We start from the raw sequence: 144,179 nt of genomic DNA, 5'->3' as shown, positions 1-144,179 counted from the left end.
TTTCCCGACAATGGTATCACGTGTAGTGGAGACCAGAGCGACCGCTATTATTGATAAGATAACTCGCTGGTGTGCAACGAGGAAGATAAGCCGTATGCAAATGCCGGAAATTCGATAAAGCTGAAACGACTGAAACGGGACAAGATCTAAGGCAAACAAATGATTGAGCAAAGAGGAAACTTCGGCTTCTGTTGTGCGGTTCAAGGAAACGGAAGAGAGGCGCAAACATCACCAAAATAGAATGTTTTTTAGCCAAAACAACGGCTAACCGTGACTACAATATACGACACACATTGTCCTGAAGCATGTAGTATCCATATAGCCCCTTTTTCAAGAAGCGCAATAGAAGAGACACGTATGTATCTAATATGAGATGCTTCTTATGTTACCGTCACCCATTTGTGCGAGCAGCAGATGATGGTACACGGATTGAGTGACTGCTTGTCTCCACACACACGACCATGGTCTCCCGAATCACCGCTCAGAGTTGAACCCATCAGAGAAATGGTGTATGAACAAAATTGATCATTGGTGCATCTATAGATGCAACACTACTAAGCTGGACAGACGGCTATAGCAGTTTGCCCGGCTTAACAGGGAGCACAAGGAAATGACATAAACAGCGGCTAATGGCGAACGCCGCACCATAAACGATCCATAAACGAAGCTAGCAACATTATCGGCGATCTTATAGTATCAAACGACGCACCAGGAATGACCCGTCCTTCCAGAGATCGGTAAACTTCCTGAAGCACTCTTGCCGGTTTTCTATAGGATGTACAGTTGTCCGATTTCTGTTTTCTGTGAGACTTTCTTTCTGTGAGGCATTCTGTGAGTCACTGCTTTGTTCTTTTAGAAGTGTTCTTTCAATCCTGATGGTGAAGCTTTCCATGTTTTTGTTTTTAGTTGTTCTATTTGTTTGTTTTCTTTATTTCTTGTGCTCAGTGTGCAACTTCTTATTTTTACGTGGTTATGAAACTGTTCCAACTTCGATGCACCCCCCCCCCCCCCTATAAGCAGTGCCTTCAGGCCATTAAGATGAATAAACGAAATGAAATGCGAAGCGGCACTTTCATACACAAAAGTACCGTTCAGCACTTTGAACCTTGCATGATCACACCCCGAAAAAAAACGCATAGGGCCACACAACCCCTTTAAATGAGAGCTAAACCAGACGAGAAATAAAATAATATGTGCTCACAGCATACGGGCTTAGCGGCACACAATATATTTCAGGCCTACGAATCGGAATCAGGTCTATCAGAATGCAAGAAGAATAACGCTCCAGGTCAGATCAAGTAACTTACAGGGTTCTCGCAAAGCTGGACGGCAACTCTCTGGATCAGCTACTTCACCACATTAATACCCACTGGGCCTCGGGTTGCTTTCTTTCCCATTGGAGTACCGCTAATATATGTTTCTTACCTCAGCGCAACAAGAAACCTCATCTGGATAACTTGCCCCCGATGTCCCTTAAATCCTGTAAGCTAATATAACGACTTGAACTAAGACATCTGCAACCATTTTTCTAGGAAAAAGACCTATTTTCCGATACCATGTATGGGTTCAGAAAACACCTCAGTACCCACGACATCCTCCTCCGCTGGAAGGAAGGAGTCTTGGCGCCGGCTACCCTTCACTGTACGAAGGCCATCCTAGCACTTGATCTAAAAGGCGCATTCGATAACGTTTTGCATTAAGCTGGGTTAAGTGCATTTCATTTGTCTCTGGTTTGACTCTTTGTAGAGCCACGTGTGTGAATTCAAGTGACGTCACATGGGTAATCGTTGGGAGTGTCGTTCACATCTTCGCTTTCAAACCACCTTCGTAGGGTGGATTGGCGCGCGTATTCTTTTTATTTAGGTCAGGTATGTCAATGTACAAGAAAATGTAACTGGAGCTATGTAGCGGGAATTGAAATCTGAAATATGCTCTACAAGGTGAAATTAGGAGATAAAGTTGATTTGAACTGCTTAAAATTAAGTCACCGGGGCATGGAATCGAACAGAATTTTGTGTTGTCAATTCTCTTTCGTTTTTTTAGATGTTGTTTTTCATTTTGAACCAGTTGCCACATGCTTACTGTTGTAATGCTTCAGCCAGTAGTAATTGCACGTCAAGATAGGGGGCGCACCAAGGTCGAAGTTACTCTAGTGTGCTTCAAGTTGTAAGGCGGCTGGCCCTTCACCGATGCTCCAAATGCTCGTCGAAGTTCGTAGTTGACCCCATATACACGTAGTCGCACGCAACCGCGGGGAATAGGCTACCACCGGTAATCATCCTCTGGGCAGCGTGTGTTTCACAAAGTCCGGTCCATCACAGTCAGTGTTTTAGCTTCCTGCGAGCCCATGCGCTGCACGTACGCTGTAGTATCGTAGGCCCGAAAAAAGAAACTCCTATATAAGATCTCGAGAGAAAGTTGACTCCAGAAATGGAAGATTGTGTCGGCAAAGCATGTGCAGTCACGTGTACAGTGTGTCACAGAGATTCGTCTGTCCCTGGCAGATAAGGAATAGCGGCTCGCCCTTTTGATTTATAGACGTGTCGGGCGATGTCTGCTGAGCAGGCGAATCGTTTAAAGATGTCGCAAAAGCGTGACGGAACCCAGAGATGGCGACATCCTGGCGTTAAGGCTCAGCGTCGGCCGACGGATCATCCGGTCCCAAGGACATATTTTGCTCCAGTAGGACTAGCGTAGAAATAAGCAGACTTTGGGGGGAAGCCGTATGAAACTAAAATAAGTGGAGCTAGTAGCCAGTACGAAAGGATGATGATAATGATGATGATGATGATGATGATGATGAGGAGGAGGAGGAGGAGGAGGAGGAGGAGGAGTAGAAGGAGGAGGAGGAGGAGGAGGTAGAAGAAGATTGATTGATTGATAAATCTTTAATTGCGAGCCTGAGGCGCAGCAGAAGAAAAATATATAGACTAAATTTTATTAAGGCTACCCAAATGTGCTGATTCCTGGGCGCCCGCCTGGTGGGGGATTCCTCTATAGTCCACGAAGGCAACCTCCCCAACGGTGGTTCCGCAGCTGCTATTCCCAGACCAGTCCGATGCTTCGCCTGGAAAACAGACGTGACCCCAACAATCCGCCATCTCGTTTGGGAATGCGGTGCACTAGATCAACTCCATGCAAAATAACATCCCACCAGGGTCCTTTCCTATGAGGCCTGGATCAGGCCAAGGGGTCGGTACCAAGATACGTTGGCCGCGTTGTGGCACTTCGTTTGTGAGGCTACCCTGGTTGGTCTTGCGCCACTAAAATACAACCATCATCATCATCGTTTGTGAGGCAGCCATGGCCGGACATTATTAACTCATTTCCTCAACTCTGTGACCTCGACCCATCCCAAATAAAATATTTGTGTCTGTCTTTTCCTCTAGTCTGGAATACCATGGTCTGCGTTTTTTTTTTTTTTTTAGAACTGCGAAAAAGAGGTCCCAGTCATTCTTTTTAACCAGAGCCTAAGAACAGCAATCTTTGTTATATGTTTCTCCCACGGTTAATTCTGCAGTAAATACAAGACCGGCGCATCGAAGAAATATCGTTGGAGCACGCAGGATGGCAGACAGCTAGCGGCGGGCCACCGTCTACAGCTTCCACCTTTAAGTTGTGACAGGGACGGGAATAGAGGCACCCGAAGCAGCGGTAGTGTACTCCTATCAATAATTATTCAAATTGAAGAAATAATTAGTGTTAGTTAATGCCGTCTCCAGCTCAGCGCTACAGCCATGGATTGAGTGCCGTTCGACGACATGTGAATATTTAAGACATGGCTGACACAGGCCGGAGCGTCAGCCGTTGTGCTCTAGAGGTTCCGTCTTTTTTTTGTCGTAACTAAGGGCGGTGGTTGGAGTCCGGCAGTATTCTCCCTTATTTATTTTTTATATCTTCGGTTATAATTTGAATTTTCGTTGCTTTGGGTAGTTTTCGGCGTTTTATATTACATTTTTATGTTAGGTTATGTTAGATTAGTTTACGTTACGTTACGCTACATTAATGCAGGGCGTAGCAGTACCAGACGCGGCGCATTTTTTCATCCAAGCGCCAGTGGATGTCGCTATAGTAAAGTGCTTATAGTACCGTTGGTGGCCACTGAAGTCACAGCCTAGTCAATTATGCAAAAAATAACGCCGTAACTTGACAAGGCCAGGTACGACCACAGTTGATCTTCCGAGCGAAGCGAGATCTCATAAAGGGATTCTCTGCACACATCAACAGCCACATTATTTGGCAACTCAGGCAAGAAATAAGCGACGTAAAAGGAAAGTATTAAGTCACGTTCTTCGAGTGCGAGACGGACTTCCTGGCCAACGGATTCGTCTGAGCTGCGGACGTGCGTGCCGGCCGCGCCGACAAGATTGGCCGATGAGAATTCCGCGGCTACCTTCCTCGTCTCCTCACTTTCCTCCCCTTCACTTCTGGCGTGTTCGGGTTTCAGTGGATGCATACCTCGTCTGCGCCCTTGAATACAAAGTGCCCAGGACGATTATTTGACGGATACGTGACCTTTTAACGGCTACTACGTTGTTGCTTAACGAACACTTATTCTATCTTCAAAAATAGCTGTGATATTGACTGGAATACGGCACGTTTAGAGCTTTTGTGGGCTTTCCGAAAGACCCCAGACTATGATCTTCAAAAATAGCTGTGATATTGACTGGAATACGGCACGTTTAGAGCTTTTGTAGGCTTTCCGAAAGACTCCAGACTATGAGCCGGCTTGTGACTGTCTCTATTGCTACCTTTTTGTGTGTGCGCATGTGTGTGTACGTGTGTGTATTCGCCTGGCCTTTTTTTTTAACGGCAGAACTGCAAAGGCCGAGCCTTTTCCGTCCGTCGCATCGAAGCCTCAAGAAAAAAATGTGGTGCCTGGAATGGAACCCGGGAACGCCGTGAAACCGACAACCAAACTATATAAACCGCTTTATTTTCGAAGCCTCTGGTCTGATTCGTAATCTTGGGTTCATTATCTCGCTGCGCCGCCTGATTCCGGCAGTTGCTAGACATTGTGACAGCGAACGAGCTATGACAACAAGGCGAGCCCCTATGGTGCTGTGCACTTAAAAGGAGGGAAGGCAGATTTTTGCGTTTAGTAGCTGAAAAAGGACTATCGTGTTTAATAAGGAGGTAGCCGCCAAGAACCCCACGAGCGCCCACTGCCCTACACCAACACACTGTACAATGTTAAGAACAAAAGTGCGAATACGTTCTCAAGAACATAACAACCATCTTGCTACTTAAATGATTTTCGAGGCGGCGCAACGACGGTCGCGCGCGAGACATGTAATGAATGGTTCACTCGCTTATGTCCGAATGCTTGGCGGCAGTGTCCTAACCGTTATCTTAAACAGGAAAGGAAACTCTTTCTTCGTTTCTTCCCAACCTTGGGGCGACTTCCCGTTAAAAGTTTCTTTCATAAGAAGGAAGCGCGTTCTAGTTACAATTGGAACCTCGGAAAGTGTCGTTATATCGGTTTAAGTGCTCTTTCTTTAAGCTCAAAATATAGTGTCGAATTATCCTGAGGCAATATATAGTGAGCAATTTCAAATACGCATACCACACTATGCATGCTCATTTTAAAACTTCTTGCAGAATATAACCTGTAGATAAGCGAACCTGCGCTCCGATGATTGTTTGCATCTCAGGATCCAAGGACGCGTTCGTAGGCTGATTTTTAGAGGGAACCGGATTTACTGCAGACATCCATCCGAGTGCCCATTTATTACAAGTGTAATGCAAATGGCACTTTCCACTTCAGTCTTCGAATGACGCAGTCAGGTTATGTGCTCTTGAGATCTGCGAATACAAAGTTTCCCACATGCAGCAATACAATTATTTTTCTGCGCAAGAAATAGCATCAAAATGAGGAATACGGACGTGTTTAATGAAAGATGAATGAATTTCAGTGTATTGATAAGGAAAAATGCCCATTATTTGTATTGGCAACACAGTAAATTCCCTAAATTGTTTTTGCATAAAAATAGTTGCTTCTAAGGTGTTTTGTCTTGTCAGCACTTCATTGCCAATGTCGAAGAGCCGTTCCACTGAAGCGCTTGGGGACAATGCCGCGTTGTAGTTAAGGAAAAGTTGTTGCAGCCCCTCGAGTACATCGTCGGTGACAGCGGGTGGTCAACAGGTACCAAGATACCTGGTACCATGACAGTTTCTCGTGTGCCTTGGCTGGACGGGTTTGGTGCCCGAACGAGAATAAATATTCGGCCGTGGAAGATGTAGTGACATCAGCGTTGGCTGGTTTCGTCACAGCAGCCCGCTCTATCCTTATCCTAATGGTAGCCTGGGATTGCGTAGAACTACCTGGTATCCATGATGGCTTAAACCTTAGGATGAAGCGACTGGCGATCACGAGCTCGCGTTTTTCTTTGAGATGCCCAAACCTGCAATCGCCTATACTTTATTACAAATGCAACAAATTCAAACGCGCAAGTTGGCATTGCTTACCAGTTTTGGCCCCTGCGAGAACAGCACTTGCCAGAGGGCCACAAAATGTATGTCCAGTCGTCACTCTGTATTTAATTCGCTTCTACAGGATGGTCAGGGTTAGCAGCAGGTAGCCAATGAACACGCGTTTAAAATCGGAGAATCGGAGAAGAGAGTTAAATCGGTTATACAATCATTTCTCCTTCGTTATCATGTTAAAAAATTCTAAAGAAGTCTAAGGAATGTTAAAAAATTCTCAGATTGATTCAACGCTGGGCAGTTGTACGCACGGTATGAAAGAAATGTTATTGTGTGCAATATGTTACTTTTGTGTGGACGCGGAGTTGATAACCGCAGAGATGTGGTGATACGAGTTTGCACAAGTGATATTCCTGGACTTGTATAACTACGCTGTATTGAGCTTACCGGTAAGGTAAGGTTATTAGGTACATACAAACATTATTGGGTACATACTAAATTTCTATTTAGAGTAATAAGGAATTTTTCCTGTGTAAACGCGAGCCGTACCGGTTTATAATAGAGCTCATTGTTGAGGCTTATTTATTTATTTATTTATTTATTTATTTATTTATTTATTTATTTATTTATTTATTTATTTATTTTTCATTCATTCATTCAAAGTACCCCAAAGGCCCTCACGCAGGAGGGTATTACATAGGGGGTGGTCAATGCAGCAAAAACAAACATCCGAACACAGATATACACTGGGAGAAATAGAACATAAAAAGAACAGTGCATGCGTAAACGCAAACATGATAAATGTAATATCAGCTCGAAATAACGCGTGAAAATAAATTCAGAAGAGGCAACAACAAACAAATCTCTGTAGAAAAAAAAAATCTGTCAGAAGTTCTACAATAAAAAAAACAATAGTTTCGTTTTCAATTCACTGCTTCCGTGAGTATTAGTTGATTAAATTTAACAGCACCATTGACGGTGGCTATGTGTAATGGCAATGCGTTCCAGTCAACGGTTGTACGCGGAGCAAATGGCCGTGAATAGTTCAAAGTATGACATGCTAAACGCTTCACTTTGAAAGGATGGTCGTGTCTAAGAAGAACAGAAGCTGGTGAAGAAAAGACATCGTCATGAAGAAACGGGTGGTTATAAAGTTTATTAAAAAGTGATAACCTTGAAGCTGTGCATCGTTGCTGTGCGTCGTTGCGAGAAGTCGAGCAGTTCTGCACGAATTCTCAAGGCTGTACGCTGGAATGACGGGAGTAGTCGAAAAAGATGAAGCGAACTGCGAGGTTTTGAAGTGATTCGATGTTGTTGATTATGTAAGCTTGGTAAGGGTCCGAAATGGCTGATGCATATTTTTGGCCGTATAAGTGTGATGTAAGCGAGTTTATGTAAGTGCGATGGCGCGTGCTTCACGTTGTGCTTTAAAAGACCTACTGAGCGGTTAGCCGATGCAAATTAAGGAGCTTGCAGTAGCTTTTACTACTGCATAATATTTTTCACAAAACTCATACATGTAAGCTATACGTGTAACCGAATGCCAGCGACGTCGCATCACGGCACTCTGTATGTTAATAAAAGTCCGCGCTCTGACTTCTAAAAAAGAAAGCACAACTTCACGAATTTTGAGCACTAATGAGGAACTTTCCTACGCGACGAAGTGCCCCATGACGAATGATCCCATGCTACCACCGGGCCTGTTACGAATCGGCCGCGGTAACCCCCAGCAATATGCTAAAAGCAGTCGTCCCAGCGAACCTAGCAAACATTACGCAGCCTTACGGTGGTGCGTTCAACCGTCATGTCTGCGGCGTAGGGCGATAGAACGTCGGAGATCAGATTAGTCTCGTATACTATGGCTCTCAGGGGTGCTTGCTGTTGCGCAAGGATCTAGACATCGCCTTGCTTTGCGACAGTGTTTCAAGAATCCCAGGAGGGGAACTTGATGCCTTGTTTTTAAACGCGCAGGGCGCAACGATGACGGCTCAGGTGTCCACTGACAGACAGCAGATCAGTCTCGGCTGGCTTGGGTGCCTGCGTGGCACGTTTGCGACAAACGCGGTGCAGTCCGCCCGTGGAGACAGCTATTCCGAGCTGGCTTCGGATGCCGCATCCACGTTCTGGACTGTCGCGTTCCTCTCTTAGGCCATGAACGCTAAGTACCAGTCTTCAGTTTGAATAAAGCGCCCTTCGATAAGTCACGCTACTCCATTCCAGCAACGAAAAATGCTTTTCTAACTAAAAAAAAAAACGGGGGAAATATTGAGAGCATCAGTCTGTGAGATGCGCCAGTGCCCACTTCGAGTAGACATGTACAAGCGCCCTTGTACTGCTGTGGCCAATTCACCGTTTACTTCGTCTGCTTCTCACGACCATTATCATCATCATGTCTTACCTCATCTCTTTCTCATAATCATCCACATCATCATTCCTTGTGCTGGAGTTCTGGGTTCCACTCAGAATAATCGCGTTGTGCCGAATGCCTCCGAGATGTCCCTCCTGTGTGACGGCTGTTTCGTTTTTTACACGCACCATTTCAGACTGGAATCAGCTAACCGAATGAAGTACTTGCGGTACTGGGTAACTGTGCAATGTTTTTTTGTGTATGTTTTATTGTATCGCTATTTTCATTGTACCATGCCCTCCTGTTTGGACCGAAGTGTGGTCCCTAGTATGTATTGAACAAAAAATTAAAAAAGAATAACCCATGTGCGAACGAATCCGTACATGCTCATGAGATAAAAGTATGGCAGCCAGCGGCTCGTCTCCATTTATATCAGGGGTCGGTGACCTTTTGAGGTGGACGGCCGAGTTGCATGAAGTCGACACGGCAAGGGCCGGACGGAAAATAAAGGCGGCGGAGTACAGGGGGGAGTTTTTTTCGGACCGCTGCAAAGAAAGGCAGTGAAGCCGTTATCTGGCTAAGTGCGAAGATTGGAAGCAATGCCAACTGGAAGAGATCTTGCATGCTTTGTCCCTGTCTAGCCCCACTTCAGGTTAGAATTGCCATGTCAGCACTCAGAAGTGACAGGGCGAGGGGGTTCTGACGTCGTGCCGGGGACTGCATAATTCTTTTCCGCGTGTGGTCCACGGGTCGCAGGTTGACACCCTTGATATCCGCAGTTGCTGTGTGCGTAAAATTAAAAAAAAATAGCAGTGGCATAGCTCGGCTATGCCAGGATATGCGTAGCGTGAGCTAAGGTTCAGCTGGTTATTCTTAGCTTTCCTGGTTGTGCAGGGTTAGCTTATCATGCTTACTGCTGCTTCAATGACACACACACGGTATACGCATTGTGTGAACATGTATATTTATCAAGCGGCTCCGGTGCAGCGTCACCAATCGCCCCAGAGCTAAGCTGGTTCCACAGCCTTCGCCGTCTTATTGAAAGTTTTTGCCGTTTCATAAAGCAGTACAGCCAACCGCGGCTCGCACGGAACTTTTGCACGCCGGTGTTACTGCGACGCACGAGCCGCCGGTTGCACACCCGGCCACCCCTCGCATGATCATCAAGTGGACCGGCCTGCCACGCGCGGAACGAAGCTCGGCGAAGACCCTGGGCGCGTGGGGTGTGTGAGAGAGTAACGTTCTGTGCGCCATGTGACGTCACTGCTCCTCGCGCATGCGCAGCACGGCTCTCCAGGAGCCACGCGAAACTGCTCAACCTCGGCCAGTGTAGATCAGGCTAAAAAATTCCGTCAAAAAGTTACACGCGTGAACAGGATTTTGGCGATGGGTACCAATCAGAACAGCGCTTTGAGAAGATTCATGAGCCTTTTTTCGGGACGAAGTAGTCCCCGAAGGTTGCTGTACAATATCTACGCGTTCGATAAGTCCTACTTCACAGCGACACTCCAAAATAACGGCAAAATGTTCCCATAAAGCCGCTCCGGCAGTCGTCGATGCGTTCTGGCCCATTAAGGGCCACGGAGAGAAACGCGTAACGTTCTGTATAGCACTGTTTTGCTGCTACGAACGAGTTCGCACGCTAGGTTCACTGGTTTGGGCGGCACTCTTCCTGCTTAAACCGAAAGAGCGAATTGCCCCGTTCGCGTCGTTTGGTACGCGTCATCAGAAATCTGTAATAGTGGTAATGCCGCCAAAAAGTCGGCACACGCTTTGCAACTTTGCATCTTTGGCCTGGGCCAACAGAAATGACAGAACCATGGGAACAAAAAATGTGCTTCGCTTTCTAGGGAACTAGGGGTTGAAAAATCTCTTTCTAAATCTTTCTAGGGAACTAGGGTTGAAAACTCTCTTTAGATAGTAAAGGAGTTCGTTCTGTATAGTTTATATTTTTCTTTTTGGTTTTTTGTGTTCTTTTCTTTGCACCGTCTTCCTTATATTTATAGAGCGTTTACGTTTACAGTTTCGTTTTCAGATTCCGCCTTTGTCCGAACTTTGCTTGCAGCCTTTCCTTGCATCCCATTCTCATCGTTTTTCGTAGGCTGGGTCCCTACCGTTGTCGAAATGTCAAACATTCACCCCACATCACTGTAGTCAGCCCTACCGCCAGCAGGGCTGACCACACCAGTTCACATTAACGCTCTCTCTCTCTCTCTCTCTCTCTCTCTCTCTATCTCTCTCTCTCTCTCTCTCTCTCTCTCTCTCTCTCTCTCTCTCTCTCTCTCTCTCTCTCTCTCTCTCAATACCTACAGTTATTAGTGTAGCGGTATGATTTTACCGCTTTCGAGCATTTGGCGTGTCTGGCATTGAGATCACTGACCACTGAGCATTGATTCAGCCAGCCAATCAGCGTTTAAGGGGTTCCGTGCTCCCAAAAGTCGATTTTACGGAAGAGAGTCCGAACTGGGTTGACGTCGGAGCGACTATTTTCGAAACCGCTTCCGTTGGGGTCCGTTTTTGCAGCATTGAGGAATAAGACAACGGGGTTCGAAATTGTCGCTTTTAAAACGGACGCTAACCGAAATTTCGACGACCCTAGGCTTATGAGGCGTGTAGCTGTAACTGACTCTTGACCCGTTTAACGTACTCCCGACCGGTCTCCCGACTCCCGACTTTGGATTCCGGAACGTGCGCCAAAAAGTTCGCGTACCGCGTGGTTCAAAAACATTTCGACTCCATTTCCAGGGCCCTGACTGCGGTTCTTTATCGCACTGGCCGCCTCGCGCTAAACACCTACGCCAACGTGGTGAATGAATATGCCACTTTTAAAACGCGTGGGCAGAAAAGACCTCGTCGGAAGACGCAAGGTCGCGCTCCGCTTACGAGATAGCGAGCTGGTGGGGGGCTGCGCTTACGTACGCCCACTCACTTCGCCTTGAAACTCTGCCGCCTCCGTCGCATTGCAGACGTTTCACGACGGCGTATTATTATCGCATCGCCCCGTGAGCGAAACGGCCATCTTAACGTCGCCTGGAGGTCATCGCCCTCGCGGAAGATCTCCCGCCGTAATCGCTGTCCCGTCGGTGAGTGACGTAGCGTTCGTAGCGGAAGCGGCGACTTTTGGACTCACCACTGAAAAAAATGGCGCGGATGGAAAATGTCCTGACCGCAGATAAATATATGTAAAAACTCAGAATTTCAATAGGCCTACATGTAAGAAAAAAAAACCGTACGTTAACCATGTTGAGATTTTGTGTTTAATAAGAGCGACAACGTTCAGACAATAAAAAATCATTGCATATACAAACATTTTTTATTGACTGAACGTTTAATATATTTTTGGAAATATATATATTCAATTAAATACATTGAATATATTGAATATATTCAATATTTAATACATTCAGTATTAAGTATATTCAATATTCTGTATATATATTGAAATATATATTTCAATTTAAATTACATCACTGACGCCAACAAGGACTAAAAACGCAATTATCCGTGCTTCTGAGGAAAATAAAGATTTGCGTAAATAACCCAAAGATAAAACAACGAGAATGCCGTGCGTGTGGGATAAAAATTTGTATAGATTCCTTAATTTAAAATAACAACATTTACCTTTTTAATTATAATCCATTTCATTTTCTTGAATTCTGGTACGGTGCAACATGATTTTAGAAAATATTGCCCCTTTTCGGGCCGGAATTCTCGAAGTTTTCTATTCAATTAATTTCAATTCAGCTTTATTTTACCCAGAATCAACTGGGCGACTTCCTGGCTAAAAGCTGCTTGAACAGCTTGACAAAGGCGCGGGAAGCCCTTACAAGGTACAGCAGACAAGGTACATAAACACAGCTGGAATAATACATTTAAAGCACTCGGGCAGTTTTATACTAGAACTTAATACGACTAAAGCATAGTTTCAAAAATTGTGAATTTAGGCATCAGTAGCCCTTTCCTGGGCCTGCAATAAGCCTCACGAAGCACACTTGCATGATAATTTCTCTTAAATTATCTCTTGGTAGCTTTTGCACAGAGCCCTTACTGCCCACGTAGAATTCGTATAATATTCGACGCTTCGACATTGAAGTGTCGATATGTACGAGGGAGATTTATTTGGATTTCGGCACAAAGATGCACTTCAGAGTGCTTTGAATTCTGTTATTCTTGTGGCATTGATTGGCACCGAGCGTGCCAAGAAAGTCTACATGGCAGTTCTAGGCATCGTGTTGTATGCTAATCTGTTGCGGCACATACGAAATTTTTGCGACAGTAAAGCTAGTGTGGTGTTCTTCAGAAAGGACAAAGTGATTAACAACATCTGGAAGAGCCACCCAGCGTACTCCCGCATGTTGTCATTTGGACGCGAAGCGGGTTTACTTTGTTTTGACTGTGCTTCGATATTCTTCTGTTTTGTATTTGCGAGAGTGGTTCTCCTTATGAACCCTAACCGTAGTCACGTGCACACCGCAAAACACGCTGCGGACCATATGCTGCTTCATACAAAATTTTTCCACCTGCATCAATTCTCCTGTGGCAGCTACAAAAGGCGTCATGGGACCCTCAAGGGTTAGCTACCTCCTAAATATTTCGCAGCATACGCAAAACCTAGTTGACTCGTCTTCACAACCATGTATATTATAATGCTATGTTTTGTCGCGACCGTTTTCTTATCTCTCACAAACCACGCAGTTATGTTCAGTGCTACACCTTCCGCTCAAAGAAAAACTCCACAGCCGCTAAGATACCTGTCCCCATCTTGCGGCGCATTTACGAACAAGGCGAGAAGAATCGTCCGCGCTGCTCACCACGTCGCCTGCGCAACTAGGTATTTCGTAACCCGCACACGCCGGCGCGAGGAGCAGACGGTCCGGCCCACACGTGTGCGGCGCGCCGACTCAGAGCGCACGGAAACGTCGCTCCTGGCTCCGCAGGTTGTACAAGAGGCGCTGACGTGAGTTATTGCTTGTCTCCTGTATGCACTCTTCGATCACGCGACTCGGTCAACGTGTTGAGTTGTTTCCAGGCAGGTATATGTTGTACTATGCCGTCGAGACTCCCTATTTGCTTGAATTGATTTTTCGGAAGAGCCGAACAAGTTGGATCGCTGAAATTGTTAAAGACGCGCCTTGCTTGAATGTCTTTTGGTTAAGACATCGCTTTTACGGGCATCTGCACCATCAACCTACAAACCTGCATTACTGAAACTCCTGTACCAGTAGTTCGAAAGTTTTAAATTTCGAGCATTTTATGCACTTTTATCGCTATGAAATGAGGGCAGTTACCTTTCTGGGTGCTAAAAACATCGATGAACCTAATTTTATTGGGTAGAATGTTCGATTTTTAAGTTTCTTTGTTCAGCGAAAACATTCGTGTCTTAGAAGTTTGATTTAATTGCTTTAGTCCTTCGCCTGAGAGCGGCATTTTGCTTCGCTCTCTTCTGCATAGCATTTCAATTTATTGCACTTTCAACGCTAAGAATTTACGGCAGTTATTTTTTCGGTCGCTACAAATACCAATCAATCAAGTTTTCTTGCATTGGAGGTTCTTTGTTCCAAGTTGCTCCGTTTATAGAACAAAATGTAAACGCGCTAACTGTGCAGAAAGCCACAAGCATTGCGTAATACCAGACGGTGTATTGGTTTCGCAGTAGCTTATTTCGGTGTCCACTGTCACAGGGCCGGGATGCCGCTTTTTCTTTTTCTTTTTTATAAAGGCGAAAGCTAAACGCCCGACTCGGGATACGAGATGCGAAATGCCGACGCTATTCAAATCCACAATTAGTCTAAATTAATTTGCACCTATCTACATTAAAGTGTGTGTCATTGCCGAGATATGTAACGGTGCGCGTAAAATTACAAGGTAAACTTTATAAAATCATAAAGTGAATGGGTGCTTTTATTGGCAGTTTTTTCGTGTAAGCTTTGGTGTGATTTGTCCACTTTTTTTTACGTAAATAGCACCGATTATTCGTTGTGTTTTCGCTAGGGGCAATTCGAATAAGACGGATTTGTTTGTGCCCGTTAGTGATCAAGCAGAAAACAGTCTTAAGCAGTGCACTCTTCTGCTGAGGTAAAAAAAAGCCCCTCTCCTGTGCTTCTCCTTCCCTCACCCCGTATCCTGCCCGCAGAACAAAAAAGAAAAGTTTTCAGGGTGACCATGCCCAATTTGTAACTTTTTGCGATCGGCCGGAATGGTCAAGCGGACCAACAAATCCAGCTACCAGACATCCACGCAAATGCAGTTTTTCGTACATATATCTTGCTCTTAGCTTTAAAGTGCAGATAGAATTTAATGCCAATCTGCAACCCTCACATTTTTGTGCAGGTACGTCCCAAAGTAAGCTACGGAAGCAGCTGGCGCCTCCCGCATATGTTCGGGATTGCGCGTGCGCTAACATGTTCGAAACTACTAGGTTTCACGGTAAAGACTATCGCTGCTTTTCTTCGCGTGGATTGGGTTCAAAGCCGCCGATCTCGGTGTGCAATGCTTCATTAGCGTTGGCCGCTCCGACCTGCAAATTTAAGCGGCAGATCATTCAAGGGGCGGAAAAATTTCGGTGCCAATAGCTTCTCGAATAAAACGCTTAAAGGGGCCATGAAGACGAAACACAAATTTGGTTCATTACAAAGACTGTTCTGTCCCAGTGACAACGGTACCACATTTACCGCGAACTTCAGACAAATAGTCGAGATATCAAGAAAAACGGGTGAAGCATTGGCGATTTCTAGGAATGTCTAGAAGCCGCCAATTCTAGAAATTTCTCTATGACATCACAGAATATTGTTTGGCGATCGGCGGCTGCCTGTCAAATTCACCGCCAAGACACACGACTGGACGAACGCTTCACGGGACTACTAACGTCCAGTTAACACACTAATATCTGCGTTCTCAGTTCTGGCCCGTACTATGTCACTCCTACCCACAATAAGTCACTGTAGTGCAAAATTTGAAAATTTGTCCTCATTTCTTGGCTGTTCTTACGGTTCAAAAACCGTCATTCGTGACTAAAATGAAGCTGAATGTGTTACCAAAACCTAGTTCTCGCAAATTGAACAAGCACCCGCCGCGGTGGCTCTGTGGCTAAGGCGTTGCGCTGCTAAGCGCGACGTCACCGGTTCGATTATCGACCGCGGCGGCCGCTTTTCTGATGAAGGCAAAAAGCAAAAACGCCCGTGTGTACCAGATTTCGGCGCACGTTAAAGATCCCCAGGTGGCCAAAATTAATCCGGAGCCCTCCACTGCGGTGCGCCTCATCAATTGCGCTGCGACGGTGCGTTAATACACCACAATCAATCAATCAATCAATCAATCAATCAATCAATCAATAAATCATCAATCAATCAATCAATCAATCAAATTAAAAAAGTTGTATTTTGCCTTCATGGTACCATTACGATTTTGCGTTCCATATCGCTAATGCCGTCTGTTCCTGTATGTGTACATACATCGTCGGATATCGGACGGGAAAAGAACAGAAGAGGAGCAAGTGTTCCTCCTTGGCCCGAGTGAATACCGCGTTATCAATCTCCACTGCGTGAACGCCTCCCACCGCAAATGCTTTGGGCACTCCACGTTGCTTGCGAATTCTATTGCGTTCAGACTGGAAAACAATGGGGTGAGCCCTCGCCTTTTCTTTCGTTTATCTCAAGTGAAGAGCGACTTGTGTCCTCTGTGGTCGCCGTCCAAGGATGCGCTATCTTATCTCGAGGCCTGCATTGTTCAATGTCCGCTCCCGAAGAATGGCAGAGAATTGCCTTCCTTCTGTGGAGATTCTGAAATCTACAATCCGCTTGATAGCTGCTTCACATTTCGCCTATACCTCCCGTGCTCATAACAAAGGAAGCTACTCTTTTTTTGCCTTGCACTTCATTATCTACAGGTAGCCAATAGCCACGAACGATCTTCAAGTAATTTGTAGTTTTGTACAATCCCATGGCAGAGGAGAGAAACAATGTTATTATATGAATTGAGGATCCCAAATTTGGACAGTACACAAAAGCAGATAAAATGACTGTTTTTCGTTGGAAACGTGTTTCGGTAATAGCTTTTGTTTTTCGATGGAACGGAAAGCAGCGAAAAAGGACGCAAAACACGAGGAGAGACGAGACACCACAACGCTGGGGGCGATAGCACTAACACAGAAATTGACGCGGCTATTCACAGGTTGTGCACAAAGAGCCCTGAGGAGAAGAAATGTACTGTAGAAGTGCAGCTTCTGACCCAGCAAGCTGCACTTCTACAGTACATTTCTTCTCCTCTGGGCTCTTTTCTTTGTGCACAACCTGTGAACAGCCGCGTCAATTTCTGTGTTAGTGCTATCGCCCCCAGCGTTGTGGTGTCTCGTCTCTCCTCGTGTTTTGCGCCCTTTTTCGCTGCTTTCGGTTCCATCGATAAGTACCAACTGGCCCAGCAAGCTGCACTTTTGTTTTTCGCTGCATGTTTAATGCTAAGCTCGCAGTGCCTTTGAAACACCGATGTCTTATCTGCGCTCCTTTTATTGCGTACTGGCGATATCGCCGCTACAGGCATGCTGTTGCACAAATGCCCTTGCATCTTAATCACACCTGGACCGAACGAGTGAGCGCGTAGCATTCGCTAACATCCGCGCAGCCTATTGTCCCTGCGCAGAAACAACGGCGTGTGCGACGCCGCAGGAGTGTGTGCCTGACTTGTCTAATTTATGCTACATTTGGCGCACTTAGACAGCGAAAATGAAAGCCCCGCGGGAAACAGCTGGGTTAAGCTCAGTTCCGATCCAGAAAATTTTGAAAACGCTAGTTGTTTTCATTCCAGGTACGGCTAGCTTGCGAAGGTCGAGTAGGGTAACGGACAAATGCAATGTGAAGTCGGAAATATGAAGCAGAACACGCAAAATCCAAAAATACTGTTCGCTGAGGCCCAACAATGGCGCGCTATCGGTATATTTGGAAATCCACATTTCTCAACTTTGTTTTTGTAACTAGGCCACGTGTCGTTTTGATTTGCAACGAAAGAAATCGCGCTAATTTTGTATTCTGGGCCATATTTTCGTGTTCGTGCTTCAGTTGTCCATGACTGTACATGTGCTCAAGCGCAAGTATGGTACACACTTAGCTTTCTTACACCCTTTTTTGCCGGAAAGGGTGTAAGAATCTTGTCCCATGGCGAACACCTTTAAAAGGTGTTTTGGCTAAAAAAGGGTGTAAAAATGAAAAAAGGGCGTTCGTGTGAACACCCTAAAAAGAGTGTAAGTTTCAACACCATAAAATAAGGGTGTGAGCAACGGAGCTACGTGTGGCGCTGTGGATGGGCCGAGGGCGCAGCATGACATGCAGACACCTTCAACGCGCACAAGTCGCACTTGACCATTAAATGAATTGAGCAAGACAACCGACTGGATACATGGGGACAGCGAGTATATACTTACATAGAAATAATCTGCTCTTCATGCCTTTAATGCCAGCAGAGGAAAGTCCTGCAATAGAGTCGGTTGGCTAGTCGCAAAAATAACATATTTTAGTGCAACTTTCGGAATTCGAATACAAATTTCGAATCATATACAAATCAGCATATACAAATCCGCATGCGGGTTTGCAAAAACGTTTTAATGGAGCAGTAGTTATTATGTTGAATGAGTACTAAAATTTTAATAAACACCAAGCAAATCTTCCCCGCCATCTCAACACCCTTCAAGGAGGGTGTTCATTATTTCAACACCCTTCTCCCAAAAGAGTGTAAAGCTACAAATTAGTGTTTTCTATACTAAGGCCGGGTTCAGACTGTTGCCGTAACTGTGGTAATAGCTTTAAAGAATGACGTCATTTCACGTCTCAGCCAACTGAACGGCGGGAAACGTCGTTTATTTACGTCCATAAATCACGATACGGCTTTTGCGTCGGTAGTCTGAACATAGCCTTAGAAAGAGCATGTAAAGAATAAAAGGTGTAAGTAAGAGGGCTTAAGGAAAGACCGCCAACTGAGAAAAGGGGTGTAAGAGACCTCCAACTTTGGAGGTATTTCATGCCCGTTTACGCAGGTGGACAAAACATTTTCTACAAGCGGAGTATGTTTTGTGCCTCACGATTTTTCACACAACAGAAATTGGCATAATTTATTACAAGTGAAGCTGTTTAACCTTGAACTAGATTCGGCGGCGTTAGCAGAAAAAGACCTAAAACAAACTGCACCCCCTGTGAAGGGTGCACCACCGCAGATGAGGTATTATAACAGTGAAGCCGTCTTTGGAGCCTGTTCGAGTGTGATCGCAGAATCGTTTGAAAACAGCGCGGAAGACGGGACTGAGCAAGTAATACACGACACAAGCGCACGACACGATACACGACACAATCAGCGCTTGTGTCGTGTATCGTGTCGTGCGCTTGTGTCGTGTATTATTTGCTCAGTCCCGTCTTCCGCGCTGTTTTCAAACGATATGATGTACCAACAAGCCCTTCAGTTCACCCTTTTGATCGCAGAAGGCCCAAGCGTATACACGCATTTTACTATACCATTTCACAGGTAGTAGTCTTTTGGGGATTCTAAAACGCAAGAAAAATTTCCGCAGCTTGCAATGGTGGTGCAATTAAGGCTGGAGGAACAGCATAGCTTTGGGTCGACCTAGCTTGTTTACCCCTTGGATCTCCTATCAGCGTGGGGGACCCACTGGAACAGCCTTGTAAAATCCGGTTCAACTTGGCCTCACCGCTCAGCGCTTATCCAAGCTCAGCAAGAAGATCGCAAAGACTAGGGAACGTAGCAAAACTTTGCAACACCGGAAGAAACTAGGTGGACCCGTAGCTGCGTTGTTCTTTTTTTTTTTCATCTGAACTTCATTTCACACCGTTTCAATACCGTACAGAAATCCAAGCGTGTTGCAGTCGTTCAACACCCTTCTTGCCACACAACTAGAGTTTTTTTTATATATATAAATTCAAATTGATATTTCACGTGCCAAAGCTGAACTTGGGGCATGGAGCGCACCGTATATGAAAACGAGCGATCATTGCAGACGAATAATTTTCTTTTGCGTTCGAACATTTCTTACGAGTAGAGGAGGGTATGAGGAGATCTCTTGTTTTTTACAGTGCAATTACGCACATGCATGCATGGCCTTATTCAATGAACAGCTGAACACCTCTTCCACACCCTTTAAACACCTTAAGAAAAGCCAAGGGTGTTGAAGTTGATCAATACCCTTTTTTTACGCAAAAAGGGTGTAGAGCTAAGAAAAGGGCGTTGAGAGGGTGTAATGGGCTCCCAACATCCTTTTACCATTATGCTACACCCTTTTCGACCAACAAGGGTGTAAAAAAGTTTAATGTGTATGTAATCGCGCTGTGCCGATGTATAGCAAAAACATCGTCCAACATCGGTGTCCTCTGCGCCTTGTTTAATCCTTCGCGCTTTCGGACTCCTGATATTCGACACCTGGCCGTCGCCTGAAGCGAAGACGTCTTGTATGCTCGCCATCAGCGGTGAGCCTCCTGGCGCTTTCAACCCCAGTAATGAAGAGCACATGAAAAATGCTGCATAAAATTGGGCAATATACTTTTTTCGTTACAGTAAATAAAGCGCTGCCTGGTTTTAGCAAAAGCTTTAGTTGGTATAGTCTTGCATTCAATATTAGCGTGCGCTGCATACTTGGACGAGACACAGCTAGGGACAGAGGAAAAAGACAAGCCATATCGTAGGGTTTGTGGAAAAAAGACAAACCCTTAAGCATTGTTAAGTGCAGAGCACTTTATGCGCTCGCCTTGTCGTAGCTTGTGAGAGTCGATGCGACTGCTGGAATCAGGTGGCGCAGCGAGATAACGGACCCAAGTAGAGCCTTCTGTACCGGGATCAGGGAGTCACGCTGAGGCCTGAGGCTTCGAAAAACTACGCGGTTTGAATAGTCATAACCGTTCGAACCTCGTGAACCGCTGGCGCTTGTCATACATCTTCCCGTTGTTTAGCGCAAAGTAAACTTCGGGTACATTTCAGGAAAAATCTATGTATATAACCGGCAGCCTCCGCGTTCATTTAGTTAGGAACGCTCGTTGGGTTGGCTTTTACGATAGTACGCGAAAAAAAGCGGCCGCGCGAGAAAAAAAAATCGCCCCTTCGAAACGACGAAGAATGGCTCCGGCTGCGCAAGAAAAAAAATAATTACGCGTTTGAAATGAAACGTTGGAAATGAAATAGCATACGAAATTAAACTACAGCCAGCAAAAAAAGAACAAACTCCCGCTGGTGCAGTTTCAGGCAGGGGGCGCGCGAGCACTGCGAAGGCGGGAAATTTGAATTGAATTGTGTGGTAGCAGTGAGCGAATAACGGCACTACAGCCCATTGTGGCGAATCACTGCTCTGCACTTCGGACAGCTTTCACGTTGAGTGGAACGGCTTCAATTTTTTTTTTCGCTGCCATTGTCCCTCGTCCAACTATGCAGCGCACGCTAACATGCAATTACACACTGCGCGGAAAGTGTGGACCTGTTAAAGGCAACCTTATAAAAGCAGATTTAGTGGTGGATTTACTGATGGAGGGTTGGTGGGGCACGTCCAGACGAGATGAGCTGTGGTGTCAGGCTCATCGCACTGGGGGAAGTTAGTGGGTAGGAGATATGGGGTGGAGATGGAGGTGATTGTTATACGTGTTGGTTTGAAGTCGGCGCCAAATGCGGGGGTCAGCGGTAGAAAGGGAAGGTTGGGGAGGGGGATAGGTGCGTCGGGTTGCTCTGTAGTGGTAGAGGATGTCGGTGTATGTTTGGTAGAGGGGCGTAAGGGAGTTGGCAATGCTGGCTGCGTTGTTGGCCTCTTCTGGGAATGCCCGGTGAAGGAGAGCTCGGGTGGTGACGTGTGCCACCTCGTTCCCAGGGAGCGCAGTGTGGCTGGGTGTCCACACTATGCGGGCATGAGTGAGGCTGGGGCATTGAGAAAGGATGGCTAGGGTATGAGCCGATACTCGTCCGAGTGCAAAGCGACGGCAGGCAGCTTGTGAGTCCGACAGAATTGTTACGCTGACACTTGTGGCTTGTGTCATTGCCGTGGGGGTAGAGGTTGTGCAGACAGTTGCCGAGGTGAGGAAGGCATTGTCGAAGCGGGCCCCAGTAGCGACGTGAGAGGGTCATTGAGGGTAGGAAGAGGCGTCCGTATAGAGGGTGGTCGGGTCGCTGCGGTATTTTCTGATGAGGAGGCGTATACGATGCTGACGACGGTAAGCGAGCAAAAAGAAGAAAAAAAAAGAAATTGGAAATTAGACTCTGAATAAAATGAAGTTCTCGGAAGACAACTTTGACAAACAACTTCTCCTAAGTTGCAATGAGTTTCGCAGAAAAATTCCCCGACACCAAGAAAGCATCAATAAAAAAAGTTGACGCAACTAAATGAAGCGTAAAGAGCGATTGTTCGTTTTAGGCTGGAGTACGCCCTTTTTAGGTCCACTTCGTGCAGGGGTGTTACCACGTACAATTTTAATGGGACCTGCAACACTTTTTTCAACGTTGTTTTTAATATTAAAAGCTTGCAGAACGTAGTCACCCAACACACCCAGTACTTAGATTCGGGGGTTGCCAAGCACCTCAATAAAAAATTACTGCTCTATGCCCATCAGATAACTTGTAAACTCGTTCAAAATATTTTTCTCTCTTTCCAGGGCATGACGTTCTTCGACGGCTCGAATTACGTCACTAAGGCCATGTAGAGGCTGTTGGCGGGTTTTCCTTCAGTTGCAACAATGAACGCTTATCGATGGCAAATTTAAAAAAAAAAAGGCCACAAAAACAAAGCAGAAACGGAAGGCGTATTTGGTGCGACGAGCAAATCACGCAGTGCCGCTCCGTTGTGGCGATAACTGTAGCTTTCGCAGTGCTTCCAGACGCGAAGGAAAGGGTCAAAGCGTTTATCGAAAGTGTTGCGGGGTCCCTTTAACTAACAGCGTGCCGTAGTTAAAGATTCAAGGCTGTCGTGCACCCCATTGACGTTTTTCGTGGACATGACGTTGTTACGGACACACAGTTTTGTTGCGTGGTATTGTGTCGCGTTTGCTTCCGCGCAATGGGAAACACGCAGTTGACAACTGCGCATATATGACACAATGCCTGAGGCAGACCGTTCTTTCCTCTCGTGACGTTCGAGGGGTGTGTTCTTGTTGGCTCCTCGCCAGGCCGCTAGGCCGTCCTGATAGCACTGCATGTCACGTGCTCTGGCATTTCCTCGGAGTGTGATCCCGATAGCACGAATACCGGACGTTTCGTATAAGAATTCAGAATTTGCGAATTTTACGCACCTAGGCTACACACCTCGGCTATGAGGCGCGCCGTAGTTGAGGGACCCGAATAATTTCGGCCACCTGTGGATCTTTAACTCGCTCCTTGACAGGAGGATGTTTTCGTTTTTAGCCCGTTTTATATAAATTCGAACAAAGAAATAAATATGAAGCCGTGCATTTCTCAGAGCCAAATAATTACCAAGCATTTACCTGGCTGCTTTCCAAATTTGATTAATTAATCAAACCGCCAAAATAAAGTAATTAAGTTTCTAACCGGTGGAGCTAGTCCGAATGAGCTGCATTGGTATAGAATGTAGAGCTTCTTTGTGGGTCTGTCGACAGCATATATAACGTACTTTTTAAATGAAAGCAAGTTGGAAAAAAAAACACCAATTGTGGTAGGTGAGTATAGGTTTCAGTTGCGTTAGGTTATAGTTGAAGTTCGGTTAGGTTTAGATTTATTTAGGTTAGGTTGGGATTAAGTTGGGTTTATGTTGAGTGTAGGTGTAGGTGCAGGCGTAGATGTAGGAGTAGGTAAGATAAGGTGAAGTGAGCTGAGGTGATGTGATGTGAGGTGGGGTGAGTGGAGGTAAGGTTAGATTAGATTAGATTGGAGCAGCGTTTCTCGGATACATAATGCTGCGGCACGACCTCCAAACAGACTCCCTCGGTGTCGAGCGTCCAAGAATGTAACGGGTCTGCGCTAGCAGTGCGATGTTTCTTTAACAAACTAAAATAATTCGCCCTCTTCCCCCATCTTCCCTCAGTCCCTCGAGCTTCGTCGCCGCTCCATTTATCCGCTTTCGCAGAAGCTTCAAACCGCTAACAACAACTAAGCTGGGTGTCTCCCAAGCGCACTACTGCTTTGTTTGTTTCGAACCCAGAACAAACATAGACACGCGAAAATAACCCCCCTACCTAATACTGTAGAACACCAAAACTACAAGTGCTGTAAAAGATACCAAATGAGATTCCCCCGGGTACTTCTCAAAACATGCGAAGGCTCAATGGCATGCAGCGCACCCAATCTGAGCGATCTTCCAGCTGCTCCGTTTCAATTATCGCGCCTTTTTGGTTTCGAGCATGAGCAATCAAGGTCGCAAACCTCCTACGCCCCGCTTTCCCTGTATGACGAAACAGCCCATAAATAAACGTCGCTTCTAACAGCGAGACAGAAACGCGTTTTACAAACGCCCGCATTAGAGGCACCACTAATGTGGTAAGCTGAATGAAATTTTGTATGCTTACGAATTATTTCCGGCTGCCACCTGTTGCAAGCTGCCGTACAGGACGATGAATAGGCCGTTGATAGGAGGCGTTTAAAGGTGGGCCTCTATGAAGCGAGCCAGATCAGTCTGACACGTTTAAGGTCTTTCCACAATGAGTTTTAATGGGCTTCCTTCTTAGAGCGCCTTCACGGCGAAAGGCCTGACTGGGTTTCCAAACTCTTCGAAGAAACCCCGTGACATTTTCTTCGTAATATTAGATGTAAACTATCTGTACGTAATATCCCACACAAAACGGTTGTGGGAGCGTTTGAGGATTGCATGCACGAATTTGCAAACATGAAATTTCAGGAGGAATCTGGGATAAGCGAAGCCTGTTTCATGAAACTTGGGGCTAGGAATGCGTGCCATCATACCCCGCAGAACGACTCTTAGAGCAATTGATGACTATATCGATGAATTCGGAAGCCTGACACTTCGAAACCAATGTGAAACAAGTAAAGCAGATTTCATTATTCTAGTGGCGGCGTGCCTGAGCGGAACATGCAATATTGAAGGCACGGTATACAAATCAGTCAAATAAACATCCGTTTCATGATGTTTGGATCGCCCACTCTTAGACATGTTTTTGGCTACAGGATGCCTAATGCTCTATTCCGTGGAATGAACGTGTACTAAAATATTTAAGACATAAAACGCAAGGAGCCCGCTTACTATGTTTGATTTGATTGATTGTAGGGTTTGACGCGCCGACGCAACGCAGGCGATGAGGCGCGCCGTAGTGAGGTCTCCGGATTAACTTTGACCACCTGGGGATCTCTAACGTGCGCCGAAATCTCGGCAAACGGGCGCATTCGCTTTCCGCCTGCATGTGAAAAGCGGCTATACCGCGGCCAGGAATCGAACCCGCGACCCTGTGCTCAGCAGCGCAACGCCTTAGCCACTGAGCAACCTTGGTGGGTGGCTTACGATGTGACTCAGGGGCTTAGGCGTTGTGCTGCTGAGACCAATGACACGGGTTCGGTCCCAGCCGCGGTAGCCGCTTTTCACATGCAGGCGAAAAGCGAAAGCACCCGTGTGCGGAGATTTCGGCGCCCGCTAGAGATCCCCAGGTGGTCAAAATGAATACGGAGACCTCCACTACGGCGCGCCTCGTAGCTCAACGGTAGCTTCAACGCGTTAAACCACATAGCTCGAATTCGAAGGAGGCTTACGTTTAAGCATAAAAAAAAGCGAAAAAAAAAATCCACGTGTGCTACATGTACTGAACCAGGGGAGAAAGAGGACTACTTTGCTATGTTACCGCTCACAGTAAAGGTAGTGAAGGGGTCATCGTCAATGCATGCAGCTCATGACAGGACAGCGCCCATCCTGCGCACCACTTGTCTGTCCGTTGTCGTTCTGCGCTGTTCCGCAACACGATGCACAAAAACTAACTCAAACTTTTAATGTTTCACAGCTGCGTAACGAAGTCATTGCAGACACCCCGTCAACACACGTATCGTTGGCGTTGTGGGCAGTTTCCGATATTTCCTCCCGTGCGCGTGCGTGAAGTACGTTTCTCACTAACAGCCTCCTTTGTGTTTTACGGGTGCTGAACGGCATGCGCCTCTGGCGCAGACGTTTAGCTGGGCTTTCCCAATTGCTTTGAGTTCGCGTGGTAAACCAACGAGGCGCGATAAACGTTCTCCTCCGTAAGAATAGCGTGTAGACTTGAGCGTAGTTGATGCTTTTGTTCGCCAGCCTGTTCCTCGCTTATTTTCGTTCCGGAATGGTCACAAACCATTCCTGCTTGCTACGTCTTGAATTTATTGCGCGCCAAACGAATTCCCGCCTTTTTCGACAGCAGCTCATTTTCCCACAGACCATGCGTTCCATCGTTACTCGTCTCTTTTGTGGTTGCTACATAGCAGATGTTTCTGATTGCGGGTTTTTGACCGGGTGTTCGCCGTGTTTGTTAGGAGTCCACGCGACTAGCCCATGAGCCAGGGTAACGTTTTTCTTCCAGTGATGGAAGGAAGCCTCTGGATTGCTTGTATTTTCATTCAGCAGATCGTTCGCCGGTTCTTTTGGTCGCAGAATGCTAAGGCTAAATTTTGTGCTACTGATTCCCTGCCTGACATAATCGGGTCACTAATACTTGCCGAATCGCCCTCACCTCCGGGTGATTTTTCGAAAAAGCTGTTTACAATTGTCGCGTTTTCAGACCAATTTATAACCACCCAGTTGACATATACCTTTCAGATGGTGTCCCTCTTTCAAAGTTTAATTCCTGTATATCGCGGGTGTCGATTTTCAATAGATCAGTTAATATGTGAGGTGTATCTGAGTTTTCAATGCATTTTTTTTGCTCATCACCCTACCTGCTTAGACGATGGTCGCTTACAGGGTTTTGTTTAGTCATTTTATTTAGCTTTAAAGGTGCAGTCTTTTTTTAAGATGTTTTGCGCGGAGCGGTGCAGAATTACCAGGATATTTTGATTTTACTCATTGCATTTTTTTTTTCGTTTCGCATATTTCCATGGTTTTGCAGTATTCAGCGGTTTCAGCTCTGTGACGTGCGTGCTGAACCACTTATAAATAGACGAAGTCCGGCTTCTTGAACCTGTAAATTATGGCACAGAGTGAGGGGGAACTTCGATTACCGGTTTTGAAGTTGCCGACGAACGCTTGGGGGCAGTACGCAGGCGATGTTTGGTTAGCACAGCATGTTGCAAGAGAAAATGCAGTCGCTGCGGTGACGAAACAAGAAGCGGGAAGTAGCGAAAACGCGCTGTCTGGCCGTAAGCGCCTTCTAACTCTTTGGAGGAATGTTTTGAAGCGCGCCAGTGGGTGACGGTGGTGCCGTCGGAAGGCGGACGCAAATTGAACGTGCTGGGAATAAAAAATTACGACCGTTCGCGAAACTGCAAGCTGACATCCTTGTGAGGTAAAATTGGCGCATTGACACTTTACCGGAAGATACATTTAGCTTAGCGGGTGAGCCTGCGGTAATTTGTTAGATTCCGACCACAACTCGTTTCGCAGCCTCTCTCTCGTTCTGCTGTAAAGTAAGAGGAGCATGCGGAAATTGGCCGGAAAGTGGCGTCTCCAACCCTTTCCGGCCATTTCTCTGTGACGTCATGGAATTGTGCGATTCCCAGCCGCCGATTGAAGCCACCGCCCAGAAAGAAGCATGACTGCAAGGGCGATTGCAGTGGGGTCGCTAGTTCCGTTTGATTGCATCACTTGAATTCTAACGTGCAGTTGACACGCGGATAACTACGTTTTAGGGGTGGCCGATATTGCGTCACTTCTACCCGTAATAGATTACTGCAGCGCAAAATTTACATGTGTTCCAATATCACCCTTGCTTTATTCCGGTTTAAAAAGTTATCTTCATTCCAGTCACAAAAGACGTTTTCTTAACCGGAATAAATTAAGAGAGGTATTGAAACATCAAAGGCTATTGAGTGTTACCAAAGCCACTGTTCTTGCACACTGAACAAATGTGTATTTTTCTTCATGGCCCTTTAAAGGGACCCGGCAACGCTTTCGATAAACGCTTTCACTCTTTCCTTCGCGTCTGGAAGCACTGCGAAAGCTATAGTTATCGCCAGCACGGAGCGTCACTGCGTGGTGTGCTCGTCGCACCAGATACGCCTTCCGTTTCTGCTTTGTTTTTGCGGCTTTATTTTTAAAGTTGCTATCGAATGCGTCCATTGCTGCAACTGAAGGAAAACCGGCCAACAGCCGCTACATGGCCTCAGTGACGTAATTCGGGCCGCCGAAGAACGTCAAGACCGGGAAAGAGAGAAAAATATTTTGAGCGAGTTTCCAAGTTATGTGATGGGCATAGAGCAGTAATTTTTGACTGAGGTACCTTGCGACCCCCGAATCTAAGTACTGGGTGTGTTGGGTGACTCCGTTCTGCAAGCATTTAAGATTTAAAAAAATGTTGAAAAAAAAATTTGCGGGGTCCCTTTAACGCACCGTCTGGTGCTATCTGAGGATGATTATCGCAGATAACACGACACGCCGCATTCCTGACGGCCTTTTTATCGAATGCTGATTAAAGGCCACGTCGCACCCGGAAGCAAATATGCGCCAGTACAGAAACTTACCAAGCATCTGTTTTCGCAGCCTAGGCAGCGCGAAGCATAGGCGCCTGCTACGACTGCTACGCCCGGAACGCTTTGCGAATTGAAACGAGGAAGAGTAGAGACTGGTTCGTGGTGTGCAGCACATGCGCCGGTATCTTGCGTATATCGGTTTTTGGGCGCCGTCCAGACATCGCTCGAATAAACTCCTAAGGAAAGGAAGTAATTGCGGGTTTTCGAAATTTCACTTGCAACGAGGTTTAAAGAACAACGTCCGATTGAAAGGCCTTCCTCAGACTCCCAAGATGTGTCCCAAGGACATAAGAATATCAAAGAAGTGTCTGCATCTAAAGGGCGAGCATAAATTACGAATTTCCAGAAACAAATTGGAAGCGTTTTAAAAGTTTCGCCGATAACAATTAAATTAATTGCGTCTGGTTAAACGTGTTTTATAATATATATCATATTTCGTAGAACAATCTCTTTGTGGATCTCGAAGTTGCTTATAGAAATGTTTACAAATTAATTAGAGTGTTTGTACACGCTCTAGTGCTGATGAGATTAAAGCGGTCAAACGTGTTTTCATGAATTCTTCAATATCCAGCAGACGCCCTTGAAGGTGCGTTTGTTCTCCGTGTAAATATTAGAGATTGGAACGCTAATAAACGAAGCTCCGCACTTTTACAAATTTGACCAGCAATGGAGTTAAGTGAATGTTACCTGGCTTGAGAGTCTTTTCACAAATCCCTCAACAACCTTAAACCCGCGATGTCATCGACTCGGTTGTTGCGTGCACGACTAAAAAACCTTAGCATTTTTGGCAATTTCATCCGTAACGAAATATAAGAGTTAACCGTGTTTGCACATCCTTTCAATATCATGTCAGGCCCATTAAGTTATTGTATTGATTTTGTGGGATTACGGCAACTCATAGAAATCTCTAAAACGGAATTATACAATTTATGTGAATATTACGAATTGCGACGTTCAGTGTACAAGATGCAATATTGAGGAGTCATCGCGCAGCCCAAACCGTTATATCTAGACTTGCAAATTGGAGTGCGCATCCTTGAAAGTGCATTTATTCCAAAATGTAGGTTAATATTATAAAGTCAACATTCTTTTTTTTTTACCTGTACCTGCAGGCTCCGCCCGTGTTTTATTTATGTAATTTTCACTACTTCCATTTGTGTGTCTTGTCGCTTGTTTGTTTCTTGCAATATCTTTCTTGTGTTTTGTTTTTTATCGAACTATCTGTGCGCCAGCACTCAGGCCTTTGGCTGTTCCTGGGCACGTAAATACACATGATTGATTGATTGATTGATTGATTGATTGATTGATTGATTGATTGATTGATTGATTGATTGATTGATTGATTGATTGATTGATTGATTGAAAAGTCTTTATAGCGTGAGTAACATCTTTCAAGTATGTAAAGTGCTCGCATCTGATTCTTGCGGCCAAAGATAGCTCTAAAAAAGGCCCGGAAAATTCATACGGACTTATTTTTTAACAGCGAAACTGTTTAGCAAATCGTAATTTTTCGCGTCCGCAGATAAAAATACAAAGAAATTGCCCGGTGCGCGCACGTGAGCGCGGGTCTCACGGCGACCACCCGTCAGTTAACAAAACCAAGAAAATGCCCATAGCGCTCGTATGTGCGTGCCTCGAGACGACCGCCCAGCGTCCCCTGCGCACGTTCGTCAAGCCAAGCATACCCAATAAGGTAGATTGGCCAAGATTGGTCAAAACGAAAAAAAAACTCCACGTAGAAAAAATTTGCCAACCGCAGTCATGGCAAAACTTGCTCGCAACGATAAAGATACGTCACAGCGTACGTCCCTCCAAGGTGATGTCCAACGATTGCCGCTTCCAAAAAATGAAAGAAGCTCACACTTGTAGCAACAGTGATGAAGTAAAGAATTGCGCCAGCGAAGAAGAAGCAAATCGGCTGCAATCGTGGACTTGAACCTTCGTGATGGTCGTGAGGGTTGCGTACAGCACAGCTACCTTCACGTCTTGCGCGTTTGTGCGCGCTTCCTTCGTTTTCGTTAATATACACTTTAAACTTGGTCAGACGTACATACACACAGCACTAATTCGGGTGGGCTTTTGTTAGTAACTGGAACGTGGCCGGAATTAAATACATGGACCTACATGGACCGCTATACTACTCACGCGATCAGCTGCCCTTTTCTCCTGCCTAGTCGGCACACCCGGTAGCCTATTTATCTCAGCACCGCAGCAGTCGTTCTAGTTTAAAAGGCCGTAAGTATACGATATGGTGACTGGCGCATTGCACGTTTCCGATGAAGTTTTCTGTCGTGTTACCGCGTGTTGCTTAATTCTTTTCAATGAATAGCATTCTTTGCTGAATACGACCACAGCCCTAGTTATGCAAAGCTCTGAATTTGGGCAAAACTGCGTAATTGAAGGAGTAGTACACGTATCCGTTGTAATAGCGGAACTTTGCAATATTGGGGGAAGAAAATTTTAATGAAAGCAAAAAAATGGTAAATGAAAAAATAAAAAATTACAGAAACGAGTTAACTCAATACAAAAATGTGGCCGCCCTCGAAAAACGAGGACAAGAGTAAAAAATCTCCGAAAGAATAAACCTAAATACCAATGAAAAATTATGATAACGGTGCAACCGCTTGGAACGCCCTCCATTTGCTCAACGAATACATAATTAGCGTACTTAACACATTCAATCGCCATGATATGATAAACCGAGATGCCTAGTCGAAGGAAATTGTAACAAACCGAAAAATACCAAATTAGAAAAAAATCGCAAGAATTAACTTACGCAATCAAAATATGTATCTGATATTCCGACCTCACAAAGCAAAAACAGAAACAAACAAGCCCCAAATAAACAAACCGAAATACGAATAAAAATAGTAAAAACGGACCAGCTGTGTGACGCCCTGCAATTCGTTAAAGATTTCCAGGCGGTAAAAATTTATCCGGATGCCTCCACTGCGGTGCTCCTCACCGTCTGTGTACCGTCGGCGTTTTAAAACCTCATAATCAATCCATCAACGCCCTGCACTTCTATAAATATGCATAATTTGCGATAAACATTATAATTGCCTATAAGTTATTCAATCTGGCGATAAGAACCCCACAACTAATACAAGCGACGTAAAGAGTGCTGCGCATTAGTAGGTAATTCTCTGAATTTTTGCTAATTCTTTGGTACAGCGAGCGAACTTATCTTTTCCTACACGAGTCAGAACTACGATTCAATTGGCATGGCGGAGACGCCAACGTAGACCCCACACCTCATTTCCTAATAGCCAAGCAACGCCTTCAACATTCAAAATAACTGGGCCGCGACTTCCTTAACCGTCCATTATCGGCCCTCGTCGTGGCCGCGTCGGGCGTTTTCGTAAGCTGTTATGGTCGAAAGCACGCCGCCCCAGGCGCATCGGCGTACGCGACGCCCGCGCGAGCGGGCATGCATGCCAAAACAAAACGCTTACGCGGCATAGCGTACGTGTCAGCGAGTCGCCACCTAATGAAGGCCGCACGCTCCACGCTTCCCGCCGGCCAGTTTGGCTGTGCCACGCGCCCTTGTGGGTCGAGGCCGGAAACGCTGAACAGTTGCGCCAATTGTGGCGTCGGTGCCGGGGAGTCGTTTGTATACGCGCAACCACGACGCTCAAAAAGGCCCTGCCCGCGCCGAAGCTCGTTTTGAGATATATGAGGGGAGTCGCAGTGGCGAGGGCTCCGGATTAATTTAGCCCGCATAAGGATCGTTAAACCCGCACCGAAATCTCGACAAACAGTGATAGAAAGAACTTTACCAGCCCTTCTTAACGAAAGTCGAGAGAAGGGCGAAAGCGTTCTAAGATCAAAACTGCGTCAAACGTGCGTCAAAACCTTCGCTCAAAATGCCTCCAACCTTCGTTGAAAGTGCGCCCAATCGATTGTCGAACTTCGAAGACCAAAATCGCAAACGGAGAACGAATCCATGCGACGATTTTTTGCTCGCTAAGATAAACGCATCTACGATCGGCCCAAAGGCTTCCCGACACGTGGTTTATGCGATAAAGGTATACTATTGTACTCGTTCTTTATGATCGATGTTCGTATTGTCTTATGTAGAAGCGTCTCTTTTCCGCGACTTTCAATTAATTTAAACCTATTTGACAAAACGGAAGCCCTGTTTCACGAACGCGCCTTGTGTCCAGAGATCTTATCAGAGCTCTTTGGTTGACCAACCGGTCTATGGGGAAATGAATAGCATTGAATAGTGAATAGTTTAGTATTGAATAGTGAATAGAATAGAAATGAATAGTTTTCCTACAGGACGCCATCGGTCCCGCAAAGAAAGCTTTAGCTTTAAAAATGGCTGTTGCCGCAGGGGTCAAACCCGCATCCTCAGAGGACAACGCCATAGCCTCTGGGGGGCCACTGCGGGGGTGGAAACGGATACGCTAATCATTGGTTGCTTCCAAGTAGGCCTGCTGGAAATGACTAGAATGCTCTAAAATGTTTTCGCGGAAATCGTCTTCAAATGCTGCTTCCCATAAAGCTGGGCCTTATGGCTTCCGACTCGCTGAAATCTGGTGAAGCTTTCCTTTAAACCTGATATCGCTCCGCAAGCGAGATTTCACAGCGGTGTAAGATGGAATCGTGCTCTATCTCACCTTCTGCCATAACCATACGGTTACACCTTGTAGAACGCTGAAAATATTTTGAGGAATTATTACCGGAAACTAATGCGGTGAGCCCGAAAGCTGCCTTGGGCGATTCAAACGAACCTCCACATTCATCTGGGATTTTCGTAGCGATCGAAGCATTGAAAATATTGGTGGCTTAAAGCCAAACTAAACCTGGGACCCAAGACACTCTGTATAATGCAGGACTCTGGATTAATTTTTACCGCCTGGTAATCTTAGACGCGCGCCGAAATATCGACACACAGGCGTTTTCGTTTATTGCCTCCACAAAAGATATGGCCTCCACCGCCGGGATCAAACCCGCGTCCTAGGGCTCGTCCTGGGCCGGTAATTGACCAACTTACGCCCCCGCCCCCCTCCCCCCCCCCCCCCAGAGGTCGGGTATGGTACCTATTATGTTAGCTCTTATGGTACTTCTTTTATCCTGCTTGTCACTACCAACGCCAGAAGCGATGAGCGTGATAACAACTGCTTTACTAGCAGGAGGAGAGAGAGGCGAAACAGAATGTTCCCTCCAATTACAGAAACATTTCTTTCTTTGCCTTCAGTCAGCGGTCGCTGCAGTATAGCATAAGCTTCCGTCAATTGGCGGCAACATCGGTCGTAGCAAAGCAAAGTGCTGCTATTTTCTTTTTCCTTCCCCGCGTAGGTCTCCAGGTAAATGTAATTGCAGGGAAGACATAGAAGAGACGCTGCGTGTTTCCCATTCAGGTTTGAACCATTGATAAGCCAAGTGAGATATACGAGTAGAATATTTTTAGTGAATTATATGTGCAACAATCGTTTTATATTCAGTTGTACTGCTGAGCACGATGTCGCGGGTTCGATTCCCGGCCACGGCGGCTACTTTTCTCGTGGAGGCGAAAAGCGGAAACGCTCGTGTGTTCGAGATTTCGGCGCACGTTACCGAACCCCAGGTGGTCAAAATTAATCCGGAGCCCTCCACTGCAGCACGCCTCGTAACCTGTGGAGTTTCGATGCGTTAAACCCCACAATCCATCAATCAATCAATCAATCATCAACTTTCCATATTTGAGGTTCTTGAGCTAAAAATACAGTCTAATTCTTTTCATTATTATTTTTTTTTGCGCAGACTACGTCATCCATTTCAACACTACCATTGTTGTTAAGCTGTTAGTCTTTCTTGTGAACTACGAGCTTCTGCGCATTCTAACAATGCCCTTTTTTGCTTAATCTGTCTATTCCAGAAAGGAGGACCCCAGAGCAAGAGCAAGACGCTGACCATGAAGTAGAAGCCGGAGTATACGCACTGGGTGGCACGCCGGAGTAAACAAAGCGTCATCAGCACATTTGCCTTGGGCGAGGCTACACGTTAGCCTCTGAGCGACGCCAGGTGTTCCTCAATATGGGGATAAGAAGTTACTTCAAGTGCCAGCACGATTAGCCTGCTCTGAAGTTTTCCTCCATCAACGATTTCCCGCCCCTTCGCTTGAAGGAACACGCGATCATTTATGCGAAGGAAGCAGGAAGCACTCGTAATGCACCGTTTGGCTCTTTGAGAAAAGCTGTTCGGCCAGTTCGAACGCAAACTTCGCACTGGGCAAACGCGCAGCTCCTACAAAAAGCCGATTTCCCGTCTCGAGCGGGTTGATCCCAACAGGAGGCAGTCGTCAAGACCGCCCCACGCAGTAGTTGTGAACGAATTACGTGATTGTGCTGGAAGCGGGTAGCTGGTCGCCTGACTCCACAGCAGAACCATGTCGCTGGGAGTCGAAGTCGTACTCGGTGTTCTCAAAGTGCTGGTGACCGCTTACGACGTCATAACCCTCCCCGTCTACGTTGTCGTCCAGAGGCCATGGGTCAACTGGAAATGGAAGAAGGTTTGCTTTGCCAAACCAGCCATCGAAGGCGACCCATCATCGCCTTACAAGCGTCCGCCACTTTCGCCGCCAGAGAGCCTCAAAGGCATTCAAACATTGGACCAAATTGCCCGTAGGTCTATTCAGTTGTACCCTGACCAACCCGCACTCGGAACCAGGCCTGTTTTGGGGCGCACTGAGGAGCCGCAACCGAATGGCAAAGTGTTCCAGAAGGTCGTCCTGGGTGAATACGAGTGGATGACGTACGAGGAGGTCGACCGCAAGGTTGACCTCATTGTTCAAGGTCTCCTGTCCATAGACGCGAAGCCCGGTAACTACCTGGCCATCCTGGCCGAGACGCGGGCCGAGTGGTTCCTCACGGCTCAAGCCTGCTTCCGGACTAACATTCCGCTGGTGACTATGTACGCCACTCTTAGCAACGACGCCATAGTGAGTGCCGTGAACGAAACGGAAGTGACGCACTTGGTGACGTCTTCAGAGCTGCTGCCCCGAGTTCTGAGCGTCGCGGAGAAGATGCCTTCCCTGACGCACATTGTCTACATGGAGGCTAAGGACTCCAAACCGCTGGCACTGCCTAAGCAAAAACCAGAGGTGAGTAAACCCAAAGCCACATTTCTTATTTCAGAAAGCCATGAGGGTTCCATAAGGCAAGTGATTGATTGATTGATTGATTGATTGATTGATTGATTGATTGATTGATTGATTGATTGATTGATTGATTGATTGATTGATTGATTGATTGATTGATTGATTGATTGATTGATTGATTGTAGGGTTTAACGCGCCGACGCAACGCAGGCGATGAGGCGCGCCGTAGTGGATGGCTCAAGATTAATTTCGACTACCAGGGGATCTTTAACGTGCGCCGAAATCTCGTACACACGGGCGTTTTTGCTTTTCGCTTTCATCAGAAAAGCGGCCGCCGCGGCCGGGAATCGAACCCGCGACCCCGTGTTCAGCAGCGCAACTCCTTCGTAAGTGAGCCACCTCTGCGGGTCCATAAGGACTCACGGCACCCACTAGTTTAGCGCTTGTCCCGTCCAGGCCTCGTCCTGTGTTTTTTAAATAGCGCTTGTTTTCTGCGTGACTACGAACCAACACGCCCAAACCTTTTCCCTTCCATAAGGCAAGTGCGTGCAAAATTCTGTTCAGGGCCGTGGATACATCTAATTCAAGGATAAAACAATACTTAACACCTCTAGCTTCCCATGAAGGCATTCAGCGCAACCTCCGTTTCCTCTTGCAACCCAACATTTTACCTCAGAAGGTTCGCTCCACCATTCGATGCGTGACAACTGTACATGGACCGAAACTGTGGTGCTTACGTTTGCGTAATCACGTTCGCGTGGGGCTCCATCCGTGACCCTGCATGACAAAGAGGTTCTGTGGTCGTGGTTACGCGAAGCGGGCTCCGCTAGTATGAGCGTTCGGTCGGCGACCCTGCGGAGACATAGGTTTCTGATTTACTCAGGCTTTGACGCAGAGACGCTTATCGCGTGCTTGCGTTTGGTGGGCTTTTTTAGCCCGATGAGGTTATTTTGCGATGACTGCACAGTCATGGACAACTGAAATACGAACCGCGGAACGCGCGGCCGAAGACACCGGTGCGTCCACCCGGCAGCGGCTGTGGAAAAAATTGGGCGCGTATCTGGTTGTTTCGTTACAAATGTCGTCAAAAGCCGATAGTCTTTATTGACTTTTGACAAGTAAATGCCTCCCTTGGCTCTCCCGCTCACCTCTAACATTGTTCCTCTTTCGTCGCGCTAGTCCCAAGGTAAAGACGCTAAAGGTTCGCCTAAATCATTTCAAATTTCCCGCGTTCCACTGCTCCAAACAGGGTGTCTCGTTAACGCTGCCGTATGGCGAAAACGCGCGTAAATCGCGGCGCCCTATTTCAACGTTTAGAGAACCGCGTTTCCCTACTCCACGTGCATTGCAAGCAGAACGTGGAACCTATCTAGTGGAACCTTTCGTAACTGTGGCCGGTTGATCGGCAAAGTGAATTTTTTTTTTCTGGAGTTGATGAAGTATTTAATTTGGCCAGAGTCAAGCATATATGATTTTTTTATAAAGGAACACTGCAAACATCACTTCTGTATTAATTTGCTGTCTTATGTTTGCGTAATGTCTTGTTCTTCTTCAACAATGTTGACAGGTATGAACATTACACCGGACTTAGACGGCTAGATTTAGCTGTGACTATAAAGGACTATTGCGCCGACGTTGTTCTAGTTTGGCCGGGTGGCTGAATCGAGTGACAGACAGACAGACGGACAGACAGACAGACCAAAATTTCTGGGTTTAAGTAGCCCAAGAAAGACTATCGTCTTTAAAAACACGGACAACTGCAGTTGAGATGTCGGGACCGGGGGTGCGTCTCCGACTGCGATATGTTGCCCTTTCGTCGCTCTCCACTGCACTCTTTCTTCATGAACGATGCGTGTATTGTATATCTAGAGAGAAAGAGAGAGAGAGAGAGAAAAAAGCAAACGGAAAGGCCGAGAGGTTATCCAGGCTTAGAGCCCGGATTGCTACTGGACACTGGGGAAGGGGTGTGCAGGAATTGAAAGACAGGGCAGGGGAAAAAAGAGGGGATAGGAGCGGGGCCACGCACACACTTTAGTCCTTTTGCGGGCACTATAGTCTTTCGGATAAGCCTGTTTCCTTCATAAAACGCAAAAGGGCTTTTGTTCCAGTTACTTTCTCATCAATACTGCGGGCAACTAGAAAGCTAGAACCGTTCCTTTTTTGCAGTTTTGAAGTAACCGCTTTGACAAACTGTGCGCCCGGTGTCACGCACGTGCCGTGTGTCCAGCAATCTTACCAAAGCTTTTCGGTTGATCAACCGGTCTATGGGGAAATGCATTAGTTTTTTGACAGAATACCATCGGTCCTGCTCATGACGTTTTCGCCTTAAAAAGTGAAGCGCAATCTGTGTGCTAACCAAGGAGTTTAAAAAAAAATTGCAATTTTTTTTAACCTCCTTGGTGCCAACCGAGCCTCGTAGGCTGTCACAGTGGGCGTGTTCCGTAATTATCGACATAGTACAACGACACCAGCAGCAACCGTGGTCGAAAGAGCCCCCTGTTCTGCTTCTTGTAATCTACGCTACTGGCGTTTTTCTCGGCGTAGAAAAGGTCGACCTTATTGTTACACTATGCTCGTATTAAATCCACTGGATAGATCAATCTATACAAAGATTACACTTCTAGCCTAAGACATCGCCAAAATCACTTGAAATGCGACATGGCTTGCGTAGTCTTGAAGGGTCCTACAAGTTGCACAAAAGTAGCTAATGGTACAGTCAGGTGACTTCGATGACGCAGTGTTAGCCTGGCTACTCCGAGATCAAACTGTGGGGCTTTAACGCGCCCAAACTACGACAGGGCTAAGAGGCGCGCCGTAGTAGTGGGCTCCCCCGGATTAATTTATGGCCCCCAAGGGATTTCGAACGCGCAAAGAAATCTCGACAACTGAAAAGCAGCCACCGCGGCAGGTCGCACCAGCGTCCTTGGTATCAGCAGGACAACGCCACTGCCAGTGAGTCAACGCGGTGGGTACTGCACGAACAACTGTACGCTCGAAAACAAACAAAAAATGGCAGCATCTCCACTCCGTGGATGATGTCGAGGGTGCGGAGTACGGGGACTCGAAATGACATCCAAGTTGCGATCCCCGATTGACATCCGATTTGCTCCCCGACCGTCATTTGATTTGAGCCGTGAGTTGCGCCTTGATTATTGCCTAATAGAAACTGCAACTCACGGCTCAAATCGAATTTCGCTTGATTTTCGCTTAATGGTGGTGTGCGCACGGATGGACGCCGACGGACGTTGGGAGGTCCTAAGGTACTCCGCACCGTTACAGGCAAGGAGTAAGCCGTTTGACTGTCGGGTTCAAACTAGCGGTGGTAGCCCAATGGGTAAGACGACCGACACTAACTCTGTCTGGTCTACCAGACACACGCTCGAATTCTGCCAGCGCATGTGCGATTTTTTGCGATTGTAAATGCTATGCGCATGGACGCGGACGGACATTGTGCAGTCCTAAGGTACTCCGCACCTGAAAGAATTATGATCAACACAGTCGTCAACAATTTCAGGTGAAAGTACCCGTTATACACTTTGGCAAGTATAATGAAATTAAGGCGCGCACGAGTAAATATGCGGGAACAAGAAACTTAGATAAAGCGTGCACTGCAATAATACATTCACCTAAAGCTTCTTCCCTCCCTCACGGCCTTGAAGTGAAGCATACCTATGACCGCAGAAATTAGTTTTGAGGGCTCAGAACAACAGCAATTGTTTGTTGTTTTTTATACGCCTGAAACAATGCTGCCCGAAATCGTAAAAGTCTGTCTGTACGCCGTGGAACATGCAGCAGAATGTGTGCGAAGTTCTTTAGGCGCAATGAACGGTGCGATAACTCTAAAAAAAGCGCGCTGCCGTCTTCGCTGATGGGGTAAAGCGTCAGCGGGCGTCGTGAGCCAGTTCGCCGCATGTTTAACGAAATTACGATAACTCCGTTAAATACTCTTCACCTGTCGCAGTGGCTCAGTGGCTAAGGCGTTCTGCTGCTGAGCCCGAGGTCACGGGTTCAATTCCCGACCGTAGCAGCCGCTTTGCTGATGGAGGCGAAAAGCAAAAACGCCCGTGTATGCGAGATTTCGCCGCACGTTAAAGATCCACAGGTGGTCAAAATTAATCCGGACCCCTCCACTACGGCGCGCCTCATCGCCTGTGAAGCGTCGGCGTGTAAAACCCCAGAATCAATCAATCAATCAATCAACTCAAATACTCTTCGCTTCAGCAACGTTCGTATAGCCGCACATACTCGAACGACGCTATGCGTTCCAGTGTATCGGAAGGTGCGTTTAAATAATATTTAAGCTAATTTATCTTTCTTTGGAGGTCCTTAGAGCTCCCTAAACTCATGTCTCTCACTGTGAAGTTATAAAGGAGTACTTTAGCTATTTTATTATGGACTGCGCCTGCGTAAAGAAGAAACTCTGAAGAAAAAAAAAGAGAGAAAAATTGACTCAATTAACGCTGTGAAGGTGGTTGGAAAGAAAAGCTTTAAACGACACCCAGAACAATTGCCCATACGACGTCACCTGAATTCACACACGTGGCTCTACAAAGAGTGAAACGAGAGATTCTGCTAGCCGCTACTTGGAATTCGCGGGGGCGGCGTTCCGAACGGTGCAGCATCGGCCACGGCCGGGCAAGAGCGGCGGACGCCGCCGCCGCAGCCCGGCAGTGCGTCGGCAAAAAGAAAACGCAGAAGAGCGTGTTTCGAAGGGTGAGACAGCTTAACCTAGCCATCCTGACGTTCTAGCTTCGGGCTACACCACCGTGCGACACAAGTGTAGACTCTGAAACAATTCAGCATGTGAGCTTAGTGATTCCCATCTATACCGATTTAAACTGGTTAGTTTAGTAAGTTCGAGAATTGCGAGAAAGCTGAGGGAAGTTTTATAATCGCTATTTATCAGGGCCAGTTGCTCCTTCCGCTTTTTCTAATGCCTCTTAAAATACAAACTAATTGGTATTCACCGATTTAGAAAACGGAGTCCCATTCGTGGCAAGCAGTGCGCTAAAGGTGGCATTTCTCTGGCGGTCGATGCCTGTATGTGGTCTCTACATTTTGTTTTCCCGCCCTGCAAACCAATCCTTAACGTATGTTTGCGGTACGACCACTGAATTGCGTGGGGTGGGTTACCCTAGAGGGCTTGTCGAACTAGTTAATAAAGCTGTGTGAAGGAAACGTGCAATGGACGCGAAGCTGCGAAAACAGGCCCAAAACAACCGTCGCTAAAGCAGACGACAAAGCCGTACCGCCGACTCGCTCGTCGGTGTGAGCAATCAGCTGCGCGCGGGGAACACGCGGTAACCATTCGCCGCTCCATCTACAGTGTGCTCCGTCAGTAAAACCCTCCCCCCCCCCGTCCCCCCCCCCCCCGTCCCCCGCCGGAGACTCTGCCGCGTTTGGAGTTTGTTGTCCCGCACGCCGCGAAATAGCCGTTGGCTGGTAGAGGTAGAACGCTTTGCTGTAATGCGCAATTTACTTCTTTGCGAAGGAGCAGTCCCTCTGCACAGAAGTCTAAACGAACTGCCTGGCCGGTAAGTCGAACATTCCTATCACGGTGCGCAAGTGTTTTGGGCTTCGGTGTGGGTCTTTCACACATGTGGCGCTGTGGAACGGGCCGATATGGAGCAGTTATATTTTTAGGCCTAGCAGTCTTAGGGAGCTTCCAGAAAACCGTCCGCTGCCTGTGTAGCGCGTGACAGGATGCGCTGGGTCATATGCATATATTTAATAAATGGCCCAGTGGCTTCATATTTTCAGACTGCTGATTGCCTCTGAAAGATGTCTCCCCAGTAACGCATTACACCGAATGCTTTCGTGACAACCTAACCTGACCCAACCGCACTCTATTTCTAATGTGCTTTACAACAGAAACCTGATTTTTGTCCTATGGTCTCACGCACAGTATCGATGGTATTCACTGAAAAGTGTAACTGTCAATTTTTTCGCTTGGAAACACTGGAAACGACCACGGACATGGCCGAAGCGCCACCGACATGGCGTGGCTTCTGCCACTGCGGCCGCACGCCACAGAAAAAAAAAACACCGGCGTGCGTCGCCTGCTCCGTTTCAACTCGATTCTCAACGGTGGTGTCAACAGAGAGGCTATTAATCGCACTCACAATGGAGTCGAGGCATGACTCTGCGTTCGGTGGGGTATAGTTCGGAACGTCCAACACGCATCATGTGTTTACCATAGACAAGTACCGCCATACCGCGGAGCCCGACGTAACCAGTGATGGGGCACTCACATGGTTGCCTGCATGCGTGCCTTGCCAGTGAATACAACCTATATGTGGCACTGCGCTTTTCACGTGCGTGAGAAAGTGTTCCCGCACGAGCAGATACCCGCAGGCAAGAAAATATGACGATGGCGTGAGCTGTCCTCAGGCCATTTGCGTTTGAAAGCCGATTATCAGCTATTCGAAAAATGTGGCCTTTGTTCATACCTGAGCAGCAAGATGCAGGTAGCACGCCCCGCCTTCTTTCGTACCGGCGCAACTGCACGCGGTTTCTATATTAAAGCTTAAAGGAGCTATGGAGAAAAAATACAACTTTGTTTAATTTGAAAGAAGTGGGCTTTCGTACCTCACTCAGCTCCATTCCAGTCTCGAAAGCCGTTTTTTTTACCCGAGAAAACGCAAGGAGCACTGAAGAACTTTCAAATTTCGCGCTCCAGTGACGTATCATGGGCAGGGGTGACGTCATACGGGCCAGAACTAATAACGCAATTTTTAGTGTATTAACTACACGTTAGCATTCAAGTTATACGATCAAACGAAGTTAGAGTCTCCAATACAATCGTCCAGTCATGTATCTTAGCGATGGCTCAGGCCGGTGGCCGCCAGTCGCACAAACAAGATTGTGTGACGTCACAAAAAAGTTGCCAGAAAGTTGCCAGGGAGTCACCACTGCTTCGCATGGTTTCTTCAGTATCTCCATTTTTTGTTCGAAGTTCGCGATAAGATCGGCATCATTTTTATTGGGGCAAAGCAGTTTTTTTAATGAAGCAAACTTGTGTTGTGTCCCCATGGCCCCTTTAAACTTTGTTTTAAAGCACATCCAGTGACGTCCTGTTGTACAAATGGTGATGTAACGTACATTTCTGCGTTAAGTGCGTCCGTAACAGTCAAATCATCGTCGATCACATGTCACCGCATATAGATCAAAGCAGGTGAAGAGGCTACCTAAGGTCACAGATAAAACCTTGAAAGCCCCACAAGTGCCCATTGTGTGTTCAGGTAACTGATGGGACTTTTTAATGGGAAATCAATATATTACGCCTGTAAACGTTGTCATTTTTATTATTGGTGTTTCTTTTTTTTTGCTTTTCTGAACCCTTTCTTAAACGTGGCCCAATTTACGTTATTCCTAAAATAAAATTTCATTATTCTCGCAAAGGTTTTCTTGTCTAGTTGGTACACTTTTGACTTCATTCATTCATTTATTTGCTCATTTAATTATTCATTTGTTCACACCTTTCTCATAGCAATTAAATCTGCCACGAGCATTCAGATATGCGTGTTGCCCTAAAGTTCACCCATTTTTTTCGCGCAGGTCATTCCATTTTCTAAGCTGGAAGAACGCGGCCGCGACCACGAGTCACAAGTGACCGCACCTACGCCAGATGACGTGGCGATCGTCATGTTCACCAGCGGCTCGTTGGGAAAGCCCAAGGGCGTCATGTGTACGCACAGGAACCTCATAGCGGCCATCAACGGCTTCGGGACAGTATTCGAGCGCTTCGGCGTCCGCACATGCGAGGACACCTACATCGCCTACCTGCCGCTAGCTCACATGCTCGAACTGGCGGCAGAGACCCTCATCCTCGGCGCAGGTGCCCGGATCGGCTACTCGTCCCCTTTGAGCCTCACGGACAAGTCAACCGCATTGGCAAAGGGCTGTCCGGGTGATATAACGCTTCTCAAGCCAACCCTGGTCGCTTGCGTACCGCTGATAGTCGATCGCATACGACAGGGTGTTTCGGAAGCCGCAGCCTCCAAGGGACCTTTCTTCAGGGCACTGTTCAACTACGCCGTCAACTACAAGAACTTCTGGCTCGACCTCGGCTTCGGTACGCCCCTCCTGGACGTACTCATCTTCAACCGCGTGAACCGACTTCTCGGCGGGAAGTTGAAGCTCATGGCGTGTGGGTCTGCGCCGCTGTCGAGCCAGACGCGGCGTTTCGTGCAAGCCTGCCTCGGCTGCAAGATCGTCGAAGGATACGGCCTGACCGAAACGAGCGGTGCGGGCACCATCATGGACGTCGAAGACAAGAGCGAAGGGCGCGTGGGTTCCCCTCTTCCTGGCACTTACATTCGTCTCATCGACTGGCCCGAAGGAAGCTACCGAACTTCGGACAAGCCCAACCCCCGCGGAGAGATCGTCGTCGGTGGCGTAAGTATCTCCAAGGGGTACTTCAAGAATGAAGAACTGACGAAGGAGTGCTACCGTGAAGAGGGCGGCGTGCGCTGGTTCTACACGGGCGACATCGGCGAGATCTTCCCCGACGGCACGCTGAAGATCATCGACCGCAAGAAGGACCTGATCAAGCTGCAGTACGGCGAGTACATCTCACTGGGGCACGTCGAGTCCATCCTCAAGACATGTCCGCTCGTGGATAACGTCTTCACATACGGCGATTCACTCCGCACGTACCTCGTAGCTCTTGTCGCGCCGAATTTGCAGCATCTTCAACGCCTGGCTCGAGACCTCGGAAAGAAGGAGTCTGCCACCCTGCAAGAGCTTTGCGATGACCCCCAACTGACACATACCGTAGCTGAGTCCATAATGTCACATGCGGCCGCCAACGGGCTTCACAAGACCGAAGTGCCGCGCAAGGTGAAGCTTTGCGCGGAGCAGTGGAACCCTGACTCGGGTCTTGTGACGGCCACGTTCAAAATCAGAAGGAAGCCACTGCAGAACTTCTACCAGCGCGACATCGATGCTTTGTATGGAGCATAAGAGTGGCCACATCATCCGAAGTATAAAGACCTTCTTTTGTGAGTCGGTGAGCAGTGGTGTTTGCGACAGTGAACGAAATTGGGGTCTGTTCAGAGTACCTGCAATGCGTAGCCATTTTCCGCGAACTTACCGTCGACCGGAAAATGTGAACGCGTGAAATGCGAATTATGCATAACTGTTATATTTTTGGCAAGAAAAATTGAATAAAAACCGCGGGTGCACCTACGCCATTTTTGCTATGTGTAAATGCGAGAGCATTTATTGCGAAGGAAAGTTTGACATCCACCTCAATGCAGCCATACGGCTACAAAGGGAGGCTATAAAGCTTTCAAATAAACTTTGCAGTTGAAGAAAAATTCGTCTTGGTCCGGGTGGATGTAAAACTTTCATTCGCAGAAACTTACTCCACCTTGGGGATTTCCCCTAAATCTGGTCGATTAACACGAGAGTATTTATTGTTGCTGGTTTTACCGCTGAGTGATGTCGCTGTGTTTAGTGTTGCGGCAAGATGCAACTGAGTTCAGCTGTTTCTCCTCACTGACTCCGCAGCCGCCTTTCCGCTTCTTCTTGCTCTCATAGCTCCTGGTCGCCCAGATGTCTTGCTGGATGCGTCGTTGTGCTCGTCGCCTCTTTGCAGACTTGCGACTTAGGTGGTGCACGGTTCCTCGCTGCAGCAGGTGCAGCTCGCCTACTCCGCTCCCCGGACGCTGACTGTCTTTCGCGTTCTCCAAGAGTTCGTTGATGGAAGTCGTTTTGCTGCAGCGGGTCGCTTTGCACGTTTCGCTGCATTGCGATGGTCTCGTGCTTTGACGGCCAGGAACAGGCGTGTCGACCCACGCGTGCTATGCTGTCTCGCTGGATGATGTAGACGCGAGCGATACTACGCGTCTTGCACCCCTGCTACACTGGCGTAAGAATGTCATTCGAACCGAATGTCATTTGCCTCAAATGAGGGGCTTCGAATACCATTCAGAGTCCACCGTGATCCGCTACAATTTCGATTAGACTTGAAAGATTTAACAAACGCTCGCCGTGCTGCGTTTGCGTGTGCGTGAACTCTCCTGCGTTCGTGTGACAGAAAAAGAAAGATTGGGGTGACGCGCGCTCCTGCGCGCTTTTTTGTGTCGGCAGTATCGGCCCGCAGGAGTGCATCAAAACAGAATACAGTCGAACGAACGTAGTTATACCGAAGTAGTATGGGACACTAATTTAGTTCATTATATACGATATTCGTTGTAACCATACAGTTAAAAATAGGCTCAAACCGTTCGGCTATTTGGCTCTCACAAAAAATCGTTGATACAAACAAGAAATATTTTAAGCTTCGAACCCACTATAACAAGGTAACCCTTATTTCAAGCTCAATGAACCAGAAAATGAAACGTGAAATTACAACAGAACAAATTTCGTTTGGCAAAACAGGCCTGCGTTCTTGCTTTTTTTTTTTAAGGATGTCATCTTCGTCAGGTGGCTATTCATAGCACTGAGCTGAATGAAATTGTCCTTAGTGTTTACAAACAAAAGGGCTCTTTCTTCTTCTGCAGTTTCGGATGCCAAAAGTTTTTCCACGTAGCTCTTCGGCCTACTGGCCAATAGGTCTTCGTTATATCCGATATCGCGCGCGGCTCTCACGATTTCAGTTTCGTTATAAAAGAATATGTGTAACTGAAAGGAAGCGTGATTAACCAAAGTTCGTATTAAGTTCGCTATAGCCGGCAATTGGCTATATCAGTGTCTTTTATAACGAGGTTCATCTGTATCACATGTCAGATGGAGATAAGCTTAACCTTTTTAATTAATGCCACGCCAATGAATGATTGCAAGAGCAAGCTAACCAAGCAATACATCAAAACATTAATACGCCCAGGTATACGTATCCCCGTTGCGACCAGCGGGCACTGACTTAGAGCAAAACAAACGTTTTACAATCCCAAATTTCAGATTGACCAATGGTGAACGCCATTTTGAATGCTCGAAGACTCCTTTTAGGCGGATTTTCTTCCTTCGTCTTCAATCTCGCGAGTTTACTGCTGCTGCCTTCCCCGATTTCCACCCTTGTGAATAAGTCCGACAGTCTTATTTGCGGAAAATGTGGAGAAGAATTGGGTGCAATACACGAAGGGGTATAATAAAATTTAGGCTTTGCGAGCAGCGGGGCCAGCTGAAAGTACCTAAAAAACGGAACACTGGGGACGTTCTTTCGGCTATTAATCAGTGCGAACTTCGGAGAAATGAGCGGGAAGAGGGAGACAGAGCTACTTACTGTACACGCGCGCAGCGGCATAGAGTTTCATACTAGTAAATAAAAGAGGGAAATCTGTCGCTGCAGTCGCGGGCCACCGTGGGCGGCGCCATAGCCTCTAGCGTAGTTCCTCGCCTCCTTGACTTAGCTAGCCATACGGCTTCTTTTTCGTCTCGAAGCCAAAATCAACAAAAAAGGGTAATTTTTTTTTCTTGTTCATTCTGCATTAGGCTTCTCCATAATCACTGACAAATTATTCTTTCTGGAGGTGCAATTTTACAGCAACAAAACAAATTTGATTAATCGTCTGCAGTAATACTGTTGCTGTTTTGCAGCCAGAGCGAACTTTTCTGCCTGCTCATGAGACATGCGAAGGACAAGTGGAACGTGCCTCACCGCTCGCCGAATATAGGGGTAACCTCTTCAGCATTCTGTAAAGCTCTCTCTCTCTCTCTCTCTCTCTCTCTCTCTCTCTCTCTCTCTCTCTCTCTCTCTCTCTCTCGACCTAAACATTGTGATAGGTGTTGGTTATTCTGCGCGAAATATACCCTAGCACTGACCTGCTAAATTCCTACGGGACTCGCTACTTCATGACAAACGTATTTCAAAACCCTCGTGCACCATACAAAAAGCTTCACAAATACACGCCAACGTTCGCAACGGCTCAGTTCGCTGATTTTAGACATATGTCACTTCCGTATTGAAATAAAAAAAAAACTGTCGCTTGCTAGACAGCTAGCGTCTTCTAGTGTAAACTGATGAAGCAAATTGCGTTTCTGTTAATTTTTTCATCTCGGTAAAGAAATGATACATTTCTAGAAGAAGCAAACTGGGACATTAGCAACAATTCAATGCATCTGTCAAACTTTTTCTACCGGTACACGATGCTTTTTAAAAGCCCGTGGGTCATGAATTAGCAAGTCCCACAGCGATGTGATCAGGTGAGTCACCATTTACCTGCCTAATTCTTTAGATTATGTTTCTATTTATCTTTTTACAGTACAAGACACAATGATAGACGGGATGGAAGGAAGAGCGATGCCCTTCCCGGCTTGAGAAGCCCTTACTCTCCACATAAGGCAACAGCAGTGTTGCTTTTGCTCGGGTGGCTTTTGGGCAGCTATGTCCGTAACGAAGTTTACAATTCGTATGGTGTATCGAGAGGTCGCCCGCATTTCGGACATCTTTTAGGGCGCAGCCCTTTATCCGCCGTCTCTGGACTGAACCGCGTCACCGTCGTCGTGACCGAGCGAGAGATGGGAAGACCAACGAGTGAAAGAAAAAGCGAACGATGGCAAGACAGACGAGTGACAGAAAGCAAAGGAGGAGAGTGTCGCGAAATTTGAAAGGGAGGGCGGTTCGCCGTGGCGGCGCGAGCCAGCGCTCTCCGAAAGTGTGCGGGGGTAGAGGGGAGGGGGCAGTATGGCCTGCCCGCACGAGGCGCTCGACGGCGCGACGCTTGGCGAAAACGTGAGGGGGACGTTCGCGTGTCTATGATGTGCGTTTGCTTGCAGTTCGCGGTCCCTTCCTGAGACGCACTTTGCGCCGCCGACGCAGAGGCTCATCGCTACCACGAGAGCACCCACGAGGGAGTACTGCCTCAGCGCACTGCTGCTGCGCCCAAATATCGCATTAAGGAGTATCGTAATCGCCAGCCAAATTCTTTTTGACCTGACAAAATAAAAACGATTTTATACTTCAAGTGCGAGGGGAGAGCACCAGCGTGAGCAACGACGTTTGCAGAGATAAAGTACGTTTGGCAGTTTGGGAAATATATTATTTGAAGCAAAACCCAACGCCATTCTGGGGATAATTTACGCTTCCTTGCTGCCCCTAATGTGCTCATATGCCCCCATTGCTGGGTGGATCAAACGTATGCTTGTGGGGACTCCAGTTCCCCATGTGACGCACTTAGTAATATAAAGCTTTGCACACAGCGACCGCTGATTTTTGAGGCAGCCGAACACAAAACAAGCGCGCGAATTCACGGGAAAATCCACCGAAACCAACTTGCCGCATTGCAACATGCACGGCGATAGCAGTCAGACTGTATTAGTATTCGCTGAGCTGGTCTGGTAATGCCAACCTCATCGAATAATCATACGCAGACGAGGAAGCAAAGCTGTTCTATCCGCTTATAGACGAGGAAGAAATTGAGCAACTTTCCTGGTACGCTTGTGCGCCATACGAGAATCGTCACATGACGATGTAAACAAAGAGCCTTTGAGGCACCGCCGTGAATTGAGTATCAGTGCGTTGGTTCCATCCGAATGGATCAACTTTTTGTATCTTTTCTTTCTTGGGCTATCTAATGTCTTTCTGTCTTGCGTGTTCGATTCCCGGCCCCGGCGGCCGCTTTTCTGATGGAGGCGAAAAGCAAGAACGCCTGCGTGTGCGAGATTTCGGCGCACGTTAAAGATCCCCAGCTGGTCAAAGTTGATCCGGAGCCCTCCACTACGGCGCGCCTCATCGCCTGCGTTGCGTGGGCGAGTTAAACCCTACAATCAATCAATCTGTCTGTCTGTCTGTCTGTCTGTCTGTCTGTCTGTCTGTCTGTCTGTCTGTCTGTCTGTCTCCTTTTAAACCGTGAAAGTGTCCTCAACTCCGACCCCTGTCTAACACCAAGAATATTGATTGATTGATTGATTGATTGATTGATTGATTGATTGATTGATTGATTGATTGATTGGTTGATTGATTGATTGATTGATTGATTGATTGATTGATTGATTGATTGATTGATTGATTGATTGATTGATTGATTGATTGATTGATTGATTGATTGATTGATTGATTGATTGATTGTAGGGTTTAACGCGCCGACGCAGCGCAGGCGATGAGGTGCGCCGTAGTGGAGGGCTGCGAATTAATTTTGACCACCTGGGGATCTTTAACGTGCGCCGAAATCTTGTACACACGGGCGTTTTTGCTTTTCGCCTCCATCAGAAAAAATGCCGCCTCCCAACACCAAGAAGAACGCGACAAGCATGACGCTCTCTATAACCCCGTTCTTTGGTCGTATCAACTGGTTCAAATTATCCCTTTGAAGCGAAGCTTTGGTTACCTCAGCGATGGCGATGTAGTTACGGCGGAACGCACGGCCTCAAAGCCACCTTTAAATTGATTATGATGACGAACGCCACATCATCGCATTTGAGTCACTCAGCATTTCATGTGTGTTTGTTGCCCGGGGGTTGGCTTTGCACTTTGCCAGAGGTGAAGTGGACTTTGGCCTTCAACTTGGGCAGTTTGGAATTTTTATTTTGGCAGCATGCACCTTGAACTTTAATTTGACTCGGTTCTCATAAATAAAGCACCGTGTTTTAACCATTATTCTCTTGCGGAGGGGGCTTTGATTTTTAACCACGCCTAAGAAGAGTGGAACAGTTTACCTTCCAGCACGTTTGCACTCAATTGAACTCATTCACCCAGTCGCTTGATTTCGTGTTGTTACTACAAAATCAGTTCCGCGTTTCCGACCTAGCTTGTTCCCCTTGTTGCTTTTATTTTTATCAATGTGTTGTTTCACTGACTATAGTGTTTTTCCGGCCTCTCACCAGCAGCTTTTTAAAATAAATAAATAATTAATTATTTAAATAAATAAATAAATAAATAAAAATTGTCCCCATCTCTCCGCGAGGAAACCCTGGTGTGATGCGGCGCATGCATACGCGAAATGAGATAGTACACGTGTTTCAGCGAACACCACCCAGCTCTTTATTACATTTAAGAATGATGACTTTATGGTCAGTAAAGTGCACAGTGAGCGGTTGCCGCAGCAGTGGGTAGAATCTTGGTTTCATCGTCGATGTTCGAGAAGAACGAGAGCGAACGCTGACTGAACCGCCGCGGAGCGATACCCGCTTTATATTCACAGCGCTTGAAGGAGAGGAGACCGCGAGAGAGAGTCGCGCATGCGCGCACATGCGCACCGGAGCAGCTGTTAACGCAGCGTTAACGCAGCGAAGTGCGCGCCAATTAAGCGTGCCAGCTGTCGTTATGCCAATGCGCCGGAGTGAGAGTGTTGCGCACAGCTGTGGGAGAGACGAACGGAGGAGGGTCGCGCATGCGCAGGTGGCGTGCGGACGGACGCCGACGACGCAGGAGGGACATGCCTCAGAGCAAGAGATGCGCCGCATCTAATAAATATCTCTCATACTTCGGTTAAACAATAGTAATATAATAGAGATCTCCTGTGTTCATTTAATGAAGAACGTACATTGGATTTGTTCTTTTTTTCTATAAAAAACGACATAATTGTGTGCCTGAACAGAACAAAACCGGATTTATTTTCATTCAGCCGTACATAGAAGGAGCAAAACGTCCGAAGAATAAAAGATACAAGAAGCTGCTTCACAGAGTTCCTGCCCCCGTCAGTGAGCGCTGTTTGCGCTAACACAGTAGTATATGTACAGAGTACAATTTGTCGAAGTGGAAGAGCAATATAGAATATAAAATCCCAATATAATAAAATCCGGTAATTGGCCGCACGGCCGATGATAACAGGAGAAAATAAGATGCAAACATTACTGAGGTATGCAAATAGATGAACTGCTACGGGCTGCATGCTTCGGGGCTGCATGCTTCGACCACACGAGTATCGCCAACATTGCCGTTCGAAAGAAAAAAAAAAGACACGCCCTGTTCTTATGAATAAAAGCACACATTATCATGTAAATGTATATTTTAAATTATCTTCATTATTTAAGATTAAAATTTTGATTTATTAACAGGTTTGTTAATTATAACTTATAAGTATATATGTAATAGTCACTGGGCAGTTTCGGCTTTTAAAAATATGGTTGAGGTAGCTCTAGGCAAAGACGTAATTAATAGCTTGAACTCACTTTTTTGTGTGTCAGTACCACTTTGTGTATGTACTACGAAGTACTAGTGCTCGCCCATACTAATACGCAATGTTTGAGGTGGGACAGCAGCACGTAGTCGGGTGAAAGTTTATCTAGTTGCCCGCAAAAACGATTTCCCCAGTTTCTCTAGTTTCCGGCTAACATATAAGACTGGAAACGTATTGTGACACGTCTACGCTATAAAGGCCGTGTGTATTCGATTAGTCTGGAAAACAAGACCTCCGCAACAGCGTTCTCTGGTGGGGAAAACTCGCCGTCGAGCGCATTGATCTACAACCTTGTAGTCCTGATTCCACGCGCCATCATCTTCGACTCCGTTAAGCGGGAAAGCCGCCCGCCGGAGTCGCTAATTATTTTTTATTTATTCGGGTGAAAACGTGGCATGTCTCGTCTGGAGGTGTGTTTGAATTAAGAAAGATATCAAATCATTTGTTAGTTTTTTTTTAGTACAGATTAGTAATACGCGTTTTAGGTGTGTTAGGCAGAATAACATAAATTACGGATGAATTAAGACGGATTTAGGAGGAATTAAGGAGGATAAATTAAATTAAGGTGGATTAGGCGCGTTAATATAAACTAAAAAAGAAAAGGGGCTAAAGAAAAATGGCTTCCAAGGATGGCAGGTTGATGACGATGATGATGATGATGATGATGATGATGATGATGATGATGATGATGATGACAAGACGGTCTTAAAACCAATCCTCACTGACCCCGTCGGACGCGGTGCTCTGCGCAACATTTGGCGCAGCGTAACTGGTCCTAACCGTTAAGGCACACACCATAACTGACCAGCCTCTTCGCTTTCAAAGGCAAGTCTGACAGGGACTATAATGAAACGAAAAAGTGGGCCTCCTGACGGCCTCGACGCGAGATGCACCATTTCTTTTTTTTTTTTAGACCTCATGGTATCCCGTGCACTATAATGCAGACAGGGACTATAATGCCTGGGGACTATAACGCTTTTTGCAGCGTGAGCTACACTGGGCGACATTGAGCAGCTTCGCATGGCTTCTGGAGAGTAGTGCTGCGCATGCGCGAGGAGCGGTGACGTCACACGACGCACAGAACGTTGCTCGCTGCCCGGCGTCTCTCACACACCCCATGCGCCCAGCGTCTTCGCCGACCTCCGTTCCGCACGTGGCGGCCCGGTCCACTTGATGATCACGCGAGAGGCGGCCGGGTGTGGAACCGATGGCTCGTGCGTCGCAGCAACACCGCCGTGCGCCTGTGGAACCAGCTTATCTCTGGGGCGATTGGTGACGCTGCGCCGGAGCCGCTTGACGAAGATATATGCGTCACATAATGCGTATATCCTGTGGGTGTCATTGAAGCAGCAGTAAGCATGATAATCAAGCTAATCCTAGAAAACCAGGAAAGCTAAGAATAACCAGCTGAACATTGTATATATATATATGCTGAATATATGCGTCACATAATGCGTATATCATGTGGGTGTCATTGAAGCAGCAGTAAGCATGATAATCAAGCTAATCCTAGAAAACCACGAAAGCTAAGAACAACCAGCTGAACCTTGACTCATGCTACGTATATCTTGGCATAGCCGAGCTAGGCCTCTGCTAATATTTTTTTTTTTTTGTTCTTGGGTGTTGTCAAGCGTGGAACAACCCAAAGAGAAAAAAAAATTACACGCCTCTGGCTGCGCCAACAACGCAACCCTCCATGAAAGCGGCGTTTTTACTGCTTTCAAAGTGTAAAGGAACACGTTATAGGTGGGTCTTTCTGTTTTCGGAGTTTATTTTTTTTGAAATTCAAAGGTGTTTTTAAAGTTTATTTTATAGCGAAGCTTTGGTGTTTATGGGAGGTTAACTCTCGTAAAACATCCAAGTAACCGACATTTGGAGATACATTTCGCTGTATTTTGAAATTTTTAAAATATTTGGAACAGTTTCATATGTGAACCATCCCATTACAATGCACAAGGCGCAATTTATTGGCCTGGAAAGGTTGAATGCAGAGATTTCAACCTTTCGAGACGCATTTATGTTATTTTTCCTCTTTGCATTTTTGTACTGCTTTTGCTTACTCTCTCGCGTTCATTCTGTAGCTTGTATTCAACTTGCATTGCTTATCGCTTTTTGACTGTATAGACTTCTCTATTTTGTACGTGTTAAAATGTACACCCACTCCTGCCGAAGTCCTTGTGTAAGGTTGGCAGTATTCCTGAAATAAATAATAAATAATTCATATACAAAATTGGACAAATACCCGGATACAGAACATGTACTTTTGCGCGCGTTGGAACCTTGTAGGTTCTTAAAAAAGACGGAAGCGTAGTTTAGGACAGTGGTTGCTAAATGGGATGAACGGGGCCCTCTCCGAAACTCTCTCCCATCGATCTTTCCTTGTTGAAGAAACTTTTCGTGCAACGCAAAAATGTGTTTTTGCTGTTTGGTATGTACGTTTAACGTCTCACCAGCAACCGTTTTAACTTCAGCTTTTTACGTAACGAGCCCGCTATTGGGGAAACTTAGGTACGCAAGACAAGCATATAGTAGGCATTGTTTTGGCGACAGTTAGGTGCAAGATGGAATTGTTTGGCAATACGACACACAACAGCATAACAGTCAAGCACGAAAGGTGGGCATTGAATGGGAATGGGAAGGTGGGAATGGGCATGGGCGACATTAGCTGCAAGTGCAAATTGTTTGACATGACAACTCGGATCAGCCATATTCATCGTGGTGTCACCCATCATTTTCGTGAGACCAAAAGGGGTCCCCGCGGCCAACTCTGGTTGAGAGCTGCTGCTTTAGGATGGTTCTGTCATTGGCGGAAAGTTTCGATTGATGGTTCTCGGCATTAAGAATTCCCTTTCAACGTCTGCGCTAGAAACTCCAAGAGAGAGCGCGTGAGAGAGCTAGAGAATGAGTCTATTCTCAAGCTCAACGGTGCATGTTGATGGGCATCGGCATCACCTCCCCTGGCGACGAAGCGAAAAAACAAGAATGAACCCGGGCCCGAGCCCGAGCTGTGGCGCAAGCGCGCAGGGGTTTGTAACCAGAGCGGACTGACAGTTCCGCGGCCTTTACGGTAGTACCCGCGAATGTATGATGCGAGCTAATCAGCGCACAGCCGCTGCTGAAACCGGCGCGCATGCCTCTTTCATACCCGCGAATGTGATGAAAAAAAATTGGCCGCGTATCTGCTCCTTTCGTTGCAAATGTCGTCAAAAGACGATAGTCCTTATCGACTTTTGCCAAGTAAATGCCTCCCTTCGCTTTACCGCTCACCTCTCATGTTGTTCCTCTTGGGTCGCGCTCCTCCCAAGGTAAAGACGCCAAATGTTTGTTTAAATCATTTTAAATTTCCCGCGTTCCACTGCTCCAAACCGGGTGTCTCGATGCGAACGCTGCCGTACGGCGAAGACGAGCGTTAATCGAGGCACCGTACTCCAACGTTTACAGAACCGCGTTTGCCTACTCCACGTGCGTTGCAAGCAGAACGTGGAAACTATCTAGTGGAACCTTGCGTAACTGTTGCCGGTTGATTTCTTAAAATGGCGCCAGAAGCTATAGTGGCGCTGGCGACAGCAGGCGACGGTGGAGTGAATTCTTTTTCTGCAGTTGATGAAGTATTTAATTTCGCAAAAGTCAAGCATGTTTGAATTTTCATAAAGGAACACTGCAAATATCACTTCTGTATTGGTTTGTTGTCTCATATTTGCGTAATGTCTTGTTCTTCTTCAACAATGTTGACAAGTATGAACATTACACCGGACCAAGACGGGTAGATTTAGCTGGGACTATATAAGACTATTGCGCAGGCATTGTTTTGCTTTGGCCTGGTTGCTGAATTGAGTCACAGACAGACAGACGGACAGACATACAGACATACAGACAGACCAAAATTTCTGGGTTTAAGTAGCCCAAGAAAGACTATCGTCTTTAAAAAGAAAACAATAAACACCGCGAGTTCCGCGTGAACGCAGGCATCAAACGCACGCGTATTCCGCGCGGCGAGTCGGGCGTAGAGGAATCGGCAGCGACGGGACGACGAAAAGAAAGTGGGAGGGATGTATGGCGGGGGAAGGAGGAAGCGAACTAAGAGAGAAAAAAAAAGAACAAAAAAACTTGTACATTAGGCGAAGGTGTCACATAATGTAGCAAAAAAGAAACCAGCGGCAAGAACACGCAGGACAAGAGAAGGAGGGACACAAACACAACGCTGGACTACCAACTGATTTAATCGGGAAAAAACGATACACTTATATGCAAAACCACGCGCACGCGCACACCTTGACAGCATGAAGAGACAACCTGCGTGTTCTTGCCGCTGGTTTCTTTTTTGCTACATTATGAACCAACGAGCCCAGCATTTCACTCTCTTGGTGTCACATAAACTGGCGACAAACCTGCCGCCGCTCTTTTAGCGGGGAGGGCTTACCTGGTCTGGTAACCAAGGTAGCCCCGCGAAAAAATGGCGGGAAAATTTGCGGGTACGCCAGCCGAAATGCTACCCCGGCTTTGGCGAGTCGTCTTCTAGGCCTGGATGCCCTGGTCCTTTCTGTCTGCTCGTGCCCTTTCTATCAGCATGCGGTGGGTCGAACTGCTGGTGCCAGATATTGTAGGTGCTGTAGATTCGGTAAAGAAGGGTAGAGTGTGGATAGGACTAGAGCCAAGCTTTAGCACGCAGCAAGCAAGCACTGGTAGATGTGCTTCTGCACAACGACGGGCGTTCAGCAGTATTACTGATTTCAAGACTTTGATTGTTTAAAAATAACTCTTGTTCCATCTACACCCAATGGCATGGAAGTTGACGGACACGTAACAACATTTCACGCATTCTTCACTGATGAGTCCATCTTCAGAAATCTCACGGTTTCGCATTATGCGCGACAACGTATTCCTCTTGAATAGAGGCATAGAAAGAGAGAAACATTTATTGCCGATTAAAAATGAGCGCTCGTTCGAATGTGTCTGCTCGAGATGGAGGATGAGTGACGTGTATGAAAGGTGGGAGGTCCCGTTGGTTGGCTTCATGCGTAGAGTACAGCAGCTGCACCTTCAACGCTTTTCGGTGTCCTGGTGCTCTGATAGGCCGGACTTCGCGGGTAGGACCCATTTCAAACAGATGGAGGGCTTTCGGAAGGGCTATTCGGCATGCACGAAATGGGCGTATCTTCGAAGGTCCAGCTACGAGCAGCATCCGAGGCGGAGCAATCACACATTAGGTGCTGCACAGCTGCCAGCGAAAAAAAAGCTATATTTTTTCACTATTTCGTCTTCCTCGAGAGTAACTTGATTAAAGAAAACCAAGAATAATATGCTTGCTATGGGCAAATTAACTGGTAGAGTGCCTCTTGTCTGCGCACAAGCGGTGGAAAACAAATGTACCCGACCTTTTCCAACAACTGACGTGTGTAGTTGCAACACACTAGCTACACTAAAAGGAAAGGAAAACGATAGACTTTATTTAACGCCGTCTGCGGTCAGGAGCGAATAAATGGCCGTACAAAGCTTTCCGCCTTCCTTGCTCACATTTCTTTCCGCGTTTCGCAAGTCGTGCGCTCAGTGAGTACGGAAGCTAGAGCGAGATTATGTTGACAGTCCATTAGCTGCTTGTTTACGCCGATAAGGATATGACTTTCCTCTTCCAGCTGTGTCGCCTCCTTTTTCTGTGAGCGCCGTTTATTATATAGTAGTGACGGATCTGTTCCCTCGTGTTTGTGGCACGTGTTTTGAGTTTTAAACGTCCACGACTCATTTATTTGACCTAGTAAGCTGGTTAACTTGATTAGTGTTCTATTTTTAGACATCGTGACAACCATTTTAAGGGCCAACAACAAAAAATGCTCGTCGAGGAACGTGAGGCGTGGCTACTAAGGAACTTTTTTCGGAGGAAAAAGCGGGATATGTGGGCCTCATTTATGCAATAAACCAACATCATACTTGAAGGCACCGTCTCCCACGCATGTGTGTCTATACTACCGCGTTTATACTCGCGCCTAAAAAAGCATTGGCAAAAAAACAAACATATGCGTGCACAGCATTCCCAAACACCTCGAATGAAGTCTACATTAAAGGAGCCATGAAGAGAAAATACAACTTAGTTTAATTTGAAAGAACGAGGATTCAGTATCTCACTCAGCTCCATTAGAGCCACAAAAGATGTTTTTTAACGAAAAAAAAAGCAAGAAGAATTAAAAAACTTTCAAATTTTGCGCCACAGTGACGTGTAATGAGCAAGAATGACGTCATACAGGCCAACAATAAAACATAATTTTCAGTGCGTTAACTACACGTTAGCATTTAAGTTATGCGGTCAAATGGAACTAGAGGCCCCATTACAGACGTCCAGTCATGTGTCGTCGCGACAGGTCTCTTAGGCGGCCGCCAATCGCGCACACAAGGTTCCGTGACGTCATCGAAAAGTTGCGGGAAAATGCCTAGGGGGTCGTGACTGCTTCAAACGTTTTCTTTAATATCTCCGTTATTTGTTCGAAGATTGGGATGATATTGGTGTCATTGTTATCGGGACTAAGCAGTCTTTCTTATAAACCCAACTTGTATTTTGTCTTCATGGCTCCTTTAAAGGTAGGTCACATAATACGCGCAGAAATTAAAAACTATACTTGATTCCTCTGTCATAAGAATCGGTAAAGCAGGAAAGTAAAATGTGCAGCGAAATGTGCAGCGAAAGGAGCATGCTTTGCGGGACAGCGGCTGTCTTGTGGGTGTGCTTGGCGAGCGACGCCCCGCTAGCGGGTCGCTTCAGGAAAAGTGCGACCACTGTGGTCCTGCTCCGTGGCGTGTATGGCAGACGGTTGCGTTGCGACGAGCTTAGCTTGTGGAACGCGAGAGGTGGAATTTGCAGCCTGAACTGTGAACGTGCGAACGCGTTCCGCTTCCCGCTGGCGTTTCTCTTCGCATCAAATCAGTCGGCGTTCCCGCCATTCACCCGTGTCGCTACGACGAAGCTTGCGCCAACTGTCGGCGGTGGTTAGCGTCATGATGCACTACTTCGCTTTGCCTCTCCAAGACGGCACCACCATCCGCGTTTTTCCTGTTTTCGTTGTCCTGGCGTCATTTCCGTGACGGATATGGCGCCATCGAAATCTTGGTGTACCTGGGAATACAACACTTTCATGTTAAAAAATTGCCATTCCTTCGTAAGGAAAGTTGAGAGAAGTGCAAAAGCTAAAAGTGCGTCCAACGTTCGCTGAAAGTGCCTCCAATCTATCGTCAAACCTTCAAAGACGCAACTCGCAAACGAAGAACGAACCCATGCGACAATTTTTCTCGCAGTAAGTAAAAACCGCATCTACAAACAGTCCTAATGTATACCGACAACGCAGTCTATTTCATATACCATAGTTTATGAGATAAAGGTATATTTTACTCCTTCATGATCGATGCGTGTATTGTTTTACCTATCCGTTCTTTTTAAAGACGATAGTCTTTCTTGGGCTACTTAAACCCAGAAATTCTGGTCTGTCTGTATGTCTGTCTGTCCGTCTGTCTGTCTGTGACTCGATTCAGCCACCCGGCCAAAGTAAAACAATGCCTGCGCAATAGTCTTATATAGTCACAGCTAAATGTGCCCATCTAAGTCCGGTGTAATGTTCATACTTGTCAATATTGTTGAAGAACAACAAGACATTACGCCCATATAAGACAACAAATTAATACACAAGTGATATTTGTAGCGTTCCTTTATGAAAAATCGTACATGTTTGATTTTTGCGAGATTAAATACTCCATCAACTGAAGAAAAAAATATCACTCCGCCGTCGCCTGCTGTCGCCCGCGCCATATAGCTTCTGGCGGCATTTGAAGAAATCAAGTGGCAACAGTTACGAAAGGTTCCACTAGATAGGGTCCACGTTCTGCTTGGAACGCACGTGGACTAGGGAAACGCGGTTCTATGAACGTTAAAGTAGGGCGCCTCGATTCACGCGCGTCTTCGCCGTACGGCGCGTTGGCATCGAGACACCCAGTTTGGAGCAGTGGAACGCGGGAAATTTAAAATGATTTAAGCAAACCTTTGGCGTCTTTACCTTGGGAGGAGCGCGACGCAAGAGGAACAACATGAGAGGTGAGCGGGAAAGCGAAGGGAAGCATTTACTTGGCAAACGTCGGTAAAGACTATCGTCTTTTGACGACATTTGCAATGAAAGGAGTAGATACGCGGCCAATTTTTTCCCCGATTTTCAAGTCGCCGTTTTGACACAATCTAAGCCCTGGTTCACGCACGGATGGTGTGTCCACAGATCTTATAAAAGCTTTACGGTCTACGAACATGTCTATGGTAAATGTCTTGGTTGTTTGGAGGAACGCCATCGGTCCCACAAAGAAAGCTTTCGCTTTAAAATTATTCATGCCTATGTGTTACAAATCCCTAGCTTACACAGAAGTCTGTTTACAACCCAATACTGTAAACGCTTCCGCGATTTTTCTTGATAACTTTACTAGACTTACAAGTACGGTGGTTTCCACATTCTCCAAACTAAAGGCCAGTGTGCACTATTGTGAGCCACCAAGTTGAAAAACACCGCAGAGGCACTTAAAGGGGCCCTGAAGTGCTTTCTACACATTGCGGGATTACTGGCGCAAAGTGTAGTCCAGAGTCTCTAGGCCATGTTTTCACCACTCTCGCTGCGTTTACGAACCTTACAGAATAGAAAGATCAATTCGAAAATGCTGTCCTCCGCTCTGCATTTTCCTTGCAACTTTTTTAAGATGTTTCGTATGACGTCAAGCCAAGATGGCTTGGCTTGTCTGCGCTAGTGCACGGCTCACCGACCCTCCCACAAAACCAGTCGACCCAACGTTTAGTAGGCCGGCCGCCGGCGGGTCATCGCAATTGGTTCGGTAAGTTGAAAGTAAGACACGGCCGTTTTGTGCCAGGAAGAATGAACCATTTTTTTTGTTTGTTTGTTTGTTTGTAGACTATATGAAGCTCGAAGTCCAAGTCGCTCCACAGCTTCGCTTACTAGTACGCTAGTAGAAAACGTATGGCCAATTGAAGGCGGGAGAAGAGTCAGCGAAGTTAATATACGCACAGTTGAACCTCATTATACCGAACACTGATATAGCGAATTATTGGCTATAATGAACTAAATCCCAACTTTGGTTGGTCACGCTTCATTTCGGCGACAACTATTCTTTTATAACGAAACTAAAACTGATGGAGTCGCCCGCAATATCCGATATAACGAAGAAATATCTGACCAGTATGCTGAGAATCCACTTGTAAAAACGCCCAGGGTGCGAAACTGCTGAAGTGGAAAAATTCCCCGCATTTCCCAGAGGGGAAGAATGTGAAAGTGCGAATGCACGAGTTGAATTTGCGCGGTTCGGTAATGTTCACGAAAGAGAGATCACACACACACACACAACTACAAAGAAAGAAAGATGCATTTATTCACAGACACCTATTTGTGTTGTCGTTGTACTTGATTGCTAGAGCGGATCTCAGCTTTGAAATTTAGTGTCAGTACTCCTTTAAGCGGGTGCATTAGCCCTTCTCACGCCCGATTCTTGGCCAATCCCCCACGTGGGTATGTGCCATGTCAGCGGCCAGGCAGCGCGCGCCCGTCTCCCCACGTTGCCAAGGAAGACGAGGAGATTCCTGGCAAATCCCCCACGTGGGTATGCTATGCGGACATCGCCGGTGGACGCAGGTTCAGGGTCGCTTAAGAAGTGCATTCGCACTTAAAAGGCCCTTTTGTTTTTGAACATTGTGGAAAACTTCATCCTGCTCAGTGCTTGGAATAGCCACCAGACAAAAATCACATCCTTCCTCCAAAAAATAAGAACGCAGGCATTTTTTTTTTCAAACGAACTTTGTTGTCTTGTAAATTATCGTTTCATGTTCTAGTTCAGTGGTTCTCAACCATGAGTATGCCGAAGAACCCTTTGGGGCTTGCAAAGATGCTGGAGGACCACACGAGGGTGGTGCAGCTAGATATATTTTGGGGGGAAGGGGGTTAGGCCACTGGTAAAAGAAAACTAACAAGAAAGAGAGCCTGCCGCAAACATTGTCTCAGTAATTTTTATTTTCATCCTTGTCATTTTCATATTCGTTTTTACGAATTAATATATCAAATCAGCGCGTAAATATGGGCGAAAAAAATTAGCTCGACTATGCCAGGATATACGTAGCGTGAGCAAAGGTTCAGCTGGTTAGGTTCAGCTTTACTGGTTCGGCTTTACTGGTTCAGCTTTACTGGTTTTCTAGGATTATATTGATTATCATGCTTACTGCTGCTTCAATGACACCCGCATGGTATACGCATTATGTGACGCATATTTATTGGTCAAGTGGCTCCGGCGCAGCGTCACCAATTGCCCCAGAGCTGAGCTGGTTCCACAGGCGCACGCCGGTGTTGCTGCGACGCATGAGCCATCAGTTCCACACCCGGCCACCCCTCGTATGAACATCAAGTGGACCGGGCCGCCACGTGCGGAACGGAGGTAGGCGAAGACGCTGGGCCCGTGGGGTGTGTGAGAGACGCCGGGAAGCGAGCAACGTTCTGTGCGCTGTGTGACGTCACTCCTCGCGCATGCGCAGCACGGCTCTCCAGGAGCCACACAAAACTGCTCAACCTCGGCCAGTGCAGCTCACGCTACAAAAGACTGAAAGGGGGAGATGCCACGGTTAGAAAATTTGGGGGGGTCTGAACAGATGCACGCCCTCCCCCCGGCTACGCCCCTGCCCCGCGGTGATCATGTTGATCGCGCGTCATAATGGCAAACATCGTGCCCTTACAGAAAGAATCGCAAACATACTCATTCAATGTCCCCCTTTGATGTCTGACTTTTATGCTTATGCACGTAATATTGCCGAACAATTTGCTCTTGCAGCGAAGAGTCACCCAACGTTGGTGAGCCTGGCTTTTCGCATAGCTTGCGTATCGTGCAGAAAGCCAACCTTAAAACTCGGGCTACGTAGAAGTCATGCAGCAAAGCCACCTTTTCGCATATCCAGCAACAGTGTAGAATCCAAAACAGCCAAGGTAACCAAAAAACAGGCAAGGCAGATTGAAACGAATGAATGGAGAGAACAAAATGGAAGCTAAGACGTCGTTAGAGATCTACAGGGCTGAGAAATTGAAACATCAGAAAGGAAAATTTCTACGATAATTCCCAGGGCAGTGTTTTGCTTTTTGAGGCTAGAGCAGGTTGCCTGCGAACTAAGAGCTTTGTGGGGAATTATTCACAAAATGATGGGTTATGCGTGGTCTGCGGTAAAAAAACAGAAACTATGCGGCACATAGTGTTAGAATGTGAGGGTATCCATCCAAATCTACATGAGGGAAATATTCGGCTTCGAGAAGCCCTAGAAATTAAGGGTATCACAGAGGAAGTTAACTTCAAGGCTGTCGAGGGGACGAAAAGAAGATTGGAATGCTGTTGGAATAAAAGGAGAGAGGGGAATATTGCCTAGGACAGCTACCACCTGTAACAAAAAAATAAGTATTTTGTGCCTAATAAGCTTTTTGTGCCTGCCCTTAGCAGTGCTAGTATAAAACAAGAGTATAAAACATGGGTATATTAGTCCTTTTTGGTAAGATGACATGTCATCAGCCCGCTACAAAGGGGAAACAATAGCAATCATCATCATCAGCAGCAAGGTTTAGCAAAAAGAAAAAATGAATGGGGTAGGAGGGTTCTCGGAGAGCATTCTGGAGGGCTTCGTGGACTCCTGAAATGCCCTTGCGCACTCCCCGGGGTCCGTGGACCCCCATTTGAGAACCACTGTTCTAGTTCATTGTGATTGAAATGCCACAAGGAGAAAGGTAAAAGTTACCTAGTTTCTAGTAGGTTCGAATTCTAAAATAATGGGCTTTTATATCAAGGATTTTGCGGGAACCAGACTGCCGATTGGTTTTAGCCAATTTTTAACTATGACCGATATCGGTTACAACGAACTAAATTACTGTCCCAATACTGCTTTGTTATAACAAGGCTCGACTGTACTAAGGAATTACAATCAACCGAACGTTTTATTGTACAGCGTAAAACCAGGGTGTGCGAAGCACATTTCGCGGTGGGTGAACTAGCACAGGGGTCAGCCACATCTTTGCGGCCGCTTTTCGGCCTAAGGAATGCAGTCGGTTGAGATGAAACATTTGTCGGAATTCGGGAGACCCTTTCTGCACGAGCGTTAATTATTCAAGGAATAGTCATCTAGGCAGCATGAAAGGCTAAAAAATAAAAAAATGCTGTGGTTTAGTTTTGGGTAACCCTAGTTGATAGCGAAAGCTTCACTGCCCTGGGTAGGCCTGTTGTCGAGGTGTGGTCGAGGTGTGGTTTCGCAATGATATTAGACATGTTTGCAATGAATACACTGCTTATTCATCATCTTCTTTTCGCCTAATGGCGTTTTCTAAGCCTCGACGCTGTTCGAGCTACTACAGCTGAATGTTTGTCTTCCTCCATCGCATATGGCTCTCCGTCGCACGTGGCATCCTGGCCTTCCTCTGTGGCGCGCGTTTATCGCTGCAGCGGCGGCCTCCTCGCCTTCCTCCGCCAGGTGGCGACACGGGTTCCACGCATGTCTCCGTTCCCTCCTCGCCTATCTTAAGCGAGGAAAAATGCAAACGAGGCTAGTTGGGAAAACATATTCCTGGATGAAACCATCGCGAACTTAAACAAAGACAAAGGAAATGGAACACAGTGTGTAGAGAGAGAGAGAGAGAGAGAGAGAGAGAATACATTTATTAAGCGTCTAAATTGGGAGTGGTTCCTTATTCACTGGAGCCCATATGATGTCATGGCCGCCTGCGCCCGGTCAACCAGCGCTAGCTGGGTCGCGAGTGAGGAGCTGGACATCAAAATCTCCCATTGCTCTCTAAAAGAGGGGGTGGGGGGATGGAGGAGGGGTGGATTTTCTGAGCTGAAGTCGCACTCCCCAATTATGTGGGGGAGTGATCCTGGTTTTTTACAAAATTTGCATTCGGCCGAGTACTGTTCCGGGAACATGAGGTGTAGCCTTGTTGGGTGGGGGAAGGATCCAGATTGAATGAGGCGAAAGACTGTCTGCTGCTCCTTAGAGAGGCTAGGATGAGGTGGAGGGAGTATCAACGTGCGTTTGAGAGAGCATGAATTGTCATTAAAGGGCCCCTCATCAACCCATTTTTCTTCACATTGTACTAAGTACCGCGGATGTAGACCTAATTTTCCTGCCACTGACATTTTATTTAGCCACTGTGAACAAACGCCCCGCGAAATTATCGAAGTGGGTTCATAGCCTATTTTTAGTGCCGTCGGAAATGGTTCGAAGTGGAGACGCCAGATGTTGGTTAGAATGGAGGCGTTCGTCGCAGTGAATGGAGGCGAGACCTTGCAAGATAGCCTGGTGGTATAACTTGTCGAAGGCCCATTTGACACCCATTGGTAGTGTTCATTTCATGTTGTGGTTGTTGAGGATATACAATATTATGTCTATAAAAAAACAACATCGTCTATTAGTGTTTCGTGCAGGGGCTTATTAACCATTTACCCCCTATTCCTTGAGATGCGGGAGGATTTCTTGCGATAGGTGACGATGGCAGCCGTACATCGTATGGGATATAACAGTTTTCTTCGATGAAGATTGGTAGTTAATTGTGCCACATGTGCTCAAACAGTTTCAAGGTTCCGACATGCAATAGAACTTCATCGAGCGCCATTAGAAAGACAAAAGGACGCCATCGGTTGCCGCCGGAGCCCCACCTCTGACCTTATCTGCTCTACATCCGTTGTTGCGTTGATAGCATGTCGAACGCTGATGCCACGGTGTTTCCGCCCCCACAAGATAACGCCACTAATGGGCGGGCCTAGCAAGCAAACATCGCTCTAGGGTGTCGTCGCAAAGAGGCGCGGAACGCTTCAGTATACAACTACGGGCCCTTATATAGAAAATGGCTCTTCAGAAACCCTGGGGAGGAAAGATAACACATTCGTGAAGAGACAGGGAGGCACCGCTGAGTGGGCGGAGTGGGCTGAGAATGCTAAACGCGTTAGTACACTTTAAAGGGGGCACGAAGTCAAAATATAAGTTTGGTTCGTTGGCTCAAGAACAAACTCGAGTAGAGAAAATCATAGTTTATGGAAATGGACTTGGGCTGGCTATGTTGTGAGACGAACCGACAACCGGTGCACCACACGGGTATCAACGGATACCAAGGGACGAGTCTAGAAGAAGGGGAAGGCCAATAGCACGATGGAGGGAAGAGGAGGAAGAAAAAAATTACCAATGGCTAAGCTCGGCTCTGCCAGGATATACGCAGCGTGAGCTAAGGTTCAGCTGGTTGTTCTTAGCTTTCCTGGCTGTCTAGGATTAGATTGATTATCATGCTTAGTGCTGCTTCAATGACACACATATGGTATACGCATTATGTGACACATCTGTATGTATCAAGCCCCAGAGCTAAGTTGGTTTCACAGGCGCACGCCGGTGTTGCTGCGACGCACGAGCCATCGGTTCCACACCCGGCCACCCCTCGCATGATCACCAAGTGGACCGGGTGGCCACGTGCGGAACGGACGTGGCGAAGACGCTGGGCGCGTGGGGTATGTGAGAGACGCCGGGCAGCGAGCAATGTTCTCTGCGACGTGTGACGCCACTGATTCTCGCGCATGCCCAGCACGGCCCTCCAGGAGCCACGCGAAATTGCTCAACCTCGGCTAGTGTAGCTCACGCTACAAAACTTTTATTGCTCCCATTGAATAGGAAGGAAGAAGCGCGGAATGGTTATCGGTCATCCGTGGTGGGTGGTATCCCTAGTCCGGTATGCCACGGCCAACTGCAGCTGGTATGGCCCTCATCACCAGGCCACGCTGGCTTTCCAGGACGTCGCTTGTCAGCAGGACCTAGCACTGCTACGGTGCCGGTGCGATGACTTATACTAGTTCCGCGACGCCTTTACACTCCCACACTATGTGGTGCAGGGTGTTCGGCGTCCCAGAGCAGAAATTGCAGTCGTAGCTCAAGAGCGTGGGGTGTATCCTGTGCATCTGTGTGGTGTGCTGAAATGGATTTGTCTGCAGTCTTCGGAATTGTGCAGCTTCTTCTTCGTTGAGTTTCGGTAGGGGCGGCGGGTATATTCTTCTTGATAGCCTCTAGGGCAAAATAAGGAATTTCGGAGGCTAAGAATCGACTCGAACAGCGCAACAAAGGCGCGGTTGGAGGTCAGTGGGGGAGGCCTTCATCCTGCAGTGGACCTAAGTACGCTGTCGTTGTTGTTGATCATGATGATGATGATGATCATGATTGTTCACTAGTCCATGAGGGTGCAGTCAAAACTACTTTCTCCCGATAATAACACCAATTTCATTCTAAACTTCAAACCAATCAGGGAGATACTAAGGAAAAAAGATTGAGCAGTGCCGACTTTCCAGCCACTTTGCAGCGACGCCTCATGACGTCACAGAATCTTGTTTGTGCGATTGGCTGCCGCCGACCAAAGCCAAGAAACATGACTGCGCGATCGTAGTAGGGCATCTAGTTACGTTGGATCGTATCACTTGAATGGTAACGTGCAGAATAAATCAATAACTGTGAAGTGCTGGCCCATACGCGTCACTCCTTCATCGCAATACGTCATTCCCGCAATACGCCAAATTTCAAAGTTCAATATTTCTCGCGTTTTTTAAACTGATTGATTGATTTAGGGGTTTAACGCGCCGACGCAACGCAGGCGATGAGGCGCGCCGTAGTGGAGGGCTCCGGATTAATTTTGACCTTATGGGGATCTTTATCGTGCGCCGAAATCTCGTACACACGGGCGTTTTTGCTTTTCGCCTCCATCAGAAAAGCGGCCGCCGCGGCCGGGAATCGAACCCGCGACCTCGTGCTCAGCAGCGCAACGCCTTAGCCACTGAGCCACCGCGGCGGGTGCGTTTTTTAAACAAAGTTGTATTTTGTATTCATTGCACCTTAACAGGATCTCTGAGTTGAACACGTAGAAATATTATCTATAACAGAGTTCTGCAGGTTACCCCATTTAACCTATTATTTTGCTATTTAACAGAAATCTAGAGCCTTAGTTCCCCCTTAATAAGAGACTGGACCGAAAGCACCCTGCGCATTTCGCGTCCTTTAACAGCCTTAATTACGCTGCACTCATTGAAAAGGTGTTTTCCTGTGACAACAGCCTAAAATTACAGATTTCACCGATTTTATTTTTTAGCGGGAGAATCAAACTTTTGGCTGAAGTTGTTTAATTTCTCAGTGCATAAAGTACCTTTTGCTGCCGGAACAGCGCTGGGAGCACTATAAGACACCAAATCTTTCGAATAAAACAAACTTGTATTTTGTCTTCATGGCCCCTTTTAGACTTTTGTTCTAGAAAAAGTTCGCGTTCGGACGGGGATTGAACCCGGGTCTGCCAATTTGCAGCAGATCTCATTACCGTGGCTCTATCCCGGAACATTGTCACCGGCGGGACAAGAGTGTCCTACTGCGTGCCCCGTGATAGGTAACCATCGTGGTACGCCAACAGAGAGATCTCTCATTCTGAAGAAGCTGCCGCTTGAAGCGTGGACAGCAGGCCTTTCCAAGTAATATCTGAACAATTGTAGGGATGTCACTAGCCCGCAGCGTGCTTCATTCGCCAATTTTGTCAGTTTACCACTTTACTTTTGTGCATTTTTTTCTACTTTCGTGCGTTCTTTGTGTTGTCTTTGTACGGTGCGCAACACCCTTGTCTATAACACTGAGTTCAACTTCAACTAGTTACCTCTCAAAACTGCGGGCTCAAACTTCTCACAAAAAACATTGAGGTCGAAATATATGGTAATAAGACTTCAGAATGACACAGTAGTTCTCTTCAAATGTTTTTCGGCCGATGCAAGATAAGGCCATAAGCACGAAACCGGTGTTATAGACAAGTGTGTTGCCCTCTGTACTTACCCTTCCCACGCCTTTTCTTTCTGATTTTCTGCATCATATACCGTGGTCTTTCTTTCCATTTCAATTCCCGTATCCCCATCCCCATGTGTAGGGTAGCCAACCGAATATTTCCCTGGTTAACCTCTCGGCCTTTCTTGTAATGTTCCTAACTTCCTTCACAACAAGGCTCGAAGGAACGAAAGCGAACACAGAGACGCAAACATGGTGTAGCAGCAGAGAAGATTTTCATTAGTGTCCCTAAGCTATCGCCTTCAAAAATCACGCAGACGGACTTACGTGCCCGAAGATTATTTCGCGTCCGCTGCTCACGACTGCCAGCGCCATCTATGAGCAGGCAATGTAAACCAGTAAAGAATGTGCTGATACCCATATGCTCGAGGTTGTCGCTGCGCGAAGAATATGTCGTTTTCTAGACGCTTGGTGACGGCCTTTGGTTTCATTATGCGCGCTCGCACGGGATAATTTTAACGTGGCGAACTGCTGAGTCTATGTTACCTTGGCTGTGCGGTAACTTTTGCGAAAAAACGTATGTATTTTGTGCTTTCCCTCATAAGTCTTGAATGTGCAGTTATACAGCTCGTGCCGCGTTCATAAAGTGTAATGGCCGAATTTTTTTACCCCAGGCCTACTTATTGTGATATGGGAATGCTCACGGTGAATAGTCTAGCCAGCCGTTTCACTTTTGGTGTTGTATTCTGCCCCAATGCAGAAATCTGTACGGATTCTTTAACATACAGTCGAACCTCGTCCTTACAAAGTAGCATCGGGACAGAAAATTAGTTCGTTATATACGATATTCGTTATAACAGTAAAGGTAAATCGGCTGTAACAAATCGACAGTCTCGCTCTCGCAAAAATACTTCATACAAAAATGCATTTTTTATGCTTCCAATATACTATAAACAACGTAACCCTAACCTTTCCCCTTGTCTTTCAAGCTGGAAGCCGGAACATGAGTAGGCCTACGTGAAATTACAACATAAGAAGGTTCCATTGACAAAACGGGCCTTCGTCTTTATTTATTTGATGAAGGATGTGGTCTTTCTCTGGTGACTACTCACAGCACTGAACAGGATGGAGCTTTCCGCAGTTTCCACGCACAAAAGGGCCTTTATACTTCGGCAGTTTCGGATGCTCAAGGGTTTTTCCAAGCAGCTCGTCTCCTGGTCAAATATTTCTTCGTTATATCCGACATCGCGCGTGGCTCACGGTTTCAGTTTCGTTATAGAAGAATAAATGTCATTGAAATAAAGCGTGGCCAACCGAAGATCGAATTTAGTTCGCAATAGCCGATAATTCGGTATATCAGTGTTCGTTATAACGATGCTAAACTCTACATGAACGGAAGCTGTCTTTCCATGCTTGTCATGTAGTTGCTACCGTGTATTGTCGGTAATTCACATATGTGAACGCAAACATCAGTGCGAAAGAATGTGGTAGGTGTAATGTAATATAGGCAGCTGTACTAAAAAGCGTAATCTGAAGCCTCACACGGATTATCTGTGAATAAATAGAGCACGGCCATGGTTTTCTGTGCCGATTGCAGTTTCATCGTATTTTCACGATCTTAACGCACCCTTGATTGTAACACGCAGGTAATTTTAGTGACGAAAATTTGAAAAATAATTTGACGCCAATTCTACACTCAGATGTAAAAAAAAAGAACATGGCACCACTTACTGGGAGAAAACATTTTTTTGACGCTAGCAGCTATTGCAGAAAATATCCCTTGAGCTTCATAAGCTTTCTCATCTAGGTCCTGCAAGCATTAAAACTGGAGCGGGGAACATTGAAAGAATTTGCTATTTCAAACGCATTGACATTCATAATTTCAGACGTGATGGACGATAGGTTACTTGACTGCGCCTTTATTAATTTTGCCGAGGTACCTTCAAGTTCTTGAAAACGTCAGTAATCATGGCTGGTGAAGCCTTGCACGAAAACATGGTTCTTCTTTGTTTAGGCCAGTTGTGCCCTCTTGTCTTCGGGACGCCCAATGCCCGCTCGGTTGCTCACGCTGTCGGTAAACAAAATTACCTTGTGCTTGAAAGTTGCTTCATGGTGGTACTCCTTGGAAGCCATAACGACTGAACCGAGATACTAAACGCAGAAAAAGCAATATGCCCAACAGTTTGCTGAAGCACAGCGAACTTCTAGTGCACTGTAGCCAAGGTGCACCCATTGAGAAATGAGTACGCCAAAATTTATTCCCGTGATACTGACGGAAATTATGGATTGGATTGGATTGGATTGGATTGGATTTAGGGGGGCTTAAAGGACCCTGCAACACTTCTTTCAACTCTTTTTTTTTTTTTTGAAATCTTAAATGCTTGCAGAACGTAGTCACCCAACACACCCGGTACTTTCATTAGAGAATCGAAAAGTACCTTAGTCAAAAATTACTGCTCTATGTGCATCAGGTAACTTCTAAACTCGCTCAAAAGATTTTTCTGTCTTTCCCGGTCTTGACGTTCTTCGACGGCTCGAACTACGTTAGAGTAAGTCCATGTAGCGTCTGTTGGCCGGTTTTCCTTCAGTTGCAGCAATGAATGCTTTTCGATAGCAACTTTTTTTTAAAGGTATAAGAACAAAGCAGAAATGGAAGGCATATCTTGTACGACGAGAGAATCACGAAGTGCCGCTCCGTGCTGGCGATAACTATAGCTTTCGTAGTGGTTCCAGGCGCGAAGGGAAGAGTGAAAGCGCTTAGTAAAAGTGTTGCGGGTCCCTTTAACCCCATGTTCTGAATCCCTCCTCCACTCCAACCTCCAGTCGAGGAAAACCTTGAATTCGATTTCTTCATGTAAAATTAATGAGGCATCGCCCACCCAGCCAAGTCGAGGAAACGCATGAAGTGGAGGAAAGATAATGGCCATTAGTGTCTATAGCAATACCTCTGGCCGATTTGAAGGCGATTTCTGTTTTGAGCCCGATTGTAACGCGAAGACAAATTTGAAGCCTATTTCTGGCAAAAAAAAGGTGCGTGTTAGCATTGCGGAAATACGGTAATTTCATCTGGAAATGCATGAGCCGGAGTTACCAAGCTCATAACCATCGAGCAATGTAAAGTATGATTATTAAGCGATTCAGAAAACATTTTTAATCCACTAAATGCTAAATAATAATGTAATCTAAATGAGGCTGTTATATGCAGCTCATGGGCTGTTACCCTAACATATGGTGCATTTACTTTACTTTTTGTCGTTGTTGGCGAAACGTTCCAGTCGAAAAGCTAAAGTTCATTTCGTGGCTGAAAGGACGGAACAACAATGATCCGCGAGCCTTTGTTTTCACGATGTTAATAAATTTGCTCACTGCCTACGCTTATTATAAGCTCGCTGTCCATGACTAGTAAACACAAGTTGAAATTCGATGTGACACTAGAGGGATCGGCCGATAGAAGTCGTGATCGAAAGTGATGATGAAATGAAGGCTGGCTCTTTATAGAAGGCACGTAGCAGATGACAGCCTACTCGGAGAAGAAGATGCAAGGATGTACAATTTATTTACCCGAGTATTTACAACGTAGATATCGAAGAAAATTATGGGGCCGGGCATCTAGCGGGGCTACCGTTTCTCTTCCCCCAAAACACTAAATACCTGAATTTTATTCCGGATGTCTCACCTCCCAAATGGACGTCACAACAGAGTGCGAGGAGACTAACCCACACTAGGCTACTGGATGGCCACAAAAACAATCAGTCCTAGGTGTGTACACGAGTAACCATGAAGCCCACTCTCTCACTCTCACTAGGAAACACCAAGGTGTCCATCAATGCAGAAGTGCAACGCCAGTAAAAACTAACCGAATGGAAGCAATTTTTTAGCACTGACCATCGGCACTGGGGTGGCTGTTCGTATGCGATGCCCGCCGACATTGCGCCCCACGCCGACAAAATTTCTTCTCTTTGTCAACACATCGCTCGCGTTACAAAATCCCTGTCACATATCCCCCCCATTGTAGCCAAACCTCCAGAGCCATGACGAATCGAAACGCTACTGCGTAACTTCGTGCAGTGGAACTTCTCCCGACGCAGCGGCGCATTTTCACATTCGTACTTCTGACCCCTCAAATAACGGAGGGCCGAAAACAACAGGTCAACGGCAGAGCACTTTGCGCTGATTCGTAACACCCCTTGTTCGCACGCACAAACACTCATATCCACTTTAACTCGAACAATGTCCTACTGAAAGAATCCCCGGTCACCCTATTTACTTTTGACAATCTGCATGCATCAAATGATAACTTTTTCAAATTTTCTGTGTTTCTCTTTTCTGTTTCTTTTTTTGTTTGTTTCTTTCAAAGACTAAATATTGTATAACTGCGTTTCACTGAACTGCCTTGTAATTATTTTCCAACTCCCGCTGGCGCCAAATTCCGACTCTGCGCCTAAACAAATAAAAAGATGAGCCGTGCCTGATTTTTTGCTTGCAAACTTGGTTTTCGGACAGGGAAACAAAGGATACCCAGTTCCATATATAGTTGGTTCTTGTATTTCGTGATCTCAACTGGTAAAAAGTTGGCAGCGCTTCTGCTCCCTTCACCGCAAAAGTTAAAATATTGTTTTTGCTATTGCGAAAATCAAGCAGCCATATATTTTTAATTTAAAGAACGTTGAAAATATCACTTATGTATTGGTGTCTTGTCTAAAATATGCGTAAGGTTTTCTTTTTGCTGACCCTTGTTGAAAAGTATGAAGTATGCTACCAGATTTAGTTGTTCCTAATTGTTTTTCCCAAATAAACAAAACAGAACCGAACAAAGTAGTTTAGTTCGCCAAAATGCATCGCAGAAACATGTTGATGAGGCACCTGCATCCATAGACCCCACGGCTAGTATCGGATCCGTTACAATTTGTATTTTTAAAATACAATCCTTGGCAGAAATGGCAGATCGGGGCATGCAAGTGAAAATAATTGGCAGCATGTTACGCTGCTTAGAGTGCTTTCACAGTAGTGATTATCATGTTCAAATTAACGGATCTGGATTATAGTATTTAAATTCTGAGGTGATATTTCAGGGACGGCAAAATATTTGGTAATATTGATGTAGTTTGGTATGTTTCTCCATATTTATGCTCCCGTGATACCAAGAGGCGCAGATAATATGCATAATCTATTATCGGCAGGTTCAGGTTTTTGTGTTCAGCAGGCCTCGTATCTCCTTTGGGTGTAATTAGTCTTGATGAGGGGTAGGACTTGTCTATGGTATGTTTCGGGGAATAATTACAGCGGTACTATATAGTGTCTGACTCTACCAAATGGCAATATGTTAAATTCGACGAAGTTCGCAGCTGATAACTGGTTTCTCCGCGCTGCGGCCAATATTATACTACCTATTTTCTTGATAACACAGAGATTTGTAGTAAGACGTGTAGATGAATGGCCATGATTCAATGCATGAAGTCAAATGGCAGTGAAAGACTAAAAAGTAACTGAGGCGTAAAACATGGGCGACAGAAAGTTTGCGTGCCTTTACAAGAGTGAAACAGCCAAATGCTAATTTCTTTGTTAGTTAGCCTGCTCTATTATTGTTTCTCCGATGTTGATGTTCCATGTGCCGGGCTGAACTTTCCGGGTCAATCATAATACTATAAACTTTTTTTTTAGTATCTAATACGAGCCTATCAGCTTTGAATTAAATTGATGTATTGTGGACTTTTGATTAGCAAGTAGCTCTGCTTCTTGATAAGATTGTCTAGAGATCATACGGGCTGTATCATCCACGCACAAAACAGCTATGGCTTGCTTTAACGGGCTAGCAAAATAATAATGTAAAGAGGAAATAGAATGGGCCCTAATACGAAACCTTGAGGAACGCCAATTTTGACATTTTTAAGTGAAGATTTGCTACCTGCTATTTGGACCAATTATTTCCGGTCGGGTGCAGATAACTGCGGAAGAAGTGAATAGCTGAACATGGAAAACCGTAGCGTTTAGGTTTTGCAGCTCCTAGATTAGAGCGTTTTTCTGATATCCAGAAATATACCAATGCTTGGTTTACTTTTTCTTTGACTGCGTTAACAGCGGTACTAGCTGAGCAGCTATTCCTGAAACCGTGTTGGTGTTCCGGTAATATATTGAATTTTCTAGGAAGGTCGAGAACGGGTCTGTCGTTCAGTCTTGTAAATCTTCTCCAGGCAGCTGAATTGAGGAACAGACAGACCGACAGGCAGGCTGAAGTTTTCGAAAAAATAAACAGTCACCGCTAAAATGGGATCGCACATGCAAACTTCACCGCTGTTGCTGTTTCAAAACCCTGCGCCAAATCTCGACGCAGTCACGTGGTCTTCGGCAGCTCTCCGACGGGGCGCGTAGCGGCGCGGCCTGTCCGCAACCGCCCCCTGAAACTCAACAGCATCAGCACTCCCGGAGGGGCGACGCGAAAGCAATAAAACAAAACGCCGCGCCAGCTGTTCCCCGCTCGCTATCTGCGTCCTCCGCGCCGCCACCTTTGACGTCGCGAGGGAGCATCGTCGCCGGAGTGGAAACCGCGCTCTCAACTCCCCGTGACTCCTGCGTGAGTGCAGTCGCGTGGCGGTAGTTGTCCTCCCCCTCGCCTACTCCGGAGCGCGGTCAGCCGTCCCAACGGTTTCGGTAGGAGTCGCCCGCAGAACGCACTGTTTGTTCGTCACGTGTGTCTACGGTCAGGCGCCTGGAGTAACACACGTGCGCCGTTGCGCGTTCTCCCGAAAGGACGCGGAGGGCCTTTATTGCGAGACGAGCCTCTGAACTGCGTCGTTTCTACGCCGAAAGCAAAAACCGTGAGTACCCTTTTTCAGTTGCACGTAAAAACTCGTCTTTGTTCGTTCGTCTTGCGGAGTATAGAAGCCGCGTCACTCGTATTTGAAAGCACGTTCGGAGGGGAGTACACAAACTTCCCGCCCAAACTTATATTGCCGACTCACCACATCGTTATAGGTTGCCGCCGCTTCTTTTTGTTCTTCGGAAATTTGTGCCGTATTGTTCTGCACCTCTTCGCTTTTGTGATTCCGCCCCCCCCCCCCCTTTTTACTCAAGCCCTGGAAAGGGGCCGGCAAGATATTTTAAATGAATAAATAAATAAATACATTCTTGGAAATTACCTTTTCTATGCATCTGAAACATCCGAGCTTCGGAGCGCCGGCGTAGTGGGAGTTTAACCACCCACCAGCGGAGATCAAAAAAAAGGGGCGTTACGTACTACCATGACGGTTTTGTGACTCTACACGAATACAAATCTGTGGTTCAGCTTTATCTCGAAGCACGCGCTTTATCAGCCTATACAGCCAAGAATAAAATTGGGTGAATGGCGATGTTGAACAGGCCATTGGACCGAAAAGTTCGGTCTGAGCTGTGGCGTCACGATACATGCAAGCAGGACGTTCTCAATTATACAAGCACCACAGCGCAACCACTTTTTGAGTAAAATTGTACGCATGATTCTTTTTGGCGGCATGGATTTGTCGCTGGAAGGCTTTATGTAGCATTGCCTTTTAGTGTACCCAATCTCTCTCTAGCTCATCACTTCTAGAAGAAATTTTAAACCTTCCCACCTTCCAAGCAGAAGTCTAGCGGGCACTAATGCGTTTTAGGGGCACGAACAAGGGTATCGAAAACTGATGAAATTTTGTTTCTTGAATTTAAACCGGGAGTTCCAGTTCGGGAACGTTGTGGTGAAAACGTAATACCGTGGAATCCGGACATATCGAACTCGTAGTTCGAAAATGTTTGGATATTGGGGGTACAGCGTCTGCATTGTCTATAAACGTCTTCTACGTAGTGCATGGGGTGGTAGTGTACTGCCGATGACCGATATGACCGATAATTAAATGTAGGTAATCCACGATGTGTACAAAAATTTCGAGGTTGTGTTTAGGCTGTTCGATATAAGCAGTAACTCCTATTATCCGAGTTCGCTATATGTATCTTCGAATATATACGTTTCTTTTTTTTTTTTTTCGCACTGGCGGTGATGGAGGAAACCCTCTAGGTCGGAGGAGTTTTTGCGTCGCAGTTAACACACGCGCCTTCAAAGTGGGATTGATGATGCGAAGCTGTCAAATGTCTATACCGGGACGGGGTCTGTCACGACGATGGATCACTGGGCTCTCTCGACTCAGTCGTACACAATCCTTGCTCCCTGACATTTCCTCTGAATTTCTTTCCCTTGCCGAAGTCGTTAACGAATGTGCAAAAGAACTGTCGTCGCTGCCAGTGGTGCAGCCACAAATACCCTTCGGGGTTGTTTTATACCGCCGGTAAAAACATAAAGAGAAAGCCTGCGCCAAAGCACACCTTACTCATTCTTCTTTTGATCGCAGCCCTTTTAATCTTCGTGGTTACATTCCCATCTGGTGTGTAAATAGCGAGAGCGAAAAACAAAAGCGAAACAGGAGACGCTGAATTGTAGCCCTCTCAAAATTTCGGGGGTGTTCTGGCGCCGAAACACCCCTTGTTACGCCCCTGTTCGCTGCACACTTGCAGTCGGGATTTCAGTGAACATTTCGCGCCGACTGGGTCGTCTTGCCGTCACGTGCATATTTGAAGGAAGAGTGTGGTTACCGAGATTCATACGACGCTTACACCTTCCTCCTGCTAAACGACAAGAAAAAAAAAACATTCTTCGGCTAATCAAGGCATATGCGTCACCTTTAAAATTCCGGACACTACTTTAGACATGTTCTCAATTTCACAGCGAAAGAAAGATTATTCCGGACGCCCTTCCTGCTCAATTGATACAAATTTTCTGGAATGGTCTGCTTCATCCACCATACACATCCAAATTAGCAAGAGCAGTCTGAGAAACGCTCCTGAATTTTACGCCCCAACCGAGTCTATTTCCTATCAGTACCCACCGTTTACCATAGCTTCTTGTTACGCCTAGTAGTTCTCATGCACTAGCAAGAGATTTTCGTTTTTTTTTTAATTTGAATAAACGTTTGAAAATGTGTATCCTGCACCGGCGCGGTGAAAGGTCGTTGAACCTACATCCCTTAGCCTTCTCCAACTCCGACGCGAGTTGGAGAAGGCTATGACGCGACATGACGCGATTTCATCGACTACTGCCCTGCATAGGAAACAACTAAAATGCTATTGGACAACTGTACCGCCAAAGGTTCGATGCCACCCGACTCACTTCCACAGAAAACTCAGCATCACGAGAGCGCTATGCGTGTAACGGCCTCCGTCCGAGAGGCCCGATCCCTCGCTTCCAGACGTCTGTTGCAGCTCCGGCGGGAGATAACGTCTTCCGTCTGCGGTCGCTTCCGCTATTTAAAGGCGGGGAACGTGCGCCTGCGAACAGGCATATAGTAAGTGGATGCCTCGGAAATTCGCAGGGTGAGGTTGGGGGTAGTCATTCGCGTGGGGCCGCTAAATGCCCAGTGGCTCGCCGCCCTCTGTGGTCAATTTATACACTGAGGTATAAGCATACAAGTTGCGCTACGCTACTCGGGAAAGGGCCCCGGGGGGGGGGGGGGGGGGGGGGGGGGTGACGTTTAGTGGACAAGAATATTTTTGGTAGTGCGGAAGACAGCAAAATTATGTCTGCGAATAGATGTTCCAACTCGAGGACAAAAACTTGTATGTCCCAAATACATTTCCCGTAAAAAGTATCGACATAAAAAAAATTCACTGCGAAGGTCAGCACACTTCTCGTAGGTGCAGTCGAAACGGTATCAACCAACGTGGATTTGATGAAATGTGGCAATCACGAATTGAAGGCTGCGTAAGCATGGCTTGTGGGATAAGCTGAAGGAGCTGATTTGCTCAAGCTTTCCACGTGCAGCCAGCCCTTCGAGGCCGCACTAAACATCTGCACACAACATCTTTATCAGTTGTTTCTCTTTCGTTTTTTACACCGAAAGAACGTTTCCCATTTGTCCTTCTTTTATGACTGCTATCTTTATCTGCCTCACATAAAGCAAGGACAGCAGTCCTCCAGCCCTGAAATTTTGTAATCGGTCGTATCTTGGTTCCAGCCGTGATATCAGTGCGCATGTACTCGGCAGCCCTCTTTGAGAAATCTCACTCTCGGACGAAACGCAGATGGGCAGGCATTTGAAGTTTTAAACTTGGCGTACTGCTGCAACTGTTTTTAGGCTATGCTCTTCCGGTCTCCTTGACGCGCTTCTCCGATTCCTGTCTTATCTTCCAGCAGGACGAAAGTGGAGCGCTTCTTATATCTAAGAAGCACTGATTAACCGCCGCCGCTCGGTCAAGCGAAGCAAGACGGGGCTTGTTTATTCCAGAAATATAGTAACCAACACCGTAGCGAAAGACAGCTTCCTGGCGCAGCATCGGTCTCATGGAGTCTCGAAAACGCATCTGCAATGGAGGGATTCAGGGGCTTCAAGCCCACTTTTGATGCGTCAAAGTCAAAGTGAGTTTTATTAACATCGCCAAAAAGAACGATGCGGGTAGGAATGGGCAAAAAAGTGAAAAAGAAAATCACTTGAGGGACACCCCAGCCCTCTGTACAAGTCATACAGCGAAAACGAACAGAGCGTAATGACATTACTATCTTGGATATTACAAGAACAACACAATCTCAGAATAATTTACGAACAAAGCATAAAAACAAAACAGAAACAAAGCATAAACTAACGGGAATAACTGAAAGCAGGTATGCTTAACAAGAGATAAAGAAAGGTAAATATGTAAACACAACGTTTCAAATGAGAAGATTAGGTAGATAATGCACTTCTGAGGTCAACAAGTAATAATGTTTCGGGAATTACACCCTTTGACACCCTTTGAGAGAGGGCAGGGTGTGTCACAGCATTTTTTTGCCCGTACATTGTACGAGAGAAAGGAATCTGCCAAATTTCTTTTCTGCGAAAAGAATATTAGGTGCGAAGCATGCTCGGGGCTGTGTCCCTCCCTCCCTCGTTGTCGTTGTCCGCCGTTCCCACTCTACTGCGCATGCGCGTCTCTTCAGCCCCGTCAGAGTTTGGGCTGACGTCAGCGCAGTCCACTATAAAAAGAAATAGCTAGGCTGCGCCCTGTTTCGAACCCACGACTCTCTGGCCGCAACGGGAGGTACGTGGCGCTCTTCTCACTGCGCTACAAACCGAGACGGGAGCAAGTGCTACGAACGCGCCTTATGTCCTTCACTCATTCAAACTACGTCAAGAAGCTACTGATACAACGAAGGCACGCGAAGCTGAACACCAACGGAAACGACGAAATGAAAATTAATGGGAACTTCGGTCGACCCCATGGATGCTTCGCATACTACTCCGGGTTCCCCTACGGGAAGATGGTGTAATGTTCTGAGGGTTTTGTCTGAGACAGGGTGTTTCAAGAAAACTGAGTTGGTTGTGTTGGATACAGCGCTTATATTTTAAAACTAAATAATTATTCGTACATAGAATTAGTCGGTGATATGTGGACCATTACTTGGACCGTAGTGCGCAAACCCTGCCGTCATCACAAACCCGTGGCGGTCAAAAGGCATTTCATTCAAAACGTGATCTGGACCTCAAACTTTGTGGGGGCCAAGCTCCAAGCGGGGCGAGGAGGGGCTAGCGACGTCCTTCTTGGTGGGGCGAGGGCGATCCTCGCGCGCCTCCCTCCTCTCCCTACGAGGCGACGGGGGATGCGCGCAGGAGACTCCCGGGAGAGACCGCCCTTGGGACGCGCAGCGATCGCACGGTACGTAAGTGCCGTTCGGCCACTTTTGGCCGTTTCTTGCATTGGCCGTGGGGCACGGCACCCGCCGTGTCGATTTGCGCATGCCTTGATTTGCGTCAGTGCGTTTATCTAGGATGTCCGGCGAGTCTCCGCGGGCATATTCCACTTCTTTGGTGGGTTGCCCCGTGTCCGCGCTGTGACGGCTTGCGCCGTCTTGGGTCAGCGGACGAGCGCCGATGCCGCCCGGTCGAGTCCAGTGGCTTGGAATGTGTAGCGACCACAAAGAGCCCCCTTCCCCTATGTCAGCGAGCGCTGCGGCCGGCCAACGCCGGCGGACGCTAACTTCTGCCCGACTACGGGCTGGGCACACGCTGACGGGTGCATGCCTCAGGGGCTAGGTGCGTAGTGCAGTGTAGTGTTTGTATCGTGCTTGTCCGCGTAATAAACCCCTGTACTATGGAAGGTATCGATTCCCTGTGAAGTGACTGACAACGTACACGCGCGGCGAGAGTCGTGGCTCGCTCTCCAACCCGTTGTGGGCAGTTCGGTGCTGCGCTAGAGCAGCGAGAATAACGACGGCGCTTTATTCTATTGTATTCCTTAATGGAAGGATTAAGGATAGGATATGCCCACAGCTTATACGCCTAATTACTTGGCTATAGATCCGGAGTAGATTACTTAATACAGGCACCATTTTCTAGGTCAAGACTTAACTTACACTCAAGCGTTAGGCCACAGCAATCGCATGTGCACCTTGAACAAGTTAATCAATAATAGGCACCATTTTCAATGTCAAAACATGACCTATACCTCAACCTGATACGTCTCATCCCTTACATATGCATTTTGAGTCGATAAGTAAATCAATAGGCACCATTTTTAGGATCCGTAAAATCAGAATTAAAGCTTGAGCGTGTGTCTATGTTTCTCCTTTTAGAGATGATTGCAATAAACGCTTACGAAAAATAAAATTTCCTCGTAACTTTTACCTAAATTCTGCCTCACCTCTTTGTCCTAAGATAAAAAAAGGCTTCGCTGCTCATCCACCTTCGCGGAGTGGAATGGCGCATGATTGTTTTATTTTCAACGTTTCAATGTACTTGTTAGGGCCATGGTTGCAGACACATGAGCTTCAGCCTCGGGCAAATACATTTCGCGTTCGGTTTTCTACTGCACAAAGAAATCCTTTAGCTGGCCATGTGGGTACACCACCTGTATTCAAAAAGGGATGCTCCGAAAGAGCGAGATGGACAGGGAGACCCTCCAGTTTCAACCTTTCGGTGAGGCTGTAGACCCAGTCGGCTGCAGTGGCCCACGGACGCAAACCAAGTGCTGCTAACCAGATGCAGAGAGAGAGAGAGAGAGAGAGAGAGAGAGAGAGAGAGAGAGAGAGGGGAGGGAGGGAGGGAGGGAGGGAGGGAGGGAGGGAGGGAGGGAGGGAGGGGGGGAGGGAGGGAGGGAATCATGTATCCCTCCGTCTACCGACGACGACGGTTGAAGGCGAAGCTTTGTCGTGATGGATTCTTTGGTTGGGCACTCCAGCACTGCGAGTATGTGCCACCCTGGAGGTACGCACCACTTCTTCCAGAACGCCCACAGCAACTCTCGGGTGTGCACTCCGTATACGCCTGGCGTTTGAGTTTGGGGTGTACGGCGCGAATCGGCAGCTGCTGCTTGGCCTTCACTTCGACCATGTCGAGCAATCGGATGGAGGAGGAGGAATAAACTCTATTTCAGAAGGCGCTTCGTTGCGAGTCGGATACACGCCGGCTTCATAACGGGAGGGACCCAGGTTCGATTCCGGCCACGGGAAGCGTTTTTTTTCATTCACTTTACCAATGATCATTCATCATCATCGTCAGGGAAATTTGGTGTTTTTTTTTTTTTTTTTTTTTTTTTTTTTTTGCTGAGCGTTTATTTCGCCACAGGGCATAGATAAAGGGTATGAGTTTATGACGAGGAAAGTTTGTTTGACGAACATGAGAATGTTCGCTTCGCGTATATAGTCTAGGAGGGAACGATGATGGGGCCCATATATCCATGTGTTTTGTGCGGATGCGCCGTCTACGCGGAGGCCCGTTCAAGCAAGATGTCGCAGTCTCGTAGGACGCAAAGCGAGGCAAGACTACAGCAAGTGGTGTATGGCGGCTATTGCATTTCCTGCGGGGCGTATTGGCGTACAACGACTTCAGTGTGGACACTAAAGCTTCGCTTTAATATGGTCCAGGGTGCCAGGCCGGGGACAGTAAGCACAACGAGAAGGTTGTTGGGTGGAAAAGATGCGGGTGGGATGGGGGTAGGTGTTTGTCTGGTGGCGCCGCCAAGCGGTGGATTCCTCTCAGGAAAGACGCGCGTGTGGTGGTGGGATTCTGCAGCCAGTACGCCTGTAATGAGCGAGAATCTCTGCGTAGCCACTCAGTGGTGGGGGTTGATCTTGGGGGCACAGTTGGGCCACCGTCGGCAATAGACAAATTTCGAAAGTGGAAACCGCGTTCCACAGAATATCGTCCGTACACCTTACATCGCCGGATGGGTGACAGAGAGCACAAGGACACATGCACCTGAATAATGGCTACACGACGGAGCTATTTATCAGTCCTTATCGCCACGTTGGTCGTTCACGAATACTCAAAATTGTACGGGCAGGTACGTGTAACTGTTACGGAGTGAAAAGATAAAGCTTGCGTCACCAGATAACTCAGCAGTGCAAACGAGAGTGCGAAGACAATTCTGTACTTACGATGCGCTCACACCGCAGTGCTAAGACAATGACTGCGAACAGCATTACAGAACAGCCTTACAGTGACGCATTTATTTAAAAAATTGCGTAGGGTGAGTGTTACGGGAAGGACGATAAATGTCTCGTGGCCAGATAACACGAACGCGCAAACAAGAGTGTGCAGACAATGCTGTACTTACGTTGCACTCCCGCCGGAATGCCGAGCCAATGACCGCAGACGTCATCACAGAATGTCTGTGTAGCGATGCGTTGATAAACACAATTTCAGATATATTGACTAACGCGTGGGATATTTTCTGGTAGAGGCGATTTCGAATCACCAATTTTGTTCAGTACATCCGTCCGCTGTTATAAATCCCCGCCACAGGTCATTGAAGCTGTGACGAGGAAATTGTACGGCGGCGCGAATGGTGAAATGTTTCGGCAATTTTTTTAAATTTTTAGATGGTACTTCCTTATACTAAGCTATCTGCATATGTGCAGATACCGCAAAATATTTTGTATTTTCGGCGTTGATCGGATACCAGCAACGTTTATCTATCCACTATTCACCGACAGAGTCGCGCGATGTGGATGGAACTGTGAGGCGGAATGACGGATAAAAGCTGCGACAGGCCGAGCCATGCAACATAAAATGACATCTTAGTCGTTGAGGCTTTTAGCTTAACGGGCGTCGTATGCAAATTAGTAACGCTCGAAAGACAACGCTCACTATATGCTAACTGCCGTTTCGTTAGAACGAAACGACAGTTCTTGCTATTGGCTCTCGCACCAAACTATAGGCTGTTGTTTTCTGTTGCAGCGACACTGTATATGGTTACGATCGCAGGAATTTAAGTGTCGCTAAAGAAAAAACCCGAACGGGCATGGGGCATTCCATTTGCATTCCCGTGACGCTATGGGAAGGCCAAATGCAGTCAGAAATCCGGCAGGGTTGCGTGCCTTGAGAACGACGAATATAACAGACAAGGTGATGTGATCGACGAGATACTGTGTGAAAAGCGACCAGAGAATCAAGGTTTAACACTCTTCGGTGATAGTCGGGGATGTCGTCAAGCCAGAGGAGGAAGGATTTATTGACCTAAAGTGTCACTAGACAAGGTTTCAGAGTGTCGGCACTCTTTTCTCCTGCCGTTCTGTGCCACCGCCATGATCATTGGTCAATTCGCATCACGCGACATTCGTTTGCACTGCGACGGTTCACGGGTACCGCCGTTTTGTTGTTTATGCTTTTTAATCGCTCAACTCTGGTAGACTCAGCTTGTCGTTCCTGCTCTGTGGCTGCGTGCGATTGACGTCGTTCCGTTTGCGAATCAAAATAACGCGTGTAACACCATTTCAGCACCAGAATCCTGTCCGAAGATGCCGTTTTGCTGCATCTTCGGTAGTGTTTTTAACGAACGACGCAGTCGAAGTTAGCGGCGAGGCCGTCGGCAATCTCGCAGCACTGGTAAGCACCAAAATGGCCACCGTTGCTGACTTGCGTGCCTCTGTGGTGGTACTCTGATACATTATCAAGCGGCACTACGTTCACCCAGATCATATTGGAGCGAAAGAAACTGCAGTATAATGATCTGCATCAGCCAACCACTGTACGTAGGTCACGTATAGGCTTAACGTTCCCCAAAAACCAAACGCCATTAACGCAGAAGGACAATGGAATAGATTGTGAAAAAACTGGCAACGCGAGAAAAAAAAAAAAAGCTTTTAACGCTGAGAGTGTATACAACGAAAAATGAACAGAACTCGTGCCGCAACACAGGCACATAAATTTGTCATACATAATGAACGAGAACGTATATGATCACAACACGTCAACTTGTTTAGTGTGCAGCTAGAATCCTTGGCATTGACTACATAACAAAAGTGGGAATGTAAAATTTTTAACGTGCACAGCAAAACAGCAAGTCAGCAGGTCAAGTACTACTAGTACTGAAAAATAAAAAGCAATAGTGTTTTGTCGAAGAGAATAAGACCGAGATCGTACTCTGCAAACGACTGACTGAACTTAGCACATCAAATGATCCGTTGAAAATACCGACGTATGCCGAATAGACCGTACAAGTGCACTCCAGCCTTAACAGGGGCAGCGCCTGTGTAATCTAATTGAAAAACTTTTATCGACAATTGGGAATCCATGCAACCGTAGTAGATGGTAGGTAGCAGTCACAAGTAATTGGGGCTGCCTCGATTCATGAAAGGGGTATTACGCCTTTTCCTATCATTTTGGGAAGGGCCGATAGCTTGTCGTCAAGAAAAGGTCAGCGCAGCAAACTTTCCCATGGATTGTCCTTACAAGGTCAGTTTTATCGTACCCAGCCTTTAGATGGGTCAGCACACTCGAATGCAGTGGTCCTGAATCAGCAAGATTAGAAATGCGAGGGAAGCCGCAACCGTTTATCTTGTACTGTATCCACGGCTGCGCTCTTAGATTTGTCGTGTCATTGCAGATAACGCAGGCGTACTCCGCTGCGGGACGACACACGCTTCAAGGGGCCATGACGACAAAATACAACTTCCGTTCATTGTAATGGCTGTTCTGTACCGGTAACAATGATACAGCATTCTAGAAGGTAGGCGTGTGTCGTGCGGGGGAAAAAACCAATGGAGAGCGCGGGTTCCTTTTGCGATGAAAAGATTGTATGGAGCGCACCGTTCCCCAGAAACCTCATGTTGCAACCAGCCCCACCTATAAGTCTTTTTTTAATCAAACTAAACAGTTATTTGACGGGTTTTCTACTATCTAGGGCAATAAATGAGGAATAATTTAACGAACAAAACTTCTGAAACCAACCAGTAAGCAGCGGCCACCAGGGGCGCTGATTACAACAGGAGTTCTTCAGCAGGCATTTTCATCGCAAAAGGAAAAACCCCCCTCCCCCAATTGGCCCCGAACGACACACCTTTCTCTTCTAGTGCATTTTAACAATGACACCACCATTCTCGGAAACTTCAAACGAATTATTGAAATATTAGTGAAAACACATTAGACAGTGTCGACTCCCTATGGCCGATTTCAGGTGATATCTGTATGACGTCACGACATTTTGTGCTATTTGCGACGTCGACCTAAGCCGATGCCAAGAAACTGCGTATACGGGGCCTCAAGTTGCGTTTGATTGTATCACTTGAATTCTAACGTGCAGTTGATACACTGATCACTACGTTTTAGTGGTGGCACGTACAACGTCGCCTCTTCCCATATTACGTCACGTGTGTGGGTGTGTTTGTGTGTGCGTTTTTGGGTGTGTGTGTGTTCGTGTGTGCGTGTCCGTGTGTGTGCGTGCGTGTGTGTGAGAGTGCATGTGCGTGTGTGTGTGTGTGCGTGTGTGCGTGCGTGTGTGCGTGTGAAAGAGTGAGTATTATATATGAATGTTGTATCATTAAATGTATGTCAATGTTTCATTACACCACAAGTTGGTATGTTGCCCCGAGTCATAATTATGAGAACTTCTGATAATTCAAAATTCTGATAATTCAAACAAAACCTTAGGGTCCCTTCGTGTTTGAATTTTTGCGAGTTTACTGTTTAGAAAGTTGGGGGACTTGGTTCGTGTTTGTCCTGGTGCGAAACAGCCCAGACAGGCGAAGGACCGAGAAAAAAGTGCTCAGGATGCGAGCTTTGTCATTCCCATACCATGATGGTAACGACTGCTGTGAGGTCAAATTTTCGCACTCTGTGCCACTGACACTCACTCACTCACTCACTCACTCACTCACTCACTCACTCACTCACTCACTCACTCACTCACTCACTCACTCACTCACTCACTCACTCACTCACTCACTCACTCACTCACTCACTCACTCACTCACTCTCTCTCTCTCTTCCTGACTCACACACTCGCTAACTCGCTCAACAATCACTCAACAGAAGGCTTATCTTTCTATGTACGCAACTTGTGCCTCTACAAAAGCAATCGCTGACCAAAGAGACCAACTCATGTAAAGCGGTAGACGGGGGCACTACACGGTAGAGTATGGATACGTTCCTGTCGAGAGCGGCTCGCGCACTTGGCCGGCGAACCTTGCTCCCGGATTTTGGACAGCTCTCTTCGTCTTGAGGCCGAAGGACAATGGACGTCTAGACGGCACTTCAAAGCCGGCAGCACCCTTTCTTTCTCCCTCCAAGGACGTGCTACGGCGGGACGTCGAGGCTGAGTGCCAAAACATAGGAGTTTCGAGCGCTGCGCGGTCTCGTTTCCTAGGGATACTGCTCCTTACCTTGCTCGAACTCTTCGCAACAATCTGTCAGTTCTTGAAGCCATCAGTCACCGTTACCTTCTCTTTTATCTATTTTTTTTCCTTGGGGGTCGGAAACCGCAATTACGCGACCATGCACCCAGGCGCCAAGTGCCCTCGAGGTGCTCGCCTCCGCGATGATAGCAAGCGGACTGGGTCAATAAAAAGACCGCTGATAATCGCGAACGGGGTGCTCGAAATCGACCAACAAAAGTAAGACTGCATAATCTGCTGACGTTGCTCGCTGACTACGTACTACTCCACGATTACCAGTGAATGCAACAGAGTCGTCTTATCAGTGTCCATGACGAATGTAGGCTTCCACGCTAGCCGACGTAGTAGCTGGGGTCGACCTGCGAACCGAAATTCTGGGAATAATTTGCGAGGACAAAAGTGAGAATAATCTGCCACTCGGACGCACGTATCAAACGGTGTGACAGGCAACGGGGCTCGCTTTATGAAGAGATACGTCGTATCAGCTGATGAGTTGACGAAGTGTTTGCGTTTCGCATTGTAACTTCGTATCTCCTTTGGCTTACGTTTACCTTGCGGGGCGCCCGGTAGTTATTGTTTCATGCGTGCCATATTTGTAATAATTCGCTGGTAGTCTTGACGAACGAGCTCAAAATCCCCGGTTGTGAAACTTTTCAGCGAAAATGGCCTCATGTGCCTCTCATGCTCGTGATAGCTGCTGATAAGGGCACGATAATGTGTCCTTAGTTCATCGCGGTTTCGGCTACATTAACTCAAGAAATGTGGTCTGTCTGCCGGCCTGTCTGTCCGTCTGTCTGCTTACCTGTCCATCCGTCCGTCCGTTTTTCTCTGTCTGTCTGTCTGTCTGTCTGTCCATCCGTCCGTCCGTCCGTCCGTCCGTTCGTACTTCTGTCGCTATGCCTGCCTGCCTGTCTGTATGTCACTCGATTCATCCGTCATGCCAAACATTGATGGACTGCTTGAACAGGAGGTATATATAGTCAAAGTTCCCTTTCCGAACTAGCAGAACTGGTGAAGTGCTTCAGGCATGTCGCATTGTTAAGAAAATAAGAAAACGCAAGGCTCATTTAAGGAAAACCTTCTGTACATAACTGATAGTAGCAAAGTTCTTTTAATTGAAAAATCACGTGGCGGGAGACGTGCTCGGACGTGACGGGTTCGGACGTGGCTCGTTCGGCTCCTGCTTTTTTGCAAAGTTTCCGGAGATTTTTTGATAGTGTTCCCCTGAACTTTCTGCATTTTTGGATTCGTGAAGTCAAGAGGAACACGCTGATACCCTACTTTTATGGGTGGGTGGACGTTTGTGACTTTTATGGCCGCTTTTCTAGCGACCACGCCGTGACTGTGGAAACGCTAACCGCGCTCGTGCGGCGAGGCATCGCTCGCCTGCCTTTTCTCGCCGGGAGCTTTTTTCACGGACTTTGTGATGGAGTGCGAGGTGGAAGGGGAGCCCTTAGCCCCCGAGAACTTTACTAAAGACTTCGGGTGGCAGCACGTTGTCTCCCGACGTTCTTCAGTGCGAAACTCGGCCATCAACCAGATTGGCGGCAATGCGAGCGGGCTTAAGCCTAACGCCGATTCGAACGCTATGGGCCGCGCCGACCGCGCCGACCTTAAAAGCAAGATCATTCGAGGGGGCAGGATGCCTCCGCTGCCCAAAGAAGAAGCGAAGATCGTCGTGCGGCCCCGGGGAGGCCTGTGTATCAGCAAGGTTGGACCTACTGTCGTCGCCGACGCCATATGGCAAGCTGCCGGGCTCGATCTGGCGACGCGGGACACCGACACGATGTGTCCCAACTTTCAACAAAATATCATGGTGATAAGCACACCCAGCAGGGACAACGCTGCATGCTACGTCGGCATCGAGGGCATCACCGTCACCGGTCAACGCTTCGAGGTGAGCGCTTACGAGGCAGCACCCCACTCCACGTGCAAGGGCGTCATTCGAGGCGTTCCTCTTAGCGACGGACCCGCGGAGATCGAAAAAAAGCTGGTCAATTCAAGAAACCCCGCGGCGCTCGGCGCCAAACGAATCAAGAAAACTACCACCGTAGTGGTCCTGTTCGACGGGTACAGGGTGCCTAATTTCGTCTCCTACGGCGGCACAATGATCAGGTGCACTTTATTTCGCAAGCAAATGGACGTGTGCTACAGCTGCGGCCGCCTCGGGCACCGCTCCGATGTCTGCCCTTCGCCTAACGATGCCGTCTGCAGGGGATGTGGAGAAGCAAACCCCGACGCTCAGCACAGATGCTACCCCAAATGCAAGCTGTGCGGAGGCGGTCACCTTACGGCCGCCAAGGAGTGCAAGCGAAGATTCCAGACACCGTACCTGGTCAGGCGCAGACGGGGGGAACGCTCCCGCGCCGCGGAGAGTTAGAGACAGACCGTCACCTTCAACGACGACGATTTTCCGTCCATGGAGACCTCGAATCAAGCTCAGCAATCACCGTCTCAACGCCCATCCGCCCGCAGCCGCTCCCGGTCCAAGGGGAGATCCAGATCTCGTAGCCGCTCCCGGGGCCGTAGCAGGAGCCGTTCCATCTCCAGGATCCGGTCCAGGTCGAGATCCCGAATCCGATCCAGTCCCAGGTCCCCATCCGGATCCAGGGGCCGTTCGGTTTCCAGAACCCAGCCAGCATCCGGACATCAGCCCGTCTCTACACGTGGCGGGAGGCAACCGTTCCTCGCTTGGGCCGATTTGGTGCGTCCCAACCCCAGCGCCAATACTGGGGCCGCTCCGGGCGCTCGTAACAACCCGCTCCCAGAGCAAGCTAGGGACGCGGAAGTCATTCGTTTACGCAAAGAGAACGACGACCTTAAGAAAATGATCAACAGGCTAGTTAATGAAATGGCAGAAATCAGAAAACTCGTTTCGAATACGTCGGGTAACGGTGAGGCAGTCAGGGCCACCGAGACTCCAGTCGCGGCTCCGGTAGACGGTACTGCAACATCCTCCAAACGCAGGGCAGTGGTCGATCACACATGCGAGTCGGGAGTGTTGACCGCAGAAGTTGGCGAGATTAAGCAAACGCTCACTGCGCTCGCAGACGGCCTCAAACAGGTCACCGCTAACGTCAGCCTTCTTAGCGACAGCGTTCGGCAAATTCAGGTTGCGCTCGGGGATCCCAACAGGGGCCTCGGAGCTCTCGCAGATCGCATCGACGCCAATGAGGCGCGAATGGCTTCACCTGCCACTGTCGTACATCCTCTAACCGCTCCCACCGTACTGAGGGAAGCTACGCTTAAGTATCCCACCAACGCGGTGACAGAATGTCCCATTTTTAGCGCAACCTTAACTGCCCCGCTAGGCGGTAGTCAGTTCGATCAGCCCCATAATGGATAGGTCCAAAGAAAGTTTTCGCATTTGGCAATGGAACTGCAGGGGGTATTCTACCAAGAAAGCCCCTCTGCAGCAGTTTTTCAGGTCTTTGGCGGTTAAACCTCAGGTCGTCGCACTCCAAGAAACATTAGTCTCCGCCGCATCGCTTCAAGGCTACAGAGCCGTATCGGGCCAGCCTGGTGGCCGTGGTATTTGTACTTTGATCGATAAAAGGCTAACTCATCTCACCCACGACCTCAAGCTGGCGAGCGGTAGACTCGAATACGTCATGGTGGAGGTACTGCTCGACGCGCCACAGCGGAATCAGCGAAAAAATAGCGTCTTCGTCCTCAATATCTATAGCAACCCTAGAGACTCGCGCCAACAGTTCAAGACCATCCTCAAAAAAGCGACCGACCTGGCCGGCCCTCGACCCTTGGTCGTCGTAGGTGATTTCAACGCCCCGTACGGCCTCTGGGGTTATGTCTATGACACTACCAAGGGGCGCAACTTGTGGCAAGACGCCAACGAGATGGACCTTACTCTGGTAACAGACAAGGCTTTTCCCACACGCATCGGCAACTCCGCAACCCGAGACACTACACCCGACCTCGCCTTCGTCAAGAACGTGGAGGACGTGGGATGGGAGAACACCGCCATGGAGTTCGGCAGCGACCACTACATTCTCGAGACGCATTTCAAGGTCGCTCGGAGTAGGGTCAGGGAATTCACGTTCGTCGATTGGGACCATTTTCGCAAGATTCGGGAAGAACCCGGGAGAGCGAGTGCACCTGCCAGCCTCGAGGAATGGTGTGAAGGCATCCGCAACGACGCTTCCGCGGCCACCAAGAAAGTGGTAACCGATCTCGACGTCGAGCAAATGGATAGTAGGCTTGCCCACCTGATCGCGGCCAAAAATGCCCTGCTCCGCCGATGGAAAGGTCAAAGACTCAATCGCAGACTTCGAAAGAAGATTTCGGAGCTCAACAAGGTTATCGATGACTACTGCAAAGTGCTGTGCAAGCAGCAGTGGGACGAGCTCTGCGAATCCATCGACGGACAGATACGTAACGGCAAGTCCTGGGGCATGCTGAAGCACCTTCTCGACGTAAGCGGCCCCAAGTCAAACCAGAAGCACACATTGGCCCGGGCCCTTCACGAGGCCACATGGACTCACACGGGCGACGAACTAGTCTCCAAACTCCTTCAGAAGTACCTGCCCATCCGGCACAACGGGGATGTGGTGACGCAACTCCCGGACTACCGAGGCCCTCCTCGCCCCGTACTGGATGAAGACTTCTCCGTTGCCGAGGTCAGACAGGCCATCTTCGCGCTCAATCGCAAGTCTGCGCCGGGTCCCGATGGGGTCACTAACAGAATGCTGCGAAACCTTGACGCCCCATCGATTGCCTTTCTGACCGACAAGATCAACGAGGTCTGGAAGAATGGCGTTGTTCCTGCAGAATGGAAAATGGCCTGCACGGTTCTCATCCCAAAACCCGGCAAGGCCCCGAACATCGAGAACCTCAGGCCGATTTCTCTAACGTCTTGCGTCGGCAAGGTAATGGAGCACGTCGTCCTTAATAGGATTAACAGGTACCTCGAAGACAACGGGATTTACCCGTTCAACATGATTGGCTTCCGAGTCGGACTCTCGACGCAGGATGCCATGAAACTAATCAAGCATCAGATTGTGGATGGCCGTTCTAGGGACGTAAAGGCCCTGCTCGGCCTGGACCTCGAGAAGGCTTTTGATAACGTGCTCCACACCTTTATCGCCAAAACAATTTCGGACCTGGGTCTCGGTTCCAGATTCCACAGGTACGTTATCTCTTTTCTAACTGACCGGAAGGCCACGCTTCGCATTGGAGACTTCCGCTCCGACGAAGTGCCCCTCGGAGGACGGGGAACTCCTCAGGGCGCCGTAATCTCCCCCATGCTATTTAACATCTGTATGATTGGCCTTTCGGAGAGGTTGGCACGAGTCGAGGGCGTCAAGCATACCATCTACGCCGACGACATCACCATCTGGTGCTCCGGCGGCTGCGAGGGAAGAGTTGAAGAAGCTATGCAGGAGGCGATCGATGTGACCGAGCAGTACCTCCGCCCCACCGGACTTCGTTGCTCCCCCGCGAAGTCGGAGCTTCTGCTTTACAGAAAGGAGAAGGGAGGCAGACCCAAAGACTGGAAGCCAGTCTCCGAAAGCAACATCACTCTTCGCACCAGTGACGGGGGGCTGATACCCAGGGTCGACGTCATTCGGGTCCTGGGCATGTTTGTCGAATTCAATGGCGGGAATGGAACGGCTCTCCGCAAAATCATTGCAAAGACGGAAAACGCTTTCCAGCTCGTTCGAAGAATTGCAAACCGACACCGGGGCATGAAGGAGGACAATCTCCTCAGGCTGATCAATGCCTTCGTACTGTGCCACTTCACGTACACGATTTCCATGCACAACTGGCTCAGAGCGGAACGAGACAAGCTCAACGCTCTCATCCGTAAAGTAGTCAAAAGGGCTCTCGGATTGCCCATCAGGACTCATACAGAGGATCTCCTCAAGCTGGGGTTACACAACACCGCCGAGGAGATTGCCGAAGCCCAAGAACGCGCACAACTCGCTCGCCTGAACACCACAGCAGCAGGCAAACGCATCCTCGAAGAGCTAGGCTACCCTTCAGCAGGATCCTCGAGGAGCAGTACCCCGATCCCTAGGTGCATTCGAGAGAAATTCATAGTGGCCCCCGTGCCCCGAAACGTGCATCCTGTCAACAACGAGGGCAGACGCAAGGCAAGAGCAGCAGCGATCCTCAAACAGATCAAGCAAAAAAACATTATAGCAAGCTTCGTTGACGCTGCGGAGTACAGCAATGGGAAGACCTTTGCCGTCGCTGTGGTCGACTCTAGCGGAAATATTTCTAACTGCGCTTCCATTCGCACATCAGACCCCCAAGTCGCTGAGCAAGTCGCCATCGCCCTCGCCCTGCTAGACGGTCGTGGGTCAGAGATCTACAGTGACTCCAAAACGGCAGTGAGGGCTTTTCAGAATGGCCGCATAGCTGAGCAAGCTGCTCGCCTTCTTAGCGTTTGGCGTACAGATGCTCTCACGCATCATTCAATTCACTGGTTCCCCGCTCATGTAGGATCTCTCGCGGGTGCTCCCCCGAACCTCAATGAGTCTGCTCACGAGGCTGCGCGCGACCTCACTGACCGCGCTTCCTCTGTAAGGAGAGCTGACTCGCCTCCCCCTTACGGCCACAGGGATGCTCCCGCTACTTATAACGAGGTCACAAAATTTTTCTACATGTCTAGAAGGGTCTTTCCACCCCCTCACCCCAAGTTGAATAGGGCGCAAGCCGTTTCCCTTAGACTATTACAGACCTGCACATATCCGTGTTTGGCAGTTCTACACGAAGTTTACCCCGACGTATATCGCGACGACACCTGCCCGTCCTGCGGACAGACCTCTACTCTAGCTCACATGCTCTGGGAGTGCGGGTCCGCACACCCCAAGTTCAGCAAGGAGGAGTGGGACTCTCTTCTGCGTAGCCCCGCTCTAGACAAGCAAATCCTGGCAGTCCAGCGTGCCCGCGACCGGACCGGTGGGCTAGACCTGCCGGTCCCGACGTGGGACTAGCCGGGTGCGCGACGAGCTCGCGTCATCGCCGGACCCTCAATAAAGTTCTTTCACTCACTCAAAAATCACGTGGCGAGGGTTTCCCGATAGCAGTTAATAACCGCGGATTAAGCGGCTGTTTGTAAGCTGCGCTGCAACAAAAAACTGGAGAAACGAGCCAGAGCTCGATCTATAGGTGCTTTAATCCCAAAAGGAACAAAATGTACCAGCAGATGGCGCGACGACAGTGGTGCGAGCAAGGGAAAATTTATAGAACAGAACAGCAATTGTTAGCCTTCCGGGCCATCTCTCTATAACGGCATCAACGGCGTCTTTAATTTTAGAGCACCGTCCAACCATTTGACTTGTTTGGAAGGCGGGAAACCACTGAGTAATGAGTGCATTCCCTGAGGCTCTTATTAACTTCGGGGTGAAACTGATAATGATCCGCAAGTATTAGAGAAGCCCTTCTCTTTGCAAAGTGAGTGAGTGAGTGAGTGAGTGAGTGAGTGAGTGAGTGAGTGAGTGAGTGAGTGAGTGAGTGAAGGTTAATATAAGCTGATATAAAGCTGTGTTTTCAGACTGGAAACAAAAGAAATATTAAAACTCAGATTTACATTCTCTTGTGCAGCGGTTCCCAACATCATCTGAACAACCTAAACAACGATGTTGACACGTTCCCCACTTGATAAAAAAGAGGGATCTGCCTTATTCGCTGCCGTGCAAACGTCCCTTCGTTAGCATCCTTCGTCAAAATCACAGCTTCGCAATCTTGTGCGGACTCAAAGTGCGTATTTTTGCGCTGTGTTCCTAGGCAGGTGGCACATCGTCTGTGCGAGGCGGTTTCTTTCCGCTTATTTTAAATTAAAAAATTAATTACCCCTGCAGGAAAAACCACGCTTTGAAATGAAAGCAGGTTTTTTAATGACCCTTTGTAAGCATGAAGTAAATAGCAGAGCATAGACCTGTTCATTGTTCGACTTTCTATTAGACTAAAACATGTTCTGGGCGGTGCTGAACACGCGCAGTTACGTCACCGATTACGTCATCGATGACGTATATGGCGCAGTCGACATAATGCTGTCGACTGCGCCAAATATATTTATTCTGCCCCTATCATCGTAGATCGATGAAACGGTTCTTTTCAGGGCGAAGAAGTTACACCGACTTCTTTCTTAAAGCGGTATAGCTTTCAGAGTGGTTTAAAATGCGACTGGAAGAACATTTTGCGACCACATTGTACCACTTCTCCCGTCCTGGCCCTCTTCAACTCTCAGGCTTGGTGTCACCAGCACGGTGCACTCTTGCGCTACAAAGCTGGCTTCATTTCAAATCCCCCGGCTCGAAATAGCTTGGTCCGAACAAGCTCTCCCCTGCACGATGCTCGGTGCTCGGCATGTACCGTCGATGCCTTGTGCAGCCGTTTTGCACTGGCCGTTGCCACTTACATCGGCTGCACGACCCGTAATATCCCCACCTGTATACAATAGCCGCGCTGATAAGCGCAGTTAAGGAATTTAGAACTGATGTTTATCGAGTGGCTTGATACCGGTGATAACATTTCCATCGCTGTAATATAGGACGTTTTTCTTTACTTTATTGATTTTTTTTTAAACTAGCATGCATTGTACAACTGCCATTGTCGTGGCTACGGTTAGGACTGAGCTTTACACTCTCAGAAATCAACTCGCTGTGCTGGCACTTCGTTACTGGCCTATTTGGTCCCCGTGGGATGTGGTGGGTATCGCAGTTATATAAATGTATGAACTTTGAAGCAGCGAATCTCTCTATCTAACCGTCCATTTTAAGGACGGCAGAGCGCTAGTGTAGTTAATAAACTTCGGGAAAACGTACTCAATTCTAGACGCACAGTTTTAAAGTGCAGCGTATATATGTACCCCAACTATTTTTTATAGTAAGGTATTAAACAATGCCTCCGCTTCGTTTGCCTGTTGAACCTGGGAAGCGTTGCGCAATAAGCGTCACCGAGGGGTGCACTTAACCACTTTTCTTCAGATTGTCCGCGACAACTTTTCCAAGGTGAAAGATAGCGTGTTCTATGCTCTGTGCAGTCGATTCTCGATAATTCGAAGTCGCCTAATTTGAACTTTCGGTTAATGGCAAGTGTTGTTCTGATCACGGCAATTTTACCTGCAATTCAGTGGAAGAAATCGACGAATAATTCGAAGCTAAGACCCGTTATATCGGTTAATTGGAAGTTATTTAGAACAAAAGCATCGAGGTGACAGTCATTTCTCGATAAATTTAAAACTTTTGAAGCACCAAAACACCGTCGTGCTCGGCACTATGTCGGCGCCATCGCGACTGAGGCGTCACACAGTCGATGAGGCGGCAGCTGAGTTGACACTCGCGCCAGCGCACGCATCCCTCTCTTTTCAGCTCCTCTGCATTCTTTGTTGCGCACAGCTCCGTGCAAGCAGTTTTCGCGGTGGACGCTTCAGGCTTCGGATTTAGATATAGCAATAGTAGGTATCAACTATCACGGCAACCCATGTCGTACGCTCGATTTGGTGACGACAGTCGAGATTCTGAACAAAATTAAGAAAGGGGACGTGCTATGGATTAATAACAACGCTGTTCTTGAGCTTTCTGTTTAATTGTAAATTCGCCTGATTGGAAGTTTTTTGCGGTCCCTGTGGACTTCGAGAGTCGGCTGTAGTTGCTCCGTATTCATGATTCTATGCACGTTATATACATTGATGGCGTAACGAAACATGTTCGGGTTTGTTAACCCTCCTCTATGCGCTGTCATCATCAGCCTGTCTACGCCCACTGCGGGGCAAAGGCCTCTCCCATAGATCGCCAGACTCCAATTACCCCGGTCCTGTGCTAACTGCGACCAATTGATCCCCGCAAACTTCCTGTTCTTACCTGCCCACCTAACCTTCTGCCGCCCCCTGCCACGCTTGCCTTCTCTAGGGATCCGCTCTGTTACCCTTGATGACGAACAGTTATCTTGCCTTCGCATTACATGCCCTGCTCGAACCCATTTCATCTTCTTAATTTCTACTAATATGTCCTTAACACGCGTTTGCTCCCTGGCCCACTCCGCTCTCTTCTTGTCCCTTGATGTAACACCTATCATCTTCCGTTCCATTTCTCGCTGAGTCGTCCTCAATTTAAGTTGAACCCTCTTAGTGAGCCTCCAAGTTTCTGCCCCGTATGTGAGTACCGGTAAGATGCAGCTGTCATACACTTTCTTCTTTAGGAGTAATAGTAGGCTTCCATTCATTATCTGAGAATGCCTGCCGAATGCACTCCACCCCATTCTTATCGTTCTGATTATCTCTGTCTCATGGTTGGGAACCGGGGTAACAACTTGGCCTAAGTAGATATATTCGCTTACCCCTTCCACTGCCTCGCCACCTATTTCAAACCTCTGTGCTCTCCCGAGGTTATTGATCATTACTTTAGTTTTCTGCATATTAATTTTCAGGCAACGATTCTACTCTGCTTGTCCAGTGCGGTAAGCATACTTTGCAATTCGTCCCCCGAGTTACTTAGCAGGGCAACGTCATCAGCGAATCTGAGGTTAATGAGGTATTCTTCATTAACCCTTAATCTGTCCCCATTCCAATGTTCTGGACACCTCTTGTAAACATGCTGTGAGCAACATTGGAGGGACAGTGTCTCCTTGTCTGACGCCCTTCCGTATCGGTTTTTTACAGCTCTCCTTATGGAGGAAGATGGTAGCTGTGCACCCATTGTAGATATCCTCTAGTATTCGTACGTAATGCTAGTCTACACCATGATTCCGCAGTGCGTTGTAGTAAACGTTTATTTCGCTATGGGGAAAAGTATATAGTTGAGAGGCGAAGTCGTCAGCCTCCGCTACTTAGAAAGAAAAAAAAAACTCTGCTCCGCCGCGACATACGAAAAAAGAGAAAAGATTATAGCAGGCGTCGTTGTCTCCGCGCGCAACCCTTTCCAGTTAAAACAGCGCCTGCTTAGTTTACCAGCTGGCGTGAGCGTTTGTTTGTAAACAACCGCCACTTAGGTATGCTTCCCTGCTGAACATCCTGCGTGCTGCGTAGCGGAACTCGGTGCGAGATCGTTAGTGCGCAGACGGGTTTCGGCTGCGTAAAAGTGGTCGCCGACCGCGTACGACAAACCGTCCGAAGGTCAGCGGGCGTTCCCGTTTCTCGCCGTCAATGTCGACGGCGCACCCCTTCTCCTTCCGCCATGGTCGAGCGCCAAGGCTGCGCAAGGAATCCGTTGGGCAAGCGGCGACATAAACAAGGGCTCTGACACCACCCGTCCCCCTGCGGAGACAAAGGAAGGGCGAGAGTGGTGCGCGGTTGCGGCGAGCCGGGCGCGCTAGAAATAGGCGGCGTTGACCGTAAGCCGTTATCCGCGCTCCGAGTGGTTTCTCCGCGAACAAGACGAGGAGGCAAGAAAGATCGCGTAGGCTCCTCAGGGGGGAATATGTCCGCAGTAAACTTAACGCCATCGCGGTATTAAGAGCGAAGCTCTTTAGCAATCGTTATTTTTCGTGTCCGCAGTTTAAAAATACCGGGAAATTGCCGAGCGGGCGCACGTGATCGAGGGCCTCTCGCCGACCTCCCGACAGTTAACAAAGCCAAGAAAATGCCGGGCGATCGTCTGTGCGTGCCTCTGGGTGACCGCCCAGCGTCACAGGCGCGCGTTTGTCAAGCCAAACATACCCACTTCGGGAGATTGGGCAAGATTAGCCAAAAAAAAATGGCCGCGTATCTGCTACTTTCGTTGCAAATGTCGTCAAAAGACGATAATCTTTATCGGCTATTGCGAAGTAAATGCCTCCCTTCGCTTTCCCGCTCACCTCTCATGTTGTTCCTCTTGCGTCGGGCTCCTCCCAAGGTAAAGACGCCAAAGGTTTGCTTAAATCATTTTAAATTTCCCGCGTTCCACTGCTCCAAACCGGGTGTCTCGATGCGAACGCTGCCGTACGGCGAAGACGCGCGTTAATCGAGGCGCCCTACTTCAACGTTTATAGAACCGCGTTTCCCTATTCCAAGTGCGTTGCAAGCAGAACGTGGAACCTATCTAGTGGAACCTTGCGTAACTGTTGCCGGTTGATTTGTTTTAATGGCGCCAGAAGCTATAGTGGCGGGGGCGACAGCAGGCGACTGCGGAGTGAATTCTTTTTCTGCAGTTGATAAAGTATTTAATTTCGCAAAAGTCAAGCATGTTTTACTTTTTTATAAAGGAACACTGCAAATATCACTTCTGTATTGATTTGTTGTCTCATATTTGCGTAATGTCTTGTTCTTCTTCAACAATGTTGACAAGTATGAACCTTACACCGGACATAGACGGGTAGATTTAGCTGTGACTATATAAGACTATTGCGCAGGCATTGTTTTGCTTTGACCGGTTGGCTGAATCGAGTCACAGACAGACAAACGGACAGACATACAGACATACAGACAGACCAAAATTTCTGGGTTTAAGTAGCCCAAGAAAGACTATCGTCTTTAAAAAAACGGCAACGTTCGCCGTAATCGCGGCAACACTTGCTCGGAACGAGAAAGACACGTATAGCGTACGCCCCTCCAAGGTGATGTCCAATGATTGCCACTTCCAAAACAATGAGGGAAAGTCACGCTTATAGCAACAATGAGCGAGTAGAGGTCGCTGCGGGAGCCAAGAAGTAAATCGGGTGCAATTGTGGACTTAAACCGTCGTGATTGCCGTGACGGTTGCGTACATCTTCGCTATCTTCGAGTCTTACGCGTAAGTGTGAGCTTCCTTTATTTTTTATTTTTTTGTTCCGAGATAGGTACTACAAGCATCCGGATGCGATGCACGGCGTCAATCACACGTGTTGGTAAGCCGTGCTCCGCCTGTAAACCGACCTGCCAAACAACCCTAGTTTACGAATGGAAGGTGTTGAACTGAGCCAAGCGAACATTTTACAGCAAAAAAAGAAAAAAGAAACACGGGTCTTGCAAATATATCGGTACTTCTGGGGGTTCGAACCAAGATCGTTCGCGCCGAAATCCATGATTCTGCGCCTATGCTAGTGAGGCGAAACAGCGGGATCTTTCAGCAGTTTCTCGAAGCAATAATAGGAGTGTTAGAAGCAAAACAGTCGCTGGTGCTTCGGGGTACAGGAAGTTTCAGGCTTGCACCCACGAGGGAACGGAAGCTCGCCACGCCACCACGTGTACCCTATTAAAGGTACCCTGCAACACTTTCGATAAGTGCTTTCACTCTTTCGTTCGCTTCTGGAGCCACGGCGAAAGCTATAGTTATCGCCAGCACGGAGCGGCACTGCGTGATTTGCTCGTCGCACCAGATACGCCTTCCGTTGCTGCTTTGTTTTTGTGGCTTTTTTTAAGTCGCTATGGAAAAGCGCTCGTTGCTGCAACTGAAGGAAAACCGGCTAACAGCCGTTACATGGCCTCAGTGACGTAATTCGGGCGCTCGAAGAACGTCAAGGCCGCGAAAGAGAGAAGAAACTTTTGAGCGAGTTTACAGGTTATCTGATGGGCATAGAGCAGTAATTTTTGGCTGAGATACTTTTCCACCCTAAGTACTGGGTGTGTTGGGGGACTACGTTCTGCAAGCATTTAAGATTTCAAAAAAAAAGTTGAAGTGTTGCAAGGTCCCTTTGAGCACCGCAACTAAAATGCATATTAATAATGAAGTTCCTTTAGAAGTACCCAAGCAGCGTTAAAATTCCTGTGCGTTCGTGCGTGTTTGTTAGAAGGGGGGGGGGGTGTAGCTCAGTGAACGAACTTAACGGTACTGGGCATTGTATCCAAACCAGGTGGGTTCTATACGCAACTCATGCGAGCTAATGCACAGCCGAAGTGGCGGAAGCATTTATAATCGGAGTTCGTCAAATTCGACGCGTCTGGGACGAAGCAATGGCAAAAATACAGTCCGTTCAGAAAATGGTCACGTGCTGTCAAGAAAAGAACCTTGCAAGGCTTATGCACGGATATACGAGGAGGGGTGTCGGTAGCTTGCTAGACAGATCTCTAGCGTAGACGGAAACAGAACTCCCCCATTTCCGCACCCACATACGAAAACGCGGAAAACGCAAAAGAGGACCAATGACGGCTTTTAATGGGGGTAGTCTTTCTTGGGCTACTTAAACACGAAAATTTCGGTCTGACTGTGTGTCTGTCTTCAAGTGATAAATTTATTATAAAAACATCCTGGTATCAACGATACAACGTAACGACCAGAAACAATTAAAATAGTGCACGCTTGTTGCTACAAAACTAACAGAGCCCGAAGGCTGCAAGTTACAGGCACTTGCAGAAACACACGAACAGCTTCAAGTAGATTGCAGAGAAAAAATTAACATACAAACAATTTAGACTTGCTTACAACCAAAAGATTAACACTCGATTGAGCCGCCCGGCCAAAAGTAAAAAGAATGCTCGAACGAGATGTTCACATAGGCAAAACACTTCCAAACTATAAATCTGATGTCAGTGTTCATTCTTGTCAGCATTGTTGTGCAAAAAAGGAATCATTTAGCATATTTCAGACAAAACATCAATACATAAGTGATATTTGCAATGATTGTTTTAATTAAAAGTGCATGCTGCTTGATTTTTTCGATAGCATATAGAAAGTACGCATTAAAAATGCTTTTACCCAAAAATACAAAAAGCGCTTGCGCGCGCACAGTAGCCCTCCTGGCGGCATTTTAAGGAGTACAACCCTAACGAAAGGTTGGTACAAGCCCACCTTTCGTTACAAAGGTGGGCTTGTAACGAAAGGTTGTACTTTGTACCCACATTTGTACCCACCTTTTTACAAAGGTGGGTACAAAGTACAACTCTAACGAAAGCAGTGGAACGCGGCAAAATTGAATTGACTTGATCAAACCTCGGCAGTGCTTAACGCGGCAGAAGTAAGGTTGGAGGGAAAGAGAACAGTGGCATTTACCTGCCAGGGGCAGCAGACGACTGTCGCGTGTCGGCGACATTTGCAGTGAAGTAAGCAAATACGCGCGCTTTTTTTTTTTTTTTTTTTGCTTTCGTTCGGGCTTGCTCGCTTCATTTATGCGCTCGGCAACTTAATCAAAGAAATATCAAGAAACTTCAACAGCGCGAACTGACAGGACGAAAGACGACCGTCTACGTCGTTTGTGTCTCTCGTCTTTCGTCCTGTCAGTTCGCGCTGTTGAAGTTTAGAGATCATGAACCAACTAAATCGCACCAGAGTTCACTGTGTAAAGAAATATCAGCTCGTTATCTTTTGAAGTTGGCATTATTTAAATGCCCCTCTGACCCGAGCTCAGGAATGTCCGGCAAGGAAAGTGCGTTATAATTGCGATTGGAATGAGAATACTAATCAGGTTCTACGGCCCTGTTTTATTACTACTTTTGTAAAAAATCTAACCTGTACTTTTATTGCAGAAACGCTGGTACTCACGCTTATACACGCATGTTTGGCCTGAATTATGTGTAATGTTCTTCATGCACGCACAATGTTGGCAAGTATCTAACGCCTATTTCCAGTAAAGATGAGGACTGTGCTAAGGATTTCTTTTCAGAGCTCGCACTGACGTCGCTGTCGTTGCCATGTTGTTGCAGCGCGTGCACGCTGGGAGGCTGTGAATTTATGTGCCGCTTTTATTCGAGCCGTGCTGAAAAATCTGAGAGCAGTGCACCAGAAAGGGCGCTAGTGACGTCATGTGCAAGCTGTGTGTGATTCGAATCGGTACTGGTTATTATGGCAAGTATTTTTTTCTCTTTTTCAGCGGTAAGCGATGTCACAGGAGTTGAAAACAGCTTCAAAGGAGCGACAAAAAAAATTGATGCGAAAAAAAAGAGCTGTTGAGGTTGCCAACAATTGTAGCGCATGTCAACATACATTTCAAGTGCGAAGCACCGCGAGGTATTCGCGAAATTTTGCGGAGAAATACATTCGCGGATATTTTATATTTCGCGTCTGTTAGTTCAAACAGATCAATTTGGCTTGTAAGTCTACAACGCTGTGCACTGGGGAGGATTCAGACGAACCACCTGCAACGAGCACAACTTTCTTTTATTCGTGTACGCGAGTGGGTGTGCGTGCGCTTGTCTGCATATACCGAGGCGAGAACCCAAGCTTGCTGTTAACATCGGAATTTCAAACTAACTTCACTCAGTACTATGACAACACTTCCTATGACTTACCAGCACCCTATTCAGCTCCTTGTTCGCTCTCAACTGCGACACAGCGGCCGCCATGGCCTGATCGGAGGACGGCGACCTTAAAGCTGCACTGTCCCACCAGTCGCTGTAGGGACAATTTGCGTGATCGCGTACAAGTGACTCTTGTACTCATGTGTCGCACACGTGACTGCAAATGGCTCGGTGCTTCTATTGTGATCGCAGAGAGAGAGAGAGAGATTTGGCTACTGGCGGGTCCCTCCGTCGAAGGCCCCGGTCTCTTCCGCGCCTCTCTAGGCTTGAAGAATCAAGTCGCTGTGAACCACAGGGTCGGAGCTGGTCACAGCTGCCTCCCATAGCTCGAGAGCGTTTGTGGTGTTGGCTGCTGATGGCCATATGACGGGACAGCCCCAAGTTGCGTGGAACAAACAGGAAGCGGAGCTTCCGTGAATGAACCTGAGCGTTCCGTCGCTGACCGTGCAGACGCGTGTATAAGTCGAAGACCATTGCGGAAATACTATTTATTACTCCTTTCCTCGTGCTTTCGTGGCTCCATGCGCGCCGTGTTCGGCCGCGCGTGCGTCACAGAGCTAAGATTACTACTATCAGCGGCGTCATCTGTGTTGCAGCAATTGCGTTACTCGAGAGCGATTGCAAGTTATTAGCGCAATAAACGCAGGGCGGAGGTTAGAGATACGCACGACGCATCGGCTGGGCGGAGCGAATCGCGCAGTGCTGCGCCTTGATGTCCCAGAACTTCCTTTTGGAAGCTGCAGAGCTGTGCCCCTATCCTTTTTGAAGTGCGCAGCACTTTAGGGCCTCGCCTTTTCGCCGTAACTCGCGCCTAACGCATAACGCTCTAAGATGTCAAGCGACTGCCGGAATCAGGCGGCGCAGCGAGATAAAGGACCCAAGTAGGGCGTCGCCAGAGGCTTCGAAAACCGAGCGGTTCATATCGTCATAACCGTTCGAAACTCGCGAACCGCTGGCGCTTGTCATACATCTCCCCGTTGTTTAGCGCAGAGGAAACTGCCGGTACATTTGAGGCAAAATCAACGTATTTAAGCGGCAGCGCCCGCGTTCAGGAGCGCTCGTTGGGTTGGTTTTTACAATAGTAAGCGAAAAAATAGTAAGTTGTGCAAGAAAAAAATGGCGCGTTCCAAAGTGAGCAGTGAGGCGCCGGTGGCGCAAGGACGTGCGGGATGAAAAGCAAGCACAAAAGGAACGTAACTCCCGCTCACGCTGTTTCAGGCAGCACTGCGAAGGCGGGAAATTCGAATTGCGCTGGACAAACCTCCGATCCATTCATCAAGAGAGGAGTAAGACAGGGCGGCGAAGAGCGTGATGGGTGGCAGCAGTGAGCGGATAAGTGCGGCACAGCCCGTTATCGCGGATCACTGTTCTGCAGTTCCGACAGCTTTCACGTTGCGCGGAAGGGATTTAGTTTTTTATATGGAAAGCTTTTAAAGCGAAATCTTTCTTAGTGGGACAGATGACGTTCTGTGAAAAAACTAATACGTTTCCTAATAGACCAGTTGGTCGACCGAAAAGCTCTGATAAAATCTCCAGACTCATGGCGCGTGAGTGTAACCGGGCTTGCACTGTGTCAAAACGGGTGCTTGAAAATCGCGAAAAAGGAACGGTCCTAGATAAGACAGTGCACGCATCAGTCATGAAGAAAGAGTGCACTGGTATAGCCGGTATTCATTGAAAAGTTTAGCTGTCAATTTCTTCGTTTGGCAACACAGAAATGGCCATGGACATGACCGAAGAGCCACAAACATGGCGCGGCTTATGCCACTGCGGCCGCACGCCGAAGAACTAAAATAACACCTGCGTGCGTCGTCTGTTCTGTTTAAACCCGATTCTAAACGGTGGTGCCAACTGAGTTGTTATTTATCGCACTCACATTTGAGTCGAAGCATTAATTTGCGTTCGGCGGGCTAGAGCTTGGAATGTCCAACCCATATCATGCGATTAGCACGGAGACGGGCAATTACCGCCATCTCGCGGAGCCCGACGTAATCAGTGACGGCGCATTCACATGGTTGTCTGCATGCGCGCGTCGCTATTGAATACAGGCCATACCTTTATCTCATAAACCACGTATCGGTATACATTCAGATCGTTCGCAGATGCGTTTACTTGGTGCGCGAAAAATCGTCCCGTGGGTTCGTTCTTCGTTTACGATTTCGGGTCTTCGAACGTTTGACGATCGATTGGACGCACTTTAAGCGAAGTTCTTCACGCACTTTTGACGCAGTTTGATGTTAGGAAGCTTTCGCGCTTCTTTCAACTTTCTTTGGGAAGGGATAGTAAATGCTTTTGTTTGTGTCTTGGTGACGCGCTGTTTCAACGAAAGCGGATGTTAACCAACTCGCCCAACTTACTATCCTGATTGGGGGACAGATTAACACCGGAAAATTGGCGGAAATTCTAGTTTCAACTTTCAACCAGCTCCTCCTCCTCTCACCATCAGTGGGAAAAAAGCCGGGCGTATCATCTTAATAGCAAAAAGGAAGTCCGCTTCGACCTGCAGTTGTTTATTTAGTTGCTCGAGCTTAGCGACCGGAAGTTCGGTGCATGGCTCCTTAATGGCTAGCGGATTAGCTTCGTGAGCGGTGCTCTCTCTCTCTCGATGCAGCAATCAAGCCAAAAGTGAAAGGAATTCCTGATCGAGAAGTTTATATAGGCAAAACCTTTCCGAACCACTAAATCTGATACCACACTTCATATTGTCAACAATGTGGAGCAAGAAAAAAAACATTAGGCATATTTGAGGCAACACATCAATGCACAACTGACATTCCCAATGTTCCGTTAATTGAAAATAAATGTGTGCCTGGTGCTTTCGATAGCAGATAAAAAGTACGCGCTGAAAACAATATCTTGACCCAAAACACACAAAAAACTCGTGCGAGTGGGGACCTTGAGACAGTGTTCCAAGCTCAACGTAACGAAAGGTTCCGGTAGATGGCGCGAGCAGTGGAAGGCGGGAACATTAAATTGTATTTAGGAAGCCTCCTGCGTGTTTATCGTGGGAGCTTCGATAGGGAGGGGAGGACCATGACAGTTGGGCAGGGGAGAGAAGCGAAGAATTCTCAGAGGCGCCGGAAGACCATTGCTTGCAGCCAAGTGAGCAGACACGCGGTCAATATTTTTCTGGTGTAAACAGTGAGGCAGGGACATTCGAATGTAAACTATGCGAGAACATTTGTGAACACGCGCTTTTTAGGGGACAGCAACTTCAGCTCATAAACAATATAAAATTGGATACCTCACCTCAGGCGGTAGAGTTTGTTTCGGTTTCGGTTTCGTTGAAATGGTCAGCCTAGCTGTGTAAGCGCAGTGGAAAGGTGCTTCCGGTGAACGCGAAGAATTACCGTGCCTACTGACTACCGCCCAGTGCGTACATGTATATCACAGCCAGCGGGAAAAATTCGTTTAATATTAGCATCGTCGACTCCGCGGCCGTGAGATATATTGACGGGCAACCGCGCGCACATTTCCTAAACCTTCTTTCATCTTGCGGAAACGCTCGGCTAAGGCGTGACTTGATAAACGCCCTGTGCAGAGGCCCGGTTCTCAACATTCTCGCGCTACCGCTGTACCAATCACACGTCACAAAAAACCGTGCTGATTGGCTCTAAATTCTCGTGATGAAAATTGAACGCCATACAGAATATTCCAGGCAGACGGCAACGATCGAGCAAAGACGCCAGCGCGCTGCGCGCGCTTTGTGGTGGAAAAATACTGCAGAAATTCAGGGAATTATCTATAATGCGTAGCATTCTTATGCCGCTTGAGTGTGAGTTTTTACAGTCAAAGTTTTTGGTTTTTCTAAATCCCGTCAGACCGATTATTTCCATTTACGCTATTGTAACGATTCAAAGTGGAACATTCGCGAAATCTGCATTATTGTGGAAATTCAGGGCGTTATACGGATTGCCATTTTCCGTGATTGCTTAATATTTTTCTGAGTTTTTAGTTTTTCAAAATTTAGCTCCACCAATTATCTCCATTTACGCTGTTATAACATTTGGAACCTTCGGGAAATCTGCGTTATTGTGGAAATGCAGTGCTTTGCACGGTTAGCCATTTTCCGTAATTTCCTTATATTTTTGTTATTTTTTTAGTGTTTCAAAATTTCTTTATACCAATTATCTAATTTACGCGAGTATAACGATTATAGGTGGAACTTCCGCAAAACCTGCATTATTGTTGAAATGCACGTCGTTATACGGCTTGACATTTTCCGTATTTTTTTCAAATTTTTGCTATTTATTATTTTTTCAAAACTTCGTCCGACCAATTAACGATCACGGGTGCAACTTTTGCTAAATCTGCATTATTGTGGAAATGCAGGGCGTTACACGGCTCGCCATTTCACGTATATATTTTGTTTTTCTTATTTCTTAGGTTTTCAATATTTCATTTGCCCAGTTTATCTCCATTTACGCTATTATAACGATTACAGGTGGAGATTTCGCGATATCTGCATTATTGTGAAATGCCATGCGTTACACGTTCTGGCACTTTCCGTAATTTTTTTATGTTTTTCTTAATTTTTAGTTTTTCAAAATTTCTTCCGACCAATTATCTCCATTTACGTTATTGTAACGATTACATTTCGAACTTTCCAGAAGTCTGCATTAATGTGGAAATGCTGGGCGTACACGGTTCGCTAGTTTTCGTAATTATTTTTTATTTTTCTTATTTTTTCAGTTTTTGAAAATTTCGTTCGACCAATTATCTTCATTAACGCTATTATAACGATTACATTGGGAACTTTCGTGATGTGTGCATTATTGTGGAAATGCCGTGCATTATACGTTTTGACTTTTTCCGTAATTATTTTACATTTTTCTTATTTTTTAGTTTTTCAAAATTTTGCGCGATGAATTATCTCCATTTACGTTATTATAACGATTACATTTTGAACTGTATTTTCAAGATTTCGTTCGACCAATTGGCTTCATTTACACTGTTACAGCGATTGCAGGTCGAACTTCCGCGATATCAGCATTTTTGCGGTAATGCAGAGCGCTACACGTTCCTAGCTGTGGTGGTACTCGGCAAAGAATGCTCCGCGTTAAAATGGAAAAAAACAGGGGACAGAAAGGCCAGTTTGAAATATTTATTTCGCAGAAAACAAAGAATCTTTGGCCGCAGAAAGAAAGCAGAGAGGTGCAAAAGGTATGATCTTTAAGTTTGCACGAAAAGGTGTGTACATTTTTGTGTAAAACTGCACAGTTTTAAAGTCGATAGTCTTTCGTGGGCTACCTAGCGCGAACATTGTGGTTCGTCTGTCTGTCTGTCTGTCTGTCTGTCTGTCTGTCTGTCTGTCTGTCTGTCTGTCTGTCTGTCTGTCTGTCTGTCTGTCTGTCTGTGTGAATAGACAAATTTGCTATCGAACAATGCCGATATCAAGGATGCCAAGTAACGTTCCTCGTTCACCCGCTAGCACCATTTGGCTGCGTTTGTACCCCAAGGCTAAACATTTCAACGATATCGCAACTAAAACAAGGCCTAGCGACGGTGGTGAAGCATCCTATTTATAATATTTGCGAGGTTTAGTTGCTAAGAGGCTGCTGGTGGTATCAGGGGCTTTGCATTAAATCTCTTAAGGTACTATAACAATAGAGAGCAATATGCACTAGTAAACAGCTTGGAATCCGAAAAAAGAAAAATAGTACCGGTGTACCTCAAGGTTCAGTGTTAGGTCCTGATGTTTTTGTGCTATACATAAATGATATTGTCAATGTACCCTTTACGACCGATATTACAATCTATTCTGATGGAAGAGACCTATTTTTTCAGGCGAAAACCTTGAGGTAATTCAAAACAAGGCCAATATTTGGTAATACCAATTTGACAGCTCGCTTAGCTCAAACCAGCTTGAACTTAATTTTCCCAGAACAAACTTCATCTTTAGAGCCAAAAATAAACCCGTTGAAAGAAACTTTTGTTTAACATTTAAAGGCCATTCATTAACTCGCGTAACATCTGTAAGATTTCTCGGAGTTATTTTCCACAAGAATTTACTTTGGTAACACCACGTGGATTACATATCTGCCAAAATTCTTCGTTCAATTGGTATTATAAGTATCGAACCGTTTTTGCCGGCTAAGATAAAACTGCTGCTATACTTTTCACCTGTTTATTCTGTTTATTCCCACTTGCACTACGCATTACTTCTCTGTACAACAATTACCAACCAAACAAAATTTCCTAACTTCAAAAGAGAGCAATCCTGTCAACAAAAACGCGCCTTATAATGAAACCACCCGATGACTTTTCTACAAGCTTTGCTTGCTCATGATACAACAAACTTACACAAGAAAATTAGCCGTGTACATAATAATCAAATAAAAACTGGCGAAGAATTTGCAACAAAATATTTGAGAAGGCATGGCAGTCATATATCAGCGTCCACAATTTCAATGTTCTAAAGCGCGTACCAATTATGCATTTCAAACTTCAGCATCTCGAATACCGCACATTCTAAATTCACACCACATTACTCGTTCTTTAGCTTACGCAACCGCATCACACCTCAAATTCAAAAAATGTGTTGAGGAAATACTGGTTTATGAAGACTAACCAGATGGATGGCCAAGTTTACGAACTGTCTTGAAATGCTCACTGGCTCTGACTTGTATCGTTTCTTTTATTTTTAATGAACACGAGGTTTGTCCTTATACTTTGCTGTTTCGGTTTACTTTTCATTATTTTGTTTTCGTTTGTAATGTATTTTGTACTTTTGTAATTCTGTTTCGTTGTTTGAACAGCTGACGGAGATGGTGGAACACCTCCGTCAGGTGTTCCAACACCGTTTGCCTTCCTATCGACCTTTTTGCTTTTGATGCAAAACTGGAAATAAATATGATATGGTCTGAACTGGTTCGTTCCCACTAGCCTTAGAACTTACATGAGGAGCAGCAAAAGTGCATGATTGAGCACATAAGTGCGTCCTGTCAGCAGTTACGCCTGTTGTGTACTTGCAACGTGAACAACCTGAAGCTTTTCCTTGGGATTATTTTGAGACGGATAGTTGCCTCATTCCTGCCATGCGCAAGTTTAGACTCGCACGCAAGCACACATGCAAGCACGCACCCTGCCCACTCCCACCATAACCACGCAGACATAAAAGCAGTAGTAATGCCATCCGCAACGACCGTCTGTTGTGCGCGTTCTGTAGTCACACGAGCGAATTTGGGCGCTTTTGTATCATGTGTTAAAGGGACACTGAAAAGTGAATAGAGTTGTGTAAACGGAAAGATCACTTCTTTTAGATGCGAAGCACCTTAGGACCTCGCTTTGTCCGTGACTTGGCGTCCGTGAACAGTGTTGCGCATGCGCGAGGAGCATTGGATTGGATTGGATTTGATTGAATTGTATTTGGATTGGATTGGATTGAAATGGTTTGGATTGGATTTGGATGGGATTGAAATGGACTGGATTGAATTGTGCTGGATTAAATGGAATTGTATCGGATAGGATTGGATTTAAATTGTATATACTGTACACACGCGTTGTCACTCATTTGCATGCGCGAGTGGGCAATGCCACGCGTGATTTACGGTAAGAGCGATCCCCACTGCTTCGCCCACTCGTCATGATTCACTTCGTGAAGATGCGCGAGTGTTTTTGTATCTCTTTTGGCTGTGTTTTTTTGACGGCTAACAGTGCTTCCTGTGCAGAGAAGAGTTTCTGTCACGAAGTGCTAGAAACGTGCCGGGTTTATTTGCTCGATCGTCGCCATGTCCCTGGAGGAATTCCGTTCTGTATGGCTCTCACTTTCGTCGCAAGGAGCGAAGGCCGATGGGAAAGGGACTCTTTGACGCTCGCTTGGTACTGCGGAGGGAGACGTGGGAAAGTTGACAGCTCGAGGAAAGAATAAAAACATGGAAGATGCGGTGCACTTTGCATTTTTTCCTCTAGTTGCATTTGGCGCCTAACCGAAGTTCCCACGATGAAATACCAACCAGCCTTATAGACACCTGAACGTGGGGCCTCTGCGCTGGACGTTCATCAAGTCGTGCCTTAGCCAAGCGTTTCCTTGAAGTGTCACAGCGCGAGAGAAAGGGTACAAAATATGCGCCCATTCGGGCGTCAGTACCCTGAAGGCTATTCGAGCAGCGTGGCAGTCGACTGCGTTGATACTCGCCAACTTTTGTCTGCTGCCTGCGAAGTAAATGTGCGCTGGTGGACAGACACGGTAAGCTCTAGCGTTCACCCGCATGCATGCATCCCTGAACTGCGCTTGTTCCGCAAGGCTGATAATTTCATAGAAATCGAAACTAAAACAAAGGCTACGGCTGAGGTGAGCCATGCAATTTTATACTGTTTACGAGCTGAAGTGAGTGCTTTATAAAAAATTGCTGCGGCTTAGCTCCGCTAACCTTGGATATGCAAAGCAAAGGTTGGCTTAGTCTGATTGAGTTTTGGTTTCGCTTAGTTAACCTTTGATTTAGCTGTGTTGGCGACCACGTCTCAAAGCGGTTCGGTTCCGTGCAGCGCTCACAGAAGGAGGCCGGGCGAACGCGGCGTTCATTCATGGCGAACGCACCGTTCCTCTTCGCCGGGCGCTGGACGAGTCACGTTGCCCTAGACGACCCAGCGCCGCATGCATACGAGTCTGCGGGGGTGGTTGGCTGCCTCGTCCGCAGCGGGGGTGGCGACCGCTGTCGGCGCCCGCAGGCGCCAACAGCGGGCCCGGGGAATCACGCGATGCGCTTCGAGGGGTGTGTCGCCGATGGTGTGTCCCCGGTCAAAAGGTCATTTCCGCATCCTCCACGAAATCGCTGGACGAAAGTACTGAAGCTTTGCTCTAAAATCGCCTGCTCCGCAAGACTTTCCTCGTATGTTTAGTTTCCATCTGCATATGCCTGCCTCGGTGTTTATTTCAGAAAAACACTCAGTCGAGACCCACCAGCCCTGTTTCCCCATTCACTATTTGTGATGTCACAAATCCCATTGCCGAAAAATGTATTGGACGACGATATTTGTTTTCAAGCTTTCGGCATTTATTGCGTTAAACTAGTGCTGTTGCGAGCGGTATATAGGAATCAACGGAGCTCTAATCTTTTGACATAGGCGAGTCTGTTTTTTCTCTTCAGTGACCCTCTCTGCCGACATTAGCCAGCTTGATTTTACACTTTATTGTCACTCTAACGATAGCTCAGAAAACGGGACAAGAAACGAGAGAGAGAACTTAACACGGGCGCTGGTGTAGCGTCTTCTGGCTGTCTGTTGCGTTCTCTCATGTCGGGTTTTCGCGCTGCAATTTCGAAGATGTTCTCCCGTCTGGTTTCTGACAATGCCGGTCTGTTTTCCCACTTCACGCAGAAATGAAGGCCCATTTCTCGTGAGCCAGATGTGCCCACTCTACGAAACTTGTGTTCGTCAATAGCGTTGCTAGCGCGTTTGCTTTTTTTGATCGAAGGAATCAGACGATCTGGGTGAGTATTTTATTTCTAGAGGGGTAACCACGTGTAGTAACAGCGACGAGTTACGCGAAAAACGTAACTCAATGGGTACAACAAACAGGGAGTGTGGGCGACAGCGGCGAGTAAAAAAATGTGGTTGATTCTTCTGTCATAGGAATCAGTAAGACACGAAAGTGAAATGTGCAGCGAAATCTGCAGCTGATCATGATTTGCGGATCGGCAGCTGTCTTGGGCGTGTGCTTGGTGAGCGACGTCCAGCTGGCGGGTCGCTTCGGCAAAAGTGTATTAGCGTGATTTCCGTGACGAATATGACGTCAGTGAAATCTTGTGGTATCGCGGCATGAAACGGTTTCGTGTTAAAATATAAAACCCAAAAACGAACAACCCCAAGTATCACGTACTCTTTATTACTAAACGTTGCTTCCCCGCAAGAAGACTCTGTGTGCGGGGGTGCACCCTTTACAGGCCGCTTGCTTCGTTCTACTGGCGTCACTTCCGTGACGGATATGACGGCAGCGAAATCTTCGTGTATCCGGGAATAAACACTATCGGCTTAAAAAAAATTATACACAGGCAGCCGAGGGTCAGACCGTGACAGCGACGAGCGACAGCTACGCAGGCTCCCGGCGGCAGTGTATAATTTTAAAGCAAAGCTTTCTACCTCTACCAGCCAAGGGTTCTTTCGTGGCGTGCGGGACAAGAAGCTCCCAACGCAACGCGGCTGCGTATGAAATGGCGGCTTTCACTCACGGAGCACAGTGTAGATGTCACGGCGAATTTACCCAGCGTTCTCCGCGCGCTGACGCCGGTGTTCGCATCGGCGCGACCCGGCTTTGTCGTCTGCTTTAGCGACGGTTGTTTTGGCCCTGTTTAGGCGCAGCTTCGCGTCCATTGCGCGCTTCCTTCGCACGGCTTGATTAAATTGTTCGGCAGCACCTCCTGGGTAACCCGCACCCGACGGAATTAAGTGATCGTACGGCAAACATGCGTTAAGAATTGATTTTCAGGGCGGGAAAACAAAATGTAGAGACCACATACAGGCATTTGGCCGCTAGAGAAACGCTACCATTAGCGCACTGCTTGCCAGACTCCGTTTTCTAAATTGGTGATTACCGGTTCGGTTGTGTTTTAAGAGGTATTAGAAAAGGGGAAAGTAGCAACTGGTTCTGATAAATGGCGATTACAAAAGTTTCCTCAGCTTTCTCGCAATTCTCAAACTTACTAAACTAACTAGTTTAAATCGGTATAAATGGGAACCATTAAGCTCGCATACCGCAATGTTTCGGTGTCTGCGCTTGTGTCGCGCGGTGGTGTATCCCCTAGCTAGCACACCGGGATGGCTAGGTTTCGCTGTCTCACCCTTCGAAAGACGCTCCTCTCCGTTTTCTCTCTCCCGAGTCACGGCCGGACTACAGCGGCGGCAGCCGCCGCTGTAGTCCGGCCGTGGCCGTCGCTGCTGCTGCGTTCGGGATGCCGCCCCCGCGAATTCCAGGTAACGGCTGGCAGAATGTCTAGTTTCACTTTTTGAGAGCCACGTGTGTGAACTCAAGTGACGTCCCATGGGCAGTTGTTGTGGGTGTCGTTTAAAGCTTTGCTTTCCGACCACCTTCACTGCGTGGATTGGAGCCAATTTTTTATTCGGTTCATTTGCAGTGAACAGGTTAACAGTAGACCCACCCGCAGGTGGCGTATATTTACTGGTGCGCCGTCGTAGAGATTAAACTTTAATGCACTAGCTTTGCATTTTACTTTGATGTATTATCTTGAACACGCGTAAAGTAAACCGCCTTCGCACTGTGACGCGGCGCCCATCACGCTCGCGGAATGTCAGAGCGTACCTAACGCTGGAGGAAGGATGTGGCGAAAAGGCCTCTTGCTTTTCAGAGTTGACAAACGCGTGAACAGGCAGACATGTCCACGAAACACACAGAGCGCCATAAATACCCTCTTCTGTCGCAGCAGCAGGAAAGGGCATTTAGAACTAACGTTCCACAACGTTTCGTATTCTTCCTGTAAATGCAGTTTCTCCCGCTCCCTAAAGGCTGAGCGAACTTTTCAAGACAATAGTCTAGTCTTTCTACGGCTACTTGCAAATTGCGGTCTGTCCGTATGCCTGTCTTCTGATGAGGGTCTGTCCATCCATCGATTCAGACACCTGGCAAAAAGTTAAAAGAATTCCTAGACAGGTGGTAATAATAAAAAGGCAAAACTTTCCAATCTACTAGATCTGGTAACACACTCCATACCTGACAACATTTTCGAGCAAAAAACAAACCATTAGGCATACATGAGGCAAAATATCAGAGCATAACTGGCGCTAGCAGTGTTCTTTTAATTAAAGCAGATGTGTGCTCGATTGCTAGCATAGAAATTTTTAAAAACGCGTTAAAACAATGTTTTGACCTAAACTACAAAAAAGGCTCGCACCCTAGCCTGAACCTCGAGGCTGTGTTCCAAGTCGAACAGTAACGAAAGGTTCGGATAGGTGGCGCGCGAGCAATGAGAGCGCGGGAAAATTGAATTGACTTGAGCAAACCTCCACCGTGTTTATCTTAGAAGGAGCGAGACGGGAGGAGCGAGAGAGAGAGAAAGAGAGAGACTTTAATCAGAGTTGAAGTGAGCATATTTGTGGTCGGGGTCTTCAGTCCAAGACTCCACTGGTACGGTCGGCTGTATTCGCCCTTTCCGCTAGCAAAACCTGTGCTTCAGGACAGGAGCTGGCAAGCGTACTCTCCCACTGCTCTCGTGAGGGGTTGGGGATGGGGGAAGATCTAGGTTTAGTTGACATTCCCGGGGCTTGGCAGTGAATACATGGGGGATCATGAAGAGTTGAATGGATGGCATGGAGTCGTGTTGGGTGTGGGTATGTATTAGTCTGTACATATCTCAGGATGACTTCCTGTTCTTTCGTGGCCTGATCGCTGACCGGAGGGTACAGTTTTCTTGTTAGCTGGTAGCGTTGAGTGATGTCTGCGTATGTGAGGAGTAGTTGCCAGGTCCGCTCCGACTCTTCCTGCGGTGCCCGGTAGGGGAGGTTTCGCGGCAGGACGTATGCCGTCTTGTTGCCGCGAAGAGCAGAGTGGGCCGAGGTACATGTGATCTTGACTTGCTTCTGTGGGAGTCGCTGGAGGAGAACCCGAAGCGCTTACCTTGAAATCCTACCTGCTTGGTATGTTCGGCAGGCGGCTTTACAGTCGGTGATGATTAGTTTAGCCTTTGTTTGGGAGAGGGTGAGGGCGCTAGCCTTCTCTTCAGCCTGCTGGGTGTTACGTGACTGGAGGGAAAAGCGTGAGGTGTGGGCGGGGGAGAGATTAGAGCCCTTTACATTACGAAGGCGGCAGAAGACATCGTCTTTCGATGCATTTGCGGCGACGCGAGCAGATACGCGTTTTTTTTTGTTCTTTTGACTGAAAGAGCCAACTCTTAAAACTTGTGTCTGGTTTTTGTTCCCGACAAGCGTTGTTTTGTTTATTTATAGAAAATAATTAAAGCCGTCTTTTTTTCTCTTGTTTCCCTCCTATTTTTACTTGTTGCGAAAGATCAGGTCACATATTTTGGAAGATCACCGCCTACAAAGTCGTTCAAGACATTTCCACAAGGGAAGGTCCTCCTACTTAGGAGATGCAGTATAGGAACTAACTTTCCGGCCACTTTGGGAAGTGATCCTAAAAACATCATGGCGTGTGCTGAGCCCTGCGAATAACGGTACGATTCCACAGCTATGCGGAAAACACGCTTGCTTTACACGAACGCGCAGAACCTTTAAGGGGACAGTGGACAGTATTTTCCCGTATGTACTTCTGCTAACCACACAATATATGCGCTCAATAGTTTGCCAATTATCGCTGATATTCCAGCAAACACTAGAAATTGGGCTGTCTTAAAATACTGAAAGTTAGCGTATATTACATTTTTCTTCAAACTTGTGAATAAGAGGCACCGTGTACGAGTTATCAACCCATATCGTTGAAATCGATTTGCAGAAGTTTACTTGAACACATCTTTATGGCCATATCCTGACCAAGGTAAGTCTAGGTGACCTCCTAACTGAAAATCAACACGGGTTTTGGCAAAACCCAGCTTTTTGAATTAGTGTCTGACCTTCACCAATCCTTTCACTTGTCTCTTCTCACCGACGCCTTTTTCGTAGATCTTATATAGACTTCGACAGGGTGTTTCGCCAATTTTTGCCACTAGAAACTAATAACTTAAACATTGATTGTAATACAACCAGCTGGATTCGTGAACTCATAACCAGCCGCACGCCGTCAGTTAAAACCCCAACTGGTTGTATTATAATCAAATAACATAAACATTGATTATATTACAACCAGTTGGATTCGTGAACTCATAACAAGCCGCACGCCGTCTGGTGAATTGAATCACTTTGTTCCCGGCCCTATATTCACATAACGTTAGGTGTACCGCAGGGCTGTGTGCTCTGGCCCCTTTTGTTAATGCGTAGCATTCTTTGCCGAGTACCCCCACAGCCAGGACCGGGTAACGCCCTATATTTCCACAATAATGCAGATTTTGCTGAGGCAACACCTTGAACCGTTAAAACAGCGTAACTGAAGATAATTGGTCGGGCGGAACTTTGAAAAACCAAAAAATAGGAAAAATTGAAAAAAAATATCGAGAATGGCAAACTGTGTAACGCCCTCCATTTCCACAAAAGTGCCGATTTGCCGGAAGTAACACCATTAATCGTTATAATAGAGTAATTGGGGGTAATTGGTCGGGCAGAATTTTGAAAACCCATAAAATAAGAAAAAAAAATAGCGATAATGGCGAACCGTGTAATGCCCTGCATTTCCACCAAAATGCAGATTTGGTAGAAGTAACACCTGTAATCGTTATAATAGCGATATTGAAGATAATTGGTCGGACAGAATTTAGAAAAACAAAAAAATGGCTCTAAAGAATTCGCACTCTAGACAAGCGGCATAAGAATGCCACACATTAGTAGACAATTCTCTGGATCAGCAGATATTTTTATTTTATATCGCTGACACCGGTACCGACATAAAATGTTCAATGGGCCTCTTTGCAGGTGATTCTGTCTTTTCAGGTAAATATATCTGTTGACGCATTTGCCCTCCAGTCAAATTTAACAAATAAATTGGAATTTTGTGATACATGGCAGGTGTGTATCGACGTAGAAAAGACCCGCGAAAGATTCTCTAATTTAACCGGCGCGATCACTAGCCTGCTTCCCCATATAAATATCTATGTGTTATTATAACTTATCTCAGCTGGAACACATGCAATTTAAGAGGTAGGACTAGACGGTAAAGAAACTGGACCTTTAAAACGACGCTTGCGCTCAGCGAACTCAAGTACAAGGTTTCTTGAATACACATCACTCATTAGACCACCCGTTCGCTACGCATCCGTAATCTGGCACTCTTACTATGGCCATTTCAGCAATCCACTGGAACCAGCGCGGAGCTGGACTGAAGGGTTCCTCATCATCGCATTCGCGTCATCAAAGCGTATCTGCGCCAAATCCCGCTTGAACCTTTCCCTACTTACCGTGCAATACAACCGTTTTGCATTATTGTAGTTTGTCTTCCACCGTGCCTCTGCATTTCCCTGCTCCACATTCGAACAGCTGGAGCCAATTTCCGCAACAACAAAAAAAAAATCGGCATTCACGTTTTTCATTTAGCATTTGAAAATGAACATGTTGCCTGATCATATTAAATGTGCGTTTGCTTTATCGTCTTTCTAACCAATCAATTCTTTAAAATTTCTTTCGTACGCGAATTGATGAATCATAAGTTTAACATTGTTGAAACCAATTTTTAGATGTTTCACTTGTCCTGTTCTCTTGTCTGTGTATTACTCCTTTAGTTCCTTTGTCTAAGTTCCTTAGCTCCCTTAGTTCATTGTTGATACCAACTGTCTAGTGTCTGATTGTGTAATTATCTTGTGTATGTACAATGCCTAACCTTGGTTTCATTTGTACGCTGATCTCGGAATGTTATTTGTTGAACGTCTTTATAACATATTATAATTCCTCATGTAATGCCTTTTGGGGCCATTGGGCTGCTGCGTAAGTAAATGATTCAGCATTAAAGAACCCCATCCTCTTGAACAGAAGTCTGATTTTTTTCTTCTTCTTATGACCTTTCAGGTGTCAGCACACCGGCACGGACAGAGAGTTCCGTTTCGAGAAAAACGACCATCGAAAGGATGTCTGCCGGGCGGGTTGCCAAGGCAAACACAGCGTAATCGTCGGTCCACTGACCCGCCTTTGCGCCCCTTCGTCGAGCGAGGGCGCTTTTCGAGATGAGTTGCACTCAAGCGCTGAAGTGTCCCCACGATTAGTGCCAAGACCGAGTGACTTCCGTTTCCACAACTACTCGCAAGGTCCTCAGTCGTGGTTGAGGCATTCCTTGAAAAGAGTCGTCTGTAAGGCTTGAACTGAATGCTCCTTTTTCGAGCTGCAGAACGCGGGCCTTTCCTTTCCGTACCCCTTCGCTAAAACGTCTTCAAAACCTTAAAGCACCACTGGACGGTTTCGCTGAACTTAGCCTTTAGTGTTTCCTTGCCGTAGATTATCTTTGCTGTTCAATAGGACTCTTAAGAATTGACCATGGCTGCATTCGCCATCCAAGCCGTCCTCGGCGTCATCAAGGTCCTAACGACCGTCTTTGACATCATCACGCTTCCGATATACGTCTTCATTCACAAGCCCTGGGTTTATTGGCAGCGGAAGCGGATGTGCTTCGCCACGCCCATCATCGAGGGCGACCCTTCGTCCCCTTACCGGCGCCCTCCAATGCCAGAGCTCGACGACCTCAAGGGCGTGCGAACCATGGACGAAGCCGCCCGCAAGGCCATCCGCTCGTACTCCAAGCGACCAGCGCTGGGGACCCGACCCGTGCTGGGGCGTACGGAAGAGAAGCAGCCTAACGGGAAGATCTTCAAGAAGCTCGTTCTCGGCGACTACGAGTGGCTCACGTTCGAGGAGGTTGACCGCAAGGTCGACCTGACGGCCCGAGGCTTGATGTCCGTGGGAGCGAGACCGGGCCACTACCTGGCTATCCTGGCGGAGACTCGGGTCGAGTGGTTCCTGACGGCTCAGGCGTGTTTCCGGACCAACATCCCGCTGGTGACCCTGTACGCGACGCTCAGCAACGACGGCATAGTGAGCGCCATAAATGAGACAGAAGTGACGCACATGGTAACGTCATCGGACCTGCTGCCGCGGCTGCTCAGCGTGGTGGACAAAATGCCGTCGTTGACGCACATTATGTACATGGAGGGCCCTAAGGCACCACCGCCGATGGCTCGAGGACCGCAGGTAAGTGAACCATGTCACTTAGAGCTTTGGTTTCACGCTTCACTTCCTCACCATCAGTTGTTTGGTGAGGACGTGTAGCTGTACCTGTGGTGAAGACCTGTACCTGTCTTAATGCGGATCGATTGTCCCGCTATAGCCTAAGTCCACCCTTTGCACGATCTGTGCTCCCTAAATCTTATCCACGAAGGCACAGGTCTGCCTTCCCCTGCTTTTTTCTCTTTTTGTCCCTCGGTGTCACAAAGTCATGTTGCCGTGAGCGAACGTTATCCTTCTCATCAGTGTTTTTAAGTGCGAATGCACTTCTTAAGCGAGCCTGAATCGTCCGCCGCCGTCGTGCGCATAGCAACAGCTGCGGGTGCGCGCGCTCCTCGTCTTCCTCCTCGTCTTCCCTAGCAACGGGGGGAGATGGGCGCGCGCTACTCTCCTCCTCCTCTCTCCGCTCAGTGACTGCGGGTGTTGGGCGCCTCCTCTCCACTTCGGGCGGGAGAGCTCTCGCTCGCGTAGCGGGCGCTCCGCATTCCGACGCGTGAGGGCGCTCGTGTAGCCCTCGCGGTAACGGCGGGCGCTACTCTCCTCTTCCTCTCTCCGCTCAGTGACTGCGGGTGTTGGGCGCCTCCTCTCCACTCCAAGATCACGATATCCACCGTAATCGCGCAATCAACAACCGTGCATTCGCACTTACACACTCTCCCCCTCGGGGAAGTGCGAGGGAATTTTTTTCTTCGTGTTCATGGGGGAGACATCGCTTCCCTGAACTAGAGGTTGAAATAAAGTGTACTCTCTCTCTCTTTCTCGCTGCATTCCCTCACGGGGACGTGATTATGCGGCTCACACTAGACGAACTGTTGTTTTAGGAAAAGTGCAAATATGGTTCCTAAGGGTCTAATTAATGACCTGCTTGTACTTTTTTCACATACTTCCCAAAGAGGGACATGCGCCAGGACTTTCCACGGGAGCTGCGTTTCCTATGCGCCCCGTTTGCTTGCCGGTAACAGCATCCCCTTCTTCCCGCGAATCCAAGTGTCTGGCTGTTCGTAAAAGCACGAAAAAGTGTTGAGTGGGGATCCACCTTGTTTGTAACAATGACCTCTTTGAGATTGATTGTGGAGCGAAAAATGCTGCAGGGTCATCGTAGAATCATGAAGAACATAAGTTCCACGTTCCAATGGGAGTCTGACAGACGTAGCAAACATCGTTTGTCAGAAACATGGGCGTTTAATGAGGGTTCCGGAGTAAGAGCCACTCTTAACGCGACCTCAAAGTAAAGCCGTCCCTATAGTGTACGTTGCTCTTTCTATGCGAAAACCAAATCGCGCTATCATTTTTCGCCGCCGTGTCCAAGTGCAACCGCATTTATTGCTGATTTAAATTCTTCGGATGAATCTATTTCGAGAAAAAGTTATCGTAATTTTTTAGGGTGACCATAAAGTGACGAAAAAAAATCGTTTGTGTTGTTACATATATGCTGTTTATTCATCAGTAACACAAGAAAAATTCTAAATAAATATGATAGAGTTACAAGCCGGCACGTTTCGAGTGAATCAAAATCAAATAGACATCAGTTTCGCGGGCGCAAAAAAGCGGGAAGCGCCCGGAGGACGATACCAAAACCAGCCACTGCGCGCGCGCGGGCGCGCGCGGTCGCGTGCGGCCGGATGCGGGAGCGATAGTGGGCGCACCACTCATAAAATACAAAAAAAGGAGAAAAGAGCCTCATCAGTTTCGCAGGCGACCTTGGTCTGTGCCAGGCGCCCTGTGGGCGATACCCAGCGCGCCCCCTCGCTAGCGGATGCGCAAGCGATAGCCGGCGCGTCGCTGAAGTAAATCGTAAAAAAAAATAAAAAGAAGAGCCATCGGCGCAAGAAAAAAATTTGACGTATTTCCAAAGTGTGGCAGCACACGCCAAGCAAGAGAAGCTGGCGAAAAAAACGCGCTTTTTAAGGATACAAGCAATGCCGTACATGCACGTCATTGACGATTTTGAAAGTGTTTGCCGATGCCGTACATGTACGGCCGTGACCCTCAAAGGGTTAAAAGACAGTCCGATGCGAGTGTCAGGGTTGGCAGCTAAGCAACTTAAATGCGTTGTGTAAGTTGAAAAGACATTTCCGGTCGCGCGATTACGGCACATTTAGAAAAGCTAGCAGGGAATTCCCTTTCAAATTTTGCTGTCAGTTGGGTCAGAACAGGAAACTGAACTATAACTAGCACTTTACTTACTGCAGTTAAAGCGTCTTATTTGTATGAACATTTTTGCGCCGGTACATAAGATAGCCCTGTAGCCATCTCCCCATGCGGAAAGTAGCCGAATAAAACATGCATTACGCCGTTTCGAAAGAACTTCAACGGAAAACAGTACAGGCTTTGCGGTCAAAAGCGTATCGGGAAAACCATGTCCCCTCACCTCCGCTCCCTTTTTTTCTGCAGATCATCCCGTTCTCCACACTCGAAGAACGAGGAGCCGATCGCGAACGCGAGGAGTCTCCACCCGAGCCAGACGACGTGGCCATCGTCATGTTCACCAGTGGTTCCTCGGGAAAACCCAAGGGCGTCATTGCCACCCACAGGAACCTGCTGGCGGCCGTGAAGGCCTTCGGCGTCACCACTCGTCCCTTCGGGGTGTCCGCCAGCAAGGACACCTACATCGCCTACCTACCACTGGCGCACATGCTCGAACTCGGCGCCGAGTGCCTCCTCTTCTGCGTCGGCGCGCGAATCGGCTACTCCTCCCCGCTGACGCTCACCGACAACTCCAGCGCCCTGGCCCGAGGCTGCGCCGGAGACGCCACTCTCCTGGAGCCAACTCAGGTCATATGCGTGCCGCTCATAGTGGACCGGATCCGCAAGGGCGTATCCGAGTTGGCCGCCTCCAAGGGCCCATTCTTCAAGGCCCTGTTCGACTACACCGTCGACTACAAGAACTTCTGGCTCGACCTGGGCTTCGACACGCCTCTGCTGAACCTACTGGTCTTCGACCACGTTCGCCTCCTGCTGGGCTCCAAGTTGAAGGTCATGGCGAGCGGATCGGCTCCGCTGTCCAGCCACACGCGCCGGTTCGTGCGAGCCTGCCTCAGCATCCGGGTCATCGAGGGGTACGGCCTGACCGAGACGAGTGGTGGCGCCACCATCATGGACGTGGACGACATGAGTGGTGACCGCGTGGGAGCCCCTCTGCCCGGTTGTTTCATCCGGCTGGTCGACTGGCCGGAAGGAAGCTACCGCACCTCGGACAAGCCTAACCCTCGCGGAGAGGTAGTCGTTGGAGGTACGTGCGTCACGAAAGGATACTTCAAGAACGAAGAACTGACGCGGGAGTCTTTCTTCGAGGAGAGCGGCGTGCGCTGGTTCCGCACGGGCGACATCGGCGAGATTTTCCCCGACGGCACACTCAAGATCGTCGACCGCAAGAAAGACTTGGTTAAGCTTCAGTTCGGCGAGTACGTCTCGCTGGGCCACGTCGAGTCTATCCTCAAGACCTCCCCGCTCGTGGACAACGTGTTCGCCTACGGGAACTCGCTGCACACATACCTCGTAGCGCTTGTGGCGCCAAACTACAAACAGCTGCAACGGCTGGCCCTAAAACTGGGCAGGAATGAGTCCGCTACTTTGAAGGAACTGTGCGAGGACGCGGAAGTGACGAAAGCCGCTGCAGAGGCGATCCTGGAGTTCGCGCGAGCTAGCGAGTTGCAGAAGACCGAAGTGCCGCTGAAGGTGAAGCTGTGCGCCGAAGAGTGGGTTCCGGACTCCGGCCTAGTCACGCCAACGCTGAAGATTCGCCGGAAACCATTGCAGAACTTTTACCAGCGCGACATCGACGCGCTGTACGGACTTGCACAGTGTAACGGACAACGGAACGTGTGATGTGCGTGCCCTCGACGTCCAGACAGGTGGTGCGCGTGAGCGTAGATGAAACTTAAAACCACCAATGGTGCCGGCTCACGTTGTTTCATGTATACCTAAGTGGACAAAATCGGGTAACGTGAAACGGTGGTAGTCCCAAAAGTACAACCAGAATAAAAAGTTTTCTTTGGTTGCCATTTATAAAGCCGTCAATATCCCGGTAGGCAGTTACACGACGTCGGAGTAAGTGAGTGAAAACATTTATTGTTGTTGTGGTTTGTGGGAGAGGAAAAGGAAATGAAAGGCACTGGGGATATTTTGAGCTGTGCAGGGAGCTCACCTGCAAATAACCCGGTGCAGGGGAATGGAAGTAGAGGGGAGTGACAGGACAATGTGGAGAGAAACAGAGAGTGAGAGAGAGAGGTATAAAGAGAGCTGTCGGTCCTACATAGCTGTCAGTCCAAGCGCATCAGTCAGTCACTACACTCTGTGCTACAGCCGCTGCGTATGGCCGGTCGTCTCCAGGTAATGGAGCAGATGGGCGAAGACTTCCCGTTGTTTGTCCATAATGGGAATCTTGGCAGGGGAGTCTTCATGAGAGCCCCCTTTCGCCCTCAGTCGACAGCCAGGAGTCCTTCCCTGGCGGCGGCCTCGGCCGGCTGGTCCAGGCGGACCTGCTCTCCAGGGTCCGAGCTGAGCGGTACGGTCTCCCGCTGCTCAGGGCTTCTAATGTTTATCGCTAGTTTCTGTCTTTTAATCCTTTGATTTCTGTATCCCTTGTTGGGGCAAGCCCAGACCACATGTTGCAGGTCCGTCCTGTTTCCGCACTGTTTGCATGCGCCGGATAAAACGTATAGTCTCCGTGATCTCAAATGATAGCACACAAGCACGTCCCAAATACATTCTTAGTGCATCATAATCATCATGACCGTTTTCCCACTAAGGATGACGAAGAATGAATGCAATCATCGCCGTTAGCAGCTCCTTACTGAGCCTGATGACGAGTGCAGCAACAATCCACACGAGAAGACGGGACCAGGAACGAAGTCGCAAACCAAGTCGTCATGAACGGTGTCCCATGAACATATAGTAGAGTGAACTCAGTGGTGTAATCAAAAGCAGCATGATGATTCCTGTGATAAATAAGGACATCATCTTAATCACCCCATAATTTGCATCATTACCTTCAATGGCACGCGGATACGAGTAGGAGTGAATGTGTTGCCTGCGTGGTTACGAGGATTTCCGTATTCAGCGGAGGCGGAGTTCAGATTTCCTGGTTCGTGCAGCGGCGTGGGATAAAGCTTTTTTCCCTGACTGTCGTCGGGAAATTCTAATCGATTTCTAAATCTTCTCTCACCCGACGACGAGTTATTTTGCAGTGTCCCTGAAAAATAAAAGGCATTGGGAGGTTGCGTAGAGTAGCCCCACTGCATCCCGGAATTTACATTCAATTTTGCATCGATTGCGTTCTTTATCTTTTTAGCCTCCTTATCTTTCGTATCGAGCTTCCATCTCATTTCCTTTTATTTTGTAAGACCCTCCTCCCCGAAACGAAACCCTCCGTAAGCCACTGCGTATACGAATTCACCCACCGGCTTTCGTCGCACACCTAATTGTTACACTGCGTATACGAATTCACCCACCGCCTTTCGTCGCACACCTAATTGTTACAAAGTCCCCTAAGTATTTGCCTCTGCTCTTTTTTTCCGCACCTCCAACTCTCTTGCGCGATGTTTCAGAAGTTTTAAACGGAGACACCAGTGTCAGCCAGCAATTTTTCTGCACTGTTTCTCGACGCAAATATATCTTATCACTGGCCCAGGTCTGTCTTCGCCGCAATCTGTTCGTTTACGTGAGCGGCAGAGTGCAGTGACATTTACAAAGCAAAATAGCCACTGCGTTTTTAAGCGAGCTATTGCTTCCACAAACTCGTTTCAGGATGCAGACAGAATGAAGCTGCATATGCATGAATGTCCTTGTTGACTCTTTTCTGCGGGGAAACTGGAACTCCGTGGTTCGCCAGCAGAGCTCACCACTTATCACTTTCCCTCGTAAGGAGTTCTGGAGCCGTTTCTTCGGGACTTCCGGAATAATCCAGGAGCACCGTACGCTATCTAGATTGCGTTGAGTGCATGGTCAACAGCGATTGTAGATAGCAAATCTTGCTGAGCTCTTATCCACAAGCGTGTGTCGTAGCTTTGGGTAACGGCATGCAGGGTGTATCGTTTCTTAAGAGAAAATGGATTTTTAAGGAAAGGCCGTTTCCTGCCACGTGCACATGGTACACGCTTGGTCTCCTGGGTTATCAGTCCTGGACACTATCGCTGACGACCAGGTCTCTAAGAGAGCGATTTCAACACGCCCAGTGCATATCGGTGTGTGTTCCGCGTAGTTTGTGATTCTCGTCGTTTTTCGAGTGGCGTGTACAGATAACAATACGTGCGAGCAGCCGGGATGCCACCATGACTGTTCCAACAAGCTCCTGATTTCGGTTGGAGGTCTTTGCCAATATTGACCTTGCGCTATTAAACATCAACCATCATCATCATCATCCTGATTCGGGGCTTTAGACCAAGGTTGCTCTCGGTATGCACTAAACACATACTACCTTCGACTTGCTTTTCGGGGCTGGTGGTGTGGTTAAAACGGCAGTGGAATCAATCTGCTGTGCTCTCGTTTTCTTAGTGTGTGGACTGTTCCGTCTTCGTCTCGGAAGCAGTGATTTTGTCGGTGGACTGCGCTAGCGTGACCGAATACAATTGGGCCAAGGAATGAGCTCTACTCATCTTCCCGTTCGCATGATTATTCAATTCAATTCAATTTAATTTCAGTTTTATACATTTCGTACTTACAGAAATATTCAATGCAGTGTTTGAACCCATAGTCGATTGGCTAGTAGCGGGTCCAATGCAAAATACGCTAAATTTGTGGCGCCAGCAACAAATACATGTTGAAAAATAGAGGGTAAGCGAAGATATCATAACGTATGACAGCACAACATAACAACATATCATGTGACGAGCATATCACCACGTAACATAACACAGTCGTAAGAATCATTACATTCTAACAAAAAAACAATGATCACGGTGTATACAAATTTTGCAAATAGTGTTTTAAGGCCACACAAAAGTTCATTTTATTGTTCACGCTATCAGGTATGCAATTCCACAAATGGGCTCCATTAAACTGAATTAATCTTTATCCGTTGGTATTACGGCAAACCGACCAATTAAATTGGTTATTAGTTGCAGCTCTGGTGTTTTTTCTAGGGCTAACAAATATACTCAATGGCAGCGGATCGCTGTTATGTACTATGGTAGGAATTGTTTGCGTAATTTTCTGCTTATGCGCCAAGGTTACGGGTAGTGTTCGTGTGAACTGAAAAAGACGTCTGGTCGGCTCTGTACAATTTGAAAGGTTGATAATTCTTAAAGCGCGCTTCTGCAGCATAGTAGCACTGTCCATGCTACTTGAACTCATTCTAAGAAACCGAATGGGGCAAAAACGGAACGACCATGTGCGTAGAAGTACTTGGCCAACAACACTCTACATTCATACGAAGAGCCAATTCGGCCCCTGTGCTCACACAACACATAACCCATGAAATGAGCGTTGGGAAAAATGCCGGTAACGGCATCACTACTCTAAGAAAGAAAACTACCCGTGTGCCTGGCCTCACACTCAAGTGTTACAAAAGAGAAACTGCTTCCTGGAGACTTTAGAAGATGCACCTATAAATGACGAGGAGTTTTTAAGATGCACAACCCTATAACCCTGGCTGCATAGTTGCCGCCATCAACTCGAATGTCCTGCCACTGTGGTTCGGCGTTAAACAGCATTCCCCTATCAATTGTAGCCTGAGCGACTCACTTACATCGTGAGGGTTCGAGCTAGTTGGTACTCCATAGTGAAAATTTAAAGCGCAACAAATTTAGACACAAGACGAATGACACAGGGACAAGCGCTTCCCTGTGTCTGAGCGCTTGTCCCTGTGTCATTCGTCTTGTGTCTAAATTTGTTGCGCTTTAAATTTTCACTCACTTACAGTTCGTAGAAACGCGCGCGGTCAAATTTTGGCGAAAAATCATGACTGTTTATACATCGTTTTCGTTATTTGCTGACATAAGCATTTGCCTGCCACCTTGCTTTGTCTAACTCAGCGCCCATGTGACTTCCGGTCCAGTGCTCCATCTTCCAGTAGTAAAGTCTCATATTGAGGCTGCAGGCTCAGGCTTTCGACGAACAGATCATTTGAAAACAGGCACTCGTGCGTCCGCTGGCGACATGACATAATTTAACTTTAAGTAAATCAAAATGCAGTTGTCATTTTCGATAATGTGTGATAAGTGCCCATGAATGTGCCTAGATACGTCGATGACGTGACCACCGAATGTTAATACACTTTTGAACTCTTCTAAATAAACTTGAATTGAATGTGAAAAAATTACTGTGAATGTGGGCACGTTTCGATGACGCTGAAACACCACTGCCTTGCAACTGGAAATGTTGAGGGCCATATGTCACAAATCGCACCAGTTGGTAATCGCATCAAAATCTCATTTTAATAAAGTAGTATTGCTAGAACTCTATTTTCCGATAGCGAACAAAATCATCTGCAAGTGGTGTGATAGGCGATGTAACGTTCTAAGGAAAACCATAAACATATATAAAAACAGGAAAGGGTCAATCAACCAATTGATATATGGTCCTCCAGATGCTGGTATTAGCGAAACGTGGTGATTGTTAACAGAAACGAATTGAGATCGCATGGTTTATAAACATTTTCTTCGGATTAATAGATGAGCTCAACCTTGCCTCATAACCATTGTGTTCGGAGTGTCATGTTCCCGGTGGCGTCCGAAGCTTCATCGTGTACTGCCTCAATCACGCGGTGAAGGGCTCAGCGTTGTTTGAACTGTTGAGAAGAGCTGCATGCCTGCTTCTTTTGAAGAGAGGGAGAGAACAGTCCTTAGACAGACCGGCGATCTTAGCGTGGCAAAGACGTCTGGCTTGCTGTTCCAGCTGGTAAGACAAAACCTAACGGCAATAGCAATGGAAGATGTGGTGGCAATGACGGCCATTATTGCACTTTTTATGATAGTCAATTTTGGTTTGGTTGCATGGGGAGGCTCGTTTTGGACACAACCAGGGGACGAATACGTACGTTCCTTCTCGATGTTGATACCTTACAGAGCGGCGCTGGGCCATGGATGCTAAACATGACATTCTAGGTGCAGAAAAGTGCTCGCATTCAAAAATTAGCTGGTCTAAGTTGTGGCACACATCACAAATTGGACAGAGTGGGGCCTGTTATAGCTCGAAACGGAAGTGCCTTGTGCAGGTACACGTGGTGCAGGACCGCTTATTGACGTTTGTGCCATAGCTTCTAAATCATAGTGGGGGCTTATACATTGCAGGGATGTTTACTGCATCATGTATCGTCCAATGTTAGTGACATAAACTATACAAAAAGGTAACGTAACCTACACCATAGAGTTTCATGCTGACAGGTTTACTGTGAAACTCAACAATCTGCGCGTTCCCGTTCGCTAACGTTCTAGTGAAGTGTCCTATAAAGATTGCACATGTTCAAGATGAAAATTGAAAGTTGATTTTGGCAACTAGCCATTTAATGGCGAGCGTAAGTAAAAATTGTCCAAGCAGCCGCCAAGCCCATAAATGCGGCACAGGAAATATTAACCGCCTTCAGAGTTATTTTTAAAGGATTTCTGATGTTCATAAAGTCATTTTACATAGTAGGAGGATGTCGCATTAAGTAAGTAAAGATACCCTCTTTCACCTTCAACAAGCCTTAGGAGGGTCGCCAGCCACGGATGCCAAGCGTGAGCGCTTAGCGTGAAAGCGCACCACGCCTAAAACAAGCGTGCAAAAAAGGTCCTGCACTCACGCTTCGCAAGCGTTACGCATCCCGTGAGTTATGCTTAGGAAACGTGATATTTTCGCGTGAAAGCACACCACGCTTAGAACAAGCGTGCAAAAAATTATTCTACCTAATGTCTTATCTTTTCTTTATATGCCGCATGGCAAAAATACGAATTAAAAAAAATCGTCGACACGCACGCTTGCTAAGAGCGAAAATTTTTAGAGTGTAGGGAAAGATGTTTGTCCCGTGACATCGTACATTGTGGCGCAAGGAGTCGCAAGCCCTAATCGCCAGGACGAATCAAGGTCGTCGTCCTGAAAACTATGCTTCATGGAAAACTGTGGGATTATGCAAGGCTTTACAGGCAGACTGGAGGGCAGAACTGAAAGTTACGTCACTTCCGGTGACTCATCATAAATACTGGAGGTGGGTGCGTAAATTTGCGACCTGATGTGGCCGGAGAGCTGGGGAAGCAAAGAGGCATGTAAGCGCAACGGCGTAAGGACAGTGCGGTATTGCGACTGTTCGACGATGCGACGTACGCACAGTGCAGATATTTCACAAAACTCAGCAGATCAGAAAGATAGTGAGACAGTTGGACACCAGGTCGTTAATATTCGTCGCAGCACGTTCGGAAGAGGTATTCAGGATGTCAAACTGGGAGAAATCAACCTTACGCAAAATGGAGAATAGTTGAGCCACCTGAACTTTGCAGACGACATAGTGAGTCTGGAGAATGCAGCTGCAAAACTTGCACCAGGACCTACAGTCTGAAAGCTTGGCGTAGGGATGAAGGTAACTATGAATAAAACTAAAGTAAAACTAAATGTAAAGGCTGGAAGTACCCTCACTTAAGCGTAAGCAACGAAATCCTAGAGCAAACCTTGTACAGGTTGTCTGTGTTGATCCCAACCGCTAGAGAGAAATGCGACGCAGAATCGGGATAGGCTGGGATGCATTTGGCAAGCATTCCCAAATAATGAAAAGTAGCCTGCCGCTATCCTTAAAAAGAATGGTACACATCCAATTCGGTGCCACTGGTGCATATCGGACAGAAGGATGGTGCCTGACTTAATATCTGGAAAGAAAACTTAGGTCGGCCCAACGATCAATAGAGCTAGGCGTGATGGGAGTAACGCTTACAGGCACGAGAGACGAGCGTCCTGGATTAAGGAACAAACTGATAACGTAGTTCGAATAGATAGCTAGATGCAACTTTATAAGGAAAAGGGCTGGCTCAAGGGCCCGTAAGCATGGTAGGGATAGAAATGAGGGTATTCGAAAAGTAGTTCGTATAAAGAAAAAGAAATGTACTTGTAGAAATGGCCATGTAGTGAGACGAACCGACAACCGGTGGACAATAAGGGTAACGGCTTGGATACCAAGAGATGGGTCTATAAGAAGGGGAAGGCGGATAACACGATGGAGGGATGACATACGGAACTTCGGGGGTAAACAGTGGACTCGAGCAGCGCGGGACAAGCCCGGTCGGAGTTCAATGGGAGGGGCCTTCGTCCTGCAATGGATGATGACGAGCAGCCTGCTGCTGTAAAGATGCAGGAGCTCGTAGTGCCCGCACCCGCTTCTCCGCCGCCAGATTGTACCCGGTAGATGAGTGGCTGAGAGTGTTACTAAATGTTTGTTTACTGCAAAGTGTGCAATGCTGGCAGACGTGCGGGCAAATGAAACAAAAAATGTGGTACCGCCATCGCCCTATCGAGCTGCGAATTGTGGTGCATTCGCTGCGGTTGGGACTCGTTTCAAAGTTCAAACAACTCGGAGTGCCGGAACCACTTTCCCGTGAAACAGAAACATAAAAAACAAGCGTCTGCGGCCAATGAACACAAACGTGCACAACGAACACAAACAAACGTGCACAAACACAAACAACGAACACAAACGTGCACAAAACGAACACAAAACGCCTGCTGACGTTTTGGCGTTTGTAATGCGTGAGCCTTTTTTTTTTACTAAGAGAGACTGCATTTAATCGAAGGCGGATTGATAAAAAGTTCCCAGGTCTCTACGTATGAGCTTAGATACGCCCCTCAAAAAAATACTTACGCTCTGACAACTCCCACATCGGGGTTTGATCATTCTTATTTTGCCTTGGTGAACTTGGCGAACAAAATTTTAGATAATGCTTCCATCAATGGAATGATTACGCAAGGCAGAACACAGGGGGCATATTCCGTACTACATATACCAAGTAATGCGTCATTTCAAACCGGTGTTATCCCGGCATAATCATCCAGATAAGCACATCGCAAAAATCCTGCACAAAGACTTCGTAAACGGTCGTCGCTCGACCCATTTCTTTGAACTCGCAGAGGACTTTGCCCAATCACCGATCTCTTTTTTTTTTTTTAAGTCTCAGGAATTTTGTTTTGCTTTGAAAGTTAAACGAAGGGAGTGAAACCGGAATGCTATTATTTGTGAATTATCAGTATGCCTCAGGAGTTCAGAGCGATCACTAGCCCGGAGAAATTCCAACGAACTTTCGACTCACACGAAGCTAGAACCCTGTCAAATAGGTTTGCAGTTTAGACGTGCACCCATCGGTCTACTTTCTGTTGTATGCAGGTACTTAAACAGGTAATAGTTAAAAGCCTAAACAGCACCCCGAATTTCAACCAGCTTAGAGAGGGGCCTATATAAGGGCAAGTTCTATGCTATTTTGAAAACTAAAGGACACACTTAAATTAAAAGAGTATGAGCTTCTCCTCGCCACCGAAAGCGATAGATTAGCGTTATATTTATTGTTGTTGCTGCTTTTGTAATCCTTTATTTCAAGAGAAAGGTCATGCGACCAAAAAACGGGAAGAGGGGGAGGAGGCGGGGCGGGGTAGCCGAGTAGCACAAACGGTGGGTCCTTGAACGCCATATCACTGCCGTCAGCAGAACCAGGCTAGGGTTTTGATCATATGAGTGGAGTCAAGTCAACTATTACGAACGCGGTAGACCCCGGTTACACTAATCTTGACAGACCACTATCTAGGCCGGACACCTTGAGGGCTGTGAGAAAATTAGGGTTTTTGAACGGGGGGTCGGTTTGAGAGGCATCACGTGGCATAGCGTTGATGAGTACAGGGCGGTGCAAAGGAAATGCGGCGCAGTGCCAGATTAAGTGGTTGAGGGTGGCGAACACTGACGTTGGACAGCAGCGGCAGTAAGGAGGTGGATATCGTGCCGGGTGAATCCATTTTCTCGTGATGTGGGGTGTGAAAGCTGCTTTGGAAATAGTTTTGTTTATGAAGGTTTCCGCAGAGTGAGGCATCGGAGAAGCTAGAGTCAAGTAGCCAGCGGAAGTAATGGACGCAGGGCGTACCTTCCGAACATGGAGTGCGTGGTCAAGTTGAAGGCGAGGGCGAGAAGAGAGACGCGACGCGTCGTCGTCCAAGGGAGGGTTCTGGCATCGTGTGCAGCCTGGTTGCCTCCATCCGAGTCCGTGTGACCCGGCACCCATGCCTAACGGGTAGCTGTGCCATTGCGAGCCGGAATGGGGATCATGTGTTGTATTTCCTGTACAGTCGGGTGATCACTGAAGGGCTTGTGGAGTTGAATAAGTAAGAAGCCACCACCTACCGCCGCCAGCAAACCAACACATACGCACACGGCACCCTCCTGCCAGCACTTAATTTGGCACTGTCCGAAATTCGCGTGCTACAGAACCTTCAAGCAGCCTCCAAATACCTCCTCATTATACATGGACCCTAATACACTGGACCCCTCTATGCTTGCTTTAATTACACATTTTTCTCTAAAAAGCCGTCTCTAAAAGAGCCGTGAGACTGCTCTCCTCTCCCACGCGGCCTATCCCGCCTTCTCAAGGAGCCCACGTGTTTCTGTTCGAACTTTCCGCCTTCAAGATGCCCCAGACTACAAACACTCCACCTTCTACTCGCGCTCCCCACTTGTCGTAGAGGATTCCTGCCACGATAAAGGCTATCTCTCTCTCCCCTGCCAATTCTGCCCCGAACCGTGCACACTCTACCACGTGATCTGGAAGTGCTCCCACACTGCATCCCTTATGCCCATCCCCTCCCCCCGTCATAAGTAGGGGAAAGGCATGCTAGGTAGCCCGCACCCCGGAGATCAGTTTAAGCTGGTCAAAACGGCCCTACCGGCAGCGACCGACGAGGGACTACCGGACTAAGACCATTCGCCGTCATAAGCACAAATTATTGTGGGTTTTAATAAGATTTACTCCCCATCTCCCAACTAGCACCACCTCATTTTACAATTTTTTAAAGGGTGTCATGTCTGAAAATTTTTTGGAAAAAATTCCTTCTGAAAACAAGAAATAAATACGTTGACTCGTTTAGGAGTACGCATCGTCCCGACAGAAAAACATATTGCGGCAATAGCTGCAATTGCTAACAAAATTTTTGCTTTAATATGATTTCGTAACGTGGTCAATTGGCCTATTTGGTATGTATTCCATGGTTCGCGCAGTTGAGCGCAAAAAATGGTCATAGACTATGAAAGAACACAACGCAAGTGCGCTACTACAACTGAAGTTTATTACACAGACGCTCTCTTTGTAAACACGCTAAGAAAATATTAAACTGCACAAAACAAGATAAAGAACAAAAAAGGTTAGCCACGTGAGAAAAAATCCACGCGCTCATACACACCCGTCGTCAATCCGTGCGACGCAAACCCAAGAAATTCAATTTCTCTGGCCGATAGGTACAGAGGTGGCACGCCGACACAGCTGTCTTGCGCACTCTGAATATTTTGTGTCCATACTATCTGTCTATAGTGTGCTGGTCCCTCGATTTGCAGAGCACCTCATATTTGTCAAATAACGGACTGCAAGCACCATCTTTGCAACCTTTGCAGCGGGCACCTAAGTGTCCCTCGATGCCGCGGCGTACATTTTTAGATGCAACGCATCTCATGCTCACCCCTCTGTCCTTCCGGCGTCTGTCCGGCGTTGTCCGCACAGCTGCGCCTCTCCTCCTCTCCTTACTCCGATAGCGAACACTCTCTCCCAAACAGCTGCGGGTTGGCGAAGCGCGCTCTCACTCCGTTGCTAGGCGCCGGTGGGCCGCGCTGCGCATGTGCAGTACTCTCTCTCTCTCTCTCTCTCTCTCTCTCCGCGCTCTCCTCTCCTTCGGGCGCTGTGAATATAAAGCGGCATGCCGCGCTCCGACGGTCTCAGTCGACGGTCGTCCGCGTTACGCTTGCACTCTCTCGCAGTACTCGACGATTGCTTGATGCAATCGTCGAGCCCCTAACTGTGCACTTTACGGACCACAAGGCACTCATTCTCGTCTGTAATAAAGACCGTACCTGAGCATACGTGTACTGCGTGTGCATTGCATAGTGAAAATGGAAAATTGTGCCCACCTCCCCTTCGCGTGAGAATCCCTGCCATAAGCGTAACCAATACGATGGAAAACGCCATTGGAACCCCCCATGAGATGCGTTGCATCACACCAGGGTTCCCGCGAGGGGAGGTGGGCGTAATTTTTTTCATGTTATCGCCAACGAATATTAGGGCACCGTCCCGTTTGGCCTACGAAAGTCTTCCACATTTCAGAGGAAGGCGATAAAAAAAATGCCTTCAACTACTTTTCTAGCGAGAAAACGGACGAGGACGAAGAAGAAGAAGAAGCGCACAGGACGCTCACAGCGAGCATCCTGTGCACTTTTTCTCCTTCGCCCTTGTCTACAGAAAAGGAAGTTTTCGTGGCATCGTCAGCAGAAAACGCCAGGATAAATAAAAGAAACTACTAGCACCGCCAGGAATCGAACCTGGACCGGAGTGTCGAAACGGAGCGAGAGCCCGTCGTCCTACCGACTGAGCTACCCCGCTTTCTTTTATTAACAAACACTTTATTTACAGAGATATATATACAGGATCACATCAGATGATTGCAGGGTATTCGTCGTACACAATAGCAGCTTTACGCATGCAGAAAAATAGGCGCTTACGGACTTTACGCTAGCATGGCGTAAGCATGTTCTGCCGGCAAGTGTAAACTAGTGGCATCGTAATGCCGGCACAGCCGCGGAGTTTGGGCGATAATTACACCGGCACGAACGTTGTCGAATGGATGACGGTGCCTTTTTTGCGCCGCTTGAAGGGAACGGGATAGGAGCGGAAGGAGGGGAAGGGGGTTCTGGGCAAGCAGAGGTGAGCCGGAGTGTTTCCCGGTTCTAGCCATCAAATTGAGTCCCATCTCCTCCGCTCCTTTACCTTAAATTCTGAAAGGACACGCGAACCCTGCGCCAGTGCATCACGCAGCTCGCAGTCTGAGTCAGGCCCGTCAAGGGCGGCCACTGCCCACTGCGCCTTCTGAACAAAATGCCTCCACGCCGGCCGAGGGTGTTCAGCGCATTCAACAGCATCCACCCTTGCCCTCCAAAGCGAGTGGATTCCCATGACGTGGATGCAATCTCGGATGTGTGGGAGTTCCGTGTCTGCATCCAAGAACCTTAAGTTGGTCCAGGTGAGCTGTCATTGTGTGCCAAAGGAGCACTGCAGCTCGTCCCAGAAATACGATGCCGTATTGCACTCTAAGAATACATGCTCGCCCGTCTCCCGCCTTTCGCACAGCGGAAAGTTGGCCCCTCCAGGCAGGTAGAAACCCCGCTCTTTCTGCCTTGCCTTAGTTGTGAGTCGACAGAGTCAGCCGCTTGCTAGACAGGAATCAGCGGCTCTTGGCTAGCAGCCAAGTGTAGTCCAAGGCACGGGGAGCACAGCTCAGACCCGGCCACGTCCAGAGGCGCAGGGGCCTACAGGCCACCTACTCGCAGGAGCCAGTCCTGCTTGACGTCACCCTTTCAGGTGAAAGGTACGCAGATGAGAGCGCGCCTCCTGGCTACCGAAGTAGCCTCCGGTTTGCTCGATCACCCACTCGCAATTGGAAGTCGCTTGTTCTTAGGTCAATTCAAGGAATGGACGCCACACTGACAGGAGCCAGCGGTTCTCAGTTGGCTGGGTTAGCCAGAAAACCCGAAGTAGAACGAAAGACTGTTTGTCAACTCCTGCGGCCGCGTAGGCCGTGCAGCACTCTTTAGCTACCCCAACCACAAGGATCAGGGCACCCAGGGGACACCACGAGGAGGCGAGTGCTGCTGGCGGTTCGCTATACAAAGTCAAACCACCTGTCCCCCAACTGGCTTTGGATGCTCGGGGGGTTCCTGCTCGTACGCAAGAGGTTATTAGAGAGATGTACACTAACGCTTCCACGACATACTGTTCGGGTGGGATAACTGATGATATTCGGGTTCGGGTTAATAGGGGAATAAAACAGGGCGATCCTTTGTCTCCCTTTCTTTTCAACTGTGTATTGGACCCACTCTTGGAGCAGCTTATCCTCCAAATTGGGTATGCAAGTGGGCGGGTCTTGTATGTCTGCGTTAGCTTTCGCAGACGATATTCTTCTTGTTTCCGATACATTTGAGGGTTTGCAGGGTATGGTTCGTCAGACAGAGGCTTATTTCGAAAATGTTGACTTGGTTATTAATCCCTCAAAGTCTCAGTACTTTGGGTGGCGAATCAATCACTACACACATGTCAAACAATATGACCTTCCTCTCTTGCAGTTTCAGGACTCGGATCTCGCGTCCATTGCTCCAGATCATCCCATAAAGTACTTGGGTTTGGAATTGTTCGTTAATAAAAGTCCAAATGTCAATCCGACCAAGGCTGAAAGTCTTCTGAAGCTTATTGGGTCGGCCTCCCTTAAACCTTTCCAGAAACTTCGTTGTATTCATCAGCTTGTGGCTCCGGCTCTTCTCTGCGCGGTGTCCAACACACTTGATGTCCTTCATGAGTCTAGGCGATGGGACAAAACGCTCGGCATGCACATCAAGACTTTGATGCATTTGCCTACGCAGTTCCCCCGCAGTCATATCTGGCTGCCATCTCGGAATGGCGGCCTTGGGACACTCCAGCTTGAGCGTGTTGCTCAGGCTGTGCAATTCAAGTCATTATGTCGATTGCTGCGTTTGGGGGACCCGGTAGTAGACGTTCTGTTTGAAGAGATTCTTGGCTCGTGCCATGCTCGGATAGCTTCAGTTTTTGAAGTTCCTGTTGGGATCACTGATCCAAAGTCGGTAGACGCAGCCCTTAAACGAGCTGCTGCAAAGTGGTGGATGAACATGCGAGACATGTACACCAACAAGGATCTCTTTGCTCATTCTCAACAGCAAAGGGACAACGCTTGGCTATATCACGACTCCAAACTCCTCAACGATCGCGACCGCATTCGTGCGTTGCGACTTCGAACGAACCTCGCTCCAACTCGTACTCTTTACAACAAACATGCTTCAGATCCCGCTGCACGCGACTGTCGTCGCTGCGGCGAGCGACCGGAAACCGCATTCCACATCTTGCAAGATTGCGAAGTTATCAACCTTTCCAGGCAAGAACGACATAACTTCGTCTCCCACCAGATAGCTCGCTTGGCCAAAGAAAAAGTTCCAGGCGCAACCGTCACGGAGGAGAAGGTGTTCACGACTAAGGAAGGCGTTCGCTTGAAACCCGACTTGGTGCTTCAAGTCGGCGAAGAGGTAGTCATTGTTGACGTGGCGGTAACTTGGGACTCCAATGAAGGGATCCTTAAGCAAAAGTGTAAAGATAAGGTCCAAAAGTATTCCTCCTTGAAAGGGCTTTTTCCCGGTCGATGAGTGTCTATTCATGGAATGGCTTTCGTAGCACGAGCGATGTTGTGTCGAGAGACTATGGATGCTGGTGCGGCGATGGGGCTTTCGCCTCGGGACATGAGTTGGCTCGCTGCTTGCGTTTTACGTGGAAGCCTGGTCATGTTGCAAAGATTTAGTAGACGGGTTCTTGGGAGAGTGGGTCCTGGGGCGTACTTATAGATTACTTTATATTTTGTGTTGTGTTTATTTTTCCAGTTTCTTAATCAGTTTTCATGTGTGACAGACGCCACACTGTTTAGATATAAGTTAGAGGCCGGCCACAGGCATTGCATCTTTTCTGAGTCGCTTGAATATTTTCTCCTTCGTTCCAGAGTAGTTTCCGGACACTTTGGGACGATTATGGTACACTGGTAAGGCCAAACATGGCTGGGCTACGGCCCACTGTCCCATGTCGTTCCAAACGTCCATGTAGCAGACGCCTGTGGCCTCGTCACTCCGGCTTGACCGGGGAATTCAAGTATTTATCCTTAGTTGTGAGTATCCCTGCCTGCAGACGGAAGAAGAAATCTTTCGAGCTTGTTGGGACGGGGAGCTTCCGCACACGCCGTAGGACGTCACTTTTTAGGCGGCCTAAAGGTGGGGAGCGGTACAAGGGGGGTGGGAGGGTCTGTTCCACCAAATCCCAGTAGAGCTTCCCCGGCTTCACTGCGCACAAATACTCCCAGGACAAGAGTTCCTGCAAGAGGGCCAGTGCCCCCGCCACTTCCCTGTAAAAGCCTGTTGCACGGGCGCCATGTGCAAGGTCTGCTGTTGTTACGAGCCAAGGGGTCAGGTGTAGGGCGCCTACACTTTGGAGAACCGCCTGGAGGAAGCCATCACTGCGATCTCGGAAGTACACAAATCTCTGTACAATCAGTTTAAGTTCCATGTTAACGAGCCCAAGACCCCCGGCTTCGGCACTCCAGAAAATGTTAGTGCGGTGCATGGGTTCATACGTGGATCTCCAGACGAAAACCGCAAACAACCGGTGTAGCTTGGCCACTGAGCTTGCATCAATAGCCGAGACACGGGCCGCGTACAAGATGGCCGGATATGCCACGGCTTTGCAAACGTGTGCCCTAGAAAAGAGGGCAATATGTCGCGCTCTCCAGGGCTCCAAGTTCCTTCCAGCAGCTGCCAGTTTCGTCTGCCACCGGGGGGCGATGGCTGCTCCGGTAACTAGGTTTACCCCTAAGTAGCGGGTGATGGCCCCCCTCCATCGATCTCCGTAGAGTTGTTGGGGTTTGGTGAGCCATTCGCGTAGCCATGCTCCCTCTGACTTCAAAAGGTTGAGCTGAGCCCCGGAGAATCGACAAAATTCTTCGGCCAGTGCAACAACCTCCCCCGCCTGCTCTCTCGATGTGCACACAAAGGCGACATCGTCCGCATAGGCCAGGACCTTTAGTTCTTCGTCTCCGAGAACCAAGCCTTGGATCGACTTGGACGCTATTGCCATCCTGCTGAGAGGTTCTATATACAGTGCGAATAGAACAGGGGACATGAGGCAGCCCTGCCTGACCGACCGTCCGATGTTGATTGGCGGCCCCACTTCCCCATTCGTGATGATGCTTGTAGTTATTTCTGTGTAGCAGATCTTTATCCAATCTACCATTGCATCTCCTATCCCACATTGACTAAGGAGCTTGAACAGAAAGGTGTGGTCTACCTGGTCGAAGGCGTTTTTAAGGTCGAGTTGTAGGACAGCTAAGGGGTAAGTGCCTGACTCTGCCACCTCGCAGACCGTCCGCATGCGATGTTGCATGAGAAGACGGAGAGACAGACGGTGTACTCAACGAGCACAGCGGCGGGTCTACCTCCGGCGCTCATTCAAAGCCCTCGTGTTAAGTACAAACCGCATGTTTGATAACGGCGTCTGCGAATAATGCGAAGCATGTTGCTTCTCCCTGCGTGTGTTTCCCATTAAAGATTACGGTTTCGTAAGCTACTGCGAGTGCGAAAGTACCCAACAGCGTAGAAATCGAGTAGTGATGTCACCACACTTTCATATATAAAAAGGAAGACGGGTATAGCAACTAACTCAGTTCATTCTAGGCTGCCATGGGTAGACCGCGGAAAGACTCTAGATTTCACTCTTTGTAGAGCTACGTGTGGGAATTCAAGTGACGTCGCGTGGGTAATCGCTGTGGGTGTCGTTTAGAGCATCGAAGTCCAGCCACCATCACAGCGTGGATTGGAGCCAATCTTTTGCAATAATGAAACGCAGCCAGTAAATAACCAACTAACCCGAATTTGTCCCTGAACCGTAACACTAGCGAGCATCCTGTGTGCTTCTTCGTCTTCGTCCTGGTCCATTTTTTGCTAGTGAAATGAAGTCAGAAAACAACCAACTAGCCAATTTCTACATTGAATGCCTTCAGCACATCTAACACCTGTTCCGATGCTTGATGCTCTGCTGCTTCTTTCCTTAGTGTGGGCCGGTGAGCGCGCATAACCTTAAAGGGACAGACAACTGATTTTTTTCGCGTATATGTTCTCTAGCTCATATGAAAGCCAGCGTTTTATATAGCCCGGTAACCACAAGCAATTTTTAAACAAACTGGCGGAAATAATTTTAATTTGGCAGCAAACTTCCTGAAATCGGAAGGGTGGCGGTTCGTATACTGTCGAAACTTGACACTACAATATGTGTCCCTGTCACGTGACCTGCAAACCTACCAGCTACTGTATCTGCTGAAACGTTTATTTACGTATTGAAAATCTTTTAACACAAGTATTTGTACAAGCTTAAATAGTATATGTATTTCTAAACATTACTTTGAAAATTATAAAGACACGCCGCCCGCCGCCACTGGGTTGCTCTCAGTGTGGCTAACTGAGCCAATATGCCCAGAATCAACGGCAGCGTTCAGCAAACAGACCCAGCGAAAGAGCTTTGACGATTCTGTCTGAGTCAGGGGCGTTTGCTCTGCCAAAATATTTTATTTCAGTCTCCAAATCCGCCAAAGGCAGCTTAAAAAAAAAAAAAAAAGAACGTCGCGCTTCGGGAGAATCGAACTTCCCGCCTCCACAACATGAAGCCAGATTCTACCTATCGTCTATCCCAACAGATGGCGCATTCGTGCAAAATAGACCCTTGCATTAAAAAAACACACAAAGGAACATGAAAGCCTGCGATTCAAGCTTTTTTAGCTGCGAACAAGTTTTTAAATATCGTTTTTTATTTCGCATACAGAAAAAAGTATGTTGCCGAGCTACTCTATGTCATGGTTGCCAGCATTAGTTTTGGGAGGGACACATACGGCTCGTAGATAAAAAAAATTCGATTTAAAAAGTTCTAGAGCATTATCAGCAAACCCGTTTCTCGTCAAGGTACTTTAAGCGATGCCCTTTCATTTGGAATAGAGAATATATACTCGACAAAAATCGGTTGTCTGTCCCTTTAATAACTTGTGAGGCGCAAACAAGAAGACGTCAACCTATCGTGCTTCCTATTTTTTCTAAGATATGTGATATTTTGTGGATATATGGTACAACGGCAGCCTTGCCTCTCTGCCTGTTACCGTCCTCCCGCTGCTGTGAATATCTTGCGTCTTAATTTTTTGTGAATGGTTTCTGCCACTGACGTAATACTCAGCTGTATAGCCAGCCGACCGGATCCGTTGTGTTCTCTAGTGAAAGCTATCATTCGTTTAATGAACACACGATTCCGTAACAGAGTTCAACAGGCAACCCTGTGCAATGGCTCTTTTTGGCATTTTTAAACGTTCCGGGGCAAACGGCAGCAGCGGCTTTTGGCTGCGTTTATCGTACTTCCAACAAATATGGCTCTCTCTGAGCTTACGGCTGAGATCAACAAAACCTGATCGCGGAGTTCTGAGGCACCTCGTGCGTCAACACGAGTGAAACCAAAAATCTTGGAAGGGTGGTCAGTGTGTGGTCGACGTGGTGCAAGAGCTTGCACTTGGCCATTGCAGCACAACAAGGTAGTCCTCCACGAACCTTAAGGATCTTGCAACGAAAAGAACTAAAAGTTCCCCATTTTTCCTGCGCCGATGATCCGAACTGGCTGAGATATTTAGAAAAAAAATTCTGCCAAAACTTTACCGAGGTGGGAATCGCACCGGCAGAAAGGACAAGAAGCAAGAAAGGACAAGAACGTCCAGATCAAGTGGTTTCCGGCGCATGCAGGAAAGGCGTCGGAGACAAACTAGAAAAAATTACTCCCACCTCCCCTAGGGGGTTTCGTTGTTGTTTCCGTTAGGTTGATTCTCCCATCGCGTGAAACGTGCTGTGAACCCCCTGCCGCGGCTATGACGCAACGTGGCGCGGCTATGACGCAACACAATCCAACACAATCCACTTTAATCCAATCCAAAGCCAAGCCAAGCCAAGCCAATCCAATCGAATCCAATCCAATGACCCTCGCGAGAGAGTGTTCGCTATCGGAGAGGAGAGGGGGTGAGCGGCGGAGAGCGCAGCTCGCGCGGCGAGGAGAATGGGGAGGGGTGTGGACGGACAACAACGCCGTATGGAGGGACAAGGCGAGTGGATGAGATGCAGTCGCATCTAAAACAGCGATACGGCACACGCCGCGGCGCGAAAACTACCCGACGTCGACCGCAGCGGCTCTCGACCGCTGCGGCTCAGCACCAAAGACCGCATGGGGAACTACAACAAGGTGACGAAGTCCTTCAGACTGAGCCGCAGGCTTTTCCCACCTCCCTGCAGAGGGCTTGACAGAGCCCAGTCAGTTTTGTTCCGACAACTGCAGACACATCAGAGCGACAAGTGTGCGGCGAGCCGCCGGGAGACGGCAACCTTCACGCACATGCTGTGGGACTGTGTACCAAGAATCCCAAGCAATTGGTCAGGAAGCATACCGCCGGACTGGAAGGCGCGACAAAGAGCGAAAACCAAGAACAACTTTGGGCCGTTACAGCAGGCGCTGCTCAGGCAAGGACTGCGCGAACCGGCAACGGCAAACGGGGATCCACGCCTGGCGCAGCTGCCCCGTGGACGACGTAGGCTCAGTCTACGCGCGCTCGCGTGTACTGCAGGCGCCAGTAAAGTTTGACCAATCCCATCCAATTTTGCAAATAACCCCAGGGATTATTTCCTGGGCAAGGTATACTATTGTCAGGTTCGGGCAATAATAAATAATATAACTAACTCTAGAAGCGAAACCCAAATACACACAACAGAGAGCAACTGAAAAACTGACAAATGGCAAGAGCGTGCTAAGCCTCGAAGAAACTGTCAAAAAGTTTAAATGGAGTAACCTTGTTACACGGGCACATGCAACGGCCGTTAACGCAAATGACAGTTGAATGCCGTAACGGCCGTGGGAACTGAACGGCGGTGGCCGTGCTCACACGGCACTTCCCATGTTCAGTTCCGTTTAAATAATTTATCACGTTACTTGAAATGTTACCTCGCGAACTCAAAAAATTTTATCTAAATATTTTCTGGGCTACATGTTACACGGTGTATGTCTAACTCGTTGCAACCATTTTTTGTAACAGTACCTCATGATATTTAACCGATCCAATCCTATTCATGGCGTTGCAAATGGCTGCGCTTGTTGTAGTTCCGACGTGGTCAAGCGTCCCAATCCGCAATCCATCGCTTGTACTAACCGTAGTACCGCTGTCCTACCAAAAGTTAATTTTCAAATGCGTCAGCGACGGTGTCCACACGAACTGTTTTTGAGGCAGCGCGATCGATTTCAGCGGGGACACGTTGTTGCTGGGCGCAGTCATCTTGCTCATTAGCCGACGGTACGGAGACCGGCGACCTCCGTTGGCGCTGATCGCCGTCGGGTTTCCAACGGCGCTCGCGCTACCATGCAACTCCGCCTAACTGCGGCAAAAGTCAACTGCCGTTTTCGCAACTGTCGTTAAAAGTGTCCGTGTAACAGGGGTTCAAAAAGTCTCAGTTCACTTGCATAAGTCCGTCGTTTCGCTGTTGAAACGTGTACAGTCATGACGTGATGGCAGCGATAAGCCCAGGTCACACGTCGGGGTCCACGCTGGCACGGCGCGCTCC

General features: G+C 47.5%; 3 protein-coding genes across 6 annotated transcripts in view; all 3 read left to right on the top strand.

Moving 5' to 3' along the window:
* Positions 1 to 44,622, top strand: part of LOC144149626 (long-chain-fatty-acid--CoA ligase 4-like) — a 54,901-nt gene extending 10,279 nt beyond the window's left edge. Inside the window, exons 1-3 of one of the 4 annotated variants that reach the window (XM_077681275.1) lie at positions 13,610 to 13,730; positions 34,212 to 35,435; positions 42,990 to 44,622. In XM_077681275.1, coding sequence (XP_077537401.1) covers positions 34,722 to 35,435; positions 42,990 to 44,396 — 2,121 coding nt within the window. In that variant the 5' untranslated portion in view covers positions 13,610 to 13,730; positions 34,212 to 34,721 and the 3' untranslated portion in view covers positions 44,397 to 44,622. Of the gene's footprint in view, positions 1 to 13,609; positions 13,731 to 15,103; positions 15,200 to 34,211; positions 35,436 to 42,989 lie in introns of those variants that run through there. The other 3 variants (XM_077681278.1, XM_077681277.1, XM_077681276.1) reach the window with 3 other exon arrangements.
* Positions 44,623 to 74,792: 30,170 nt separating this feature from the next.
* On the top strand, positions 74,793 to 123,827 carry LOC144149621 (long-chain-fatty-acid--CoA ligase 4-like). Its single transcript, XM_077681264.1, has 3 exons — positions 74,793 to 75,133; positions 118,610 to 119,782; positions 122,210 to 123,827. The coding sequence occupies exons 2-3, from the start codon at positions 119,072 to 119,074 to the stop codon at positions 123,641 to 123,643; spliced, it is 2,145 nt and encodes a 714-aa protein (XP_077537390.1). The 5' UTR covers positions 74,793 to 75,133; positions 118,610 to 119,071; the 3' UTR covers positions 123,644 to 123,827.
* On the top strand, positions 92,067 to 93,932 carry LOC144149620 (uncharacterized). Its single transcript, XM_077681263.1, has one exon. It carries the CDS (start codon positions 92,220 to 92,222, stop codon positions 93,915 to 93,917), a length of 1,698 nt encoding a protein of 565 aa, XP_077537389.1. The 5' UTR covers positions 92,067 to 92,219; the 3' UTR covers positions 93,918 to 93,932.
* Positions 123,828 to 144,179: the final 20,352 nt, after the last annotated feature.

This window comes from Haemaphysalis longicornis, unplaced genomic scaffold, assembly GCF_048455015.1.
Source record: "Haemaphysalis longicornis isolate Haplotype H1 unplaced genomic scaffold, Haemaphysalis longicornis Haplotype H1 scaffold_8, whole genome shotgun sequence".
NCBI lineage: Eukaryota > Metazoa > Arthropoda > Arachnida > Ixodida > Ixodidae > Haemaphysalis > Haemaphysalis longicornis.
Note: the sequence above shows the minus strand (reverse complement) of the source record. Positions and strands in the feature narration are given on the sequence as shown.

Excerpts from the sequence above, each read along its gene's own strand:
- LOC144149621 (XM_077681264.1), top strand. The coding sequence starts at position 119,072 with ATGGCTGCATTCGCCATCCAAGCCGTCCTCGGCGTCATCAAGGTCCTA. Across the intron at positions 119,783-122,209 it reads CGATGGCTCGAGGACCGCAG|ATCATCCCGTTCTCCACACT; the intron begins GTAAGTGAACCA and ends TTTTTTCTGCAG.
- LOC144149620 (XM_077681263.1), top strand. The coding sequence starts at position 92,220 with ATGCTATTTAACATCTGTATGATTGGCCTTTCGGAGAGGTTGGCACGA.